The 144,179-nt window shown below is 35.6% G+C and overlaps 5 protein-coding genes, 2 long non-coding RNA genes and 1 other non-coding gene across 14 annotated transcripts; 4 read left to right on the top strand and 4 right to left on the bottom strand.

Annotated features, from left to right (window-relative positions):
• Nucleotides 1-34,490: 34,490 nt before the first annotated feature.
• On the top strand, nucleotides 34,491-47,442 carry LOC141682972 (pentatricopeptide repeat-containing protein At1g74630-like). 3 transcript variants are annotated; one of them, XM_074487661.1, is made up of 6 exons: nucleotides 34,491-35,707; nucleotides 35,780-36,815; nucleotides 37,235-37,325; nucleotides 41,894-41,973; nucleotides 42,100-42,227; nucleotides 47,305-47,442. In XM_074487661.1, exons 1-2 carry the CDS (start codon nucleotides 34,612-34,614, stop codon nucleotides 36,580-36,582), a joined length of 1,899 nt encoding a protein of 632 aa, XP_074343762.1. In that variant the 5' UTR covers nucleotides 34,491-34,611; the 3' UTR covers nucleotides 36,583-36,815; nucleotides 37,235-37,325; nucleotides 41,894-41,973; nucleotides 42,100-42,227; nucleotides 47,305-47,442. The 3 variants fall into 3 exon arrangements, with proteins under 3 accessions (XP_074343762.1, XP_074343760.1, XP_074343761.1); XM_074487659.1 differs by having other exon boundaries at nucleotides 34,491-36,815; XM_074487660.1 differs by lacking the exon at nucleotides 41,894-41,973 and having other exon boundaries at nucleotides 34,491-36,815.
• Nucleotides 47,443-50,992: 3,550 nt separating this feature from the next.
• On the bottom strand, nucleotides 50,993-85,541 carry LOC141686597 (uncharacterized). The gene is made up of 4 exons (XR_012560740.1): nucleotides 85,101-85,541; nucleotides 58,538-58,770; nucleotides 55,635-55,669; nucleotides 50,993-51,130 (listed from the first exon to the last, which is right to left on the bottom strand). It is a non-coding gene; the product is annotated as an uncharacterized LOC141686597 (long non-coding RNA).
• On the top strand, nucleotides 58,893-64,669 carry LOC141686595 (uncharacterized). The gene is made up of 5 exons (XM_074491621.1): nucleotides 58,893-59,410; nucleotides 59,824-59,919; nucleotides 60,354-60,548; nucleotides 63,508-63,986; nucleotides 64,077-64,669. The coding sequence occupies exons 4-5, from the start codon at nucleotides 63,543-63,545 to the stop codon at nucleotides 64,227-64,229; spliced, it is 597 nt and encodes a 198-aa protein (XP_074347722.1). The 5' UTR covers nucleotides 58,893-59,410; nucleotides 59,824-59,919; nucleotides 60,354-60,548; nucleotides 63,508-63,542; the 3' UTR covers nucleotides 64,230-64,669.
• Nucleotides 85,542-85,655: 114 nt separating the features above from the next.
• On the top strand, nucleotides 85,656-88,808 carry LOC141686596 (uncharacterized). The gene is made up of 2 exons (XR_012560739.1): nucleotides 85,656-86,022; nucleotides 88,390-88,808. It is a non-coding gene; the product is annotated as an uncharacterized LOC141686596 (long non-coding RNA).
• Nucleotides 88,809-88,931: 123 nt separating this feature from the next.
• Nucleotides 88,932-92,113, bottom strand: LOC141686594 (uncharacterized). The gene has a single exon (XM_074491620.1). It carries the CDS (start codon nucleotides 91,903-91,905, stop codon nucleotides 89,719-89,721), a length of 2,187 nt encoding a protein of 728 aa, XP_074347721.1. The 5' UTR covers nucleotides 91,906-92,113; the 3' UTR covers nucleotides 88,932-89,718.
• A 1,332-nt stretch (nucleotides 92,114-93,445) lies between these two features.
• LOC141687041 (pentatricopeptide repeat-containing protein At4g16470) lies at nucleotides 93,446-100,197 on the bottom strand. Of its 5 annotated transcripts, none has more exons than XR_012560906.1 (4): nucleotides 99,870-100,197; nucleotides 97,892-99,361; nucleotides 96,846-97,230; nucleotides 93,446-94,082 (listed from the first exon to the last, which is right to left on the bottom strand). XR_012560906.1 is itself a non-coding variant. In XM_074492182.1 (2 exons), the coding sequence occupies exons 1-2, from the start codon at nucleotides 100,091-100,093 to the stop codon at nucleotides 98,053-98,055; spliced, it is 1,533 nt and encodes a 510-aa protein (XP_074348283.1). In that variant the 5' UTR covers nucleotides 100,094-100,197; the 3' UTR covers nucleotides 97,242-98,052. The 5 variants fall into 5 exon arrangements, 1 of the variants encoding a protein (XP_074348283.1); XR_012560905.1 differs by lacking the exon at nucleotides 93,446-94,082 and adding an exon at nucleotides 96,514-96,744; XR_012560904.1 differs by lacking the exon at nucleotides 93,446-94,082 and having other exon boundaries at nucleotides 96,514-97,230.
• TRNAL-CAG (transfer RNA leucine (anticodon CAG)) lies at nucleotides 100,164-100,243 on the bottom strand. Its single transcript has one exon. It is a non-coding gene; the product is annotated as a tRNA-Leu (tRNA).
• Nucleotides 100,244-107,581: 7,338 nt separating this feature from the next.
• LOC141685898 (protein FAR1-RELATED SEQUENCE 5-like) lies at nucleotides 107,582-107,989 on the top strand. The gene has a single exon (XM_074490973.1). It carries the CDS (start codon nucleotides 107,582-107,584, stop codon nucleotides 107,987-107,989), a length of 408 nt encoding a protein of 135 aa, XP_074347074.1.
• The last annotated feature ends 36,190 nt before the right edge of the window (nucleotides 107,990-144,179 follow it).

Here is a 144,179-nt window from a genome sequence, read left to right as displayed (position 1 = left end):
CATCTCGGGGGGTTGTCTGACGACAGGTGCATGCTTCTGGCAGCGGTCACACTTCTTCACATACTCTTTGGTATCAGCCATCATTTCCGGCCAATAGAAGCCTAAACGGGTTATCTTATGAGCTAGCGTTCTGCCCCCCAAGTGTTGCCCACATATACCTTCATGTACTTCTTCAAGAGCTAATAGTGCCTCATCGGGCCTGAGACACCTTAAGTAAGGAACCACATAAGATCTTTTATATAAAATCCCATCTATCAAAAAGTATCTTAGTGCTCGAACAGCCAACTTCCGTGCTTCAGTAGCATCGTTTGGCAACCAATCGGTTTGAATATGAGTCTTAATGGGATCTATCCATGACGTCCCCAGGCCTATGGGAGCCACAAGCTTAACACTAATGCTTCGTGTCTTCAAAACACGGAAGTACACACTTCCTGAACTTTCTTCAATCTCAGATGAAGCAAACTTTGACAACGCATCTGCCTTAGCATTTTCTTCCCTTGGAATGTGCTCAACATGACATTCATTAAATTGGGTCATCACAGCCCTTACTAGGCGGACATATTTAGCCATCATTTCATCCCTTGCCTCAAATTCTCCCTTTACCTGGGATATGATCAGCTTCGAGTCTCCACGGACCTTTAAGTTTTTGACTCTAAGTGTCCCAGCTAGACCAAGGCCAGCTATCAGGGCTTCATACTCTGCCTCATTGTTTGTGGTTGGGAAGTCTAGCTTCATAGCATACTCAATTAAGAACCCATCAGGACTTTGCAAAACCAACCCTGCTCCACTGGAATTTGTTTTTGATGCTCCATCAAAATAGAGAACCCAATATTCTTTCTCCTTATCATCCTTCTCTCTGTCTCCCTTATCGACTCCATTGTCTTGAGGTATGGTATCTTCCTGTCCCCCGACTTCTTGGTTGGGTATGGTACATTCCACCACGAAGTCCGCTAGTGCCTGGGCTTTTATGGCCGTACGTGGCTTATACTTGAGATCGAACTCTCCCAACTCTATTGCCCACTTAATCAATCTCCCACTTGCCTTGGGACTGTGAATGATATTTCTCAGTGGCTGATTCGTTAGCACCTCAATCTGATGAGCCTGAAAGTAAGGGCACAGTTTTCTTGAAGCCATTACCAAGGCTAGAGCAAATTTCTCAATAGTTGAATAATTCAACTTAGCACCATGCAGAATTTTGCTGACATAATACACGGGTTTCTGGACTTTTAGCTCCTCCTTAACCAACACCGCGCTCAAGGCGCTCTCTGAAACAGCCAAGTACAAGTATAAAACTTCACTCAGAACTGGCTTGGCCAACAACGGGGCCTGGGCCATATACTTCTTTAACTCTTCAAATGCCTTATGGTTTTTACTCACACCATACGAAGTCTTTGATGCTCTTTAGTGACTTGAAGAATGACAAACACTTGTCCCCCGACTTGGAGATGAATCGTCCTAGCGCAGCAACCCTTCCTGTCAGCTTCTGAACATCCTTAACAGTTTTTGGTGGTTCCATATCCAGGATCGCCTTTATTTTATCCGGGTTAGCCTCAATTCCCCTCTTTGAGACCATCAGTCCCAAGAATTTTCCAGATCCTACTCCGAAAGCACACTTCGTAGGATTCAACATCATTTTGTGGTACCTCAGTTCTCAAAAGCTTCCCTTAAATGGGCTATATGATCAGTCTTTGCTAGACTCTTGACTAACATGTCATCAACATAGACTTCCATAGTCTTACCAATAAGATCCTTAAAAATTCTATTCACCAACCTTTGATAGGTGGCTCCTGCATTCTTGAGACCAAACGCCATAACAAGATAACAATAAACACCAAAGTCAGTGATAAATGATACCTTTGGAATGTCATCCTTATGCATTTTGATCTGGTTGTATCCGCTAAATCCATCCATAAAACTCAGCATCTCATGTCCAGCAGTGGCATCAATCAAAATATCAATTCTAGGCAGCGGAAAACAGTCTTTGGGGCATGCATCATTCAGATCAGTGAAGTCTATACACATCCTCCACTTTCCATTAGCCTTTTTCACCATTACAGGGTTTGCTTACCACTCCGGAAATTGAATCTCCTCAATGAAACCAGCCTCTAAGAGCTTTTCTACTTCCTGTTTTCTAGCCTCTTGTCTTTCCGGGGCAAAAATTCTTTTCTTTTGTTTCACTATCTTCCGGCTTGGATCCACGTTCAGCTTGTGAGTAATTAACTCCGGGTCTATGCCTGGCATATCAGCTGCTGACCATGCAAACACATCACTATTTTCTTGCAAAAATTTCACTAACTTCCCTCTAAGGGGCTCCTCTAATGTGGCTCCAATGAAAGTCATCCTCTCAGGATTCTCGGGGTCTAAAGGAACCGAAACCAATTCTTCTGCTGGCCTTCCTCTATTCTCATCATTTTCTCGAACATCCATATCTTCAATAGGAAGAACCTGCCCCCCGACTCCATCTGCCCTCAAGGAGGCCACATAACAGCTTCTAGCCATTTTTTGATCTCCTTTCTCTTCTCCAATCCCGTTTCGGGTGGGAAACTTCATGACGGAATGGTAGGAAGAGGGGACTGCCTTGAAGGCATGTATCCCTGTTCTCCCCATGATAGCATTATAAGTTGAACCAGCCTTTACTACCACAAAATCCAGCATCTGCGTTGCTTGCCTTGGCTCCGTACCTATGGTGGTTGGCAATTTAATTATCCCTTCCACAGGACATTCTACTCCAGCAAATCCATATATCGGCATGTCGGTTGGTGTCAACTGGGAGTCGTTATACCCCATCCTTAGAAAGGTGTCGTGGAGCAAGATATCCACAGAAGCACCATTATCCACAAGGACCCTCTTAACCGGGCTATTTCCTATTATCGGCGTTATGACCAGCGGGTCGTCATGGGGAAACTTCACACCCTCAAGGTCGGAATCATCAAAAGCCAATGTTACTTCTGTCCTGGCCCTCTTCGGGGCTTCTCCAACAATATGCATAACCTCTCTAGTATATGCCTTTCTGGAATTTTTGGACAATCCAGCAGCAGTTGGACCTCCAAAGATCGTGTTTATCACAGGCCCTCGAGGTCTCGGCCCTCCATAAATGGTGTTTATAACTGGTCCTCTAGGTTGGGGATTCCGCCCCTGATCATCTTGGTCCCTCCTACGATCTTCAAAGTTTTTCCTTCCATTACTATTTCTGTCTCCTCCATCTCCAGTATACTTGTTCAATCTTCCTTTTCGAATCAAAAACTCAATTTCATCTTTCAACTGCCTACACTCATCGGTATCATGGCCAACATCTTTGTGAAACCTGCAATACTTGCCCTTATCTAGCTTGGCGGGATCAGCCTTCAAGGGCTTAGGCCAGCGAATATCTCTGTCTTTCTCAATCTCCATCAAAATCTGACTTCTGGGAGCATTCAGCTTAGCGTATTCAGTGAACTTTTGCCCAGGTCCTCCCTTCTTGGGGGTTGAATCAGGGTTTTGTTCAGTTCTAGGATATTTATCCTTAGCGATATACTCCAAATCAGTTTTTCGTTTCTTGCCTCCAGTGGGCTCATTACTTACTACGGTCTTCCTCATACTTTCTTCAACCTTGATATACTTCCCTGCCCTCTCTTGGAGCTGCAACATGCTCTCAGGGGGTCGTTTGGCCAAAGACATCTTGAAAAACTCATCCCTAGTTCCTTGTTGCAGTGCTATCATGGCTACCTTATCATCAAGGTCTGGGACTTTTAAAGCCTCCTTTGTAAAACGATTCAAGTAATCTCTTAAGGATTCTTTAGCTCCCTGCACAAGACTCATAAGAGATGCTGAACTTTTCTCATGGACTCTTCCACTGATGAATTGCTTAATAAAAGCCTGACTTAATTCTCTGAATGATCCAATAGAATTTGGGGGTAGGCGACTGTACCATCTTTGAGCCATACCCGACAGGGTTTGAGGAAAGGCCCGACATTTTATAGCATCGTTCACGGGTTGCAGCAGCAGTGCATTAGAGAATGTCCTAACATGATTAGCGGGGTCTCCCGTGCCATCATAGGCTTTGATAGTGGGCATCTTGAATTTCCTTGAGATATGGGCATTCATTATCTCTTCTGTGAAGGGTGGAGTTGGATCATCAGGATCTCCAAGGGGAAGGAGATTGCTTGGATCAGTTCTTGGGACAGCAGCCCTTCTTCTTACCGGACCATCCAGGTCTATGATAGGAGGAGGATTTCTCCCCCTAGGAGGTATGTGGGATCTGGTGGCTTGGTGAGCCTCCAAATCACGTCTCAGCCTTTGGATTTCAGCCTCATGAGCCCTGATCTTTTCCTGCACTTCTTGGGGATTCGCCCCTGGGGTGCTTTGGGGGCGTTGCCTTCCATCGGCCATTGGCTCTTTTCCAGGACGCCTCCTTCTCGGGGCCACTTCATCATCCGAAGATTCGGAGTCTCTCTCAGTGTATGGACCAGAAAATTCCCGATCCTCAGGGATAGGATCCAAACCTCGTATATAGGGGGGCGACCGCCCTCGTGCTTCGCTTCGCCCAGCATATCCACTTCCTCCAACCTCAGGGTAAAGGGGCATCCCATAAGGGGGGTTAGTAGTAACAATAGTTGAATATTCATACCCGACGGGTCGAGAATTCACAGGTATATGTATTTGTTGAACTTGAGGATTCGTACCTTGAACAATCGGGGGAGTTGTCCCTTGTAGCTGAGGATGAGTTGCCCCTGTCTGGGCTTCCCCCTGAGTAGATGCATAAGTTGAATGGGGAGGAACCTCCACGGTTGATGAAATCACCTGGGTTGTCCCTGATGGTGTTCCCTCCTCCAGAGTGCTGGTTGTTCTCCGTGTTCTCGCCATGGTTGTTGTTGCTTTCCCACAGACGGCGCCAAATGTTATGGATAAAAAACTAAGGTTATTATTTGCTGTATTTATTGCTAAGGTTCGGGAGCTCAAGGCCTTTAATGGCTGCTCTCGTATTTCGTAGCTTAACTCTGCCTTTACGAGATGCCTACGTATCTCTGTGAATTAGAGAATCAAGCCAAAAAACGTAGTTCTGATTGAGGGGTAGATCCCTTTATATAGATGTTAAGAGTCCTTGAATTGGACTAGGGATAGGAGACTTGTTGATCAAGTTCTCAGACTTTGGATAGACTTTGAAGTCCTAGAATAGAGGAATCAGATTCCTAGTTGGTGTAGGTGCCCTTGAGGCTATCTCTTATGGAATTACATCATCGTTAGGACTTATTTAATAAGGTGGTCATCCTCCCTATTTATTAATTACGAAATTAATAAATAATCAGGGCTTTGGGCCTCATAAAATGGGCTTCATTATTGGACCGTATATGGTCTAATTAATTCAACATTTACTATATTTCTAGGCTAACTTTAGGCCCATATCAATAATAATTAATAAATGTAATAGAATTGGTGTTTGGGAATTTGTGGATTTCGATTGTTGTTGTTGGTTTGAATTGGTGGTTGGGACTTGTAAACTGTATTGTGTTGTTGAATTTACGTCGATGATGTGTTGTCGGGTAGTCCAATAAACAAAGGGAATGCTGCCCGATTTTCGGGAAACTGAATTACGTAAATATGGATACGTATCCGATGAATATCGGGACGTCGAGAGACTATATATAGATATATATGTTTGTGTTTTACACGAACTTGGTTGTACAATGTGATGCAATATTTTACCAAATCGATAATCCTGATTTCGTAAAATAAAGAGTTTATGTATTTTCCGAAAACGAACACCGAACCGATTTTCGAGATTATGAACCCTACTTGCTGCGTGTGTTATCATAATATACATAATTATGAGTCGGGTTTGAAAATAGTTGGGTAGAATTGGTATCGAGGATATGTCAAGCATACCTAGACATCTAACGTAGGGTATTTCGACCCTGTAGGTTATAGTCGGGAACCTGAAAGTGGACGATGGACTAAAGATAATCTATTGGTCAGTCGATAAGCTCAGTAGAGTTTTAACAGAAAGACCTGAGTGTCGAAGTCGAATCCAACGAGATCTAGTGGTTGGACGTTAGAGCCTAAGCAGCAGAGTCGGCTCAGAGTTGATCAGTAATAGTTGTAAAGCCTTGTAAGGCAAGTATTTCTGAACTTTTCTCCAAAATACATCACAAATATTTTCAAACTGATTTATAACATATCGTTATTATGCAAAATAACTCTTGTTTTATATTGCAAGTGTTTTAGACTATTTACTCTTGAACCCTGATTTTTCTTGATCTTGAGCCGTAAGCCTTATTCTTTGTAAACCATCCTTTGTTGATCCTCAAGATACCAAATCACACCAATATGATTCTACTCCCCAAATGTATAGCTACCAAACACCAAACACTGGAAGAAAATTGTTTGAAAATACAGAAACTTTTATACTCCAGCCATTATTTATAACATCAAAGAACTATACCTCGAAAAATCACTATTTGTCTAATACCTGATTCTATAACAGATTAAAAGCTGTTTCTTTTACATACCCTGATATACCCTTGTGATATCCATGAGTTTCCTTACGTTTTATTCAAATGTTTAATCATCATTGATTATGATGTTGTGTTAGCAAATTATATTGTTTATCATATTGAACTGCTTTAGGATTGGATAGTTTTTATATATGTAGACCAGATTCGTGGTCAGACCATACCAATGGTCAAGTTAGGCCAATGTGTGCCTTGGATCCAGTAATTAGAGCAGTGATGTGTGCTTTGTTCGGGGTTAGTGTGTGACTGATCAGCAGCCTAACCTTGGTTTTTAAAACTTAAAATGAATATCCAATTCTAATGACTAGTTAAAAAGAAACTTGATTCCTCGGAATCATCTCATTTGATTATTGTTTAACCTCAGTTATCGTTATTGTGACTTGCTGAGCTAATTAGCTCTCCCTTGTGATTCTTTTATATATTTTTCAGTTAAAAAGAATATGGATGATAGTGAAGTTCATCAGTCTAAAGTGCGGGCTAAGGTTCCAGTTGAGTTGGATTGAGCTAGCAAAGGCTTCATGCGGTAGAGAGTTAATCAGTTTGTAAGAATGATTTTATTCCAAATGTAAGTTAAATTAGTTAGGATTTGGTACGTTGTAATAAAAGTTAAGGTTGTGGCTTGTTTTTTATACTTTAACCTGTTGTGATCTGTGGTTATGTAAAGCAGGGTCATTGCAAATAATATTTTATATACAGGTTTATATATTGAGTATGTGTTGTGGACCCCAAACTTCTGACCCGGGTTTGGAGGGCGCCACATCTACCATCAAACTCTGACTAGTTTGATAGCCCTTCTCCCAAGCATTTGTTCCTTTTTAATATATAACCTTTCCCGGTTTCTCCATATAGGTTACGTCTGGTTGCATGTCTATGCGCTCATATGCCCTTATTTGTCTGGCATCCGAATTATACTTCCTTAACATTGATACGTGGAACACGTTATGAATTTGCTACAGGTTCGGGGGTAGATCTAGCTCATATGCTAATTTCCCAATATGTCTTAATACCTCAAAGGGTCCAACAATTCGTGGGCTTAGCTTTCCTTTCTTTCCGAACCTCATCCATCATTTCCAAGGGATACCTTTAACATTACTAAGTCCCCTATTTCCTATTCCTTGTCCTTTCGTGTCAAATCAACATACTTTTTATGTCCACCTTGGGCTACTACCAGCCGTCCTCTGATTAGATCTATTATATCCTTGGTCCTTTGAACTACTGCGGGTCCGAGCATCTTGTGCTTTACAACTTCATCCTATCATAAGGGAGATCGACATTGTCTTCCCTCAAGGATCTCACAAGGCAATACCTCGATACTGACATATGATCGATTATCGTGAGATAACTTAATCCGCGTTAAGTGGTCATTCCAAATTCTTTCAAGTCTATTGCACCGGCTCTCATCATAGCTTCTAGCATTATAGCTTTTGCTTCTCACTACCCATTCTTTTCCAGTTCGTAGTCCTTACTATCTTCCGTACATAATACTATACTGGTTACAATTTTGCTCATTAGCATTCTATAACTTTTTAATAATTGCGTCAACCTTAGTATCACGAACGCGTTAGATTCGGAATACCACCGCACTGATACTACTCCTTCCTAGCTGCTTCTATCTTTGAAAGCTTGATCCATCGTATAGAAGTAAAAGAATTTATTGAGAGATCACTATGATCATGAACTCTTGTTATATCGCATAGTTAGTACAGAAGGTGGCCAGCCTTTAGTACTTCACAAGCAATTAAACAACATGCGGTATCCTACTAGGCTCCTATCACACAGATAGATAGTCATTCGGCAATACCTCCCCTTCTGGAAGGGTTGTTCTTCTCAGCTTACATGAAATGAAAAGAAGAAAAAAGAACGAACAAAAGAGAATTGTATATACGTAAAAATATTGCTACAAAATATCTAGCTTGGAATCTACCCCTGAACTATAGAGGTTTATCATAGGAGAACAAAACATATACGTATATATATCAACATCAAGTATTATAGCATCGTATATCACAAGCCTAAATATTTTTTTCTATTCCGTCCATCATTCTATGGACCCATGCTCTTCCTCGAGCTTATACACAATCACCTTTGAAACTCCCTCGACATCGAAAATTGAATCTGGGATCTCATTCTAGACATCATTGTTATTAGAATTCTATGCTTGCACCGCAACCTTCCTCGTATAATAATACGACTCTCTATTGATAAGAAAGAATAAATATTCAATAGGTAAATAATCGACCTAGTTTTTCTATCAAAGATAACTTATACATCCACACGACCCGATTAGTGGTACTCAATCTCAACATCCATTTCAATACAACTCTCATGCTTGTAATCAGCTCATTACTCGCCGAATCATTGCTGCATTACTATGGTCCACCACTGACCTACTGTCGTATTTCACTTTCCATGAAATCTTAATATCTAACCATACAGAGTCCATACATGTCATATAGAATTCTTCTAAGGAGTTAACATAATCCCCATTCATAATTCATGAAGAACACTCCAGATCCTGACGTACTTTCATGATATCAAGCAGATAAAATTGCAGAATAGTTTCAATCAAAGCAACGATAGCAGGTTAATACCATTCTTAATCATATGCCTTCGATAGAAGACTTAACTCAAAGGTTCGTTTAGTCCTTTTTGAAACATGGTCCTGGATTATTCTCAAGATAGGACCTTCTAAGATAGATAGCCCGCTCATGGCGATTACACGAATTAAACCTTTACCAACTATTATTACGGTTGGGTATTGCACAGTCATCAGAAGGAATGTCAATCTTCCAAACCATAATACAACCTTTACGGCTTCAACCATCATCACTGTATTCTTCTGGCACGAGCGCCTATAATTGCTCTCTTACAGTTAAAGTGTCGGCCACCTCTTTGGCCTTTCCTGATAGTAAAATTTCCTTACAATCAATGTCGTTTGAACGATCTTCAACTAAATTTTCTACCTCATTTCCAATCACTGCTTGTGTGAAGATGCTTTCCTTAAAATCTGATGAGTAAAAAAAAATACCACCATTTTCCATAAGTTATTGCCTCAGTCTTTAGAGGTTAACATTGCCACGACTGACTCTCGATCATACTTAGGACGTCTTTTATCTTGGGTCCTTCTTACTTTGACAGTTCTGACCTCCGTTGGTTCAATCTATACTTTCTCATGGTTTAACATGTGCCCCACTTGGCATTATTATAATTACGTCACAATTCCTTTATCAAAATTTCTATTCTTGAGAACTTTGAATATTACCATTCTCCTTGTAAAACTTCTAAGGTTATCCTTGAATCATTCCTCCTATATTCCCTAGATACTGGGCATATCAAAATACCATTTACTAATACTAGAACCATTGCCTATGTACTTCAGAAAAATTTCTCTACTGATCTTTAAAGGTTGTTGTTACCCTAATCCTTCGTTCCATACTACCCAACTCATAATGTCCCTATTAAGGGTGAAATGCCAACCTTTATGCATTCCCCTAGGATTCATTTTAAGATACCGATGTTATATCCTTAATTCCACCTTTAAAAAGGTACATGCATCCTTCCATAGATAAATCAAGTCATATATCCCTGATACGGGTGTCTTATTCAATCATTCCCACCTCGATAATATATGCCTAATTTGGTAACGATAACAACGATGTTCTGGAAGATATTGGTCGTGTTCAACGTGAACTTCTTCTTAATAATTCCTTAGTTACTCTTGTTGTTTATCTCAACAGTCATCTCAATATTGGGATATCTCTCATACCTGGCATCTCCCTTTCTGGGTATCATGCCACCGGTCTTACACTTCACATTCTTGAAGGTCACTTCCTTCATCCAATTTTCCTAATTTCTTACTTTCTTGTCTCCTCAGTCTATCCGCATCTCATTATTTATCCTTCGAACTATCTCAAGGTTTCCCCGAATCCTTCCAACTTGAAGGGGGTACAACATATATATCTCTTATGCCTTCAACCATCAACTTTAACTCATGGTGAATCATCCTCATCCTGACGATCATATACTTTTCTATTTCTATTACTACGAGTCTTTAGGTATTCCTCATACCCGACTCCCTTATCATTCCTCAAACTCTATTGCCTTTATGCTCCTTTCCACTTCAGTTTCTTTTTATTTTCCTTTCTCTTACAATCATTTCACGTACCCACTACTCATTGACTTCAAACATCACGTCGTTCTGGGATTCTTGTCCTTCAGACGAATCTTGACAACTTTTACAATCTTAGATTCATAATTCATCATATTCGTCCGCCTTTGTTCTGGCTCTTAAAGCTTTTACACTATCTCCATAACCTTGGAATTTACTTTCTTGAAAAAATTTTGACTGAACTTTAATCAGTTTATCATAACCTCTTGCTCCATGCCTTTCTTGGTCTTTCACCAGTGGGTGGTCTCTCTCTTAGGAGGGTAAGTGATAAAAACAGTCTTTTGTGATTCGTCAATCATTTAGAATCTCAAATGATTCCTATATTTCCTTTAGCCAGGCTCTTGCCTCGGCTGGGTCAGCTATTCCCTTGGAACTCTGAGAGCTTAGCGACTTAAAGGTCCTGAAAGAATTTCACACCACATTGTTTCCTCAAGGTGGTGGTTAGGGGTAAAAGTATAAGTTTTGTTTTAGGCAGGTCCATGGATTGCCCAATAGGAGTACCATCCTGGTTCTTCCTATCTTGCTCGACTTCTATTTTCTCAGTCTAAATATTTCTTCCTACTCCCCATAATTGGGGTCATCTTTTAATTTAAAATCCTCATTTTCCACTTCATTATATTCTGGGTTCCTTATATCTTAATTACGACCTCCCTGATTATCACATTCAAGGTTTGCCCCTAATCTTATTCCTCGTGGGGGCATGATGCTTGGAAAAATTTTGAGAATCTCTGGATATTTGTCTTACTTACTTTGCTTAAATCTTTCCCTCGTTCAGTCCTTGCATGATTGCAAATTATGAATTCTCAAGTTCTATAAACTTCATGACACTCTCTTGAGTGTTAACAGCGCAATTAACAATATGAACTTATCACAAACAAACTGATCTGAACTGAAATTAATGAATATATACTTAACCATTTGTTCGAGGGTACAACAACTAAACACATTAAAGAGAATTACATCATCTGATCTGATCGCTTCTATCCCAAAAGTACTACCATAGATAATCATCTAGTCATTAAAAACTAATCATTCATAACTTAGGCTAATCCTCCAAAAGCGGTATTGCATGAAATTCTTGTCAGATTGCTCAGACTCTGCACACTATTATGGATCAAGAAATGCGGGCACACACGACATCCCTAACCTGCCCCATTAAAGCGGTGATGAGGTCTAAGATAGTTGCAAGTAGAGCTGGATCAATCTGACCCTCAAGATGGCCTCTAGCTGTAACACGGGTGGTAGCCTCAATCATTTCCATACTATAAGCTAATCCTGCCGGAAGTACCCCGTCCTCAATCCTCGGTGCACTAAGTCGATCCAACAGATCACTCCTAACATTACGGGCCTTAGACATGCCACCCAAAGTCATATAATAATCGGCGATAAGAGAAGCCTGAGTGGCAGCATCTAGCAGTCTATGGGGTGCAGGTGGTGCAGGCCCAGGGGATCCAAATGGATAATCAAGCACGGTATCAGGTGACAATGGTGCAGGAGATAAAGGTGGCATTTCCTCAGTAGGTGTTGGGCTATGTACAGGGGAGGGAACAGGAATTGGTGGAACCTCATGGGTGTCTACAGGAACCTCTGGAAGAGGGTCTGATACTGGTGTAATTGGTGTCATGGAAGGCCCCACTCCTCCTACCCTCATTAACCTTTGTGCCCTTGGTAACTCTTCATCCTCTAGTGCCACCCTCGCGGCCATTCTTGCTCTGGTAGTCGCCCTGACTATGGTCATTAATTCCTCGGCGGTCCTCTCTTCATTCTCGTCAGGATCATCCACGAGATCCTCCTCAGCAACAATCCCATCTGGGATAACATCCTCAACCGCAACATTCTCAATATGAATCTCATCCTGTCCCTCGTTAGGATACTATATTGGATTCACAATTTGATCTTCAATATGTAATAAAACATCCTCATGTTGATGCTCATGAACCTCAGGGTTCGGTGCCCCGCTGCCCTATACGAGAACGAACTATGTTACTATCATAATATTTATAAGGGTTCCCGTAAGGGTTTTAACTTTCAGTACTACGTTAGGTAGCCCGACTATGAACTTGGCAAGAGTTCTTATTATCTTTGTGAACTTATTATCTTAACGTCACATCATCTCTGAGGTTTATAACGCTTGGCTCTGATACCATTTCTGTAACACCCCCAAATCCGGGGTCGGGGATTCGAGTTGTCACGAGTTCCATTTCCATTATCAATACTTAATCTTAACAGTCAACCAACTACTGAGTACTGTGACCCCACAATATACACACACACACCAAAAGTTATAGTCTCAGAGATGAATACCAAAAATAACACAAGTCATTTTATTCCACAATTATAAACCGTTACACCTTAAAAGGGTTTCTGAATAATTTACATATTCCTTGCCATTATTACAATTTATATTATACATAAGTCTGGTTCATCAATAGTTGAAAATCTAGCCTATTGGTAGCTCCTACCTCAGCTACGGCTCCAGAAAACTGCGGAACGTTTTCTAACCGCTTGCGAATTGGAAGCTTGGTCTTGTTCATCTTTTCTATCTGTTGTTGTGTGATGAAAGAAGAAAGCAAGGGTGAGCAACAAGCCCACCAAAATAATATATATAATGATTAACAATATATGAGCATTCTCATAGTACTCATGAAAGTCTTGGTCAAAAGAAATAAACAAAGCTGATATCTTAACGCGACCAAGTCGCAAAATATTCAGTATATATATACATATAAATATATATACTTTTCACAATATTTGAAATCCTCTGACATGTATAACATCCACAGAGTTCCAGTTTATAACTGTATAAAAATATCGTTGCAAGGTCATCTCATATATCTAACCTTGTCTCAACGTTTTTCTGAAAATCTTTGACATGCACAAGGTAATCATTTACTAGATATAAGTTTAAAAGAAGAAGTTACAAGATACTCCAATATAATTATATCTTTTCCGAATACTACTTGAACTACCACCGTTCAAGTTATAATTAGTTTCAAAAGTTCATCACATAGATGAGACTACAAGGCATAACTTGTATAGAATCAATCTTTGAAATATCATTCAAAAGAAACGAAGTTACGAGATACTTCATTTGATGGAAACATCATTTTGAAAACTCGACCCTGCCAACACTCAACAATCGCCCAGCCGTAGCCTTTCTATCGAAGTGCTCTGGGTAGTGTTGCAGAAATATCCAACTGGATAATGAACTCATTACGGGAGTTTGCCACGCCAGGAAGACCACTCACGATGATCAGTCGCAATAGTGCAACCCCACCATTTTCTACATGTAGAGGAGAACCTGTCGGATTTACTTGTCAACCGAACACTGGACTCCTAAGGAATGGACCGTCTTAGCGGAACTTCCAGGCCAATTGGGCCAATATAATAAGGCTGGGCCGGCGCCACTCGACCACTTACGCCACTCCTAGTTCAGATGAAATCCATGACTCTGAAACGTAAAGCTCGTCCCCACTTTCCCCAAGTAGAAACTTGTTAATACGGCTCCACCAAGAAGTGGTATCTAGTTGGAAAGGAAAACTCACCGATATTTCCCAGGCGATGCCTGTTAATGGATTAACTTGTTCCAAGAATTTTACTTCCCGAGTGTTGGGTAAGTAATCAAAAACTCTTTTATCAAAATAGCAACCTTGTTGCGAATATAAAACACACCACAGAGTCGAATCCCTCAGGTTTTGAGCAAGTATTTAAATCCCCTTCGAAAGGAGGATCTTAAATATAAATGAGTTTTTGGATTCGCCCTAACCTTTAAAATCATTTTGAAGACTCGAAAACATTTTTAAGAATGTTTGGAGTGATGCTGATTTAATAAAATAAATCAGTCCCAATATATTAGAAAATATCTGAATATTATTATTTAAATAATATTCCCATAAAGAATAATCTTTATAAAAATAATTGAAGTAGAAGTTTTAAAACGTATACTTGAAATGAATATTAAATAACCAAAGATATACTTATACGAAAGTACTATCTTTATTTGAATAATCAAAAGTGAGTTTGATTATCGACACATTATTCTTTAATAAAATAAAGAATAATAATTAGTAAATAATCGGAGTCATAAGTCCTCGAATGAATATTCAAATAATAATATTCATTAAATAAAATAAACAGAGTCATATGTCCTTGAATGAATATTCAAAATAATATTCATTAATAAAATAAACGGAGTCATATATCCTCAAATGAATATTCAAAATAATATTCATTAATAAAATAAACGGAGTCGTAAGCCCTCGAATGAATATTCAAAATAATATTCATTAATAAAATAAAGTTATCGAATAAACCTTATTCGATTCATAGTTTTGAAAACTATATCTATATATAAATATAAATATATAAAATATACTCGGGAACATCGACTCCCGGTTTTAGAAAATGTTCACCTTTGGGTCCCCTATACTAAGGGTATGCGCAACTACTGCTTATCTCTAGCATAGGTATTATGCAACTTATAAGCAATTGAATCAACAATATATATCAAGATTACGAAACAGACATGCATATATACCATATCACATGCTCCAATATATCGCAAGATTTGCTAATTAACCACCATGCATCTATCACAAGATAATACATATACATATGTATACATCACAACAACAGTATAACGGGTAGAAAACTTACCTGAGCGATAGGGGGTGGTAAAAGTCCTGGGATGAGTCTGGTAACCTATAAACCACATATAAGTTGGAATTAAACCAAAGTCGCTTATGAATCTATACTTTAACCAATTAGACTCTAATGCTCGCTTTGCGCTCAACAATTCTCTTAAGTCGCTCGAGTACCCTCGGCTCCACCATTTTTAATAAATTAACCATTAAGAGTTTTAAGGCGATTCTTTCGCGAGTGCCTTACCAACTGCCTAATACACTTTACATAAATGTTTCATACTCCAATTAGTCATTTAAGGTCTTTAACCAATGTTTCAAAGTAAGGCGAGGGGTAATGGTTCGTTTGCGAAACGCCTTTACTTAAAACAGTCGTTTCTCCTAAACCGTACATCGGATTCAAACGAACCACATATCAAAACGAAGCTCGTAACATGAACTATCTAATAATGGCAGTGGTCAAAACCTAACAGTGAGTTCTCGGGTCCTGATGTTAAGAACAAAAACAGTCTAAAGTAAATCGGACATTACGACGGCTATGTTTACGCGATTACCAATTTTTATTCTACTCCAAACCAACCACAATTCAACCATACAACCAAACTCCATCCATACATCACTAAAACAGCCCCAACACCTCAAGTTTTCCAATTTATATTAATCTCAAACATGAACTAAAACTATTCTTAAGTTCATTAACTAATAACCAAGATTTACAACTCCAAAAACATCACAAAACCAACTAATCTCTACATATTCAATCACCATGCTTCTCATGAACTATCCTACTCATAATAAGCTCTTAATATTCAATAACAATGCTAGGTTAAGAGATTATACCTTCCTTGGTGAGTGAGAGTAACTAAGGAGCTTGGAATCACCCTTGAAAGTCCTTACCAAAGCTTAATCTAACCAAAAACACAAGATCAAACAATTTAAATTTCTTGAAAACACTATTCACTCTCTTCTTAAATGATTTATTGAAAGAGATTGTGAAGGAATTTGGAGCTTAAACTCCTAGGATAGCCATAACTAATCATAAGGAACCTTGGATAGTTACCTTGTAATTTAACAATGGTTGGATCTTGGATTTTGAAATTTTCCTCTTTAAAAAAGAAGAAAAGCCGAGAGCTTTGTTGCTTGAAATGAAGTCAAGATGTGTTTTTGTGTTTGTGATTTGTTTTGCTTGGTTGCTAGGTTTTTGTTTTGTTTAATTACCCTTTTAACCATGTAAAATTGTGTGGTTAATAATCAACCACACTTCCTTCCTTTTTCGTCATGCTTAAGTCATCAATCTTATGTCATCTTCCCATGCTTGTCCTCATCTTATTGGTTTGATGACATCATCCTCACTAACCTCTTTGATTAGCTTCTAATTACTTGGCTAATGACCGCTGATCTGTTATACGGTTCGCTTAACTTTCGTTCTCGTTTATCGTTTGAGGGATCATACCCGGGATCTCATTACTTGGGTTCTCTTAACCTTTCTCAATACATTATATTCCTTTTATGATCCTCTCTTATAATCCTTGAATTTAAATCCTTTTTATCCTGTTCCCTTATACCCAATTCTTTCGGTATCTGGTGGATTTTCGGGAAAAATCAAAGTGTTCGAATTTGGATTCTGACGATCTTTACATACACTTATATCCCATATAAAGTACTAATAAGATCTCAGAATAACAATAGAAGAACCCCTACATAGTGTGGCATGGAAAGTTTTCTTATTCAGCAAAACACTATTCATAAGGGTTATTAAAAGTTCAAAAATTTTGGGGTTATTACAAATTGGTAGGGAGTCATGTATTTTGCTTGATTAACCAGAGAAATATTCCGAGCGTAGCATGCAGTATTTACAGCTTCAGCCCAGAAGTATGTTGGTAACTTTTATTCTTCAAGCATTGTCCTTGCAGCTTTAATAAGTGATTTGTTCTTTCTTTCTACTACTCCATTTTTTGTGGAGTTCTTGCTGCTGAAAACTCATGCATAATCCCATTCTCTTAACGAAATACTCTCATAACAGAATTCTTGAACTCAGTTCCATTGTCACTCCTGATTCTTCTAACTTTGAAATCAGGATGATTGTTGACTTGCCTTATGTGATTGATGATGATTTCACTAGCCTCATCTTTAGACTTAAGGAAATATGTCCAAGAGAACTTTGAGAAATCATCTACAATTACTAGGCAAAATCTTTTCCTTGAGATGGACAACACATTGACTGGTCCAAACAAATCCATATGTAGCAGTTACAAAGGTTCTTCAATTGTTGAATAAAGCTTCTTTCTGAATGATGCTTTGATCTGCTTTCCCTTTTGGAAAGCATCACACAGTCCATCCTTGAAAAACTCCACTTGAGGAATACCTCTAACCAGTTCTTTCTTTACAAGTTCATTCATGGTCTTGAAGTTTAGATGGGATAGCTTCTTGTGCCATAGCCAACTTTCATCTTGACTTGCTTTACTGAGAAGACAAGTAACAGATTCTGTATTTGATGAGTTGAAGTCAGCTAGGTACACATTTCCTTTTCTCACTCCAGTGAGAACCACTTTATTTATCCTCTTGTTAGTCATAACACAGGCTTCTGTAATGAAGGTTACTGAATTGCCTTTATCACAAAGCTGGTTGATACTCAACAAATTGTGCTTGAGACCATCCACTAAGGCAACCTCCTCAACGATGACATTGTCTTTTGAAATCAAGTCATATCCCACAGTATAACCCTTGTTGTCATCTCCAAAAGTAATACTTGGGCCAGCTCTCTCTTTGAACTCTGTGAGCAGGGTAGAATCTCCAGTCATGTGTCTTGAACAACCACTACCCAAGTACCATAGATTCTTTCTGTTTCCCTGCACACATCAAAACCAAATCAAGTTGATTTTGGTACCCAAGTTTCCTTAGGTCCTGCCTTGTTAGCTTTATTCTTCTGTTTCTTAGGTTTGATCTCATTTGATTTGGGGATATTAGATTCATCCTTAGTCATCTGAATTGGACATTTGAAACCATTCATTAAAACAGAATTATCATGAACATTTTGATTAACAGGAAATGACATTCTATTAGCAAACATGTTATTCCAGTAGGGAATGCTAAATGACATTTGAGGCATACTAAATGCAGCATAATAAGGATTAGGTGCAAATGGCATATTAGCAAATTATGCATTCATATTCTGTGCAGTCATAGCATTCATAGGCACAGAAGGCATGGCATTCATGTTGGTAAAAGGAGAGGGTACAGACATAGGAGTAGGCATGGCAAGTTTGTAATTAACAGACAAATGATTAGCACTGCCACACTTAACACAAATTTTCTAGGAGCATATTTATCAGGTGTGTAGTTGCTATGTTTGTTAATCCCTACTTTCCCAATTCTATTATTTTTCTTTTTAACCTTTGTTTTAACCTCAATCTTTTCTAGTCTGTCATTATATTGCTTGATGGACAGATGACCAACATTCACTTTCTTCTCCTTCTTCACTTGACTAGATTCTCTTGAAATAAAGTTTTTAGAAACTGATCCATATTTTTCATTTAACTTGGCAAGTTTGGCTTTACTCACAAGTTTGCTCACAGCCAACGGATGAGGATTTATGTCACTCGACGGATAGCCTTTTTGATTATCCGACGGATGACCCTCATCATCTGTCGAGTCTACATCTGTTAGCAATCCTTCAACCAAATTGGATTCTAGCTTCTCTTTACTCTTTTTCCAGGCTGCATCACAGAAGGACTCAATACCTTGAACTTTGGTGATTTGAGCATGGACATCTCTAGATGATTTCCATGCCTTAATCACCTCATGTTCACGATCAAGCTGCTTCTTCAAAATTTCTTCTTTCTTCAAGGACTCAGTTAATTCCTTCTTAGCAATCTTACATTCTATTCTCAATTTTTCAAATACAATAAACTGAGACTCTAGCACATTATTTCTCTCACTTAAAAACAAATTGTTTTCTTTGATTTTAGCATTTTCCTTAGTGAGGGACTTAAGTGTAACACGCAAATGATATAATTATGTAGACATATCATTGATTGCATCATTACACTCAGCTTTAGATAAATGTGCAAGGTTAGTGGTGATTGCCTGATTACTTGAAGAACTTGTCTCTGTTTCATCAGACTTGGCCATTAGGGCTAGATTGACATAGCCGACATCCTCTTCCTCATCCAGACCATCTGCTGCCCAGTCATTTTCTTGTGTAATAAAATCCATTTTCCTTTTGTTTGAGCAACTCAAAATACTTCTATTTATAATCCACAGGCTCAAACTTCTTTTTACTGGAATCTGACTTTCTACACTCACTGGCAAAGTGCCCGCCAAGCCAAATTTGAAACACTTAAATTTTGATTTATCCACCATATTTCTATTTGGCTTAGCTGCTCCAAAGTTCTTCTTGAACTTGAGCTTGGCAAATCTTCTGGAAAGAAATGCAAGATGTTTATCAATATCATCCATATCATATTGGCTCAAAGGATCTTCATTTTCTACTACCATCCCCTTGCCCTTGTTTTTATAGACCCTTGAAGTAGACTCAACAGCTTCTATCTTCATCTCCTTCTCTTTCTCTAACTCAACAACCAGTGCAATGGACCCTCCTTTCTTTCTCCCTTCTCCATTCTTTCATCTTGCTCTATTTCAAGCTCATAAGTCTTTAGAATGCCATACAGTCTCTCTAGTGTAAACTCCTTGTATTCTTGTGAATTTCTCAAGGAGACTGTTATTGGTTTCCATTCTTTTGGAAGAGATCTCAGGAATTTGAGGTTAGAGTCTTTGGTTTGCTAGACTCTTTCATGCGGCTTCAGAGCATTTAGTAGCTTTTGAAATCTACCAAAGATATCAGTGAGAGTTTCACCTTCTTCACAGTGGAAATGCTCATATTGCTGAATTATTAACTGCATCTTGTTTTCTCTAACTTGTTCAGTGCCATCACAGATTATTTGAATGGTGTCCCAAACCTCCTTGGTTGTCTTTCAATTGATGATGTTGTCAAACATGTCACCATCAACTCCATTGAATAAGATATTCATGGCCTTCTTGTCTTTCCTGACTTGTTCAATATCAGGATCTGACCATTCATGCCTTGACTTGGGAACATATGGCTCATTTCCAGTTGCAGCTCTCATTGGTACATGAGGACCTCTTTCTATGCAATCCACATAGGCCTCATCTTGAGAAATTAAGTGAAGATGCATCTTTACCTTCCAGTTATGGTAATTATCTTTGTCCATAAATGGAATCTTGACTCCAACATCCTTCTTGTTCATCTTGTTGTTTGTTGTGATCTTTAAACTCTTTGTGCTTCAAGAGCTTGCTCTGATATCAATTGTTAGTCCCTAACAATGCAACAAGAATTACAGAAGGGGGGGTTGAATGTAATTCTAAAAACTTTTTCTGAATTATAAAATATTCTAACTCAAAATATATATGTAAGCGTTTTGATTTGCAAAGTGCGGAATGACAAGTTAAAATGAATCAAAACACAAAGTAATAAAAACACAAGTCTTTAAAACTTTTTGGTGGATTTGAATGTATCCACCAGATATATATATATATATATATATATATATATATATATATATCAAGAGAACCCTGTGAAGCTTGAATAACTCACAGCTGCTTACAAATATGAACAACTAAACTTACAGAGAAATGCTATAGGATACAGCTTACAATTGTTTCTCTGAGAATATATTTGCTTAGTCTTGTTGTTGTTCTACTTGCTACTCTTGGTTTATATATCACCAAGATTACACAGTAATAAGACAAGATAATAAAACAAAATCTATCAAGTCTAATACTATGCTGCTTCACTACTCTATTCCAGCATCTTTGAATATCTTCATATTAACATGGAAATGGTAATGCTTCTTTGTTCTCAAAAACCCAGTTGAATAGGCTGCCACATTCCTTTTGCAAACACTCGACGCATGTGACTGTGTTGTCACTGTCAACAGATGTTTGAATTGATCATCAGTTGGGTACATGATTATCATTCGTCGGGTTGCCTTGTTGATCATCTGTCGGGTAGCTTTGTTGATCATCCGTCAGGTAGCTATTTGGCACTTGACTTCATTTCATTTATGCAGAATTACAAGATATCTTATATTTACAATTAATCAACCTATTCTGCATATCTAATTAAAGTCAACATGAGTTTTATGCTACTACAGAATCTATACAAAGGTGTTTGCAGAAATATGCTTCATAACTTGTTGTTAAATAAGCTACCCACTCGATGGATGTCAAATCATCATCCGTCGGGACTATATTGAGTCATCCGTCGGGACTATATTTGATCATCCGTCGAGTGCTATATTTTTTACTAAGTTGAATCTACTAAGGTGTTTTGTTAATGAAATCATCAAGTTCGTAACATATTCCCAACAATTTATGATGAAGATATTAATGATTAAATTTTTTATATATGAGTAGTAAGTTAGATATCAATATAAGTATTAAATATGTAATAATTAATGACTATTAATGGTTGAAATTAATATGATATAAATATTAATTAGATTATTTGTGATTAAATTTGCTTATTAAACCTCTATGTTGTCATATTATATAGATAATAGATATATAATAGATAATAATAGATTTTATTGTTGATTAATTGGGTTGTTGGGTCACAATCTGTTTGAGAAGATCATTCTAAAAGGTCAACTATTTTTGGGACGTTTGGGGCAACAATAGTATGCCTGTAAAATAGTAATATAATATTTTTATTATTATTAATAAATTATTACTTATTTATTAATTTAACATTAATCAAAATAGCATGATTTTCATAAAGTTTATAATTTACCTACTAGGGTAATATGAGTTTTAATTAGAGATTGTCCATATTCTTATTGAGAAAATGTTCAATTGGAGATTAATTTCGACGTAATTAAGATTAAAATCTGTTGTGAGAGAAATTTGATACAACACTTATGGAGGTTGTTGTTGGCTTAAAAATAGGCGTACGAGCATCATCTACTAGGCGTTCAATTGTTAGAACCGAGTGGTGTGTATGATAGTATCTGGATTGAGTATGTATGGTTTCCAAGAAGTAAGGGTAGAGTAATTCCTACTCAGCCGTTCCCAGGAGGAAGTGTGGATTGCTTAAGTGTTTCCAAAAATCATTGTTATAATGAAGTGAAATCTAACATTTTCAATGTGCATACATATCCTGAAATGAAGTCTCACGCAGTTCTAATTTTGGACTTCTTTTCTTGATAAATCATTCTATTTTTTTATAGCTATTAATGTGTTTTATCCTTACTACAATGTTGGTCTTGATGTATTTTAGTTGGTATGAAGAGTCGTACTTTAAGTGTCCCACCAGAGGTCTTGTTAATTCTTGTATTATATACATATTCCCTGTATATGTATAACATATATTGATATATCAATCGTTTCTATCCTTATTCATGTGAAAGAAACCAATTAGAACTCAACTTTCTTCTCTTTGTCAATTGTTGTTTCCCTAGTAAATACTGCTTATTTCGGGTTTTCACTAACGTACTCTGATAATAATATCTCACAGTCGTACCACCGTGAGACCTGCTTCCTTGTATAAAAGGTCAAGATAATTTTCCTCCTGGAGCCATATGCTTGTACCCTGGTCTAGAAGCGAATCTACTCGGGATTCAACTGCTTGAACCCTCGCTTTCAGCATGTGTTAGGTCCCAATGTGTTTGTAGAAGGGGGGGTTGAATACAAACAGTACCGAATAATCGAATTAAATGCGGAATAAAAATGTGAAACAAAATTCAAGTTAAATAAAAATATTATTAAACTTGAAAGGTGTTACAACAACTGTATCGATTACAAGGAATTAATCTCAAATTAATTATCACAAATTTAGAATAAATTCGACATGAACTTTTTCTATTTTTGTAATAATTAGAATCAAATGCTAAACGCGATTTGAGATTAAGTTCTAGGGATTTTGATCCGCTAGATTGTTACACAAGAACAAGAGAATAATTTCTAGTTGATTGGATTTAACTTTACAAACTAGAAATTATGATCTTGAAGTATGCAGATGAAGGATGAAATATTGTCTTCTTTTTCTTTTCTGCTGTGTTCTTGTTTTTGACTTGTGTTCTGTGTGTTGATTTTTTTTACTTCTGTTCTGCTGCTTTCCTTTTTAACAAATCAACAGACTTGAATAGAGCTGGCATGACAATCCTTTTAGCTGGTAGGACATTCGGTGAGACTATCCTTTTGAACTAGCAAGACAATCCCAATAGCTAGCAAGACTATCCTTTGAACTGGAGAGACTTTCGGCAAGACAATTGTTTGTACTAGCATGACTTTCGGTATGACTATTAGTTGTCATACCGATTGTCATATTAGTACAATCAGATTGTCTTGTTGAATTTAAATAGATTTTAATCCAATTTAAATTCTGAAAATCCTTAATATTAATTCTGAATTAATTAATCAATTAATTCAATTAATCAATAAATTAATCTTTGCAGATATAATTTATTTTCTTAATTAAATTATATGACTTAATTAATTAATAGAGAATTAATACTAACCTTGAGCAGCAACCATTCTTCTGAAAATCTTCTGAAAATCACTGAGAATTATGAATCAATTCCACCACTTCAATGTTGACACTCGATGTACTGTCTGGTTCATGAGTGACTAACTTCCGTGACGTTTCTTCATATCTTGACTTTGACAACTTGATTTTCTTCAGAATAAATCCATGTAATTAATGATACCCTGACGAGATCTCTGTCACTTGATTAAATCCACAACCTTGATTTATATCAATGAGGCTTGATCAATTTCTTGAACTTCTTCCAGTGAATTAACTCCTCAAGTCTGTAGATGAACCTTGTTTCTGAATCCTTTGACAGATGTTACTTTGCGAGATCCCTTTGACGGTAGATCCATTATTTACTTATTACATTCTTATTTGAGTTGAGTTAAATCCTCGAATATACAAATAGGCTATGACATATGCCTTACTATCTCCCCCTATTTGTTTGTTAGACAATAACACACAAATACCTAGAGGATAACTCAACTAACAAATAAGAAAAAGATATAAACATAAATGCAAAGTAAATAGCAGAAAAGTTATGGATTACATTTAACATTTTCCAGATTCCAAATAAATGTTCCTCTAGACTGAACATATCTTCAAGTAGTTTCATCTTCTTTTGTACAACCACATTTCCTGTTGAGAAGCACATATCTCTCTTGCTTCTCCCCCTATAAGAATCAACTGATTAAAGAAGATCACCTTCGTTTACCACCTCTCCCGTACAATAGGATCCGTAGATAAAAACCAATGGCACTCTCCTTTTGAAAACAGCTTCTTCCCTTACTAGAAAATCACCTTGTGTTTACCACCTCTCCCGTACAATAGGATCCATAGTTACAAACAACAATGGTGTAGTGTAGTGTACATATATGGGATCTTTTTCTTCCTCCCTGCTATTTTGGTGGTTTGGATTTAACTTTACAAGCTAGAAATGTGATCTTGAAATGCAGCAGAGAAAATATAATATTTCAGAGGCGGCTGCTTTTGTTCTTGAATTGGTTTCTGTTGGATTAAGTTCTGAATGTATTGCTGCTTGTCTTTAAGTAATCAACTAACAAATAAGAAAAAGATATAAACAGAAATGCAAAGTAAATAGCAGAAAAGTTCTGGATTACATTTAACATTTTCCAGATTCCAAATAAATGTTCCTCTAGACTGAACATATCTTCAAGTAGTTTCATCTTCTTTTTGTACAACCACATTTCCTGTTGAGAAGCACATATCTCTCTTGTTTCTCCCCCTATGAGAATCGACTGATTAAAGAAGATCACCTTCGTTTACCACCTCTCCCGTACAATAGGATCCGCAGATAAAAATCAATGGTACTCTCCTTTTGAAAACAGCTTCTTCCCTTACTAGAAAATTACCTTGTGTTTACCACCTCTCCCGTACAATAGGATCTCTAGTTACAAACAACAATGGTGTAGTGTAGTGTACATATGTGGGATCTTTTTCTTCCTCCCTGCTATTTCTCCCCCTTAGTTGAGGAATCCTCCAAACTATCACTTAAGCTTTTATCTCCCCCTTAGAAAAGGAATGTATGCCGTTGTCTGAAGGAATTCTCATATTTCACTTGGTTAGAAAAGAAATAACAAGTAGTTTCTCTTTCTTCCTCACTGTGAGTGTGTGATTCTATTTTAGTGTACATCACATGTGTTTCACTCTTCTCTCCACTCGTGTTTACACTTATTCTCACAAGTGTATCACTTCTCTCATAGCTCCAACATTCTGCTGTACCTGCAAGGAAAATCACCTTAGCCATCCTTAAGGAGGTCACAGGTGGTGCAATGGGAGTTCACAAATCCCCATCCTTGTTAAACTCGTCAGATAAATCTGAGTCATAATATACAAGTTGCTAGTTTCCCTTTTAGGGTTCCAGATTTGAATTCTGGGAAGGTAAGCAATGATCCAACGAATTTAGCATAAAGATCAAAGTTCCCTTCTAATGTCGGTGAAGACATTTCCTTGTGACTCATCAGGTAATATCTGAATTATTGTCAACAAGTTGCCGATCTGCGCCTATGTCAGATCCACTATCCGCAGATGCATCCAGGGAATTTAAGCCTGGGGAGGTAGACACTGACCACTGACATATGGCTTTTGGATCAGTATCCTCTCCTAACACCTGTAAAGGCAATTGGTCCATTAACTAACCTTGAACAATCGAATCTGACCTTAAAATGGTCGAAACTCTTATTTTTGTCAACTCATCCTTTGTGTGTGTAACATTTCCTTGTGCATCAAGAATTGTTTATATTTGAAGTGGTGACACTACATCGGATGCCTTGGCCAACAGGCAAAATTTCAATAGACGCACCCTGTTGAGAGAATGAATCTAGTAACTGTTTATGTGCCTTTTCAGCAATTACAACTTTTGAGAAGATGTATGGGGGCTAGCAGTTGTCTCAGTTTAAATACTACTCATCTATGTAGGAGACAGAGCTACTGGGTTGACTACAGAACCTTCCTTATGTGGTGCACTAAGGCACTATCTCCCTCACGCTCATTCATACTTCATTTTAGTGGTAAGAGAGTGTTGGTTGGTTCTGTTTAGTGTTTGTCTTTACAGTCTGGGATAGATGTTGTGGGTTTTCAACCTCATGACTGTCAATGAAAGAAAGTCATTGGAGACTAAACCTGTATCACAGAACATAGGGAAATATAGAGAGATAAAATGTACTTAAGATCTATAATGAATGAAAATTATACATTTAATCTTTTGAGAGTAATGATGTACAATAGTGATTTCAAAAGATTTTACATGAAATAATAAATCACTAATGTAGAAAGAAGTTTGATTTACTCCTAAAACTCACTGCACATATAAAACACTATGATTGTGCCTAGTGATTAGAGAGTTATAAATATGACGATTGCTTGAGCAGTACACTAGTTCATACCAACCTGAAGTGAGATTGTGAAGAAGAGATTGCATAGTCCAATAGATCTGCAGCTGCAAAGTCCATGAACTGTGGTGCACTGACTTCCTCTTTTGACTCACCAACCAGGAGTACACTTGTACACATCTTACTAGAGTCCAGTTTCAAGTGTAATGTGCAGCAGGTGCCTGATATATCGTAATATTCTCAAGTCTCGTCACTGGTGCTATATGTTAGATACTGCTTCCTGATAATAACCTAGCACAATATACAAATTTACAATGATAACATTTCCATCTTGCAAACAGCCATATCCCTCAGACAAACTTTTGTTGTTATCTCCAAAGGTAACCATGGGGCCAGCTTTCTCAACCACATTTGATAGCAGGGCTCTATCTCCGGTCATATGTCTTGATTATCCACTGTCAAGAATCCACACTACCGGTTACACCTGTTTAATGCCCTATACTACAAATGGATTAGACCTTCTTCGGAACCCAAACTTGGTTGGGCCCGGCATACTTGTAGAATTGTCCTTTGTCAGGCAAAACAACATTTTTAATTTTCATGGTCTCAACTTTCTCAATGACTGAACATTTGACCTTATAAACAGCCTTAACAAATTTCTATTTAGGCTTAGGCACAAATGTCTCCTTTCTAGCCTTAGAAGGACTAGCAGTCTTAGACATATCATTCTTCTTATTATTCATATGCTGACGAGCAGTAGTCTTATCATTAGAAACATGCTTACCATTAAAATAAGCATACATCAAATTGAAAGCACAAGACATACAATTAGCAACTCCATATGCTTTATGAGTGTGATTAATAGCAGGCAATTTATGCATGGTAGACATGGCATTTTTGTTATCCAACTCATGTGTGTCTGAGTTAGTCTCAGTTGCTTTCACAACTTTGACTGGAACTTTCGACACACTTGACTCGGAAACAACCTTCTCATTAGCATGATCTTCAGCACGTATTTCTTCTTGAATAACAGAAGAGGTCGCATCAAATGGTTCAGCAATTGATGCTTTATAGAGGGGTTCATCAACACCCTTAAGCACATGTGGTACTTCCCTCCCTTTAGCACAGACATGAGGAGGGGAGTTTATGCCTAATTCTCCAATAGCAACATTGTAATCATAACCTATTCCAGATGTTTGATTAACAGCTTGCTTACTGTAGAACTCTTTAGCCTTCGAACAAGAATTGAAGTAGGCTCTAACCTTAGTCTCAAGACCGGTGATCTTGTCTTTGAGAATAGTTTCGAGTTTTCTATAACAGTCAACTCTATTCTCTAGAAAAGATACTTGTTCTTTTAACTTGTATTGATTAATGTGCACAAGTCTTAATTCATTGACCTCTTTCTCAAGGTCTTTGATCTGCTGACTTAACAGTTCATTATCACGACGAGCACAATCTAAGGAACCTCCTAGATGATAAACTAATTCAGCATCAGTAAATTTTACCTCTTTTCTTGACGATGAAGCTTTTCCATCAATAGCCATAAGAGCAAGATTCTCATCTTCTTCATCTTCACTATCAGTATCATCCCAGCTTCTTCCCTTTGCCAGGTAAGCCCTTTCAGAGTTACTCTTCTGATTTGAATCATAAGAGTTCTTCCTTACTTGCTTTGGCTTCATGCATTATGTAGCAAAGTGTCCCAACTCATTGCAGTTATAGCATCTAATGGTGCTCCGATCAACCATCCCTGTTTTGTATCCACCACTACTGGTGTTAGAGGATGAAGATCCACCTATCTGGAATCTATTGTAGTTGGACTTGTACTTGAACTTGGGATTTCTCTTGAATCTGACATTGGAGAATCTCTTGACAATTTGGGCCATTGACTCATATTCCAATTGCTCTAGCTCTTCCAAGGAATAAAAATCATCACTTGATTGATTTGTAGTAGGAGGATCATATTCTGCTACTAACACATTTTCCTCAGCCTTGGAAAACTGTACCATTCTCTCCAACTGTTGAGATTGTTGTTGTTGTTGACCTTCAGCTACAAGAGCAGTAGATGTACTAACCATTCTATCTTTCCCGTAGACTTCCTTTTGCTGAATCTGCTCCAACTCATAGGTTTTTAACAGACCATAGAGTCTATCCAAAGAAATCTCACTCAGATCTCTAGCTTCTCTAATGGCAGTGATTCTATGTTCAAGATGAGTTGGCAGTGTTAAAATGAACTTTTTGTTGACCTCCCTGATTGAATAAAATTTTCCATTTATGTTCAGGTTGTTGATCAACGCATTGTACCTCTCAAACACTTCAGTAATTCCTTCTCCTGGATTTGATTTAAAATGTTCATACTCAGAGGTTAGGATCTCCAACTTATTTTCCCTAACTTCCTCTGTGCCTTCATTAATCACCTCAATAGTTTCCCACATGTGTTTGGAATTTTTACAGTTCATCACATGTCTGTTCATCAATGGATCAAGGGAATCAATTAATATTAATTGAAGGCTGGCATCCAAGGAGGCTTCTTCCTTCTCAGCAGGAGTAAAATCTTCAGGCTCTTTTGGATAGGTTCTAGCTTTGGTAATCACAACATCATCTACTATCACCTCTGGTTCAATAACCATCGGAGTTTTTAGACCCTTCTTCATCAAGTTCAGATATTTGGGATTTGCAACTTGTAAAAATAATAGCATCTTCTTCTTCCACATGATATAATTTTCTTTATCAAATAGTGGAATTTTAACGGTTCCAACTTTTTATGAAGTCATTATGAATTTTTAAATAAATAAAAATTCAAGGAGTTGAAAAATCACAAAAGTCTAGGATCTTGATTTGTTCGTTAATCAGAAGGCTCTGATACCAATTGTTAGGTCTCAATGTGTTTGTAGAAGGGGGGTTGAATACAAACAGTACCGAATAATCGAATTAAATATGGAATAAAAATATGAAACAAAATTCAAGTTAAATAAAAATATTATTAAACTTGAAAGGTGTTACAACAACTGTATCGATTACAAGGAATTAATCTCAAATTAATTATCACAAATTTAGAATAAATTCGACATGAACTTTTTCTATTTTTGCAATAATTAGAATCAAATGCTAAACGCGATTTGAGATTAAGTTCTAGGGATTTTGATCCGCTAGATTGTTACACAAGAACAAGAGAATGATTTCTAGTTGATTGGATTTAACTTTACAAACTAGAAATTATGATCTTGAAGTATGCAGATGAAGGATGAAATATTGTCTTCTTTTTCTTTTCTGCTGTGTTCTTGTTTTTGACTTGTGTTCTGTGTGTTGATTTTTTTTACTTCTGTTCTGCTGCTTTCCTTTTTAACAAATCAACAGACTTGAATAGAGCTGGCATGACAATCCTTTTAGCTGGTAGGACATTCGGTGAGACTATCCTTTTGAACTAGCAAGACAAACCCAATAGCTAGCAAGACTATCCTTTGAACTGGAGAGACTTTCGGCAAGACAATTGTTTGTACTAGCATGACTTTCGGTATGACTATTAGTTGTCATACCGATTGTCATATTAGTACAATCAGATTGTCTTGTTGAATTTAAATAGATTTTAATCCAATTTAAATTCTGAAAATCCTTAATATTAATTCTGAATTAATTAATTAATTAATCAATTAATTCAATTAATCAATAAATTAATCTTTGCAGATATAATTTATTTTCTTAATTAAATTATATGACTTAATTAATTAATAGAGAATTAATACTAACCTTGAGCAGCAACCATTCTTCTGAAAATCTTCTGAAAATCACTGAGAATTATGAATCAATTCCACCACTTCAATGTTGACACTCGATGTACTGTCTTGTTCATGAGTGACTAACTTCCGTGACGTTTCTTCATATCTTGACTTTGACAACTTGATTTTCTTCAGAATAAATCCATGTAATTAATGATACCCTGACGAGATCTCTGTCACTTGATTAAATCCACAACCTTGATTTAAATCACTGAGGCTTGATCAATTTCTTGAACTTCTTCCCGTGAATTAACTCCTCAAGTCTGTAGATGAACCTTGTTTCTGAATCCTTTGACAGATGTTACTTTGCGAGATCTCTTTGACGGTAGATCCACTATTTACTTATTACATTCTTATTTGAGTTGAGTTAAATCCTCGAATATACAAATAGGCTATGACATATGCCTTACAACATGGATTTATAATTTTTGTAGATTGTAGATATGTGGGCGCTAAACTTATGGCATATGAAATTAGGTGGAGGAAGAGCGCACAGGATAAAGGGGAGGGAGCTGAATGAAAAAATGGGAACAATTCAGGAACAGACTAGAGAAGAAGTTTGAGAGCAAGAGAGGTTTATGGGTTTGTTGTGAGACAACTATCATTTTCTTGATTGGGTTTAATGTAAAAAAATTATCAATTTTTAAATTTGTTTAGGTGGCACAAATATAGAGAATGACTCTTTGAAGTTGGAGATAAAATATTCCCAGAGTATCTTTCACCATAACAAATTCTTAGTTAAAAGTGTATGCGGCATATCAAATATAAAATATATAGAGCATATGTTAAAAAATAATCACTCCAACAAAACTCTTGTCTATAATTTTAGTTAATACCTTGATGTTGGCTATATTTGTCGAACCTCTACAAACTTGTAGTGAAATTTCACATCATTTATAACCATATGAAAATAGTATATTGTATTTATGACAATTTAAAATAGTAATAACATGCTATTTTTAAAATGTAGCCAATCATTACAGTAAACTTCACCAGAGTATATTTTTTTACAGGTTCAATAAATTTTATATACCTATTATTTAATACAATTTTATCCAACTATTTTAACTAACGCCATTGAAGATACTTTTAACACTTGTGATTTGTAAATGATGAATTAGATACATAGATACTATTATCGGCACTAAATCTTTGAACTCATTGATTTGGAAGAAAGTTAAGACAAAAATTAAAATAACACTGATAATTAATTAATAAGAAGAAGAATTCTAAAGTGAAGAAAGTTAAGATAAAAATTAAACTAATATTGATAATTAATTGATAGGAATAAGAATCGATCTTATGAAACTTTTTGTGTATACACTTTCCTAATTTAAAAATTGTTAGGTAATTAATACAACACAGAGGGGGATGAATGTGTTTTGGATATTTTTAAGGCTTTTTGAATGTTTGTTGCTTGGTTAACAAAACAGATTAGAAATGCAGTAATATTATGTTTACTAAAATAAAACAGTGAACACAATATATTAAAACTCACTTAATTTTGTATTAAAATCAAGCTAGTGTTTTGCTACAAATCCTGGGTTCTTTGAAAGTAAAGAACTCAGCTTCTTCCTTAAGAGAGTTACAAGAAAAACTAGATCTTTTTGATACTTCTAAAATAAAGGACCAATATTTACTTTATAGATTAGTAAACATGGATTTACACAGCATGCAATAAGATGTACTAAACCCTACTTTAAGTTATCTCTAAAGTTTTCCATTTCTGGCTTAATGTATCTTTGCAAATCGTGTAGGTCTGTGACTTTCCTTTGTCAGTTAATCTCGGCCTTTGATCTTGCACTCTTCAAACTGCTTTTGTAGACTTTTCAATCTAAGTGATTAGATCGTTTATTGATTAAAAATATTGAATATTTAACTTGTCTGCATTCTCTACTTGAAAAGCATGTCGAGATCTCCAGTTTGATCTATTGAGTTGTGACATCTCGATAAGTATAATGGCTTATCGAGATCTTTTAGTTCTCTATAAGTGTCTTTGACTTGTCGAGGTCTCTGAGTTGTCTATAAGTGAATTTGGCTTGTCGAGGTCTCCAAAACTCTGCATGTAGAAATGACTTGTTGATATCTTTGAGATCTCTATAAGAATTTTAACTTATCGATATCTCTGAGATCTCTAGTGAGAAAATTGACTTGTCAATATCTCCAATCTTCATCTCTTCATTTTGACTTGTCAATATCTCTGAGTTCTCTATATGCAAAATGACTTGTCGATATCTTCAATCTTCATATCTTCATTTGACTTGTCGATATCTCTGGGACTTCTCTATAAGCCAATTTGGACTTCTCGATAAGTCATTCTGGAGTTCTCGAATGACTTCTCTATATGACTTGATCTGTGACTTGTCGATATCTTGACTTAGAATATTTTCCATAAAATAGATTTATTCAACTCCAAGTTTCTGTATCATTTCTCTGAGGCATGATCTGTCTTGATCTTCTTTCAGAGTTTATTCCTTAGGCTTGAACTGTTTACAAGAAAATACTCCAGTCTGATCTTTTAACCATTTTACAGACTCAAATAATACAATACAAAATACAAATTTAATTATCAATACAACTGAATCTTAAGACTATCAATTTGACTTAGTCTTATTATAGTACAGGCATGTTTTGCACAACAAAAATAAAACCATCATAGTACGTTATTATTTGATAATAATTTTTTAGATTTTTTATTTACATGTTTTTTTATATAATCTCATGAAATATATCGTCAGTTCTATCTCCGTATCCTTATTCTCTTCAGGATCCTTATTCTCTTGGATCATGTTTGTTTAATATTATTAAGTAGGAGATGTGATTGTAATCCTTTAAAATTTTCAATTTCATATTTGTTTTATAAAAAATTAGTGAAGGGTTATTCAAGAATTATAATCTTTCAAATTATTATATCTCATGTTTATTTTGTTGGAATAGAGTATAAGATTATAATCTCCTCTAATACTTGGTGAGAAGAGGTGTTATTTTTTCGCATCTTAGAAGTCATTTTTTAAAGAATTATAATCTTTACACTGTAATCTCATGCGAAAGAAACATAGTTTTGGAAAATTTGAAGAACTATAAATTCCAAGTACTATCACTCAAAACAAACATCAGATAAAATTTTAAAGGATTATAGTCAAATCGTATAGTTAATCCACATAAAATTTTAAAGAATTATAGTCAAATCCTACCCTTAATTCTTCTAGACAAACATATTATATAATTATTTAATCTATAGGAGTAATCTTGATGGGATAAGTTATCCCTATATTATTATTCCGAGATTATATTCTCATCAAACAAACATGGCCTCAATTATTTGACTCTAGTTCATTCTCTTCATCAACATTATACTAAAACAAAGTACAACTGACGTCATCATAACCTATGTGGCAAACTCACCTTTAATCGCTTACATCATCAAATCGTATGTGTCAAATTCTCATTAATTTGATGATGTCATCATCCACTAACAATCCTCTTCTCCTCTAATTTATTTTCATTCAAATCTCTCTCTCTCTCTTTATTTATTATTTCATCTAATTCTCTCTCTTACTCATTTATCATTCCCTTTCTTCCTCATTTTTATAATCTTCAAAAATAATTTTCAATAATTCACTTTACTCCACTAATTTTATCTTATTCAAAATTAATTTTATTTACACAAATATTCATTATTATATTTTCATATTTAATAAAAAGTTGTTAATCAAGTTTTGTAATTTGAGTAATATTATTTTTTTAATTTCTATATTTATAATATTATTTTATTCTCATTATTATGTTTTAAAAATATTATATTAATATATATTCAAATTAAGCTATTTTGAAATAAATTTTAAAAAATAATTAAAATATAACCGGACATCTCTCTTGGGAACTAATCTAGTTTTATTAAGAAAAAGGAAATCAGTAGTTTAGCTCTTACAAAAACGAGATGTTTATCAAATCATGTGAGCTAATTAAATTATTGAGAACACATGATGGACAAGTATTTTAACTATTGAGATGGAATTTGGCAGTTATGCCTAAAATTAATTACACTATACTAAAATTAAATTTAATTACCAGCAAGTAAAGCTTCCATTTCACCTACCTAAAGGAGGCGCGAAAAGGTGTTAACAAAGTTCCATTTAAACATGCGGCTCTTGTCTAGTATTGTCACCCAACTTAACTATAAAACCATCAAACAAAATGTAATGTCCCTTATACAACAATCAACTGACCATATTCATCTTCTCCAAATCCACGTATTAATCCTCAAAACCTCTTTAGATATCGACATTGTTGTCATAACCAAGCTATTAGCCAAGATTTTTTCTCAGCCGATGCTGACCGCTAATGATTTGTCGTATGCCCGCAGCCTGTTTGACACTATTCCCCAACCAGATACTTTCATGTTCAATACTATGATTAGAGGTTACTTAAAATCGAACAAGCCTGAAGATTGTTTGTCAATATTTACGAGAATGTGTCATCAGGATGGAGTTTGTATTGATAGTTTTAGCTTATCGGTTGTTCTTCAGTCGTGTGGGAGATTGGTTGATTGTAGAAATGGGAAATCTTTACATGCGCATTCTTTGAAATTTGGGTTTGAGTCTGATATATTTGTTCAGACGGCGTTAATTGAAATGTATGGGAGATTTGGTTTGGTGGATGTTTCGAGGAAAGTGTTTGATGAAATTAAGGATCCTGATTGCATTTCATGTAATGTTTTGTTGGCGGAATATGTTAGAGTCAGAGAGATGGGCTTGGCTAGAGAGTTTTTTGATAAAATGTCTAATAGAGACTTAGTTTCGTGGAATACTTTGATTCATGGATATGCTTCAACCGGTGATGTAGAATCTGCCCAAGATTTGTTCGATACAAGTACTGGAAAGGATGTTGTTTCCTGGACTTCCATGATTGCAGCTTGTGCAAAATCAAGGTGCTCTAGTAATGCTTTGAAACTCTTTCGTGAAATGCAGTTATCAAATGTAGTGCCTGATCAGGTCACCATGGTTAGTGTGTTGTGTGCCTGTGGAGATATAGGTGCTTTAGGTATGGGAAAGATGATCCATGAGTACATTAAACGAAGTGGTATTGAGATAGATATAAGGCTCGGTACGTCTATTGTTGACATGTATGCAAAGTGTGGGGATATAGACAATGCAATGTGTTGTTTTAAGCAGATGAGTAAGAAGGACGTGTTTGCATGGAGTGCAATGATAATGGGGCTTGCTAACCATGGATCTGGTGAGGCTGCACTTGATCTTTTCTTCAAAATGATATCTGAAGGAACTAAACCTAATGATATTACCTTCATAGGTGTGCTGACAGCTTGCAGTCACATTGGTTTAGTTGACAAGGGGTGGACATATTTCAATTCTATGAGTGACGTCTATGGTATCGTTCCGAAAATTGAACACTACGGAAACATGATTGACATTCTGGGAAGAGCAGGGAGACTTCAGGAGGCTAGAGAATTTATTAGAAGCATGCCTTTCGAACCAGATGCAGTAATTTGGAGAGCCCTTCTTGGAGCTTGTAAAATTTATAGGAACGTAGAACTAGCAGAAGAAGCTATGATGAAACTTGTGGCAATAGAACCCAATGTCGACGGGAATTTTGTTTTGTTATCAAATGTATATTCCCAAGCCAAACAGTGGGACAAGGTTGTCAATGTGAGAAGGATTATTAAAAATAACAAAGTCCATCGGATCCCAGGGAGCAGTTCAATTGAAGTGGGCAACGTAATAGTTGAATTTGTTGCTGGTGATAAATCACACGTGCAGTCCGATCAAATATACAAAATGTTATCTGAGATTATGCATAGATTAAAAGTAGCAGGCTATGAACCTTTAACAGCCTCTGTTTTGCAAGACATTGATGAGAAAGAGAAAGAGACTCTGCTAGCTCATCATAGCGAAAAGATTGCGATAGCTTTTGGTATTCTCAATACCGCTCCAGGAGTCCCTATCCGAATTGTTAAGAATCTCCGTGTTTGTGATGACTGTCATTCAGCCATTAAAATTATCTCTATAGTTTATAATAGAAAGATCATCATTAGAGACCGGAATCGGTTTCATCATTTTGTTTCAGGGACATGCTCATGTAACGATTACTGGTGATACTAGAAGAAGGGGCAAATTGTTAGCAAAAGCAGTTATAGGTCTTCTTGTATATATAATGGTTGATATTGGTAGAGAAGAAATTATCGCCAATTCCCTTTTGCACGCAATACAATCCAGCCCAATTGTTATCTCGTTGAGAATTGAACAACTTTTAGCACTCTTGATTGAAAACCCTAGATGTTTAAGTTTACTGTGAAAGGGCAAAGCATTTGACAAATTCAATCAAGCAGGTACCAAATGTGGAAAAATTACATATTCACTTTGTATTAATTATAATGTGAACAGAATTTTAAGCTTCTATTAAAAAGTGAATTCTCTGTTATCATTGTCCGGTATTCTTTATGTGGATTCAAAACATGTTTGTTTCTTCAGTGGGATTATTCAAGGTCTCCGTGTGAAATAGTGCAGAATCTAGTTTGCATATGAAGTTAAACTCAGATACCAGCATCTTGTGTCCTACATCCTTATGATGGAGTTATATTATTATTATTTTTTTAATTATTAACCACGTACATTAAGTCCATATATTGTAAAGTGTCATTTATTTATGTGCTACCATTTTGCAACCTTTGTTTCATGTGCTTAATAAATTGGATTTTTTTTACAAATTTTCACAGAAAACCATTTGAAACATTTTTTGCTGGTGCAGTACTGCAGTAGAAAATTATGGACAACTTGGAGCTGCTCAAGGAAACTTGGCAGGACTGCAGGACAAATTCGATTCGTTCTGTTTCTATCAGGTACAAAGTTGGTCATCTGTAGTATTTACTGATACTTTTTCTGTTTTTGGTTTAAAATTTTATTAAGATCAGAAGTGCCTATTTTATACTATTTCATTACCAAAATATTTTTATCCATGAAGCTGTCTATAACTGATCTTCCCAGCCAAGACCTGCGAAACTAAATTTTTAATACTATATCATTAGTTTGTGTAAAACTGTAAATACTTGAAAAGTGCAATGGGTAGTATATTAAATGGTTGGAAAAACAAAGATAGAGAAGATTAGTCTTAGAGGAAAGAGGAAAACATGAGGAAATAAAGAATGACCAAATTGATTAAATATTGAAAGAATATATAATGAAGTTCCAATGATGTTGATTCAGAATTTATATGTAATGTCTGATATAATTTTCAAATTAATTTTGATAGTTGACCTTCCTGATATAGCTGCTCTATGAAATCTGTAATTTTTTAGCACCTGTTATTGCTTATAAAAGCATCTGATGCATGCTGATATTTATCGGATGCTCTAAAATTTTGGTTTCTGCAATAACTAACATTGTGTCTGTTTAGAAGAACCACATTTGCAGATATTTTATAGTAAATAGTGTATGGGGTCGTGCATGGAATGAGCTTCTATATATTGAGACACGTACATATATCATATGTTTATTTTGGCCTCAATGTAAACTCTATATACGTATATCATATGTTTATTGATGTTGAAGTAAACTTCCACTGCAGACTAAAATATATTTTAATTTGAATTTGGGAACATAATTGTTTTCGGAAGTAACTTATAACTCCACCATCATAGACATACCAAGTCTACTTGGTTTTTTCAAAAAGCTAATAATCTTAACAGTAGATATAATATTTTTAGCTAGTGTTAGGCAGGTATTTAAAGTTCTGTTTTATAATAAGTTGGTTTGCGTCCTTTTACAAACTGGAATAATTAAACGGAAATAAGTCGAAAAGCTAGGTCCTAGTATAAAATTCCGTGATAGTTATTCATCTTACATAATGAATTTGCAAAGCATATTTTCAGAAAATTATTATCATAAATTTTCTGAATTGAGCTTATGCTGGTAGTCTGACCCCTTAAAGTTTCCGTCATTACCTGTATAGTGTATCAAGAAAACTGATGTCGGATACAGCTACAAACCTGAATCAAAGAACTGTTGAGAATATTTTTTAAAACTTCTAGTGAACTTTTAAATTCCAGATCTGATTAGCTGAACTTCAGGTTGCGGTTGTGTTTTCAATTTAAATATCAAAGGTATATGGTTAACATCGGTATCACTATTAGGTGACAAATATGTAAGTTTGTTCATACGGTAGTCCCAGATCACATATTTGAACAAGCTAGAAAGACATGTATGGGCTAATTATTTTGTCACCTAGGATGCCTAGGAGCATGGGGTAATAGGATGATCAACCTATTTGCTTGACTCAATTGGATTACTAAGAGCATGTGGGTTGATTTGTTGGCGGGCTTATATTATCGATACCGCTATTCCAAAACAAGTGTACCCAAAAATATTAATTATTACAAGGCCAAATCAGAATGTTATGCTCACGTGTTAGGGGTTGGTTTAGAAATTTACTCGACATAAATAGTAATTATACCCTTTTAATCATTTTGGTTTAATAGTCACACCTGGATACGTAATGGGTCGGTGATTCTTTAGGCAACATCTGTCTGTGGTTGCTTAGAATCATCTCCAACCCATTACACTATCTGCACTATGATTATTACACGAAAATGGTGTAACATTTGCACAATATATAAAATCAAGATGTCCAACAACTCAATAAATACCGATCCAAATGGGTACACATTAGTTGTAACCTTGTGCTTATAAAGGCATCCAAACTTAGTGAAGATGGGAGATGTGAAATTTTTCAGACACCCGCATTATTGCTTTGACGTCCTCGTTGAGCTAACAAACTAAACAAATGATTTTTACTATAATACTTAAACTTTAAGAAAAAATATTTGATTCTACTGTAAAATCATTTTGGACTGTTTCTTCACTATGATGAGTGATTTTTCAATGATGGTACTTAGTCACTGGTTTCTAATTTGTATTTTAATATTGGTTTATATTTGATCACTAGCTTGTATATATAAAGTGCTATTTCACTAGAAATATTCGTATAATGAAAAGTAGAAATTAAAAAAAAAAAATTAAATCACGTCGAAATATAGCACATATGGGATGCAAATTGATCATTGGGAGATGGAGAAAAATACAGTGAAGTCGGATTTTAAAAAATACTTACCATTTGACGGGAAAAATCAAATTAAAACGGAGGGGAAAAACTGAGATTCCGTGTTGGAGGGTGTAGATTCGTTTTGTGTGGTGCCCATGGGGGCCATTGGATTAAATTGATATTGTGGTTTATATTAGTTTCTAGTTTTCATTTAAAGGTTTATTTATATTTGAACAAATGCCTATATATATAGGCTAGTGATCAAATATAAACCAATCTTAGAATACAAACTACAAACAGTGAACAATTAGAAACTGATATAGGTATAATTAGTGATTATGAAATAATTCACTTATATATTTATGATGGTGGCACCCCTCATTTACTGATCAGTATTATGCAATGTAGTGATTCTCAGTAATTTAGTGATTATTTATGTGTTATTTAGTGATCGACACTAAATTGTTAATATAGAATTTGTTTTTATATTTAGTGATTTTCAGAATGTAAATTAGTGATTTGCAGAGGTTTGTAGTTTGTATTTTAATTTAGTTCGTATTTGAGTAAGAGTCTCTATATATTTAGACTATTGATCAAATACAAACTAAATTTAAAATACAAACTACAAACCAATAACAACTACATATTTAACTCCTTTCTCTCTCCTCCATGTGCACTATGTATTCATGTATGTATTTTCTCCTTCATTTTTATTTTGATTTTTCCCGTTAATCGGTTAATTTTGATTAAAATATAACCTCGCCGTATTTTTCACCGTCTCCCAATAATCAATTTGCATATCATATTTGCTATATTTTGGCGATAAATCAGTATTTAAGCTTACCCGAATCACTAAACCGAAATCAGTACTATTTCAGAATTTAGTAGACTTTAGTGATCCTCGTAGGCATAAATAGTGATTTATCGCCAAGAATATATCAAGTATGGTATTTATTTTTGACTATTAAAGTATGGTATTTATATTAATTGTTGAAGGATGTAGAAAAATAAAGTGACGTTCGATTTTTAAAAAAGTTCGCCAATTGACGGGAAAAATTCAATAAAAATGGAAGGAATTAGGTGGAGTTGTGTGTGGGAGGGTGTATTTAAATTGGTTATGGTGCAGTTTTTAGTTTCCATTTTAATTTTGTTTGTATTATAGTAATACTCTCTCTTTATAGATATATATATATATATAAAGTTTTACTTTAATACAAATTAAATTAAAATACAAACTATAAACCTTTGAAATCACTAATTTATATACTGAAAATCACCAAATATAAAAATAAATTATATATTAACAATTTTGTGGCAATCACTATATTACACAAAAATAATCACTAAATTATTGAGAATTACTAAATTTGATATTACTGATCAGTAAATGAGTGGTGCCACTGTCATAAATATATAAGTGAATTATTTTATAATCGCTAATTATACTTATATCTATTAGTAATTGGTCACTGGTTTGTAGTTTGTATTCTAATATTGGTTTGTATTTGATCACTAACCTATATGTATAGGATCCTGATCAAATATAAACAATATTAGAATAGAAATAAAGAAACAGCCCAGCCCAACAAGAACTTTAAATACACAACCCCGCACACAACTTAAATACACCCCCACCTAATCCCCTCCCATTTTAAATGGATTATTCTTGTCATCCAACGAGTTTTTTTTCAAATTTGACTACATTGTAGTTTTGTACATCTTCCAATAATTAGTATGCATAACAAATATGCTATATTCTGACGATAAATTATTATTTATTCTTACGAGAATCACTAAAATTTACGGAATTCTGAAATAATAATGATTTCGGTTTAGTAATCCCGGTAAGTGTAAATAGTGATTTATCGCCAGAATATAGCAAATATGGTATGAAAAATGATTATCGGGAGATGGAGAAAAATATAGTGAAGTCAGATTTCAAAAAAAGTTAATCAATTAACGGGGAAAATCAAATTAAAAACGGATAAAAAAAATAGATACATGTAGATGTACGAGAGGGAGTGACATGTGGTGAAGATTCAATTAAAGTTAAAATAATTAATGATTGCCATTAGTTTCTAGTTTTTAGAATAAGTTTGGTTTCTATTTGATCATCTCCCTATATATAATTAAACAAAATTTAATGTCTTAGTTTAACATTACGTAAGGAGTTCATATTTTGATTAAAAGCAAATTTAAGCCCATTTACAATTTTTTTTCAGTTTATAAGAACTTAAGATTGCACAAAATAAAAAAAAAAATATTTACTTTGTTTCTTTCCAGTAAAATTTAAACTTAATAAAAGTGCTCCAAATTTTTACTTACGTATCTTTAGTGCTCGAACCACTTTTTTACTTAATTTAAGTACAGGTCTTCGAGAACTTTGCATGCTTCACATACACAAACCAAACAAACCCAGAGACCACTTGGAAGCCACAGTTCACCTCTCTGTATGTATCTATACATTTCTTTTAATATGCATCTTTCATATATGTATGTTTTTCTTTTATAGTTAATTGTATCAATAAATCTATCAATGTTCTTTTAGATTTTGACTTAAAAACATTCAATTGTAGATTTACTTTAATGGCTCCACTAAAAGGAAAGAAGAGACCGAAGATGGAAAGAAATGATGATGGTCGTGTGCCTTTGATTTACTTATCTTTTGTTGGATGGTGGACTAATTTCTCACAAAGGATCGATGGTACCGTTTAATTCTTATGCATAAGTTGTTTTCAATTTTCGGTTTTGAATGATAATTAATTTTGTTTGTTGATTACTTTATGGTTTGATTTGTTCGTGTTGATAACTTTCTGATTTAATTTGTTCTTTTTTTGATAAGTACTTTGATTTTTGCTTGTTCATCCATATTTGATTATATGTTGATTTGGGACTAGTTGATTTATCTTTTGAGTTAGTGACAATGCAATTAGATAGAGAATGAATAAATCCCCAATTTGTTGTTTCGGAGCCTTGTTTGAACTAAAATTTCTATTTGTCACTTTATACATAAAGGAAAATATACACTTACACTTATTTTTTTAAGTTGTATATTGTAGTATTCGAACGAGTAATATATTTTGAGGTCATGAGATTTCGCAAAGAATTAAGAAAAATTAATGTGATTGCTATGTAGCTTGTTCAAGATACTTCAATTTCTTTGTTTGCACTCCGTATTTTGGAAACAAAAAATTTCATATATTTTCGTAGGGGCATACATAGAACAAACTATGTGAAAAATAATCATCGTTTAATCATATAATTTTCTAAACTTAATTTTTCACATGTAAAATTAAATTCATTAAAATGAAATGTGCATGAAAATGTCATGGGTCTGTTAAATATTATAATTAGATTTTAAGTAACTAGTCCGTCTAAAACCTTAATGTTTTAAGGTGTCAGAGGAAGGCCCCAACATGATCTTATGCTACAAAAAAAATTATTATTCAACACTCCCCCTCAATTATACGATATGTTTCGCTACTATTGAGAACAACAAATATAACTAATATCAATACCCCCAACGAATATTTATATTAAATAACTGGGGTTGGGAAGACTCGAACCTGAGACCTCATTAAACCGAGCTCTGATATCATGTTAAGCAACTAGTTCGTCTAAAATCTTAAGGTGTCAGAGGAAGGCCCCAACATGATATTATTCTAAAATATTATTCACGCTAGATAACATTGTTGGTTATATTTGCTTTTCCGCATTTATGTGCAAAAAATACATTTAAATGGTAAGGGCTTGATTTTAGGTCAGCCAATATTTAAAATATTTCTATTTCCATAAGGTCATATTAGTAACTAAATTTGTGTCTTCAATTTGCTTCGTGTCGTCTAAGGATTTGGGACAATATATCATTTGTTATTTTTTTTAAAAATGTTTTTATTTGCTTAGATCGGGTTTGTTTCTCTTAACACTTAGATTAGGGTAAATAGAGTTAATTGCATTTTACACATGTTTCTATTATTTGCACGTCGTATCCCATATGTTTCAGAAAAAATGACAAATTAACCATATTTTTAATAAAATTAACAAATACAACTATTCTGAAAAATGTGGCCAATTTTAGTTATTTTGATACTCCACTAGTAGTTGAGTATCTCATTTTATATAAGATACTCTTCCATATACGGAAGACTCTGTTGACAGTTGGATATCTTATTTATATCAGATACTCCATTGACAATTGGATATCCAAAAGGCTAAAGTTGGCCAAATTTCAGAAATTGGTTATTATTTTTTATTTTATATAAAAAATAGGTTAAAGTTGTACTTCACCCAATGTTTCAAGCTCGATACCCCTACATGTTTTTCATCCTGAACCTGACCGTTAACATTAGCCAGCAAAATAGTCATTTTACCCATGTAATAAAGATACAAAGTAGAGTAAATTGCACATACATCCTTCGACTTTCACTTTAATTTCCTTTAATTTCCTTTTTATCATATATGTTTTGAACCTTAAATTACTTACATTGTTTTGACAAATTTTCCATTTGTTTCCACAATTGATGTCAACTATTAAAAGAATAATTTGCGGATATTTTGTTCTTATATGATGCTTTTTTATTCGAGATGGATTACAAAGTCTTTGAAAATTTTGATCCAGTAAAAACTTGATATGTTTGTGTATAATTTTGCACAAATGAAATTCTATATATTTTCAATAATAAACAATTTAAACAAATACATTCAATATTATATAACCAAAAATTCAACAATTATCAATATAAATCCAATCACATATATTTGTTTTTTTATTGTGGAGTTATTGTAACCCCAGTACCGCATCGACGCATATGATACATTATGTTCAGTTTATAAGCATGTGTACTACTATTAAGTGCACCAACAAATAATGATTTTATGGGTGTCTGTAGTGGGCTTGTGTATTACCCAGTTTGTTGTTTTGGGCCAGTATACTTCGGCTTAGTTTTTGATTCGGAATCAGGTTGTGACCCGATTTTGAAAAAGACTTGGGTTTTGAATGGGTTGTCCTATGAAATTGGGATCCAATTGGATCACTTTCGAATTTTTGGTTATATTAACTGAATGCATTGTTGAAATTATTCGTAAATGAAAATATATAGACTTACCTATATACATAATTATATATAAGCTAGATTTTTAATGAATCAGATTTATCCTTGAAGGCTCAAAGACTTTACAATCCATCTCAAATCTAACAAACATAATTTTACAGCATGATATACTCAAAAGTCAAAATGCCCTTCCAATAATTGAATTCAATTATGAAAAGGGATAAACTAAAACATTTTCCAAAAGGATGCAAAAACTGGTTTGAACCTCATGGAAGATGTAATGTTTTCCTGGGAGCCTCTGACTTGCAATGGATACTAAAAAATTTCCATCTATCTATAACCAGTTCATATATTGATCCAGATTTTAATATGAAAGTTGTAGGATTCTTTGCAAATTGAAACTTATTGAATGGGATATATGCTATCAGTTGATCGAAAGAAGGTTACTAATTTCTATGACATTCTCGTAAAGAATTTCTTTATTCATTTTTACTGGTTTAGATATGTATGTATATCGAAATATGCACGGGTTCATCCTTGCGTGGGTCAAACATTTTGTAAATCATAAGTAATGCTTATAGCATTGGGGTTCTCCATGAGCCATGTAACTTCATTGAAATTTCTTTATGATCTCGTTAATGACAATGTAATACGGAAGTGTTATAACTTCATTGGAACGGTTTGGTAACGGTTACGGTTTAATCCCTATAACCGAACTGAAAAACCAAGCCGTTTATATAATATTATATATGCAATTACAATAATTTAATATAATTATATATATATATATATTTACAATACAGAATCTATTCGGTATAGTTGAGCTTTAATTATATCTTATATATAATTAGAATAAGGGAGATAAAATGGTTGGGTCGTCAGGGCTAATATCGTAAATTAATTTAGAAAATTAAAAATACAGTAGAGTCATACATCGAGCCTATCTCTGAGTCTTTATCCATCGAAATCAATGGTTAAAACTTGCCTGCAACAAGACTAATAGATATGATTTCATTACAAATATACATGTAATACATATTATTGGAATCTTAAAATATTGAAAAAAAATAAAAAAAAAAAGAAGAAGATAAATATGCATAATTGTAAATATAAATTGGTAACAATTTAACGGCCTGATATTTCGTAAAAATAATTGTATGTTATACAAATGTTGTTATGATCAAATATAAAAATATAAAATATAGGTGAAAAATACATTATTTAAAAAACATAAAATTATTTCAGGAATAAAATTGTTATATTAAAATTTAGTAAAACGAAGAACAAAAATTCTAATAATAATTCTTATTAAATATTTATAATCATCGTGTGCGTTGCACAGGTATAAAACTAGTAAATATAATGAACAGAAGCTGTGTACATAAACTTGTTACTCCTTTTAAGTCTAGTCTGTGACATCATTCCTAATTTGTGCACTGTCCAATCCTATACAATAATTACTTATTTTTTAATTCAAAATTTAGATACAAACTTCGTAATTTTATGATAATAAAAATTATGCTATTGTAAATTTTAAATATTTCTATGCTATAAGATTTCCAATCTACAAATTTGTCCAGTTGTATATTACCGGCACAATTATTTTTAAAAATTTGTACAATTGAATATTATTGGAAAAATAGAAAGAAGAAAAACTTGGCTGGTGTATGGGTCATCTAGTGGCTTAGGAAACTTATTGCATATTATGTGTAAGTCTTCTATCTTCTTTCTGGAGGTTGCTTGCTAGTTTGTTACTTATTTTGTTTCCATTTTACATTCCAGTAATGCTTTTATATTTTTATACATTCCTGCAATGATTTAGAGAAGGTTAGTTGAAAACTGTCTTCGTTCTATATATTATTTGAGAACATGCAACATCTAGACGTACTATCAACAAGGTTTTATTAGGGTTTCTGTCTTGGCCTGTTATTGCAATTATTATTAATAATAATGATAATAATGATAATAGTAATAATAGAAAGAAACAGTATCAATGTCTAGGAAACAGATGTAATGTACCTCGAAGTTGGAAATTGTGACATGGCACAACCGTCAAGTAAACAGATTTCGTAAATGTATGGTTTCCTTGATTCTGTTCTAGGTACGAAATCTAAAGACAGGGATAGATGAAAGATGGTTTTGAAATTCCATGTTTCACTATCAACTTGATTAGAGTAGTAGAAAGCTAGATGAAGTATAAATGTTGATACCAACATAGAATTGTAGTACGAGTCAATGTTGTTGAACAAGTTCGCAAATTTCTTGTTCACTTACATTATCGTTGTAATATGACATATACTTTAGATATGCTCTATTTTATGTCATCTGTAGAATGAATGGCCGAGTGTTATTTATTCAATGTAATCATACAGTTTCCTAGTCTCATCCAGTGGGAGCCTACCCTGTGGCAGAAGGTATGTCTTGGTCCTCCCTGGATGATGCAAACGAGCTGTTATATCATTTTTAGACTTGTACATGATCATCTTGCTTGCTTTATGTGTTTAATTTTGTCTACGTTTCAATATCCCATATGATATTCATGTTATTTCAGTTTTTAAGGTCATTTTTCTTACGAGTTTATTGTATTCATATATGAATGATCAAAACAAACTGAAATAAAATATTCGCAAATAATCAAATAAATCATTAAGAATTATGCTTGGTTAGTTAGCTATTTATTTATCATTGGCATTCCCTGGGCTAAATTTCTTGGTCTTCTCTTCTCTGCAGGACTTTTTCCTCCAAAAAAGGACTTGGATAGATTTGAACTATTTTTCAAGATGTCCAGAAATACTTTTAATTACATATGCTCTCTTGTGAGGGAGCCTATGTCCAAGTCAGGAAACCAAATATTCGATGATGGAGTTGAAATGTCCATATATGACAAAGTAGCTATCGGTATAAATAGGCTAAAATCTGGTGATCCGCTAGCATTAACTGCTAAACAGATTGGGGCTCATACACTTACCATCACTAAGGTTACATGGTCCTTTGTCAAGGCTTTGGGAGAAAATGGCCTTAACCACCTCCAGTGGCCGGCCGCTGAAGAAGAAATGGCACGCATAAAGGCAGAGTTTGAAAGTATACAAGGGCTCCCTAATTGTTGTGGTGCTATTGACATCACCCACATCCAATTAAAGGCATGCTCGTTTTCTCTGAAAAATGCCGCGCTGCGTGACAAAATGAACAATCAAAGCATGATGTTCCAGGCAATTGTTGACCCGCACATGAGGTTCCGAGATGTATCCTGTATATATCCGGGAAGTATGACAGGGTCCTCTGTGCTCGGCAGCTCATCATTCTTCCAGCTCTGTGACAAGGGAGAAAGATTAAATGGGAAAAAGATAAAGCTCTCAGATGGTACAGAAGTAAGAGAGTATATAATTGGGGGTTCAGGCTTCCCCTCTATTGAATGGCTTGTCACGCCTTCTCAAGGAGATAAATTCTCTGAAGGTGAATTTGACTTCAATAAACAACATTTCGAAACTTGGAAGGTTGGACCTAGGGCATTGGCTAGGCTAAAAGAAGAATGGAAGTATCTTCAAAAGTTAATCTGGAAATCTGAGTTACATAAGTTGCCAAGAACGATTTTGGCCTGCTGCATCTTACATAATATTGTCATAGACATGAATGATAAGATGCATCACGAGCTATCTTCGTGGCTCGAACATGATCCAGGGTACCTGCCAGAGATTGATGAATCTGGCAACAATTACACAGAGCTGAGAGAAAAGCTGTTGCTCTACTTGTCCGGTAAGCTGGAACCGCAAGTTTAACGTGCTTCTGAATATCAAACTGAGATTTTACATTGAGCTAGGGTCTTGATGACTAGCAAATTTCAATGATTGGAATTATGACTTTTAGAAAGCTTTGTATCATGCTTGCTAGATTATTATTTTTTTCATGCATTTATGGGTATGCTGTCTAAACAATTATGTTTTGAGTCGGTTTGTCTATTTGAAAATTGGTGACTTTGAGTTGAGAAGTTTTTAGAAATTTAAATTTGCATGTATCGTTTCCCAGCGGATGGTTACGAAGAGCATGCAGATTGTTGCATGTCTTAGATATCCCTGTCCATTCTCTAAAATGAAAAGATCCAAGTGAAAGTAGCACGACCTTCCTAATTACTCTAACACTCACTAATTTTGTTGAGAAAATTTTGTTCATAACACAAGTTGATACATGAGTTATTATTTATTTAAAATCATAACCCTGGTACAAAAATATTAGAGGATCCTATAGTCTTTCTCCACCAATTGACCAATAGTTGTAAGATTTTTATCAATTTATGGAACATCTGAAGTAAGTTTCGAACCAGAATAACCTTGAGTTGTCACTGTGCCGCTGTGTTTTGTATGCTCACTTATCCTATTTTAACTCTGGAAATTGCAGTACTATCAAATTCTCAAAATAGCTCGTACGTCATAAGTCATGACTAATCATTTACTATTATAACTTATCATTTGTTACCAAGTTGTTTTATTGAATCTGCTTTGCCTAATCCCCAGATGCTGCGTAAGATCTACTACGATGTTAACAATATAGTAAAAGGATTAAATTTCGGGTACAGAACGACTGCGTGTTGTTTGGATGGCAAGCCGCCTTCTCGGACAAAATGCAATTGGTATAGACGTATAGTTTGTACAGAACACATACGACATTGGCTGTAAAACAGGGCATGAAGGCCTTGCTGGTGGCGAACAACTGGCTGTAAAACAGCAACATGGAATTCAAGTTGTGGTGCAGTGAATGGTGAATGCTAAATGCTGAGAGAATACTAAATGACAATAATAACTTAGATCTACATCTTATATATTGGTAGGAAATCGAGTGTAAATTCAATTGCAAATTATCCGGCCGATTGTGTCATTTTGGCATCCAAACAGGGCAATAAGTAAATCTGTCTGCAATCTAAATTACAATGAATTAAATTTATCAATCAGCCATCAGAAGATTGAGATTACTTTGGAGGTTGATGGTTTAGTACCAATCAATATCTCAGTAACTTTCTGTTTAATAGTTACTGTCTTAAAACCAATGCACACTACAAGATGGAATGGTGAATGTGCCCATGCCCACAATGTCCTACACCATCACTGGAGCTGTCAAGGGCTCTGCTAGCACAACGAATTGCCTCGAGGAATCATGCTGTTCTGATATAAAAAATCAGCAACTTTACTGAGAAATATCCAAATGACATTAAAATCAGATGTATGTTAATTAGCCAAAAAGAAAATGTTCATGGATGTATCATCTTTTCACCCAAAGTTTGGACTAAACAAATTTTCAGAATCAAATTCTACAAAATGAGGCATGATAATTCATCTAAAAATTTAATTTTTCCTCTTGAGCACTAAGTTCAATCTAAGCCAGACTCCCAGACAGACGACATGGCTTCACTAGTAGGTAAACTAGCCTCTGAAATTAAAAAAAAAAAAAAATCCATATCTCTAGCCAAGACCAACTAATCTGTTCCCCCCCCCTGCTCTGCACTCCAAGTCTCTTACACTCTTTTTGATACCTCTTCTTCAGTCCTTCACAACTATCTCCAATATTATTATCAATTTTACATAGACTGAAATGTGTCTTTACATTCGTTCTTGTGTGCGGACGGGAATGTAAAATATTCATGCTCAGCAATGGTTTTATCGATCATAAGAAAAATCTAACATTGTGAAAATCTGAAAATAACAATAACAAGATAAAAAGATGAAGAACCAATACATGAGTCGTGTTATGTTCATTTGTGCCCTTGCATATGAATTTAAGAATGTTAAGATGATATGCAGAGAAGCCACTGCATCAAACTGACTCCAACATTGTAAAACTTTATCCTTGTTACAGCCTCAAGTACGACGTAACTATTTTATGTCGAACTTAAAATAATATATGAGGGAATTTTAAAGTTAAATGTATGTAAATGGGCAAGGTAATATAATATGAGAAGGAACAGTCAAGTATAATGTAGGAACCTTATAATCTAGTTATAACAAAAAGAGATATATCTCTAGAAGTTTAAATATTTTTAACATATTCATGTTTACAAAAAAGGTTTAATAAAAGCAACAATATCTGGTGAATTTCCTGGTCACTGATCAATGTCACTAGGGTTATATACCCTTCAGTAGGTGTGCCAATCTTATGAGCCAATGGCTTCAGCACATTTTCTTGCAGCAACCATATTTGGAAAGTTGGCATTTCAAAATGTATGTTTGCTCACATACTGGATGCTGGCTGATTAAGGGTGCAATTGCCTTGGTACACATCAATTACAGATGTAGGCTTATGAAGGGATATCATATTGATATCACTATGATTGTGGGACGTCACAAAATGCAATAGACAATGTGGTTACAAAAATAAGACATAAGATATATATCGAGAAGTTGATAATCTTTTTCATTACCTGAGGGTAATTAGCGACTATGGTGGCTTTGGAAGAGTCGCCAAGCAGGTAGTGTTTGAGGTTGGGAGATATACTTGATTCTTCGTATCCTTGTGGTACCTTCAGACACTCTAAGTCATGGAATGCCGGACAAGACACAGCAGAAAGTGCCTAATGAAAAAAAATGATTAAATATGGAATTGAACTGCAAAATTAGATATATGTTTCAATATGCACTACAAATAGATAGTTAGTCAGTCAGCGATGATAATCATTTCTGCAGTATTTGATTTGGCATAAATAAGTATCAAATGAGAAGCTTAACAAAAGTGCATTATCCTGTTCTGGTTAGGAGTTTCATAAACCGGAAACACTGTCCGCCAAATCAATTTAGTGCTAAAAGAAGCACTTGTTACTTTAATTAGTCTGTCTGACATTTACTTGGAAGATACAAAATACTTGGAGGGAATGGGACCTTCCTGCTGGTACATGAGAAAGGTTTTGTAGCGCTCTAGGACAATTTGGATCAAAGTGTATATGATGATCAGAACCATGAATGACCAACAACTGACAAGAGTTGTAAGAGTAGAATAAATTCCATGCCAGAAGTGAGGCACAAAGGTTTTTCTGTAGCCTAGGCGTGAGGAGAAAGCATGACATGCTATTGTTATACATTAATTTCTCTACACTAATTAATCTATGTAAACCATGTTACAGTCAACATAAAAATTCCCTTGTATTTCCATCCTCCCTTAATTAACTTAATCTAAACTCTAAAGTGTGAATGTCTTCGATCACCTTTGAGTTGAACCTGAACAGGTCGGGGGAGTTGAAACCGCGCCACATTTTCTATCCTTAAACCAGTACCCCCAACTAGAGATGAAATTCAGAAACCTAAACAACTCAGTCTAATTAAGAACACCAAGGCAGGCTACTTTTACCATTGTCAGTTGGTACAATTAATAAAAATATATGTGAATATTTTCAATACTTTAAAATTGTTACTGCAATGGTCTCTGAGTCAATAGCAAGAATCCTGGCTGGCACTCCCCAATTCCGGAAACATATCAGTAACCCACCGATAATATATTTTCATCTTCTTCCAAGGTGCAGCAATCTTGTACCTAGTGCTATCCCATAATTTCACATTCACGTTCTCCAACTGAGAAACATTGAATATGATTGAAAAAACACCAACACAAATGAAATTGCATAGTAGGACGACTCATGCAGGCATGGATTTCCAGGTTCACCAAATGGGGACAATTTATATACCAATGCATTGTTATTATTTTACTGAAAGACAATGTTGGATTCCGTAGATTGACAAGCACGAGGAAGAACTGCGTCGTGTCATCGGTAAGTACTGTTACATTGTCCAATGTGAGAGATAATAAAGCCGGACAATCCCAAAATTTGGCAGATGTAGTGTTTTTAAACAAGACAAAGTAAGAGATTCTGGTAATGTGAAAACAATCAAGGGACGAGAATTGTAAAGAAGGCAAGCAGGTCAAATATGATTGAGGTAACTTGTCCGTGTTTTTACAACATTGTTTCAAGTGGAGTGTTGTTAAATCAGGTAAATGCCAACAGGGTTTTATATCAAGTCGGCCACTCTATTCGTCAAAATATCTCACTTAGACCACCATTTCTCACGGCGACTCATTTAAACCATTAAAAAACTAATATATATCACGCTGTTATCCTTTTCTAAAAAAATTTAACATAAAATGTTAAATTATTTAAAATTTCCGTTAGTTAAAGCAGAAACAGTCAGAAGTGGTGAGCTGATAGTCCACGTAATAACTATCAAGTGACACAACACAAGTGAAAGAAACCCTAATAAATTAAACAAATAACCCGAATAAACAAATAAAATGACATATTGACGGGTTAATTTAGGGCTAAACAAAAACCCTAAACAACGGGTTCATTCAATAGTCACTATCAACCATCATTCAATCGTTAGTCGTATCTATCTTCAACAAAATCTGGACACCAATTATCATTCTTTAACATCATTCGACAAGGTAATCATTTACCTTGCTTTTACCACAACTCCGGTCTTCCTAGATTTTTGGAAGTCCATGACGTAAGTACTCGAGCATTCATACCACAAAAACAAAAAATCAAGTTATTATCAGACTTAACAACTGACGAGTTTGACAAAGCAGACTTGGGGGTTTACGATTATGAGTGAAGATGATGATAATGTGAGAAGTAATTATAAAGTTATGCACAAATTTAAATTTAAGAGAAAATTAATTTTTTTATCAAGAACCCCATACACACACTGCGTTTGTATGGGGTCAAAGTGAAGTCAGTCAAGCTAACCGTTGCTTATTCAACGCCATATCAGCTGACACATCAACATCATCGTTAACTTTTTTTATTAATATAACGGCATGATATATATTAGTTTTTTAATAATTTAAATGAGTCGCCGTGAGATATTTTGACGAATCGGTGGTCGACTTGATATAAAACCCAATGCCAACAATATGATTCCGAGAATTCAAACGTTGCCGAGTTTTTCCAAAGAAGTAGATTATCCGCTGATTCTAAACAAATTGTGATGAATGCTGTTTCACATCTAGTATACCTTATAATTATGCTAACACTTAAAAGTATTAATAAGACTTAATACTGATTACTGGGCAAAGCACACAAGTTAAATACAACATCCCAGACCAGAGCATTCGAGAGGCACACTTTTCACTTCTTAAATCTTAAATTTTACCCTCTTTCCCTCTCCCTGACTCCATAGTTTAACTTTTCCCCTTTACTCTTTTCTACTTGAAAATCCTATCACCCTTGCAGAGTATTCTCTTCCTTCTCATATTGTCATATATTTTTAATTTTTTTTTTTTTTTTGACATTACGTTATCCAGCTGTAACCTTGAATAAAATCATAAACAATTTATTTATTTTGCGATTAATTTAAAAATATTACATATGATATGCTGTTTTTAGTTATAAATTGTATATTCTGTGAATTTTTTTATAAGATATTAAAATTGTAAAAATAGTTTAAAATTTTCATAATATAGTAAAATTGTAAAAAAAAACCTTAAATAAAAGTAATATTTTTGCTTATTTGTTTATTTAATATACAAATAAAATATATTACCATTTTGTCTCATACGCTACATAAAAAAAAACCGCGAAAGGTTGTTAAATATAGTTTCATATTAAGAATGTGAGCTTGCCTAATGTTGTAATCACACTTCCCTATTCAAACACAATGCACTATTGTGATAACCAGGGTATATTACATATGAATGAAGGTTCTGTATGCAGTGGCGGACTCAGAAGTCACAGCCCAGAGGCCCCAGCTGACAGCCCAAACCAATTGCTTTGAGTGTACTACTACCGTACTACGTTCTAATTAAGTAATAAAACATGATTACATATATACTCTACTGTCTTAGAAACAAATTAAATACGCATAGCTGAGAAACAAAAACAGAGTCTCTGCCTTATGTTGTATGCTAAAAAAATGAAATTCAATGAAGTTAATAGCAATTACAGTAGCAAGTCTCGGGGAAAAAAAAAAAATTCTTAATACTTTTTGGCCCTCCCTGCGTAAATTCTCTGGCCCTGCCACCGTTAGTATGGCCTTGTATAACCAAATTTAACAAATATAATAATTTTAACCAGTTATTTAAAGTCCATGTGTTACAAACCGGAATAACTAAAGAATGGAAACTAAGTCAAAAAGTTAAGAGCTGATAAAAAAATACCTAAGATTATAATTTCATCATACATAATGAACTTGAAATCGTACAACTCATCAAATCATTGTCATCAATTTTCTGGATTGAGCTTCTGAAAGTCTGATTGCTTCGAGTTTTTTCCATTGCCTGTACTAATGCTCGATTCAACTACAACCCTAAATCAATGAAACTGTTGTTTTGAAACTTCAGGTGAACTCTTAGAATCACTTGATCTGATTTCCTCAGTGACTCAATCTATATGTCCGTAAACTCTTATTTGGTGTTAGTTTAAGGCAGAAGATCAAAGCTGGTCTCTCCTTATGCATTGGGTAAAACAGCAGACCCAAATATATATATTAATGTTGCTTAGGATTTTCTAATAACTTGCAGTTGGATTTTCAAAATTGGTCTCATGATTTTCTATGCTTGCACTTGAAATTTTTTAGCTAGATAACAGTTACAACGTTGTTGACCTCTATAAATATGTCAGATTCATGATACCGCATTAATTATTTTGTATATATCCATAAAATCCATTCATCGCTAATTTTCGTTTCACAATGCTAGGCTTCTTTTCTTTTGAATTATATAGCAAAATTCTTTGTTCTTTCTCCTATCTACTCATTTAGTTCAACATTTAGCATCTTTTTTCTTTTACTAAATAATATTAAGCATCCTTTATGTGTACTATATTATATTATTCATTTATTTATCCTCCATTCTTTTCTGACCAACTCACACTTCTCGTCATTTATCTACCTCTCTTAATTTCTAACACTTAAACACGATTAAAGTAGGTAGCTATGTTGGACAGAATATCAATACGTACCCTGTCTCAAGTCTGAAACCTGAATCCCAAGTTCTGATTAGTTTTAGACTTGTAGTTGATAGTGTCATAGTGGTAGTGGGATAGGGATACATGAACAGATTAACAATATCTTAAATGAACCATTACTTACTTTCGGCAATGCCCCTCTGAAATGTGATCTGAACCCTGCAAAAATATACATATATTATGAAATAATGTAATATGAATATATGATCCAATTAAGGTCTCCAACTAATACCTCAAGGTTTTACTAGAGTTAGTAAATTAACATTGTTTCTGTGAGAATCTTGGCTTCGAACCCCCCACCCCCGTTCGTAGGGTTGTCTATGTTGGCCCTTTTGAGCACATTATGGAGCAAAAATGCTCAAAATAGCGCTTCACTATGTGGCATTCAAAAACGTAACAAAACCTTTATTTTGCTAAAACGCAAACAGATATTGTTTTGCTTTTTCTAAATATAAGGTTTTAAAAGCAGAAGCGCAAGTTAATATTGTGTTTGTGTCAAATCGCATAGTAACTTTTGCATTTTTCTTTCAAACACTTGAAAAACTTGCATTTTCTCTTTTTTGCTCTAGAGGTTTTTTGACAAATTTCCCTTTCAGTTTCTTGCTTCACGGTTCTCCCATATAAAATCAAAAATTCAAGCCAACTACAAATTCACTTCTATATTTGTAATTCATTCGGTGTGTCCACATGATACGCACATTTTTTACTTTTCTTTTTTATGAGATATACATTTAACAATATATAAACATATGTAGGACATTGTTCTATAAAGAACATTGTTACACTCTTATGTAGAGAGCTCAAGTGAAAAAGCATAGAATCTGGCATGAAATCACATTGAGATTCTAAAACTAACAACTAGGCATGTTTCTTCTAACAATAATGTACAAAGACCGAATCTATCATAATGTTAACAAAAACCAGGCTTGAACATAACATGATTACTTGGTAACAAAAGTAGAATGACATTCTTATCATGACAAAAGTTATAACATTTAATTTCTACAATTAATATGATATTTTACATTAGATTTAATATGCTAAGTCTAATTGTTGTTAAATTTTGTCATTCTAATAATAACTAGCCAGTTCTTTTATATAAAATGAAGGTTGATGATGGGTGTTCTTTCTAGTTTTTTATATAATATGTTCTTACAATGCAACTTTAGATAGGTATATTTATATATATGTCTATTATCACGAATGCGACAATGCATATACATCATACATGTTTGCGAGGTGATAGGTAGATTTGTATGCAGACGAATTAAAGGACAAACCTTTAAATTGAAAATGCATATTTTATTGGCGTTAAGAGTGCTATAATGGGTTAAAATTTTGATCGATGCTTTTTTTGGGCTGTATTTGTGCTCTTCTAGGCTTTTTCTCTTATTAGGTATTGTTTGCTTGTTTGTATGGATTCCAATATGTTCTGAGTAATTATTGTATTTAAAATCTGTTTTTAACATGAATAAGAGGTGAAAATAGTTTTTTAATAATTAAATTAAAATATAATATGAAATATTTGTGTGAATAAAATAAAGTGGAAATGTAAGAAATTTACCTAGACATATAATGTATTTAATTCTATAAAGTTTATTAATAATTATTATGATACATTTTCGAATTAATTGACTTCATAACTAAAATCGACAATTTTAATCAATTTTGGAAATTGGAAGCAAGCCATTGGTTTGGTTGCAGTTGTGTTATCAATTTAAATATCAAAGTTATATGGTTATGATAGATATCAATATTAGGTGACAAATATGTAAAGTAGTCAGTGTGGTAGGTAGTGGTCTGGTAATCTCGTATCACATATTCGAACATGCTAGGAAGACATGTATCTGCTAATTAGTTTCTCTTAGATAATGTCCGAGCACGGCCGGCGTAGTAGCATGCTCTCTGGTCGACCTGTTTGGTTAGGCTCTTTTGAATGACTAAAGAGGTGCAGTTTGGGTCTTTCATGGACCTATATTATGAATAGTCCTTTTTCAAGAAAAGAACACTTAAGTATTTAGCTTTACATGGCTAAGATAGAATTTAACGATTATGTCTTGAGATTTAGTCTAGAAGTTTACTTGATATAAATGGAAATCATATTTGACCATTTTTTTAATTACTACAACCATCCATGGTTAATACCCCCGGACTCTGGAGCATCTCCAGTGCAGTCTATTATATTCGTGTGAAAAACTGGAGCATCTCCAGTGCAGTCTATTATATTCGTGTGAAAATTACACTATATTTTACTCAGCTACAACTCATTTACACTAAATTTTAAACCAAAAGGAATCACAATTTTACTACAAAAGTTATTTGTACAGTACTTAAATAGCAAAAGTAATAAAATTGTAGGGATACAAAAGAAATGAAAGTTCTAGTTAAGGAGTATAAATGCAGTTTTTGGATAAATAAAAACTCTGAAAGTCACCCCCAATTTAGTGTAAATTCTAGTGTCATACCAAAAGGTGTTTATTTCACCAACATGGTATAAAAGAACATTTATAAAGTTGGGTCGAAGATCGTCTTAGAACATCTTCCATAAATCTCATCTCCCATATCTATTTTCATCAACCATTCAATCGCTTCTCAAAATACCCGAAGACTTGTTAAATTAAACAAAACATTTATAATTTTGGCTTAATGACCTTTTCGGCCTCAAAATTTGCACCAGTGTACTCATAAAACCCTGAAGTTTAAAAACGTACCTTTTCAGCCCCAGGTATCCAAAATATGCCTTTTTACCCTTGGACCGGGTGAAAACCGGCCGGTCTAAGGGTAAAAAATTACGTTTTCAGTACCTGAGGGGCAAAAAGGTACGGTAATGAACTACATGGGCTGATGGGTATATTGATGCAAACTTTAAGGTTTAAAAGGTTATTAAGCCTATAATTTTTCAAGAAAAGCTAAAACTCCTCCCAAGATTTTATGATATTTAATTCATACGTGGTGCTCAACTTTTTAAGTAAAAGTAGTCATACGCCTCCATTCACTATATTTTTGAGTAAAGTACATAGTGTGTACCTGAACTATCCCATTTCTGCAGATTGTGTGGCTCAACTCCTGAAAATGCAGATTGTGTGGCCAGCCTAGCAGAAGCTGTGCCGAATGGGGGCTGCTGTTAGTTTGTAGCTAACGTCCGTTGGCAGAAATGTGAAAGTGCAGAATTGACCCCCATACATCAGCATATACTCCCCTGATTCCCTCTCTTTTTTCCCTCCTTTTCTTTCTTCTCTTTCCCTCCCTTTGTCTCTTCCCTTTTTATTAAGGCAAAAGCTCTAATCAGCCTACAGTATTATACAATATCGAATGGGACTGCGTAGAGGTACGGTTAGCTCGCTAAACAAGGGAAACAAAATGATAGTTTCATAAAAATAACAAGAAAAAAAATATTGGGATATTACAGTGAGGGCCCATTGATTTGTTGACCATTTTTTGCTGCACAACAGACCAACTGCAAGTATAATTGCGTGGATTGAGAAATTGGAATGGAGATCGATAATAATGTCAATGAGAAGCTTTATAAACTAAAAAAAAACAAGTTTATTTTTTCTCAGATAACTGTCTCTTATGCCTTGCTGTCATTGTCATTAATACTTATCTATTTTCAGTAACAGACTATTAGTATTACTATTTACATTACGGTCAGGTCCTGATGTTAGGGCATCAGTATTTGATCTATCAGTATTTCCAATAGTCAAGCGAGATGAAATAGAAGAGTTGGTAAGAGAGCTGATGGATGTTATTTTGGGGTGGCCTCTTGTGAAAACACTACCATTTCACGCTCTTCAATCTCTCCCTCTCTCCCTCTCTCACTCTCTCCAAAAGAAGAAACAATGAATGTGCTTTCAAATTCTCTGGTTTTGCCTAATCTCTCTTCGACCTACTTATCCTCATGTACCTTCTTCATCTATCACTTTATTATTACTCATTTATCTTATTTCTATTGTTTCTATTCATTTTTATTATTATGTAAATCTTTGTTGTTTATTTCTTAATTCAACTTTTATACTTTCTAATTGATTAGCTGATTGGCTTGTTTGCAATAGCCTATGAGTTACATGGAGTTTATGTATTCTGATCTTAGATATGTAGTTTATTAAGTTGTTTTGCTTTTGATTTTTGCCTAATACATTGCGATATAATCATGTTCCTTTGGTTTTATTAATGTTTAGATGTAAATGCTAGTAATTAAAGTTCTGGTTAAGGAATTATGATGGAGGATAATACGGATGTCAATATTATTAGTCATCTGAGTAGCTTTTACTGTTATACCCCTGTCCAAAACTAACAGTGTTAAGTTTTAACAGCTGAGCCCCCATTCTGCACAACTTCTGCTATTCTGGCCACCCAATCTGCATTTTCAGGAGCTGAGCCACACAATCTGCAGAAATGGGATAGTTCAGGTACACACTATGTACTAACTCCTATATTTTTCTTTTTATCAGAACTTAAAAAAGCATACAGTAATAAGAAAATTTACTTATTAATTTAAATTTAAACTCAAATAATAGAACATTGTGGTAGGATAACTTGAACCAACAATTGTTGCTTAAGAATCTCTTGTGCCCGGGCGATTTTTTTTCTCTATTAAAGTACAGGGTCTTTCAGAACTTTGCATGCTTCAAATACCCAACACAAGCAAACCCTTAGACCACTGGCAAGCTACAACCGACCTCTCTGTATGTATGTTTGTATTCATACATTTATACGAAATTACATCTTCCATCTCTGCATATCTTTCATTTTTGTTAATTCTATCTATAAATCTAACAAAGTTTTTATTTAGATTCTTACTAATAAAGCTTTCTAACTTTTTCTTGGTTTTTGATATAATTAGATTGTGATGGCTTCAAAAAGAGGAAATGATAACTCCGGTGAGCGGGCGGCTCCGTCCGACGGCGTTCCTGGACCTTCTGTGCGGGGGTGAGGTGTAGCTGCTGGTTGGGCGCCTGCAAAACAACATCGGAAGGGGGGTTTGGCTCCCACGGCGCCTCCGGTGTAAGAATAAGAACAGGCTTTGGAGAAGATGAAGGTATGTATATATGTAATATCGAGGCTGATGTGTGTGTGTTTATGGATGTGTATATGTGATGGCTGCTGTGTGTTTTTGAATGTATGAGAGTGTGTGAGTGTAAATGAGTGAATATTTTCCAACCCCTAAACCCTTCAGTCTTGGGGGTATATATAGCCCCAAGGTAGGGTTTAGGGGTAGTTACCTCTAAATCTGGGCCGTTGGATCTTGGGAGCAGAAAAAACTTTCTGCTCCTGGTTGCCCCCCAATTCGGATCTGGTGTAATGTATAACAATCCGGATTAAAGTAGAATAGTTGCTTCAGAAAAATTTCTGCTCCCGGTTGCCCCCCAATCCGGATCTGGTGTAATGTATACAAATCCGGATTAAGGTAGAGTAGTTGCTTCAGAAAAATTTCTGCTCTTGATTGCCCCCCAATCCGGATCTGGTGTAGTAGATGCCAATCCGAATTAAGGTAAAGTAGACGCTTTAGAGAAATTTCTGCTCTTGGTTGCCCCCCAATCCGGATCTGGTGTAGTGAATACCAATCCGGATTGATGTGTTCCCGTGTAGGCTTATATGATCCGGGTAGGAAGCTTTAGGTCCTGTGAATTTTTTGGAATTTTTAACGTTTCTGCTCAATTCCCCCCAATAATTTGAAAATTTGGCAGTTACGTTCCTTGAAAATAGGCCCCTAATGATGATGGGGTTTAATGCGGTTTAATGTGTATATATTTTTTTGAAACTGTTGGGTGAACCAGTGTTTGGACGCCACGTGGCAGGGGAGTTACTCTTTCCTGGGCCTATAAAAGGCTACCTCCCCTCTTCCATTTCATTTTTTATTTTCACAAAAGAAACTCAGCAGTCCTTTGTTTTTCTCTTCTCTCTCTCGCTTTTCTGCAAATCACCGTGTTTGTGGTTGATTCTTCCGCCGTGTCTCGCCGGTCTTGCCATTAATCCTCCATTAACTTGTAAGATCTTCACTTGTTTTTTTGCTTTATTCCTCTGTTTTTCTTTTCGATTTTGTTTTTATTTCCTCCGAGTTTTTGTATGCCTTGATTTTGCTTTTTCATCCGCGCATAAGTAGTAGAAATCATGATTTTTGGCTTCATTTTTGTTGATCGTTGGTGCTTGTTTCGTGTGTTTATGCTTAGATCTGTAGTTTTCCTTGTATTTTGGTTTGATTTTGAGTTTTTGGGCTCGATTTTTCTGGGTTTTCTCTGTTTGTTCTTCGTGTACTTGGCTAAAATATATGTGTGTATAGGTAAAAAGGGTAGATTTTGCTGTTTGATTCTTGGGTTGACTGTTTGGGGGTAAGGGTTTTGATTTTGATCTGGGTCGAGGGTATAGGATCCGGATTTGGGGGAGGTTTATGGGTAGAATTGTATGACTTAAGTTTTTTAAGCTATTTTTTGTGGCTTTGGATCCGGGTCGGGGTGCTTGCCACCGGGATCCGGGTTTACAAGTTGATATTTTTTTTTGGCTTATAGTTAGCATGATCCGGATCGTTGATGTTTTTCCGGGTTGGACTTGCATTGGTGGTCCAGATCATTAGGTTATGCTAAAACTAACATAACGCACCTGATCTGGACCGCCTAGTAAGACAAATAAAATCTGTAGGGTCCAGGCTAACTGACCTTCATTTTAATAGGTATATGGTCCGGATCAAGGAGCGAGCTAGGAAAGTATACAACTGCTATCCAAACTTTTCTGACGAGGAGAGTGATCCGGATTCGTCTGGTAGAGAACAGACCCGGGGCGAGATGGTTAGAAAGGGGTCCGGGTCCGTGGGAACAATTATGAGCTTCCGGTTCAAGAGGCTTCCAGAGAACTCTGTTATTTTCACCCCGGATGGCCGCTGGTCCGATATTAAATATCACTTTGTTAGAAAGCCACCCGGGTTTGAAGATAGCATATACTATACCCGAGTCAGATATGAGAGGCACGAGGATGGCCACCCGGGCGTTTATGATCAGGGCGCCCTGGAGGCAGCTTTTGGTTCATTTGGGATCAGCCGGGATCATTACCAGCTGAAGGATTTTTATGCTGAAGCTGACCCGGGTGATATGGACATGGCAATTCGGGCTGCTTTTCAATTGACTCCTGATATCGCTTGGAGGTGGCCCGAGCCGTATGAGAGGATCTTCCATCATCCTGCGGATGGTTTTGTTCCGGTCTGGCTGGAGCATTTAAGGTCCGGGTGGAGCCCACGCTGCCATATTTTTCTCAAGCACCTGTGCAAGTATGTCTATAGGATATCCCCCATGCAGATAACCCTAAATGGAATAAAGTCTATGACTTGGTTCATAGCTTGCTGCAACAAGGCCGGGCTCATGCCTACCTTCAAGTTGTTCCACCAGATATTTTATCTTTCTAGGTCAAGCCAGAAACCTTTTTACGAGCTGAGATTTCGGGCAGCAGAGTGCGGATTTGGCCCGGGTAGGTCCAAACCGATTATGCACCAGACTTCTTTGAAACATTGGGATGGGGAGATATTGATGTTGAAGGGATACGATTTGGAGTATCTTCCATATTTCACAGCTGGGGAGGTTAAGACGAAGTTCAACCCGGAGGTCTTAGAGGGGGAGGCTGTAGATCAAACTAGAAAATTTTGTGGTAGTCTCGGGTTCCAGCCAACCCGGGATACGTTTATGAACCATAAACTCCTGTTCCAACTTGGCTGTAAGTTTTTCTTTAATCTGTTCTGTTAGTGATCCGGGTTCCCATCCATACTCGGAAATCCGGATTACGTTCCTCTTTCTTTTAGCTTATTTTAGGAAACTCTGTTTGGTATTTGATCCGGGTCTCTCTACTTTGTCTGATGATCCGGATCAACGTATATTTTGCTTTTTTACTTGTTACTAATTTAAATAAGTCGTCTTCCCATGATCCGGGCGTGCTGCAGTATTTTACTCCCGGATTTGGTAGTATTTGCATTTTTATCAATCATGTGCTGATAGTTTTCATTTTCCATTTTTCAGGTTTGCCGCATTACAACCCTGCATCCCGGACCATAATGTCCTCTTCAGCTTATGCAGCAGCTTTTAACTCGTTGGGGTTGGCATACAAGACAACCAAGGGGGCCCCTGGTACCGGATCCGGATCTGCGGATATAGAAGGCGGTGCCGAATCTTCTGCTCCCCGTAATGTTGCTGATCCGGGTAATGCTCCCTTGGCTAAGGACCCTGACATCCAGGAAATCTCTGATGAGGAACCTCCTTCGAAGAAGAGGAAATCCGCCCCGGGAAAGCCTCCTCACGGAAAAACTGTTGTTGCTGACCGGGTCATATGCGACTCGGAGGGGAAGGGACCGGATGGAGCTCCTATCCGGATAGGGACAAAGAGCCTTATTGATCTGGCCGGGTTCATGTCCAGTATCCCCTCCGAAGAAGATTGGGAGGAGGTTGAGGGCTACAATATGGCTGCTGCCTTGAAGAGGGTCACAGGTCAATGGGGGCAGGTAATTTCTGATTTTTTATGCTCTTAGTTCCGGATTATGCCCCCTTAATCTACCTTGTGCTTTGCTCATAGATTTGTGTTTTTTTTTCAGCTTGGGAGTGCAATGTCCATTTGCTCCGACGTTGCTTTCACTGAGCTCAAGGAGGCTAACAACCGGACTAAGGCTGAGAAGATACTATCTGATTACCTGAGGGGTGAGCTGGAGGAGGCCCGGGAGGGGTTCCGGGTGGTGGAGCCGGGTTGAATGAGAAGTTGAAGGACTCCGAAACCTGGGCTAAGGGGCTGGCGCAGGAAGTTGAGAAGCTCAAGGCCGAGCTTGCTGCTAAAGAGAATCTGAACAAGGAGGCCATCATTGCTGAGTTTAAGGCTAGTGATGTTTATGACTTCGAGGTCGCTCAGGCCGGGGTTCCCGAGGTGCGCAGGTCCTGGGTCGTTGCCGAGCGCCATATCAAGACTGACCCCTTGGCTTCCTGGGAGAGCTTTATTCAGGAGTTCCTTGCTGCAAAGGCTGCAGTTGAGCAGGGTCAAGGGGAACCGGAACCCTATGATGGTCCGAGCCCCGGCTTCCTCTAGATCCGGACCAGCTTTGCTAAGCTTCTCGGGCCCAGCCCATGTAATTTCATTTTCTAGGATTTCCCATTTGTCGTACTTTGATTTGGACCTTGTGTAATATTTGGATTTGTTCCGGGTTGATGGCAATCCAGATTGTTTTTAAAACTCTTATTTCATTGTAGAAAATATTTTCTTCGATCTGTGTTTTTTTTGAGCAATCCGGATCCTGGTTATGGCCCTTAATCCGGATTGGGTTCATATCAGGGATGGTCCGGGTATGGGACCGTGTCCGGGTTGATGTTTAATTTTTTGCTTTATGTATTTGATAATTTAAGTGCATAATGGTTGTTTGCAACCAGGATTTGAATGCTAATCCGGGTTGTTTTTTGCTTTTAAATTTGCTTTCAATCCGGGTATGTCTAACCCGGATTGATGTTTGCTTTTTTGCTTATGTACTTGGAAAATTTAAGTACATAATGGTTTTTTGTAACCTGGATTTGAATGCTAATCCGGGTTGTTTTTTGCTTTTAAATTTGCTTTCAATCCGGTTATGTCTAACCCGGATTGATGTTTGCTTTTTTGCTTTATGTACTTGGAAAATTTAAGTACATAATGGTTTTTTGTAACCTGGATATGAATGCTAATCCGGGTTGTTTTTTGCTTTTAAATTTGCTTTCAATCCGGGTATATTACCCACCCGGGTAGATGTTTGTTTTTTTGCTTTATGTACTTGGAAAGTTTAAGTACATAATGGTTTTTTGCAACCTGGATTTGAATGTTAATCCGGGTTGTTTTTTGCTTTTAATTTTGCTTTCAATCCGGGTATGTCTAACCCGGATTGGTGATTGCTCCATTTACTTAGAATTTTTCTAAGCAAATAGTGGTTGCTTTCATTTTTTGCTTCTAACCCGGGTATGAGAAGGTACCCGGGTTGTTTTTTGCTTCCATAACTGGTAATTTAGAAGTAATAACTTTCTAAGAAAGGAAAATTCTTTTCATTGATTTGCAAATTTTTTCATACAAAATATAGGATCATAGATTGGTTGCTTGCCATGGGCTACAAGTTCTGGTTGCTTTTGGTTGCTTTTTCTACTGGTAAAACTTTCTGAGCCTGAGTCCATGCCATGTATTCGGTACTTCAGACTCATCCATGTTCATGAGCTTGTATGTTCCTGGCCTTAGAACTTCCTTGACTTTGTATGGGCCTTCCCACTTTGGCATTAGCTTTCCAGTGTTGGTGGGGTCTGAAGCTTCCGTGTCTCGAAGTACCAGGTCTCCAACCTGAAAGTTTTTGACCCGGGACTTCTTGCTGAAGTGCTCTCTTGTTTTCTGCTTATATTTTTCCATTCTTGCCACTGCCTGGTCTCGGACTTCATCAATTAGCTCAATATTCGTTCTGAGCCCCTCCTCATTTGCTATCTCATCAAAGTTGATTGCTCGATGGGAGGGGGATCCTACTTCAATTGGTAGCATGGCTTCAGTTCCATAAGCCAGCTTGAATGGGGTTTCTCCTGTGCTTGTTCTGGGGCTTGTTCTGTATGCCCAAAGTACATTAGGCAATTCTTCTGGCCATTTGGTTTTGCTTTCCATGAGTCTCTTCTCTATCCCCCTGAGAAGTATTCGATTAGTTACCTCAACTTGGCCATTTCCTTGAGGGTAGGCTACAGATGACTTCTTGTGTCGGATGCCCCTTTCTTGAAGGTAGGATTCAAATTCTGAACCGACGAACTGTGGACCATTATCTGAGACAAGTACTCTCGGGATCCCAAACCTCATCAATATGTTGTCCATGAACTTGATGCAGTCTTGTTGGTTTATTGTTCTCCTTGCCTTTGCATCTACCCATTTTGTCATATAGTCAATTGAGACTAGTAAGTATCTGAGGTCTCCTCTGGCTCTGGGAAAGGTACCCATGATATCAATTCCCCATACAGCAAATGGGATTGGTGACAAGACTGAGGAGGGTAGGACTGGGCTCATCCGTGTCACATTGCTGAAGAGTTGGCATTCCTTGCATTTTTTCACAAAGTCTATTGAATCCTGGTGGATAGTAGGCCAGTAGTACCCCTGCCTTATGATTTTGTGAGCTAGTGCTTTTGCGGACATGTGGTCCCCGCAGATTCCTTCGTGAACTTCTATGAGGCAGTATTGTGCCTCTCCTGGGTCTATGCACTTGAGGGTTGGGGAGGAGAAGGTTCGGCGATAGAGTATTCCCTCTTCCATGAAGAATTTCGAAGCTTTTCCTTTTAACCTTTGAGCCTTCCCTTTATCCTCCGGGAGCTCTCCCTTTTCCAAGTAGTTAATGAATGGAGTCATCCAATTCGGACTGTTTTCTATCTCCATGACTTCCTCAAATTCTGTGCTTGGTTTCTGCAATTCTTCGAAGTAGACGGAGCAATCCAGGTCTGACGAATTTTGAACAAGTTTAGACAATGCATCAGCTTCTGAATTCTCCTCTCTGCTGATTTGGATGACTTGGATTTTTGGTATGGAGGTTAGGTAGCTTTGGACCAGAGCCTGGTACTTGGCTAGAACTGGATCCTTGGCTATGTACTCGCCATTTATTTGCTTTACGACGATCTGGGAGTCGTTGTAGATTTTGAGATTCTGAATCCTGAGTGTTCTTGCTAGCTTCAATCCTGCAATCAAGGCCTCGTACTCTGCCTGGTTGTTTGTTGCTGAGAATGCAAATGAGATTGCTATTTGGATTGTGAACCCTTGTGGGCTCTTTAGGATGAGCCCGGATCCCGATCTTTCATTTGTTGAAGAACCATCAACTTTGAGAGCCCAGGCTTCTGTTTCTTGATCTGTGTTTCTCTCAGGGTCGATGCTCATGGGCACGGGCTCTTCTTCTGGGAAATTGCATTCTATGATGAAATCAGCTAGAGCCTGGGCTTTGATTGCTGTTCTAGGAATGAAACTTAGATTGAACTGACTTAGCTCAACTGACCAATTTACCAACCTCCCTGAGACATCTGGCTTGTGTATTATCTTCCTTAATGGTTGATTTGTTACAACTCGTATCTCCCTTCCCTGGAAGTAGTGTCTGAGTTTCCTGGATGCTGTGACCAAGGCATAAGCAAACTTTTCTAGCCTCGGGTACCGGGTCTCTGCATCTTTTAGCACTTGGCTCACATAATAAACTGGTTGCTGTTTGCCATTCTCTTCCCTGATCAAGGCTGCTCCAACTGCCAGGGCCCCTGCTGACAGGTAAAGGGATAGGGGTTCCCCGAGTTGAGCTTTTGTTAACACAGGGGGTTGAGAAAGGTACCTTTTGATTTCTTCAAATGCGCTTTAGCATTCCGGGCTCCAATTAACTTCTCTCTTGTTGGTTGCTCCTTTTAATAGGTCAAAGAAGGGTAGGCATCTCTCAGCTAGCTTGGAGATGAATCTTCTGAGTGCTGCTAGTGATCCTGCTAGCTTCTGCACATCTTTTTGTGTTCTGGGAGCCTTCATCTCTTGAATTGCCTTTATCTTTTCTGGGTTGGCTTCAATTCCTCGGTTGCTTATCATGAATCCAAGGAATTTTCCTGCCCTACTCCAAATGTGCATTTTTCTGAATTGAGCCTGAGTGAGTATTTTCTCAAGTTGTCGAAGCATTCTCTCAGGTCTCCTATGTGCCCGGGGACGCTTGTGGATTTTGCAATCATATTGTCCACATAGGATTCCAGGTTCCTTCCAATCTGGTCCTTGAAGATTTTATTCATTGCCCTTTGATATGTTGTTCCCGCATTAGTCAATCCGAACGACAGCATTACATAGGCATAGACCGCCCTGTGGGTGATGAAGGCTGTCTTTAGAATGTCTCTGGGATTCATCTTGATCTGGTTGTACCCCGAGTAGGCGTCCATGAAACTTAGCATCACATGCCCAGAGGTTGCATCGATCAATTGATCAATATTTGGCTAGGGGTAGGGGTCTTTGGGGCATGCACTGTTCAAGTCTGTGTAATCGATACACATTCTCCACTTTCCGTTTGGTTTTTTTACCATCACTATATTTGCCAACCATTCTGGGTATTTGTCTTCGCATATTATTCCAGCTTTCAGTAGTTTCTCAATTTCTTCATCGATTGCTTTCTGCCTTTCCGGGGCAAAATTTCTTCTCTTTTGCTTGACTGGCTTCCTCTCTGGGTTGACGTCCAAGCTATGCATCGCTATGGATTCATCCAACCCGGGCATTTCTTTCGGGGTCCAAGCGAATATATCAGAGTACCCTTGGAGTAGTGACACCAAGTCTTTTCTGAAATTAGCCTCGAGCCCGGATCCTATCTTTATCTTTTTTGAAGGATCGCTTGTACTGATCAGAATTGTTTCTGTTTCAACAGCGGCCTCTATCTTGGATTGGTCCGTATCTGATACCATCTTCTGGATCCGAGCCTCTGTGTTTTTTTTCATATAAATCTGAGCCTGGGCTGTCATCTCTTTATTGTTTCTTTCTTCAGTCATTTCTGGGTTGGTTGCTTGCACAGTAGGGTTGGTTTGGTCAATGCCTAGGCCCAATTCAATCCCTTCTGTGACTTGGTTGCTTTTTTGCTCTTTTGAGCCTTGTTTGGTTGCTTTTGGATCTGAGAGGGTCTCTATGACCTGAACTTCTTTTCTCCCATCATCCCTTGATTGTTGGTGATGTTTCTTAATACTTTGCTGTTTCCGGAGCACGACTGCCTTTCTCTTGTTGTCTTGATGGGTCTCAGCCATTACCAGAGCCTGGCTATAACATCTTTCAGCTACCTCATAGTCTCCCTTGATTTGTCCTACCCCGGTTGGGGTTGGGAACTTGATTTTCAAATGTGATATGGAGGTGATTGCTTGGATCCTGGTCAAGGCTGAGCGCCCGATTATGCCGTTGTAAGATGAGGGAGTATTGATCACGTAGAACTTAATCACATGGGTAACTTGGTTTGGGGCCGATCCAAACATCACTGGCAAGTACAAAGTTCCTTGGATCGGGACCAAGTTGTTCCCTTGAAAGGCATATGTCATAGCCTACTCGTTTATTCGAGTATTTAACTCAACTCAAATAAGAATGTAATAAGTAAATAGTGGATCAAGCATCAGAGAGATCTCACAAAGTAACATCTGTCAAAGAATAAAGAAACATTGTTCATCTGCAGACTTGAAGATTCACTGGAAGAAGTTCAAGAATTTGATCATGCCTCAGTGATATAAATCAAGATCGTGGATTTAATCAAGTGACAGAGATCTCGTCAAGGTATCATTTATTACAAGGATTCAATCAGAACAACAAAGTCAAGACATGAAGAAACGTCACAAAAGTTAGTCACTCATGAACCAGACAGTACATCGAGTGTCAGCATTGAAGTGACGGAATTAATTCATAAGTCTCAGTGACTTTCAGAAGATTGTCAGAAGAATGGATGCTGCTCAAGGTTAGTATTAATTCTCTATTAATTAATTAAGTCATATAATTTAATTAAGAAAATAAATTATATCTGCAAGGAATAATTTATTGATTAATTGAATTAAATTGATTAATTAATTTAGAATTAATATTAAGGATTTTCAGAATGTTAATTGATTAAAATCTGTGATAATTCTAAATAAGACAACTGATTGTACTAGTATGACAATCGGTATGACAATTGATAGTCATACCGAATGTCATGCTAATTCAGTTGATTGTATTGATAGAATTATTATTTAGATTAAAATCAATTATTAATTCAGTAAAACAATTTCATTTGAACTAATATGACAAACGGTATGACAATCAATAGTCATACCGAAAGTCTTGCTAGTTCATTTTAATTGTCTTGCTAGCTCTAATAGATTGTCTCACCGAAAGTCTTTCAAGCTAAAAAGGATTGTCATTCCAGTTCTTTTTCTCTCGGTTGGATTGTTAAATAGAAGCAGAAGCAGCAATTCAAAACATCAATCAATCATACAGAACAAGAGAACACAGCAGAGAACAAAAGAAAAATATTTCATCATCCATCTGCTTATTCAAGATCAAATATTCTAGTTTGTTAATGTTAAATCCAAACCACTAGAATTACTTATCTTGTTCTTGTATATCTATCTAGCGGATTAAAATCCCTAGAACTTAATCTCAAATCGCTTTTAGCATTTGATCTTTTAATTACAAAAATAGAAAAAGTTCATGTCGAATTTATTCTAAATTTGTAATAATTAATTTGAGATTAATCCCTTGTAACCGATACCGTAGTTGTAACACCTTTCAAGTTTAATAAAAGTTTTATTTAACTTGAATTTTGTTTCACAATTTTATTCCGCATTTTATTCGACGAAACGGTATTGTTTGCATTCAACCCCCCCTTCTACAAACAAATTGGGACCTAACAATTGGTATCAGAGCCTTCTGATTAACGTACAAATCAAGATCCTAGACTTTTGTGTTTCTTTCACTTCTTGAATTTTTATTCACTCAAAAATTCATAATGACTACACAAAAAGTTGGAACCGTTAAAATTCCACTTTTCGATAAAGAAAATTATGTGATGTGGAAGAAGAAGATGCTACTGTTTTTACAGGTTGCTAATCCCAAATATTTGCAAGTGTTGAAGAAGGGTCCAAAAATTCCTATGGTTATTGAACCAGAGGTAATAGAGAACGATGTGGTGATCACCAAAGCGAGAACTTATGTGAAGGATCCTGAGGACTTCTCTCCTGCTGAAATAGAAGAAGCTTCCCTGGATGCTAGCCTTCAATTAATCTTAGTAGATTCCCTTAATCCCCTAATGAACAGACATGTGATGAATTGTAAAGATTCTAAACATATCTGGAAAACTATTGAGATTATTAATGAAGGCACAGAGGAAGTTAGGGAGAACAAACTAGAAATCCTAACCTCTGAGTATGAATACTTTAAATCCAATCCAGGAGAAGGAATCACTGAAGTGTTTGAGAGGTACAATGCATTGATCAACAACCTGAACATTAATGGTAAATACTATTCCATCAGGGAGGTCAATAAAAAGTTCCTTTTAACACTGCCAACTCATCTCGAACATGGAATCACTGCCATAAGAGAAGCAAGAGATCTGAGTGAGATTTCTTTGGAAAGGCTCTATGGTGTGTTAAAGACTTATGAGTTGGAGCAGATTCAGCAGAAGGAAGTTTACGGGAAAGGAAGAGTGGTCAGCACGTCTACTGCTCTGGTAGCTGATGAACAACAACAACAACCACTATATCAACAACAATCTCAACAGTCAGATAGAATGGTACAGTCTTCCAAGGCTGAAGATAATGTGATAGTAGCAGAATTTGATTCACCTACTACAAATCAATCAGGAGATGATTATTATTCCTTGGAAGAACTGGAGCAATTGGAGGATGAGTCAATGGCCCTGATTGTCAAGAGATTCTCAAATGTCAGATTCAAAAGGAATCCCAAGTTCAAGTACAAGTCCAACTACAACAGATTCCAGAAAGGTGGATCTTCATCCTCTAACACCAGCAGTGGTGGGTATAAAACAGGGATGGTTGATCGGAGCACCATTCGATGCTTCAACTGTAATGAGTTGGGACACTTTGCCACAGAATGCAGGAAGCCAAAACAAGCAAGGAAGAACTCTTATGATTCTAATCAGAAGAGTAAATCTGAAAGGGCGTACCTGGCAAAGGGAAGAAGTTGGGATGATACTGACAGTGAAGACGAAGAAGTTGGGAATCTTGCTCTCATGGCTAGTGATGCAAGCACCTCATCGTCAAGAAAAGAGGTAAAACTTTCTGATGCTGAAATGGTTTATCATCTAAGAGGTAACTTAGATTGTGCTCGTCGTGATAATGAATTGTTAAATCAACAAATCAAAGACCTTGAGAAAGAGGTCAATGAATTAAGACTTGTGCACATTAATCAAGATAAACTTAAAGACCAAGTATCTTTTCTAGAGAATAGAGTTGACTGTTATAGACAACTCGAAACTATTCTCAAAGACAAGATCACCGGTCTTGAGGCTAAGGTTAAAGCTTACTTTAATTCTTGTTCGAAGTCCAAAGAGTTTTACAATAAGCAAGCTGTTAATCAAACACATGGAATAGGTTATGATTACAATGCTGCTATTGGAAAATTAGGCATAAACTCCCCTCCTCATGTATGTGCTAAAGGCAGGGAAGTACCACATGTGCTTAAGGGTGTTGATGAACCCCTCTATAAGGAATCAATTGCTGAACCATTTGATGAGACCTCTTTTATTATTCAAGAAGAAATCCGTGCTGAAGATAATGCTAATGGGAAAACTGTCTCCAAGTCAAGTGTGTCAAAAGTTCCAGTCAAGGTTGTGAAAGCAACTGAGACTAACTCAGACACACATGAGTTGGATAGCACAAATGCCATGTCTACCATGCATAAGTTGCCTATTGTTAATCCTTCTCATAAAGCATGTGGTGTTCCTGATTGTATGTCTTGTGCTTTTAATCTGTTGTTTGCTTATTTTAATGGTAAGCATGCTTCTAATGATAAGACTACTCCTCGTCAGCATGTGAATAATAGAAAGCATGATAGGTCTAAGACTGCTAGTCCTCCTAAAGCTAGAAAGGAGACATTTGTGCCTAAGCCTAAACATAAATCTGATAAGGCTGTTTTAAAGGTCAAATGTTCAGTCATTGAGAATGTTGAGAATAGTGAAATTAAGAATGTTGTTTTGCCTGATAAAGGCCAATTTTACAAGTATGCCGGACCCAGCCAAGCTTGGGTTCCGAAGAAGTTCTAATCCATTTGTATTGCAGGGCATTAAACAGGTACAACCGGTAGTGTGGATTCTTGACAGTGGATCGTCAAGACATATGACCGGAGATAGAGCCCTGCTATCAAATGTGGTTGAGAAAGCTGGCCCAGTGGTTACCTTTGGAGATAACAGCAAAGGTTTAACGGAGGGATATGGCTGTTTGCAAGCTGGAAATGTTATCATTGAAAATGTATATCTTGTGCAAGGACTTGAACACAATCTGCTTAGCATTAGTCAGTTCTGTGACAACGGCTACAATGTTTTATTCGACAAGCTGAAGTGTCAGATTCTGCACAAGAAAAGTGAAAAACCCTCCTTAATGGGAATACGGAAAGGAAATCTGTTCGTAGCTGACATGAACTCTGGAAGCAATCTTGAAGTCAATTGTTTCTATGCAAAAGCATCGTCAAATGAGAGTTGGCTATGGCACAAGAGACTTTCCCATCTCAATTTCAAGACAATGAATTCTCTTGTCAAAAGAGAATTGGTAAGAGGTCTGCCTCAGCTGGAATTCTCTCCAGAAGGACTATGTGAGGCTTGCCAGAAAGGAAAGTCAAAGAAAGCAAGTCACAAAGGCACTGACACATCTTCCATAACTGGTGTTCTGCAATTATTGCACATGGATTTATTTGGTCCAGTTAATATCCTTTCTATGTCAAAGAAGTGTTACTGTCTTGTGATAGTTGATGACTATTCCAAGTATACGTGGGTTTTATTTCTTCACTCTAAGGATGAAACACCACAAGTTGTGATTGATCATATCAAGATGATTGAGTTAGATTCTAACGTCCCTGTTAGAGCAATAAGGTCAGATAATGGAACAGAATTCAAGAATGCACTTCTAAATGGATTCTGTACAGACAAAGGGATCACCAGACAATTTTCAGCTCCTAGAACCCCTCAGCAAAATGGAGTGGTAGAAAGGAAGAATCGTACATTGATTGAAGCTGCAAGAACGATGTTAAATGAATCAGGTCTTCCAATGTACTTTTGGGCTGAAGCTGTCAATACTGCATGTTATACTCAGAATCGAACTCTAATCAACAAAGACTTCATGAAAACTCCTTATGAGATTTTGAATGAACAGAAACCTTCTATCAAATACTTTCATGTATTTGGTGCCAGATGCTTCGTGCTCAAGGATGGAGATGATCGTCGTGGTAAGTTCGAGGCAAAGGCATATGAGGGTATTTTTGTTGGATATGGAAGAAGATCATATAGAGTGTATATCATTGATCAACACAAAGTAACTGAAAGTGTCAATGTTACATTTGATGACACTAAACTCTCTAGTATCCAAACTGAAGATCCTTCTGAGAAACTGAAGTTTGATGATACGTCAGATTCAGAGTCAGAACATGGTCAAGAACCTGAGGTTGTTGCTGTTGAAGAACCTGTTAATCCTGATAATACTCAAGGTAATAGTGATGGAAACTCTGGAAACAATGGAGATACCACTGCTACTGACGGAGAATCTTCAAGTCAACATGGCAACAATCAGGGGGAGATGCTGAAGGATCATCTAGTAGGACACAACATCACAATGAATTTCAAGGCGAATCATCAAGATCAAATCTTCCAAGACAGACAGTCTGGAATAAAGCTCACCCTTTTGAGTTGATTATTGGTGATCCAGATGTTGGAGTCAGAACTAGACGTGCTACTCAAAATGAGTGTCTGTTCTCAGGATTTCTTTCTGAGATGGAACCTAAGAAAATTGAAGAAGCACTAACTGATCCAGATTGGGTGATTGCTATGCAAGATGAACTCAATCAGTTTGAAAGTCAACAAGTCTGGAAACTGGTACCTAGGCCTGTACACAAGAAAGCTGTTGGTACAAGGTGGGTATTCAGGAATAAACTAGATGAAGATGGTGTGGTTACAAGAAACAAGGCAAGACTGGTAGCTAAAGGGTATTCTCAAGCTGAAGGTATTGATTATGATGAAACCTATGCTCCAGTGGCTAGACTTGAGGCCATCAGGATATTTCTGGCATTCGCAGCATTTTCAAACTTTAAAGTTTATCAAATGGATGTCAAGAGCGCCTTTCTGAATGGAAAGATGGACGAAGAGGTATATGTAGAGCAACCTCCTGGTTTTGAAGATCCAGATCATATGGATTTTGTCTTCTTTCTTTTCAAGGCTATCTATGGGCTAAAACAGTCACCAAGAAAATGGTATGACACTCTCTCTGAATTTCTTATTGAAAATAGCTTTATTAGAGGTGTCATAGACAAAACTCTCTTTTCTAAAAAACATAAGAATGATACTATATTAGTCCAAGTCTATGTGGATGATATAATATTTGGGTCTACTAATGATAATCTCTGTAAGAGATTTGCTAAGTTAATGCACAGCAAGTTTGAAATGAGCATGATGGGAGAGCTGAAGTTCTTTCTTGGATTACAAGTAAATCAAAGGTTAGATGGAACATTTATTTGTCAATCCAAGTATCTCAAGGAACTCCTCAAAAATACAATCTAGAGGATTCTGCATCAGCAAGGACTCCATCAACTACAGCTGTCAAGCTTGGACCATGTGAAAACTCCATTAAGGTAGATGTCACAAGCTACAGAGGTATGATTGGCTCGTTACTCTATCTTACTGCAAGTAGACCAGATATTATGTATGCTACATGCCTATGTGCAAGGTTCCAAGCGGATCCTAGAGATATTCATCTCGTTGCTGTTAAACGAATCTTAAGATATCTTAAGGGAACACCAAATCTAGGTATTTGGTACCCTAAAGAATCTGGTTTTAACCTTGTCGGATATACAGATTCAGATTATGCAGGAAGTGTTGTTGATAGGAAAAGCACCTCAGGATGTTGTCAATTCTTAGGAAGCAGGCTAGTCTCATGGTACAGCAAGAAACAGCAAACAGTTTCCAACTCAACGGCCGAGGCTGAATATATTGCTGCTGGAAGCTGCTGTGCTCAGATCTTGTGGATTAGGAACCAACTACGAGACTATGGCTCTGTATTGAACAAGATTCCTATTTTATGTGACAACACAAGTGCAATAGCCATCACCAACAACCCTGTGCAGCACTCGAGGACAAAGCACATTGACATCAGGTATCATTTTATTAGAGAGCACGTCATGAATGGTACTGTTGAACTATTTTTTGTTCCAACAGAAGAACAAATAGCAGATATTTTCACTAAACCACTTGACGAATCCACATTTTCCAGATTAGTTGGTAAATTGGGCATGTTAAATAGTTTTTGTGATTAATTTAATTAATATCTGGAATCTGTTCTTGAATGAATTTACAAATGAATTTTTCATAAATGAAAAATTCATTTGCAAATTTATTTTATCATTTTATCATATTTCTTGCTTATTTCTATGTAATATATATTATCTTATCTATGTTATTTACTCTACTTGTTAATTTAAAATATCTCAGAATATTTTATTTCCTCTAAAAATATTTTTCTATGAATTTTATTTGCTAAAATTCAACAGAAATCTATTTTTGGAATAAAAATAATTAATTCTGATATATTATCTTTGTTTCTGTAAAAATTATAAGTTTTTATTTCAGTTTTACTATTTTGAAATGTGGTTTCAGTACTTAATTAGAAGTCTGTACATATTCATTTTGTTTTTCTACTGCAAAGACAATCGGCAAGACAATTAAAATTGTCTTGCTGAAAATCATTTCAGTAAACATGAAAATATAAATCTGTTATGCTTATTTTATCTTATTCTAGAATGACAATCGGCAAGACAATTGAAATTGTCTTGCTGAAAGTCATTTTAGTAAATAATGACTGCTTATTTTAAAATCAGATTAATTTTATAACTGGCAAGACAATCGGTATGACTATCAGATTGTCATACCAGTTATATTTTTAATACTTAGTTTATTTGTTTCATTTCCTTCTTTTTGCCTGGTATGACAATCGGTATGACAATCCCGGATTGTCATACCAGCTGTCATATATAAGCGTGTGTTGTGTATTGTTTTAAACCATCACAGCAGTTTCATTTCTCAAAAATTTGAACAGTTTTTTTTACTCTCTTTTACTCTCTTCTCTCTCCTCGAACAAGAACAAAACCATCAATCCAATTATTTCTTGCTCGAGTTTTTACTCAGCACACTAAATCATCACTTTGTGATATATACATACAAGTATATACATAAAGAGGTGCTGTTGAAATTTTCTTAAAAATAAAAGTTATTATAAAAAACGCCAAAATCAAATTAAAATCAGTTTGCCCCTTCAAATTCAATTTTAATTTTAATTTCTTATTTGTGTCTTTTGGTGTGTCAAAACTGTGTGAGTGATTTAAGAATTTTAACGAGATACATTTCTGTCTAAATTTTTCGATTATAATTAATTTAATTCAAATTATTAAATTAATTTAATTAATTCGAATTTTCTTAATATTATTCTTAAAATTCTGAAAAGCTTGTGTCTTATTATTATTTTATAAAAAATGGCTCTCAATTTCCAAATTATCGCGCATAATCAAGTTGGTTATTTCAATCCGGAAAAATGTGATGTTGAAAAATTTAAGCCTTGGATTAGATTTTTAAATGATCATTCGATTGTTAGCTCTGCTATTAAATCAAATGTGATTTTAAACGTCGATCTACTTAGACTGATTTGCACAACTTCTACTGTGGCCGATGATTCAAAATCTTTTTCATTCACCATCGCAAACACACAGTATGTAGTTGATGAAACAGTCGTCAATCGTGCTTTAAATTTTCCACTAGACAATTTCTGTAATTTACCCTCTGAAAATGATATCACAAATTTTTTCAATGCCATTCACTATCAGGGGGTGATCAATTTAACCAAACTTTCTAAATCAAATTTGGTGTCTGAATGGGATATATTCTTCGATACACTTTCCAAAGTGTTTGCCAACTGCACAAAATCTAATTTTCATAACATTACTTCCACCCTGCAGTATATTGGTCTTGCGGTTGTTTTCAATCAAAGGATCAATTTTGGCAAACTACTTTTTCCCATTCTCTTGAGACGTCTAACTTCTGCTTTACGTGATCATTCTACAAATCGTAGGGTATCATGTTACTATGCTCGTTTTCTTATGCTTATAGCAGATCATCTACTCACCCCTGAACACAAAGCACTTTTTGCTAACTCTGCTGTAACCGAACCCCCACCAGTTAGCAAAAAGATTTACACTCGCCAAGACACAACCTTCAAATTTATGCAAGTATCAGTACTTGTATCTGCTTTCATGGCCAATTATATTCCCTTGCCTATTTTTAATCTTCCCGGCCATGAACAGCAATCTCAACCTCCAGTGGTTCAAGCCACCCAGGCTCTTCCATTACAGGTAGTAACTCCTCACTCTCACTCTCACTCTCTTCCTACTTCTGTTAACAGACCCTCAGCGGTTGATAGGGCTGACCATGAAGTTGTAGAACCACAGCTTCAATCCCAGGTCATAGAGCCAAACACAGAGTCTCATTCTATCTCACCCTCTCCCCCACTGTCTAAAATGTTACCCAGAAGATTACTAGGAAGTAGTACAATGTCAAATATGAGTGAACCCTCAGCTCTGCCTCCTCCTAAGAAAAGAAAAACCTATTCTGAGGCATCTGAAAGCCCATCCTTGTCCTCCCAACAGGACATGGACTTTGAAATGGCCAATGAACAGTTTCTAGAGGCATTCTCTCAACAGGATGCATCTATTGAAATTCGCCATCGGGCCATGACATCCTGTACTGAGTCAAGCACAATTCCATTACTCACAATGGAACCATACACTTCCCCAGATAATACTCAGGACACCCAGCGAGGAGTGCACGTCGAGTCGGTTACAGTGCCTGCCATAGTTACGGCAGAAGAGCAGTCACATGCTTCAGAGGGAAAATCTGACTCTCCGCCATCTTTAATAGAGTCATTTTCTCCCCTCCCAGATCCAACAACTCTGGCTCCCTTATGGGATTCTCCACTCGCAGATTTATCTGGAGAAAGTGGAGGGCAACTCGGTCAATCTATCCCTGAAGCAATTCAGACATCTATTCCAAAAGATTTGATAGCATTGACTGAGGATCGGGACTCGCGAATTCCCATTGCACCACCACTGACCTCTCTTGAAGAGGCTAGGGTGATTTTTAATGCAGGTACACAAGAACAGCAATTGGAAGACTCCTCACGAGCAATCATATTGAGAGAAACACATGCACGTGAGATGAGTGAACCAAATACGAGTGAACTTCAGGTGAGAGCACACACAGACACTGATACTGTCAACCTGTTAGCTCAGATTGCTGCACTGAAAGAAGAACTTGCTAAAAGTCAAGCTGAAGCTCAAGCATTTAAAGCACAAGTGGTTGAACGGTCTTCTTCTTCCACCTCTGTCGACAATCAGCTTGCAATCATAAGGAATGACATCTCAGATTTAAAGACTACTGTAATACCAAAGCTCAATTCTATTCAGGACACTCCAAATTTATCAGCTGATGACATATCCAACTTCTGCTCCCTACATACAAGAATGACTTCTCTTGAAGACCTCGTTGAGATGAATCATTCACTGGACAACTCAAGATTTGTAAAGATAGAGACGGGCATGGAACATCTAAATGTAGGCATGAAGCACTTATATTACATGATCAAGAATTCTCATTGCCCTAATGAAGATCAAAGAGCTTATTTTGAAGGACCGTCTGGTGGAGGATCAGGCTCTGGAAGTGGTGGAGGTTTCAAAGGAAAGTCTGTAGAGGATCCCTCAACTAAGGGGGAGAAGAAAGGAAGTAGTTCCAAAGGGAAAGAAAAAGATACTTCTGCTGGAAATAAAGGAAAGGCTGATGATGCCTACTACAGTGGAGAACAGGATGACTTCGATATTTTTGACATTCCCACTGAACCAGTTCAGGAAGATAAAGATGGGTTATTTGAAGCTGAAGAAGAAAGTGATTTTGAAGATTGGGAAGAAGAAGATACAGTGGATCCTAGGTTTGAGAAAGAATTTCAGAAATAGCAGTCAGAGATGCAAAGAAAGGAAGCTGAACTCAAGAAGGTCTCACAGATCATTGACAGGAGAAAAGACATTCAAAGAACAGAAACTCTTCAAAAGCAACGTCTTCATGACATTAAAGCTCAAGAAAGGAGAAGAGATGTCAGACTGAAGATTGGTGGAAAGTGGGATGAAGCTAGGAGAGTACTCGATATGCCTCAGCTATGCACTAACAATGATAGGCAGTTCTTACATCTTCTTGACAAGCTGGAAATCTCAAATCCTAACAATGACATGTACATGAATGCTATCAAGACTGAAGTCTCAAGGATCACAGCTGCTTTTGATAGATCCCTAAATGAGATGAGCATTTTTGTATATTATCAGAGTGAAGGATCATTCAAAGTGTCACTTCATCTATTTGAGAATCGTTCGTTGTCAGAGATATGGGTTCTTTTAAACAAAGTGAAAAGAAGCTCAGAGTTGAATGAAGTTCTTCGGGAAAGGCTTAAAGAGTTTGCCAGCAGAGCTAGTCCTCAAGTGGTCAACAATCCTCATCAAGTGAGATTCTTTAAGTCTGATTGTCTTCAAATCTGTCAGCTAGATGTACAATCTCTTAAAGACTACTCAGCTAAGCATCTGGTCTGGATGGAACATCATTTGAGAACTGCTGGATATTCATCCATGTTGAAGACTCAAGCTGCTGACTTGATTCAAGCTTATTGTGAGAAGAATGTTAAAAGGTACAATCAACTCAAGAATAAGTTGAAGACAGTTGGAATTCAACCAGTCAGACCTGCAAGCTTCACTTCAGAAAAAGATCGTATCTTTGACAAGAAATTGCTTCAAGATTTAGAAGAAGGTGAAGTCAGAAGAGAAGACAGTTAAAGTCAATTAGCTCAAAACTCAATGTAATATGATTAGAGCGTTATGAATCAAGATAGTCTAATGTAGTTATATGTTCAGGCTAGAGGAACATCTATCTTGTATTCACTTGTAAATTTCATTTGGAATCTGGAAAATGTTAAATATAATCCAGAACTTTTCTGCTATTTACTTTACATTACTGTTTATATCTTTTTCTTATTTGTTAGTTGAGTTATCCTCTAGGTATTTGTTGTTATTGTCTAACAAGCAAATAGGGGGAGATTGAAAGGCATATGTCATAGCCTACTCGTTTATTCGAGTATTTAACTCAACTCAAATAAGAATGTAATAAGTAAATAGTGGATCAAGCATCAGAGAGATCTCACAAAGTAACATCTGTCAAAGAATAAAGAAACATTGTTCATCTGCAGACTTGAAGATTCACTGGAAGAAGTTCAAGAATTTGATCATGCCTCAGTGATATAAATCAAGATCGTGGATTTAATCAAGTGACAGAGATCTCGTCAAGGTATCATTTATTACAAGGATTCAATCAGAACAACAAAGTCAAGACATGAAGAAATGTCACAAAAGTTAGTCACTCATGAACCAGACAGTACATCGAGTGTCAGCATTGAAGTGACGGAATTAATTCATAAGTCTCAGTGACTTTCAGAAGATTGTCAGAAGAATGGATGCTGCTCAGGGTTAGTATTAATTCTCTATTAATTAATTAAGTCATATAATTTAATTAAGAAAATAAATTATATCTGCAAGGAATAATTTATTGATTAATTGAATTAAATTGATTAATTAATTTAGAATTAATATTAAGGATTTTCAGAATGTTAATTGATTAAAATCTGTGATAATTCTAAATAAGACAACTGATTGTACTAGTATGACAATCGTTATGACAATTGATAGTCATACCGAATGTCATGCTAATTCAGTTGATTGTATTGATAGAATTATTATTTAGATTAAAATCAATTATTAATTCAGTAAAACAATTTCATTTGAACTAATATGACAATCGGTATGACAATCAATAGTCATACCGAAAGTCTTGCTAGTTCATTTTAATTGTCTTGCTAGCTCTAATAGATTGTCTCACCGAAAGTCTTTCAAGCTAAAAAGGATTGTCATTCCAGTTCTTTTTCTCTCGGTTGGATTGTTAAATAGAAGCAGAAGCAGCAATTCAAAACATCAATCAATCATACAGAACAAGAGAACACAGCAGAGAACAAAAGAAAAATATTTCATCATCCATCTGCTTATTCAAGATCAAATATTCTAGTTTGTTAATGTTAAATCCAAACCACTAGAATTACTTATCTTGTTCTTGTATATCTATCTAGCGGATTAAAATCCCTAGAACTTAATCTCAAATCGCTTTTAGCATTTGATCTTTTAATTACAAAAATAGAAAAAGTTCATGTCGAATTTATTCTAAATTTGTAATAATTAATTTGAGATTAATCCCTTGTAACCGATACCGTAGTTGTAACACCTTTCAAGTTTAATAAAAGTTTTATTTAACTTGAATTTTGTTTCACAATTTTATTCCGCATTTTATTCGACGAAACGGTATTGTTTGCATTCAACCCCCCCTTCTACAAACAAATTGGGACCTAACACGAACCCATACAGAGGGGTCCTCTCGGCATTCATTTGAGCGCACGCTCCCTAGCTTCATCCGGTCCACAGTATGCTTGAAGAGTATGTTTACTGAAGATCCATTATCAATCAGCATCCTTCTCACTTCGTTGTCAAAGATATCAAGTGTTACCACCAAGGCTTCGTTGTGATTTGGGTTGACCCCTTCATAATCCTTGCTGCTGAATGAGATCATCATCTCCGGGTAGGATTGAATTGAGAATACCTCATCTCCTGAGCCCGGGCTCCTAGGGGGAGAGTGTGAGCCTCCCAGGACCACATTTACCACATTCTTACCTTTTCTTTGCCTTTCCTCTCTCTGATTTTTCTCCCTTGAGATGTATTGATTCAGGTTGCCTTTCTTAACTTGATCTTCAATGAAGTATTTTAAAGAGAGATAATTCTCAGTCTTGTGCCCATGGGTTTCATGATAGTCGCACTGTCTGTTGTAAGGCCTGCTCTCTGGGGGAGTCTGCATTGGCTTTGGAGGATAGTAGAATGGCTTTCCCTTGATCTCCTTCAATATCTCTTCCCGGGTCCTGTTTAGTTGTGTCCACTCTGGCTCTTGCCTAGGCTCCCTTTGCTGCCTAGGGGGACCGGGATCACTTTTGGACTCTGTTTTAGGGCCCGATCTTTGGAATATTGGGGTATTTTGTACAACATTTGTTTGCTGGGTTTGGTTGCTTTGTTTGAACTTTTTCTCCTGATGGTAACCCCCTTTCGGTCGGTCATCAGAAGATTTGTTCCTGTTTCCTCCATTCCGAGTCATTCTCATTGCCTGAAGAACATCCGTTTCTTTTATGAACCGGGTTGCCATAGAATAAGCAGCGGTCAGGCTTTGGGGTTCCTTGTTTATCAATTCCACAATATATCTCTCGTTGTGTTCTGGATCCAGGTTTCTTCGAAATATGCTTAAAGCCTCCCTTTCATCGAGATTCGAAACTTTGTTGATGGCTTCCTGGAACCTCCGCATGTAGGCTGAGAGTGCTTCGTTATCGTACTGGCGGATTGTCTCCAGGTGGCACATATGCATTTCATGTGTTTTATTGGCTCTGAATCTTCTAAGGAAGGCTTCTCTGAATTCTTTCCAGGAGTGGATGCTTCTGTATGGGATTCTGCTAAACCATCTTTGAGCCCCCCCTTTGAGGGTCGAGGCGAAGAATCTGGATTTCGTCAAGTCATTGTAATAGTATATCTGAGCTATCTGTTCGAAGTAGTTGAGGTGCTCTTCCGGATCCCCCAGCCCATCGAAAGAATCGAAGTTGTAGTGTTTGAGATTTTTCCAATCGGGGGATGGCTTCTAGGGAGTGGCTGAAGGGCGTGAGGGTCCCCCCCAACTTCCACCCCATATTCTTTTTCCATTTTTCTCTGGAGCTCGTAGATCATTTCCTTGAGGTCTTTCTGACCCTCCTCTTCGTCATCGGAAATGAGTTCGGGGGTAGGGTCCCTCCGAGTTCTTTTTCCTTTTGTTTTAGCTAGGAGCCTCTCCTCCTCTATCTGCATTCTTTTCTGAATTTTTTGCTCCAGCTTTTCCTCCTCTTCTTTTCTTATCTTTTCTCTGATTTCTTCTAACTTTTTCTTTCTGGTTGCTTCTGTCTCCTTCTTACTAGGCTCTTTTTGATTCTTTTTTGCCTTAGCCCCAATTCGGTCGAAGACAGATCTCCTGGATTGCTGAGAGTCCCCGGACTCTTCTTGCTTATCATCTTGTTCAAATTCCATCTGAGCCCGGGCTTGTTCATCTCTGTAGAGCCTGATTGCTTCAGCAAGTTCATGGCTTGTTAAGTTAGCCATATGCTCCTCTGCAACTGGAACATTGGTGTACTTGTACTGATTTAGCTCTATGACATTTCTAGCATCCCTGATTGGGGTATGCTGTGTCAGTGGTTGCTCGTGGAAGGTCTCCCTGTCTCCCCCAGGTTCTTGAACTTGAGAGGGGTCTTGATCCTGAATATGGGTACTGGCGGAGGGCCTACCAGCTGTACTTTTTCCTGCTCTTGCCATCACCACAAATGTACAAACAACTGACCAAGATTTGAGGCTACAAATGTGGATCTGGGGTTGCTTTTTTGAATATTACAAAATTTTTCCAGAATAACAGCAAGCAAACTTTCTGGGTTTTGCTAACAATAATACCAAACAAGAACAGGAGGCTCTTGAACACAAAAGAAAATACGCAAGCTAAAACAGTTCTGGGTTTTAAATCACCAAGACTATTAAACCCCAGGCTTCGAGATTACCAAGATTATCAAACCCTAAACAACTAAAACTTAACAAACAAGAGCGGGCTCACACAAACACGGCCTAAAGCAAGAAGCTCATACAAACGTGGCTAAAATGAAAACTCATATTCAAGAAAGGGTTTGGTTGTTTATGTTCTTACAGGTTTGAAAGTGGACTCTCTCAAGAGTTTGCTGATGAAGATGAATCCAGGGGCACCGAGACCCAAGGATGGAGCTCCCTCCTTCTAGCGCCAAATGATAACTCCGGTGAGCGGGCGGCTTCGTCCGACGGCGTTCCTGGACCTTTTGTGCGGGGGTGAGGTGTAGCTGCTGGTTGGGCGCCTGCAAAACAACACCGGAAGGGGGGTTTGGCTCCCACGGCGCCTCCGGTGTAAGAATAAGAACAGGCTTTGGAGAAGATGAAGGTATGTATATATGTAATATCGAGGCTGATGTGTGTGTGTTTATAGATGTGTATATGTGATGGCTGCTGTGTATTTTTGAATGTATGAGAGTGTGTGAGTATAAATGAGTGAATATTTTCCAACCCCTAAACCCTTCAGTCTTGGGGGTATATATAGCCCCAAGGTAGGGTTTAGGGGTAGTTACCTCTAAATCTGGGCCGTTGGATCTTAGGAGCGGAGGACGCCTGGCTTGGGCAGATTGCTTACACGTGTCCAGGGGAGGACCACCTCCAGAGTGTCCTAACGGCCTCTGACACGCGCCGTGCTTGTCTGGGGTGTTGGTTGTTGATAGTTGGCATAGTCACGTGCCCACGTACCTCTCCTTGGCAGGTTGTGGGATATGATGTGTCTGCTGAGACCCCCTTATGGTTGCTGAGATCCGGATCCGGGTATGCAGGTGGACCCGGATCCGGGTACGCAGGTGGATCCGGATCTGGGCAACAGGATAGACCCGGGCCTGGGAGAGGGGGGTCTTGGTAGATCAGTGTCCTTACCGGGTCTCTTATACCCTATCATAGAAACAAGAAAATGAAGATGGAAAGAATTAATGTTGATCTCGAGGCTTCGATTTACTTGTCTTTGGTCGATTGGTGGGCTATATTCATAAAGAGGATCACTGGTATAAAAATCGTCAAATTCTTATGTATATGTCTTCTATTACTGGTTTTGAACAATAACAATTTGTTGTTGATTACTTTATGGTTTGATTTTTGTTTACTGCTCTTTGTTGACAAGTACTAAGTAGTTTGGTTTTGCTTGTTCGTCTCTAGTTGATTATATTTTAATTTGGGAATAGTTGGTATCTTCTGATTTACTGAAAGTGCATTTAGATAGAGGATGAATGAATCCCCAATCTGTTGTATCGGAGCCTTATTTGACCTAGAATTTTAATTTGTCACTTAGTACAAATAAAAATATAGACACTTCAATTTAATGTTTGAAGTGGTGTTTCATGTTCGACTAGTAGTATATGGAATTAGAGTCATGATATTTTCAAAGAATAAAGAAAAGTTGCTGCTGATTGCGATGTGGCTCTTTCAGATACTTCACTTTCTTTGTTTTAACTTCGTAATTAGGGAAAGAAAGTAGTTCAGATATTGATACCTGCATTGGGGCATACATATAGGGATTTATGAGATCAATCCAAAGCATACCAAGTATAATCATCTTTTCATTATATGATTTTCAACCCTCATTTTTCCGCATGTAAAATAAAATTTATTAAGTGAATATGTGCAGGAAATGTCATGTGTTCTATAAAAACCATTAGCACTGGATTACATTGTTTTCATATTCTCTGATCCCATTTTATGTGCACAAGATGCATACATCACTAGTGAAAAATAGGACTAGCTTTCCTTTCTATGTACAAGGACTTGATTTTTGGTTAAGTCAACATTTAAAAAACTTCTATTTCCAGTCTCCACAAGGTCAAACTAGTAATCTATGTTGTGTCTTCAATCTGATTCATGTTGTCTAAGGATTTGAAACTGTCTCAGTTGATGTCTTTGATTATGTTGTTATTTACTTGGGTCTTTTTGGGGTTTGGTTAACATATATACTATGGTATATATAATGTTTTCCTGGGAGCCTATACTTGCTATGAATACTGAAAATATCTATTTATAATCAGTTCGTATTGATCCAGGTTTAATATGAAAACTGTAGATTTCTTTGCAAATTAAAAGTTACTGAATGTGATATATGCCTGCCAGTTGATTACATCTTTGACATTCTATTAAAGAACTTTTTCATTTGGTTTATACATTTTTACTGGTTAACATGTGTATGCATCCTTGCTGTAGGTCGGGCATTGTGTAAATCACAAGTAATGCTTAAAGCATAAGTGTTCTCCATGAGCCATGTAACTTTACTGAAGTATCATTATGAACTCGCGAATTAAAATTTGATACAGAAGTATTATATCTACTAATGCTCAGAAGCTAATAATGTGATATGGAAGTCATTGGTGTGTTATCCTTGTTCAAGTGCAGCTAATCTTAAAAACAGTTTTTTACAAGATATTTTTTATTGTCAATAAAAATTTTTGTAGATTGTACAAAGCTTCATAATTCTACAAGCAGCCACCAATATAGATCATTTAGCTGACCTTATAAAATTTGAACAATTGAATATTTTTTAACAAAATTTATTTGGATTTCTACAATTGGATATTACTGGCAAAAAAGAAAGAAGAAAAACTTGGCTGGTGTATAGGTCATCTAGTGTCTTGGAAAAATTGTTGCCTGTTCTATCCAAAAGTCTTATATCTTCTTTCTTGATGTTACTTTCCAGTTTGTTACTTATTTGGATTCCATTTAACCATTACAGTAATGCTTTTTATATTTAAGCATTCCAGTGATGCTTAAGAGAATATTAGATTAGTCTTCATTCTATATCTTCATTCTATATATTATTTAAGCAGATGCAGTGTTTAGTTGTATCGACGAGCCCTTTTTAGAGTCTCTGCTTGCCTGTTCTTGCAATAAATAATAATGGAGAAAAAATTAGTATGAATGTCAAGGAAACAGATGGGATGTACCTTGAAGTTGGGAATTCTGACATTGCACAACCATCAAGTATACAGATTTTTGTAAATGTATAGTTTCCTTCTGTTCTAGGAAAGAAATATATAGACATGGTTAAATTCCATGTAATATGTATCACTATCAACTTGGTAAAAGTAGTAAAAACTCAGATGGAAGTATAATTGTTACATATCAACATGTAATTGTTGTAAAAGTCAATTTTTTTTACCCAAGTTCACAAATTTCATCTTTACTTGGTCGTTGTAATATGACCACACTTCAGGTATGCTCTATGTTGTCACCTGTGATTTTAATGACCGGGACTGCTATGCATAGAATCTAATTGTTCTAAATCTCAAGATTGATAAACGTAATCTTGCAGTTTCATAGTCATATATACTTGCTGCAAAATTACACCTTTTATGGTTATGAATTACCTTCTCCTCTCTGCTCTGCAGGACTTTTCTCTTCACCGAAAGACTCAGATATATTTGAATTAATATTTCAAGATGTCTGGAAAAACTTTTGACCACATTTGCTCTCTTGTGATGGAGCCTGTCCAAATCACGAGATCATAGATTTAAGGATGGAAATGTAATGTCCTTGCAAAATAAAGTAGCCATGGCTATATGGAGGCTGAAATCTGGTGAAACACTGGCATCAATTGGTGAAGAGATCAGGGCACAGCAAAGTACCGCCTCTCAAGTTACATGGTCCTGTGTGGAGGCTTTGGAAGTAAATGGCTTTCGTCACCTCATGTGGCCTTCATTTTATGCGTGTGTCTTGAGTTGTTACCCTTCTTCATTTTGGAATGAAAATCTATATTTTTATGCCTGATAATCTGCAAACACTTCTTTCAAAGGAAAAATTAAGCAAATCTCTTTTCATGTGTGTGTCTTGAGTTGTTAGTAACAACAAAGAGCTTTCACCTTCCACTTCTTACACCTTTTGTTTAACTAAAATGGATGTGCATTACAGAAATCTTTTTTGTCAAATATATGCCAACCCTGTCACTAAAGAAATCTTGACAGCTTACTGATGAAGTTATCTAGCACATAAAAAATAAGAAAATGGACAGAGTGAGTGTTTCATTTAATTTGTCTGATGTTTCTCTACAAGTCATGCTCCTCGTATCTTTCTTTCAATACTTACAGGTGTAAACAAAGGAAGATGAATATACTGATCACCTTTTTTGCCTTGTTTCACAAAAATGACGGGTAATACAATATACTGATCGAAACTGCTTTCTACGCTCAGTTGGTTACAGCACTGTAAAGGGAGGTATCGAGTTTAACTCTCAATGAAAGCATTCAAGCACCTCTGTTTCAATTTTCTGTTTGCTTGCTAAAATTTGCCCTATATGTGGACTAAAGAAAAGAATAATATAGTATGGCAATTGGCAAGTGTCAACACCTAATTATAATCAATTTTCTAAATTTTATTGCCTTTAAATAGCCTGAGAATATAGGGCCGAAATTATGCCAGAATTTTACATGCCAAGATACAACGCAATCCTAATCTCACAAACCCTACAAAATTTGATGACCAGAGGCCATAAAACTGCAAAAGGTTAACTTACCTCAACAATGCATGACAAAAAGTTGGCCACTGAGATGGTGCTTCACCTTTTATAGAGCAAGTAAGATGCAGATCTATCTTGCTTGAGAACTAGCTGCTCAGACAAGGTGGTATTTCCATATTCTTGTACAATTTTTACAGAACAGCTGTACACTTGAGTACAATTTCGGGACAGCTTTGTAGCTACTCCGCATCATAGATATGTCATTTCAGATACCCAATCTTCTCCAAGTGATTTCCAAATGATGGAATATCGAGATCTCCTCATACTTTTTGATGACAGAATATCTGATCAAAAAATACCATGTGACGTCATTAGGTACAAATCCGTTGCTCACGCCTCTGCATAACAGTGCATATGCATCATCAAGCATGTCTGCTTTACAAAATGAACAGATCAAAGTGCTGTAAGTGATAGTATCTGGACAAATTCCTTCAAGCAGTATCTTCTCAAAGAGGCCCAGAGCTTCTTGCACATGCCCCATCTTGCACAAACCATTTATGAGACTGTTGTAAGTGACTACATCAGGTCTCAGTCCTCGTTGTATAATATCTTTCAAAAACTCAAATGCATTTTCAATTTTTCCAATTCTGCACAAGCCATTGATCAAAATGTTGCATGATATGATTTTGGGAGTTAATCCCTTCCTGATCATTTCCTCAAATAGTCCCAATGCTTTCTCAACAGACCCCTCCATGCAAAGTGCCTTTATCATGGAGTTGTATGTAATTTCATCAAGGGCACAGCCTCTGAATAACATATCATTTATAAGCTTAAGCGCTTCCTGCAATTCACCTCTCCTCAAAAAAGAATTAATTAAGGTATTGTAAGTTATAGTGTTGGCAATTACACCTTCCAATAACATATCTCGGACTAATGCCAATGCATCTTCTATCTGATCAACCTTGCAGAGCCCATATATCAGAGAATTGAAAGTGAATGCATCAGGTTTACATCCTCTGTTCATCATGTCAGAGTATAGTTCCACAGCCTCCTTGGCCTTCTCATCCTTAGCTAAAGCATGTATCAGGCAGTTGTATCCGACAGTGTTTAAGCTGATCCCCAGTGCTGACATTTCATGGATAACGTCTTCTGCTTCCTTTAATCTGCCAGCCTTGCAGAACCCATCAATTAAACTCGTGTATGTTATAACATTGGGCTTGCAACCCAAAATTTCCATCTCTTTCATCAAATTGCGAGCTAATGAAAAACATTTCTTCAAACACAGACCACGAATCATTATGTTATATGTATAGATGTCTGGACGGCAACCAACAGCCGTCATCCTCTGCCTTAAAACAGCATTGGCATCATCAAACCGTCCACTGGACACATAACCATTAATCAAAGTATTGAACAAAACAACATTAGGTTCAGGCACTCTTTCTAGCAAAGCTCCGGCTTTATCAACTTGACCAGTTCGGCATAATCCATCTATCAGAATTCCATAAGTAAACTTGCTAGGATTGAAGCCTCGGAGAAGCATTCTATCGACCAATTTAGCACCTTCATGAATCCTCTTAGCACGGCAAAGACCATGAATAACATCATTAAAAGTATCAACATCAGGTGTGCAACCCATCAGAAACATTTCCTCCAAATATTTTAGTACATCATTTATTCTATTCACCTTACAAAGCGCATGTATTAGTGTCTGGTAAATAACTGAATTCGGTACACACCCATGTTTTGTCATATCTCTTAAAAGCGAACACGCAGAATCCACCTCATTAACCATACAAAGCGCTTTCATCACCACACCAAAAGTGAAAACAGTTGGAGAAACACCCTTGCGCAACATCTCATAAAAAACATTCGGTGCAACAGCCGGACAATCCCCAGCCACCAATATATCCAAAACAACATTATACGACCTAAAACTAGGTTCACAACTAAACACATTCCTCATATCAAAAAGTAACCGTGTCGATTGACCAGGTAAACCAGCCCTAGCATAACACCTCATTACAGAAATAAAAAGCGACTCCCTAAACACAACCCCTTCCTCTTTCATCCGCAACAACAATCCATCAATCAACTTAAACTCCCCGACCGCCCCAAGTTTAGTAATCAAAGTACAATACACATCAAACGTATGAGTATACCCCATTTGAGTCCCTGCCTTATGGAACAAATCCATACAAGTAGGGACATCGAGAGGGAGTTGAAGCAACTTATTAAGCTGAAACGGGGTAATTCGATTAAGCGACTTTCGAAGCTGTTCGATATCAAATGGTTCAAGTAAACTCTCCCAATCTGTTTCAATTTTTTCATCACAAGTACCAACAACATTCTCATCATCCCCAGTTAAGCTACAATATGTAAAGATTGGATTTTTACACAAAGATTGTAGCTTTTTGACATAATGAGAACCAAGATTCAATCTTTTTAGCATAATTTTTACTGGGTAATCAGAAAAATGCAAAAGCTAAGCGAACAATAGATTTCCATTGCAAATACATTAAATTTCCAGGGTTATAAGCAACTGAGTTATTGTGTGTGTGTATGCATAAACAGTCAAAATGAAGAAGAAAGGGAGCAAAATGAAGAGCTCTAACCTGGGAACAAGTGTTTGTATTTGCTGCAAAAATATTCTACAGGATTTCTATGTTTGGGAAAAAATTACAAAACAAAAATACAACTTCTTTATATTCAAGTGACTAAGAATAATTTTTTGATAATTTTTACCGAGCATTTCTAAAAAGTATATTTTATTTAGTTTTGTTTTAATTTTTGACCTTGCAAAAAAAAGGTAATTTTCAACTTTCATGAAAAAATTAAATATTTTTCAAAAAATATTAAAAAAAATTGAGAATGCCTATAATCCCTATCACACATTACACATATTAGGTGCGAAACGTATTTTGATCTTAATTATTTATTTTAACTGTCTATATTTTTATACTTTTAATGTGATATTCATTTGCCAAATACATAACATGAAAAAATATATAATTAATTGATACTTCTAACAGAAAGAATAAAAAAATTGGTATTTTTTTAATGGAAACAAGTTATTATTAGTTGAAAATTGTCCACTTCTCTAACATATTGGATATTTTTTGTCTTCATGCCCGCATCATTACAGGAAACTTAGTCAGGATATTTTAAAAATTATAACTTATAACTTAAAATTAAAAAGTGTCATATAAAATAAAATAAACATCGTAATTTATAAATTATTTAGGTGTTAGAAATTATTTATGTATATATTATTTATAAGTTGATAATGTATTTGATAAATTATAACTTATAAATTATAATTTATAAATTATAATTTTTTGAAACAATATTGAAACGTAAATTACAAAATTTTACAATTTTAACAAAAAATTTAATCCAAAAGAAACTATGAAATGACAAAATTTTAAAACATAAATATTTAAATTTTTTTATGATGCTTTGTATTTTTGCACCTATTTAAATTCACTGGTCATGTGTTTAAATTTTTTACAAATAAGAATATTGTTTATCAAATAACTATTTTATATATTAATTTTAGTTACACATTCAAAGGAATTTAAAATATGTGTAAAAATATAAAAAATATGGATGAAGCACTCTTTAACAATATTAGTCGTTGTAAGATTGAAGCATACAAAACCCATATTTAAGAATATTTTTCTTTTCGAAAAGAGAATATTTTTTGTTTCTAACATAAAAAGGTTAAAAGATTTAAAACAAAATAAAATTTAAGATGTCACAAGAATGAGAAAGTTAAAACTAGAATTTAGCTTCAAAAAGAGAATACTTTTTGTTTCTAGCAAAAAAGGTTAAAAGATTTAAAATAAAATAAAATTTAAGATGCTGCAAGAATGAGAAAGGTAAAACTAGAATTTAGCACACAACCAACTTTCACATTCTAATCATATTGGATGTTAATAACACATTTAGCCAAACAGTCTCATAAAAACCTAAATGGTCATTAGGAAGCCCATTTCCCTGGCAGCCAAACATACACTCCATTTCTTATATCTGGTTTAGTTTCCCGGTTTCATAGTCAAACTTGAACTTGCACCCCGGTTCCAAATAGATAAATAAGTATATAAATAATAAATTGTGCAGAATAAAATAAAGATAAATAAATGAAAACTATAAAAAAATTAAAAATTGTTAAAAAGTTGTAAATCAATAAAACAAAAACAAAGTGCCTTAATCTTGAAGCATTTAAAACCAAATTGCAAAAATTAGTGAAATGATAATCCTGACAAGGTAAGAAAGTGATTATTTGATCAACAACCAACAAGAAGCAAGATATGCAAGGTATGCACATATGTAGATCAAAACTCTCCTGGTCCATCTTTTACTCCTGCCTCAATGATTTCGTTACCTCTTCTTTAATGTTTACGTTTCTCTTTTAGGACGCGCCTCATCTTTAAAATTCTCTTTTGGTTGTTCAAATTGTTGTTGGGGACTATTTTTTGTCATCATTAGTAATCTCTTACACTGCATCAGCTGGGCTTTCAACACCTTCCCCACTAGCTCTATCTTTTACCAAATACTTGAGATAGATCATCTTCAAATAGAATGGATTTATTCTTTAGTCCCTTGTCCCTTGGCATTTGGATGACACTGTAAAAAAATAAACAAATTGTGTTGGAATAATAACCAGTAAGGTGTCTAATGATTTCATCTTGTACAGTATTCTTCAACAAATCTAACAATCAACAACGTAGCCCTGTAATTAGCTAAAATTAATAATGTAGCCCTCTAGTGCAGGAAAAAAACATAATGTATGCGGAAAACAATGCAGTGCAGAAAATAGTGCAGCACAGAAAGTGCAGAAACAAAGCACGGCAAGAATTAGTGTAGCTCACAAAATTCATAATCTGATCCAGAACTGTATGCAGAAATTAGTACAGAGCAGAAATTTATTGATCTGATGCAAAACAGTTTGCAGAAAACAGTGCAGTGCAGAAAATTAATTATCTGATGCAGAAAATCGATAATCTGATGCAGAAAAACAAATAAAAGGTGATCAATATAGTCATGAAGAGGTATGTAAACAATAACGTCATGCTAATCACAGTACTGCTAAAGACAAGTAGCATATCGAAATAAATAAAATCTGCAGGCGTTGAACTTACAGAGGGAGTCGCTGATATTGAGCTCAGTTTTACAGAGGGAGTCGCTAATATCGAGCTCAATTTTAAATAATGGACTTAACCGCCTGATATATAACAAGCCAAATGCAGAGACCTTTACCACTGATTTTGTTCAAATGAAAAGTAGGAAGCAAAATAATAACATACTATTTCATGCCTCTTTACCGACCCACTCATATCATATTTCACATGCCAGATGCAATACTACTCATCTAACCCGTTACGAACTTTTTCGTCACGATGCTCCTCTGTTTTTACTAGTACCCAATTAAAACTGTCATCGTCATTTTAGCAAAAAAACTGTCGTCATGATATTCACATAATTTCCGCTTCCTCCTTCTCCACACCTCGTACACAAGCTAGATTAAAAAAATTCACTACTTAAGACAAGTTTTATATCTCTCATCCACCTACTTGTGCTTTAGGTGTTCTATAACAATAATAGCATGTTTATTTATGAGCTAGAGTGCCATAGTCATTATGGATAATGAAACCATCAACAGACATATAAGAAAGTTTAATGTACTTTAGTATATGTCCAAAAGGAAATTAAGATAATTTAAAGAAAATAAATCTGTATATTCGGCTCCTTGGTCATTTCAGTTCTAATATGAAGGCAAATTATAGCTTAAAATAATTACTGAGCACCGGCACTATCATGAGTTAGCCCTATGTTACTCGGACTCTTCATTTTAATTTCGAGTACTTGTGTCGGACACTTGACGCTTGGACTCGGACACTTATTTTAAGCAAAAAATATGCATATTTTTCAAAATATTATCGAGTCTGATACTTGGACACGTGTCCATGTCGGACACTTCTAGCCGAGCCAGCAACTCTAGTTTACAATAAGCAAAAGGAAGCTTACTTGACAATTGCATAAATTGCAGTGGAAATCAACTTGCAGATGACTAGACATGGTTTACTTGATTGTTAATAATTGTATAAATTTGATCTGTATTGATCAGGCAATTAACAGTATAGTAAATTGGATTATATTTATGTCAAAAAATAAAATATTCATCAATTTCATGCATGATTATAGGTTACAGACACTCCCAGCTCATTAGCAGCTTAATGCATTTACGTCTTCTGATTTACACACAAACAAATGAACTAAATTATACCAGGATTTATGAATTAATAATAAAATTTATACTGCAGTTATCACTAGATCTCAGCCTGTTTTTGGTGTCCGTTATTGTCTTTTAACTTTTAAGAGCATCTCCAACGTTGATCATCTGTTAGGTATAATGTCTATGTGACAGTCTAATATACCTAATATGTAAAAATGTCAATATACCTAATATGTAAAAATTTCATCATTCTAACGGGAGCTCCTGGTAGGTATATTTTTAGATGACGAGAAAAGGGCACGCTACATTTATTGAATGTACTCCCATCATCGAAATCAATACACGTCACCGCTTACCTAGTTCATGCTTAAATATGGTCTAAAACTTAACCTAATCTTACCCTATATTCTCTTTTATAAATATTTTTTATAACAAATAACATACTACCTTACGTAATTTTTAAATATTATTTAATTATTAACCAAAAATAAAAATTCTAATATTATATTATAATAAACTATGCTTCAGTTAAAAATTATATTTATATGTAGGTAATGTTTGTTAATTTTATTTTTTCCATTTTTAAATATGTTATTATATTTATAAATGCAATAATTTTTTATTTTATAATATTTACTTTAAAATATTTTCATAAATATAAAAATATAAAAATATTGTCATTAAATATTTTTGATTTAAATACATGTTTTATTTTCAATTGTATTGAATATAAATAGCTTAAATTAATTTTAATTTTATATTGAAAATTTAAAATAAAATAATATTTTGGATATAACTAAATGAATATAGCTAATACCACTGGAGTATAAATTCTTAAAGGTACAACAAAATTTTAGCTAATGGTGTTTTAGCTAAAAAGTTTACATAATGCCCTTGGAGATGCTCTAAGAAACATTAAATTCAGGACTATTTTCTGATTTTCTGAGCAGCTTTCATCGACAAGCAAGGCAGGTAAACTCTCTTATACACAGCTGTGCAGAATATCACAGATACATCACGGGTCCTCCAAAGTCCAAACAATATCATATTCATCTAGATATATCAAGCGCAATATAGAAGAACAATAAAAATTAGACCAGTACAGTTCAACTAGAAAACATTCAAAATTAATTACAGGAGATTTCCAGATTTACCTTGGGCCAATCTTAAAAAATAATCTTATCAAATGAGATAGAATTTTTCCTGTTCATTTCCAGCCAAATCAGCTGCTATTTGGACCACGCATATCTTCAAATTGCAAAATATTGCTTTCTTAGCACTCTAACCCAAGACTCGGTATATGGTCGAGCTTTCATGCCACATCCAGGTTGTATTTCCTCCAAAAGCTTTTCAAGCTTTCCATGAAGACCATATTTTGACTGACAATTTTCAGCTTTCCAACCACCATCTTCTATAAGTTTCAACGATGACTTAACAAGAGTAGGATCCTCAACATTTCCCCATCTAACATTGAAAATAGTTTTATTGCGTTTACTAGCTATCTGTTATGCTTTAGGATTTGACGCCATGATGTTTCTCCTGCAATCTCAGTTACAAGTCGAAGATAAAGGAAAATACCAATACTAACGATATCCAGTAAAAAATAAAGGCAACTAAATTGATGTATTAATCTAACAAGTAGATCAATTTCAGGCATACATATCCAATAAGCAAAATACATTCCATAGGAAAACAAATACAAAATTCTAAAACATTAGTAATCAAAGATGTCTTGAGTTTTTCCAATCATAAAACATTTCGTTGGCCAATTGGTCAATCTTAATATATTTTAACATTAAGATACTTCAAATTTATCAATTGACTTTGATGATGTTTACTCACTTTAAAACTGTTTAATTTTGACTATATGTAAGAACCTCATAGATATAAAGTGAAAAGTGAATGAAATCAAGTGTTTAAAGATGACTCAAGTACTAAAAATAGTGAAGATAGAAAAACTTATAAAAAAAATCCAGTTGTCTGGAAATAATCTCACGTGCGTAAGAGATCCTACATATAATGTCATACTGTCTTTTCTCCAAGAACCACTCATATGAAAGAATCATTTTACTAGGGGGATCATTGTGCCGCATACTAATAATATTTACTTTGCAGATAATTTTTAACTTTAAACTTTTGAGATTCATATCTCAAATACTGCCTACTCGGAAACCTATATAATCCAGCCCTTTTTTCTAACCTTAGTTAGTCCCTGCTGATTTTGCCGATCTTCTTGCCAGGCTGTACCTATATCAGAGTCCACATGGGTCCCTGATCTCTCTAGTAAATCTGCCTCTTCAGAAGAAACTTATAAGGTGCTGTCCTTGTCTCCGACTTTAGTTAGTCAATGCTGACTGCAGATTAATCTTCTTGCCAGACTCTGCTTATATCAGGAACAAAGTCATCGTCCTTGAGAGTGCGAGTCAATGCTTTTATAACCTCGTATAGTCGTTCTATATATTTGTGAGCATTATGACCCATATAAAAGTAGTGTGCCTCCTTTTGGTCCTCAATCATGCTATAACTTGGCTCCTTCTTTAATCCCATTTCCTTCATTCCACTCCTTATTTCAGAGACATTGTCCCATAAACCAACAGCTGCATAAGCATTAGACAAGACAACATACTTCCCTGCATTATCAAATTCCAACTCAAAATATTTCCTCGCAGCAAACTTCATCATGTCCATGTTACCTTGCACCTTACAGGCCTCCAGAAGAGAACCCCATATCACCGAGCGTTCTTTACAAGGTGAGTCCCAAACAAACTCGTAGGCTTCTTCTATTCTGCCAGCTCTTGCTAAGATATCAACAACTGCAGCATAATGTTTCCCTTTTGGTTGAATACCAAAATCTCTAGTCATTGACAAGAAATATTCCCAACCTTCGTTAACCAAACCTCCATGGCTACAAGCACAAAGAACTGCAAGAAAAGTCACATAGTTTGGCTTAAATTTTTCGGAGATCATCTTATTAAAGGATGCCAAAACCTCTACTACTCTTCCCTGCTGACCATATCCATTTATCAAAGAAGTCCATGTAATAACATTCCTCACAGGAGATGTGTCAAATACCAACTGGCCATCGTAGGGGCAGCTGCACTTGAAATACATATCAATAAGGGCACTATTAACTACGACATTCCCAGTATTCTGACTCTTTATCAAGATACAATGAGCTCGCTTCCCTTGTTCGAGAAGTGCCAAAGTGGCACAGGCTCTTAAGACTGATGAGAATGTGAACTGATCAGGTCGAAAACCACACTGTCTCATACTATGATAAAGATTCAGTCCCACTACTTCAAGACTGTTCTGAACATAACCCCCTATCATTGCGTTCCATGAAATCACAGTTTTCTCCAGTAATTGATCAAAAAATATATGAGCAGTATCAAGATTACCAGATTTTGCATACAGTATAAGTAACTTGACCTTAAGATATTCATCAGGAACAAATCCAACAACAACCATTTGCGCATGAATTCTATTTCCTTTTTTATAGTCTTCCTTAAATATGCATTCTTGCAAAAGAAGACGATATGTTTGAGATTCCACTGCCACCTTAGAGCGACACAACAATTCAATTGCTGGTACCAGCCTTCCCGAGTAGATCAGATCTCTCAATGTCTCATCCAAATACAAGAAATCTTTAATGGCCTCATCCTGGGAGCATCTTAACATTGATAATTACAATCAAGAATTGGAAAACAAAATCCGGTAATCTAGTCATCACACTCATTCCCCATTACAATAAAACACTTCAAAAGTCACACAAATCATATACAGACTTAAAATTTCTCAAACAGTTGGTAAGAACTTATAAAATAGCTGAAAAAGTTACATACCGGCATAGTGGCATAGGCTTACAATATCATCAGTTACCTATTTGAACTAAAAAACTACACATTCCAACTCGAACCTAACTCAATACTACGGAGACAAAACCTGAAAACAGCATATCGCAACTCATTTATCTGAAAATGTTACTTCTTCCAGCCTACACATTCATTTATATTAATCAAATTTCAGCAAGTTCTAAAATTGCACAATCACCATCAATTACACAAATGACCTTATAATCTACACATTCTATAAAAAATAAGTTTAAAAAATAACACAAGTAACACAAACATACACAGATACATACATTTATATAGTTAAAGTAAGAAACTTTATGATACCTAGTATGTGGGCGGAGTCTTCGGTTAACAGTGGTGGAGATTTTTCCGGCAAACATGGGGCCCACAATCTCTTTTGAACAAGAAGAAGAGTGAGTGTGATACTGAAAAGCCCTTTTGAAAAGGGTTGATTTTGCATATAGATACAAAGGATTTGTGGGATGTTTCATGGTGAAAAAATACATACATGATTTGGGTTTTGGGAAGTTCATGATTCTTGATTTCATTGCTAAAAACCAAGATTTTAGCAATATGTTGAAAACCCAAATGAAATTATGAAAAATGAGGAAAAATAATTGTCAGCTGTGGGATTCGAACCCACGCCCTTTCGGACCAGAACCTGGATCTGGCGCCTTAAACCACTCGGCCAAACTGACTTTTTAAAATGTGTTGAAAATCTTTCTATTAGATCGTTAGGTTATTTTAGAATATATATTTACTTTCCACTTTTACTGACCACAAAATATATTTACGGTTTTGTATGGGTCTTTTGTTTGCCGGTTTTCGATATCACTGGCATATAACCCGTGCAATACACAGACTAATTATACATTTATAATTTTATTATTTTATAAAAATAATTTATAAAAGACAGTAATTATATATTATTGAGATTAATACAATTAAAATATTTATATATTATTTTGTATGTATTATATTATTAAATGATTCAAAATTTAATTAGTTAAAATCTTAAAATGTCTTCTTACTATAACTTATAGGTCATTTCGCTACACGAGTGCAGAAAATGTGAGAGTTTTGAATAACAATGGTGTATGTGTATGGTTTGGTAAAAAAAAATTGTAATTTTTTTTTAATTTTTTTATGATTTATTAATTATTTTTATTTTATTATAGTTTGAATTACTAAAATTAATTTTGGAAGGATTTTGTTTCCCTACAAAAGAGATAATAAAGAAGTTGAGTGCGATTATAAATTAAGTTGGATAATAATTCATAGAGTTTGTAGTTATGTTAGATACATGATTTAATTTTTTAATAATTTATAAAAGACAATAATTATATATTTTTGATATTAATGAAGTTAAAATATTTATGTATTATTTTGTATGTATTATATTATTGAATGATTCAAAATTAGATAGCTAAAATCTTAAAATGTCCTCCTACTCCAACTTAGCTAATGTCGTTTCGCTGCGCAGGAGATTATAAAAAAGTGGGAGTTTTAAATAGTAATGATGTATATGGATGATTTGGTATTGTTATTTGTAACATTGTTTTTATATTTATTTATGTATTAATTATTTTGTTACGTTATAATTTGAATTATAAAAAAAATTGGAAGTTTTGGTTTCCCTACAAAAGGGATAAGGAAGAAGTTGAATGCGATTAAAAATCAAGTTAGATAATAATTCATAGAGTTTCTAGTTATATCAGATACATGATTTAATTTTATTTAATTTAATTATACTTATTCAAACTTTATTTGTTTATTTTTTAAGGTATTAATATACTTTTTAGGAAGGTGTTAACCGGCCGGCTTGTTATTTGTAATATTGTTTTTATATTTTTTTCTTGATGTATTAATTATTTTGTGACGTTATAATTTGAATTATAAAAAAAATTGGAAGTTTTGGTTTCCTTACAAAAGAGATAAGGAAGAAGTTGACTGCGATTAAAAATTAAGTTAGATAATAATTTATAGAGTTTGTAGTTATATCAGATACATGATTTAATTTTTTTAGTTAAATTATATTTATTTAAACTTTATTTCGGAATGTGTTAATATTTTTTTTAGGAAGATGTTAACCCACAGACCAAACGAAACCATATTTCGCTTATAATAATATAGTATAGAAGTATTAACCATTTTAAACTTGTAGTGGGCGTTTGTTTCATCGAAGTTTAATTTTCAAATTCATAAGATATGAGAATTTGATATAGATGAATGAAGTGGATTTTAAATAGATCGGACAATTTTTCAAAAACAATACATAAAAATTTAGTATTTATATCTATATTTCAAGAATACGGCCAAGAAAAGTATATGAAAATGTGAATATATATATATATGGGTGTCTATCCAGAACCACATGTGATTCTAATAACCACCTACCACATTGTTATATTGCGGGAGTATAGCACTTTGCTTCAACGCGGGCAACGCAATGTTACATTGCGGGAATACATCAGTTTTGACTCAATGCGGCTTAAGCAATGTTTAATTGCTGCAAATAATTTAGTTTTATTTTTAAATAATTATAAAATAATAGATAATAAATATATAAATAATTTTAATTGATGTTTAAATTCCTAATTTATTTATTGTTTGGTTGTTATATTTTTATTTTGTATTTATATATTTCTATTAATAAATTCTTTATTTTAACAAACTATTACTTAAAATTCGCGAAATTACAGAACAGCCCCCGATGCCGCAATGAGCCATTGCGGCATACGAGACCCGGGTTTAACCCGTTTCTTCCTGAAATCCCTAATTTCATAATAACAAAAACCTAATTCTCCCACTCTAGGCGATTTCAGGCGATTTCAAAGGATTTTAACCCATTTCTCAGGTGATTCAGCTACTCAGGTATGATACACGCATATGCACACACATATACACACACAGTTACATACTACCGCAATGGGTCATTGCTGCTTCCGCAATGAGCAGCAACTGATTATTTCTCAGGCGATTCATCAACTGATTATTGGGCGTGTGTTAGATTTTTTGTATCTATTTCAGAGATTTTGTTCTTGATTTGTGTATCTATTTTAATGATCGGTTATTTAGTTCAAGAATCAAAAGTGGTGATTTGTTGTTTCTAAGTTTTTGTGATTGTAAGTGTTGGCTTTTGTTGACTTTGATCATTTGTGCTATATTAGGTATTTTTTTATGGTTTATAAGGATCATTTGTGCTATATTGATTGACTGGTTGTGGCTAGCTTATAAACGAATGAGTCATGCCGAATTTTCGGTAGGACTTAAAATAGAAAATAACGGTTATATAAATGTTTCGTGTTTAAGTTGGGTATAAGTAACTTCCCGATTATATAGTATTTTTTATTGTGCACTTTGCAGTTACTATGGAGAATGAGTGCGGGCCTATTGTTAGATCACTCTTGATGATGCAGGATGATCATATTAGTACTGTTATATGGGCGGGAGGTCTGCGAGATAAGCTTGTATATATACTGATATATACATCATTTATGTTTGTTCTAATTATGAGAATCATATTATATACGGATTCTGAATTGGCTGCTGCAGATTTGCTGAAATCTTGGTCTGGTGTCCGATTTAGGCAAACGAATACCCTATTCCATAGGTAAACGAGCGTTTGAACAAAACTGATAGCTAAAGCTATCAACGACTCGTCTGTAAGGCGTTTGACGTCATTTACTGCCCGTAAACAGTGATTCTTATTTTTCTGATTTGATTCTGATTTTTCTGATTTTTGACATATTTTCTTTTTATGATACATCTCTAAAACTAAAGAGTTAGACTACTCGAATAACATACTCGAATATGTATAAGACACACAATAGTAAAAAAAAAGTAAAGTTCTAAAACTAAAGAGTAGTACTCAGACTGAATAACATCAGACTGAATAACAGGGGGAGCGGATAGGGGGGTCGACTGTGAAGTAGGGGGAGCAGTAGCAGCAACCTACAAATGCATTGAGTATCAAACATTATATACATCTCTAAAACTAAAGAGTTAGACTACTCGAATATGTATAAGACACGCAATAGTAAAAAAAAAGTAAAGTTTTAAAACTAAAGAGTAGTACCTCAGACTGAACAACATCAGATTGAACAACATGGGGAGCGGATAGGGGGGTCGACTGTGGAGCAGGGGGAGCACTAGAAGCAACCTACAAATACATTGAGTATCAAACATTATATACATCTCTAAAACTAAAGAGTTAGACTACTCGAATAATATACTCGAATATGTATAAGACACACAATAGTAAAAAAAAAAGTAAAGTTCTAAAACTAAAGAGTAGTACCTCAGACTGAACAACATCAGACTGAACAACATGGGGAGCGGATAGGGGGGTCGACTGTGAAGCAGGAGGAGCAGTAACAGCAACCTACAAATGCATTGAGTATCAAACATTATATACATCTCTAAAATTAAAGAGTTAGACTACGCGAATAACATGCTCGAATATGAATAAGATTCATCCTCTCAACAGGGTGCGCCTATTGAAATTCGCTTATCGGCCAGGGTATCCGATGTAGTGTCACCACCTCAAACATAAACAATTCTTGATGCACAAGGAAAGGTTACACACACAAATTATGAGTTGATGGAAACAAGAGTTTCGACCATTTTACGGTCAAATTCGATTGTTCAAGGTTCTTTAATGGACCAATTGCCTTTACAGGTGTTAGGAGAGGATACTGATCCAATAGCCATATGTCAGTGGTCAGTGTCTACCTCCCCAGGACTAATAAACCTGGATGTATCTGCGGATAGTGGATCTAACATAGGTGTAGATCGGCAACTTGTTGACAATGATTTAGATATTACCTGATGAGTCACAAGGAAATGTCTTCACAGACATTAGAAGGAAACTTTGATCTTTATGCTAAATTCTTTGGATCATTGTTTACCTTCCCAGAGTTCAAATCTGGAACCCTAAAAGGGAAACTAGCAACTTGTAGATTATGACTCAGATTCATCTAACGAGTCTAACAAGGATGGGGATTTGCGAACTCCCATTGCACCACCTGTGACCTCCTTAAGGATGGCTAAGGTGATTTTCCTTGCAGGTACAGCTGGATTTTGGAGCTATGAGAGGAGTGATACACTTGTGAGAATGAGTGTAAACACGAGTGGAGAGAAGAGTGAAACACATGTGAGGTACACGAAACAGAATCACACACTCACAGTGAGGAAGAAAGACAGAAATACCATATCCCATTCCCTATCCCTAATCATGGTTCTTGATACTTTGGGTCTCGAATCTGTTTATGATTGGAACCTAACTCTTAGGGACCTAACATTTACAGATTAGATTAGAATACTTCGGGACCTTTGGGAGCTCACAATTGGTAACACTTGGTGATCTCACATTTGGGAGGTATAAGGAGTTGGGAAGATTGGTGAACATGATGATCAACAGTGAAGTCATTCTTGCAGCATTTAAAGGGACATGGTTGATCAGACTATGACTTGTTATTTCTTTTCCAACCGAGTAACATATGAGAACTCCTTCAGATAACAACATACATTCCTTCTCTAAGGGGGTGATAAAAGCTTCTATAATAGTTTAGAGGATTCCTCAACTAAGGGGAGAAATAGCAGGGAGGAGGAAAAAGCTAAAGCATATGTACACTACACCATACCATTGCTGTTTGTAACTATGGATCCTATTGTAGGGAGAGGTGGTAAAACACAAGGTGATTTCCTAGTAATCAGAAGAAGTGGTTTGGTTCATCACTATTCTTCATAAGGGGAGAAGCTGTTTTCCAAAAGTTGAGTACCATAAGTTTTTATCTGCGGATCCTATTGTACGGGAGAGGTGGTAAACGAAGGTGATCTCCTTTAAGCAGTTGATTCTCATAAGGGGAGACACAAGAGAGATATGCGCTTCTCAACAGGAAATGTGGTTGTACAAAAGAAGCTGCAGATGATTACTTCAAGACTGAGAAGTATTATCTAGCAGAGATTTAAAGAACCAAGGAAATGAAGATGAAACTACATGAAGATCAGTTCAGTGCTAGAGGAACAAGCATCTTCCATTTCAGTTACTCAAGAAATCTGGAAATGCAGTATTTGATCCCAGAAACCAGTAGCATTATTTACAAGTCCTGGTACATTAATTTTTCTAGTTGTTAGTTGAGTTATCCTCTCTATTTAATTTGTTTATTAAGTTTAACAATCAAATAGGGGGAGATTGTTGGTGAGACTGCGTAGCTGTATGAACAGTTACGTGATAACTCAATACGATAGCAACATTAGAACAGGACAGGTTAATAATACTACGTCTACACAAGAAATCAGGAAGAATGAAGACAAAGCAAATACAAAGAATCAGAAGATTATAAGAAAGCCTGAAGTCTGTCTACAGGTCACTGAAAGAAGTTCATTAATATGATTATGCCTCAGTGAAGAACAAATGTTAAAGACTTTCAGGGTTTTCAGAAATGTTGAAGATTCAGTATACAAGTGCTACCGGAAGATTTCAGTAATGACATTGATTGAAGATAGACAGTGTTTGAAGCATTGGAATCTGAAGAATTGAAGACAGGGTATAGACAGAGGTTAATGAAGACGTTGTCTAGAGTACCAGAAAGGATTCCAGTGAAAGTATAATTGTTTATTAACAGTTAGTGTTCGAAGCAATAAAGTTGAGGTAAGCTTAACAATTTAATCAAGGCCATAATACGTGGACCTGAATCGGGGTTAGTCGTCTATGAACCAGACCAGTTGCACTAGGCGTCAACAACTCATGAAAGGAATCTGAGCATTATTTATAGAAGGATTGTTAAGTTGAGGAACGTACTTGGATTGAACGTTTATCTGTTAAAGTAAGAGAAGAGGTTCGCAGGGTATACAGCTAAACAGCTCAGGGGACTGGCGAAGCTCAAAGTTTAATTGTTAAATTAAATAAATTATTTAATGGACTTTAATATAATTTATTTAACAAACTTAAAATGATTTATCTTATAAACTTTAAATAAGTTTATTTTATAAATCTAAATTAGTTTATTTATGTAAGTTATATTTAAGTTTATTTTATAAATTAATTTAATTACAATTTAAACTTAAAAAGAAAAGAAAAAAGAAAAGAAATAAAAGAAAAAGAAAATACAAAAAAGGAAAAACAAAAAAAAGAAAAAGAAAACAAAAGAAAACAAAAAAAAAGGGAAAAAGAAAGAAAAAGAAAAAAGCAAAAGGGATGTAATAACAAACGTACTAGTTTGTTTGTTTTGGTATATACTGGTCGCCCCACAGGTTTCTTCCCCCTGTCGCCACAGAGAAATGCTGAATAATAAACAAAGGCAAATGATTGCCCCCGGGTCGCCATAAAACCTCCTGTACTCCTATCGCCACAGAGGTTTTAATAAAGTTGTCACCACAGAGCTCCTCTCTCCTCAGCCACACATTATTGGATAAAAGACTACACAATTGCAGCAGAAAGTGAGCCATTCATTTTTTCTCTTCATCTTCTCTCCCAAAAAGAGAAGTGAAAATGGCAGCGAAGATTTACAGAGAAGCTCAAGCTTTTTGTTTATCCGTTTAACTTCTCACCGGAGTAACGTTATAATGCTCGATTTAATTCTTGTATATTCTTAGGGGCATTATAATTGTTACCCGGTAATTAAATCCTAGTACAAACAAAAGCTAGATTATTGTATATGATTTGATTTGTAAATCTTTGTAGTAACTAGGAACTTTGTTGTTCTTAGATTGTAGCCGATTAATTTATTTACCGGAGTGTAGCAACACACTCGAGGATTTATATACGAATATATATTTTCCCGAATATCTTTTATTCCTCGCTTTATTGTTCCAAACACTATTCCTCTCAAGAACACGAAACCACTAACCGAGCACTAAATATTTTATCCACTAACCGAGCACTAAATATTTTATCCACTAAAGATTCGAAAGAATTTTTAATTTAGTGATTTATCGTATTCAACCCCCCCCCTTCTACGATAATTCGGGACCTAACAACGCGATCATTGATTGAGTTGTTTAATAAATCAAGAATTGAGACGAGCAAAGTAATGAAGTTTCTTAGCGAGACAAAGGGGGGTGTTGAAAATCTTGGTTTTTCTAATCAAGACGTGCGTAATGTCATACGTGATATTCGGCGCCGAGTGTTTGATTCGGGTGATGCGGAGTGCGGATTACTTTTGCTACAAGAACTACAAGAAAATAGTTTTGGTAATTTCTTTTATCGGGTGGATGTAGATGATGATAATCGTGTACGGGGTTTGGTGTGGGTTGATCCTCGATCCATGAACGTGTACAAGAATTTTGGTGATGTGGTTATGTTCGATTCAACTTACCGGACGAATAGGTATTGTATGCCTTTCATACCTATTACGGGCATAAACCACCATTATCAAAATATACTATTTGGATTTGCACTTGTAAGGGATGAGACTGAGGCATCGTATAAGTGGGTTTGAGGACATGGTTGGAAGCCGTCGATAATAAACCGCCTCGAACAATTATTATTGATCAAGATATTGCATTGGGAAATGCCATTGCCGAGGTCATGCCTATGCCACAAACAAAGCATACATATTGTACATGACATATAAGTAGTAAGTTTCCCGAGAAGTTGTCTTATTTATACACAAATTATCTGGAGTTCAAGACAGAGTTTAATGCATGTGTGTACAAGTCGTTGACACCTACAGAATTTAAAGGTAGATGGGAGCAATTAGTCGAGAAGTACGATCTTGAGGATCATGCTTGGTTAAATGACATGTATGTTATTAGAACTCAATGGATTGGTGCTTACACAAAGCAACATTTTTCCACCGGCATGACTACAACTTCAAGAAGCGAGTCTACAAATTCTTTTTTTGATGAATATGTGCAATCATCTACCGGTTTGAAGGAATTCATTGAGAACTCCTAAAAGGCATTGGAAATGAGATTAGTTTTGCACTCGTCCTTGGAAATGCATGCATCCGAAATCTACACGAAAGAAATGTTCAAACGTTTTCAAAAGGAGCTTATGAAAAGTACATATTACATCATGAACAGTGTCAAAAATAATGGAACTTATATGTCGAAACTGTATTTGGTTGAGAAGGATACCCTGCCGGTGAATTGCAGAAGAAAATATTGAGTGACGGTTTTCATGTACGAAAAAATTGAATGCTCGTGTAAGAAGTTTGAACATTCCGGGATGATTTTCAAACACATAATCCGTTATCTTGACAAAAAACAAAAAATCAAGATCCCAGAAAGTCTCATCATGGGTAGGTGGATAATGAACGACAACAAAATTGCGGGGCCTCTTCCATATGCTCCTCCCGCTATTGGTAATGATGGTGCGTCACAACCATTAAGGTATGTTGCATTGTGCAAATCTTTTCAAGATTTAGCTGCTTCCGGTAGTTGTTCCGTTTCATGGTGTTATTCCTAGTGGACTAACAATGAGATTTACAGAAGGGGGGTTGAATGTAAATCTCAAAACTTTTTCAAGTTTTGAGCAGTTTATGAAAGTTGTGTGTTCAAGAAGAACAAGTGTGTGAATTGCTTTAAGCTAATACAGACAGATATATATTCAAGCACAAATGTAAAGAACACAACAGACCTTAAAAACTTTTCTGGTGGATTTGTTGTTCCACCAGAGATGGTATTTTAGAAAATCTGTGATTAAATAATGTTGATCACAGCTGCATCCTAGTACAAACTAGATGAATTTTCTCTCAATATTTTTCTAAACAGCTCTGGAAAATCTCTCTTCTAATTACTAGCTTCTACTTGGTTTATATATTACCAAGTGTACAAGTGAAGAACAATATAAAATACAGTAATAAAATACGATCTTCACTTGCTTCTTTTCCTGTTCACTCCAGTACTTTGTTGACTATTGCATCTTTGTACTAAAGAAGAACGGCTGCTTTTTCTGTTGTTCCTGAAATTCGGCTACCACATCTCAGTTGTCTCTATCAACCCATGTGCCTCTGTTTGTAGGTACAACTACCCCTTATCAACGGCTAATCATCAGAACATCAGTTGAAGCTTTCATCCGTTGATGCACTCATCCGTTGAAGGATGTTATCCGTTGATGACTTTATCCGTTGAAGCTTTAGAGACATCCGTTGAAGCTTAGCTTCTCATCCGTTGAAGGTCTTTAAGTCATCCGTTGATACCACTTCACTTATATAAAATTACAAGGCATGAAGTATTTACAATTGGCCTTCCTATCTGCATATCATCTAGTAGTCAACATGACTCATAGTTTCTCTCAACTTCCAAGAATTACATTTTAAATACAGAGACTGAAATATGCTACAACACTAGACTTATTTCTAAGTAAAGCTACACCATCAACGGATAGCCAAAGTGGTCTTATCCGTTGAGGCTACAGACACTAAATTTCTACTTAAATATTTTGTTAAACATATCATCAAACTAATGCACATACATTCCTAACAATCTCCCCCTATTTATGTCTATAAGACTTGTAGGCATAAATTCAGGGTTGACTTGATGATAACAAAACACTTAACAGATATATGAATTGAAACTAAGTAGAAATTTAAAAATGCTGCAAAAGTGTATGTACTAGGAGATAATTGAAGATTTACAGTGTTTCCAAGGACACTCCTTTAGTCTGAGCAAATCATCTTTTTCTTCTTTGTTCCCTGGTTTTCATTCCTAGCCTTTTGTCATTTTCCTCAATTTGGAGTTGGAGTTGTCTGAAGAATTCAGCTTCATCTTCAACACTGACATCCAACTTAGATTGCATTTCTTTGAGAGTTTCATTGCTGGCAATCTTGAGTTGGTCTTCAAGTCTGAAAAATCTTCTGACTCCTTTATCATCTCTAAATTCCATCAACCAATGAGGTGATTTGTGAATTTTCATTTCCCTTTCTTGAATGAGTAAAGTCCTTGGTAAAACATTGGGCTCCCTCCAAGTTTTCCTTATATTGGCTATCTTGTTGAGAATTTCAGTCTTGGCAGTTCTGGTAAAACCAGAATCCTTTTGTATAGCTGAATAGACTCTAATCAAGGTAGAGTAGCCTTCATCCAGAATCCTGTGGAGAGGCCATGTTCTTTCCCCAGCTCCTTTATATCTGAACACTAATCTCTCTGGTAGCTGTCTATAGGCAGCTATTCCCCTTACATCCTCCAGCTCATCCAGATAGAGTTCAATGTCTGAAATTTCTTTTATGTCACAGATGTGAACATAATCATCTTTAGAAATGGGTGACTTAGGCTTAGGTTTTTGTTTTTGAGTGAATTTCTTAGAGGTTATGGGAGGTGTAGATTTTGGTTTTCTTTTCTGTTTCTTTGGTAGTGGAAGAGTGGTTAGAAAGGTAGGCAATTTGATAGTGTCCCAATCAATAGGTTCCTCTTTTGGAATGATTGGTTCACCATGGATGTTTATTGTGGGATCAGCAACAAGGGGTTCAGGTATGGAAGGTAGTGGTTTAGATATAGATTTGGTTACTTCAGTGTTATCTCCACTCCTTCTATGTGCCTTGGCCTTTCTTCTGTTTCCCTTCTGCCATTCCTCTCTTTCTTCCACACTCTCACCAAATATACTCCCTAAAACCTCATCTAGGTTTGTAGTCTTGTCTTCACCCCTGACTTCAATCCCTTTTTCTTTTTCAACTAGACTTGACTTTAGCTGTTGTTCAAGCTTTGCTTGTGCTCTTTTGTCAGCCTTTAATTGCTTGTCTTCTTCCTTCTTGGCTATTGAGAATTTGGGATGTCCTTGCATCACACATATGCTCTTTCCCTCTCTAATGATAATAGCTCTATTTCTCCTTACAGCCTCATCCATGGTCTTTTTGAGATAAGCAATACTCCTGCCTAAAATCTTGTTCTCATCAGCTTTTGGAGGAGGAAAGTCCACTTCTTTTAAAGGATTCTTTGTTGAGTCCTTATTGGATCTTTCATTGGGCTTGAGAATTATAGCTTGTAGTTCTTTGGAAGAAGCTTCTCCATCCTTATGACTCCCTACTGGCATGAGCTCCATGTTGATTGGTTCAATTTTTGTGCTGTATTTCACAGATGTTGATTTGTCTTGTGTAGAACCAAACAACAGTTGCAACCTTTCATCAATTCTCCTCCTTTGTTCTTTCACTTGAATTTCAGCTGCTGCTAGCTGAATCAAATCAATTCCATCAGGCTTGCCCTTGATTTGAATGATTGGAGAAGTAGTGATGGCAGGAACTAGCACTTTAGATATGTTAACTTTTGTAGATGGCTCTCCTTCCCCTTCCCTTTTACTCTCCCCCTTTTTGTTATCATCAAGGAGAGGGGTCAAGCCTTGTGCTTTTGCCAGCTGCATCAGGAGACTGGTTTGAGATTGTTGATTGTGAAGAATGGTGGCCACAGAATCTTCAATAACTTGAACTCTGTCTTCTAACTTGGCCAACCATTTTTCAGTAACAGATTCTTTCTTCAATCTCAAAACCAAGTCCTGCAATGTACCATAAGGCATGACTGAATCCAATTTTTCTGAAGTATAGGTTTTCAAGTCAGCAATATCCTTCCTGAGATCATCCATACTCAGATTCTGCTTCACTTGCTGCAGCTTCAGGAGATGCAGTGAGTCCAGGTGAGCTTGAAAGATAGCCTTGATACTTGCATGTGAAGTATTCTGAATGGCCTGTTGAATAGTGTTGATTTGTTTGACTAAAGAGACATTGAATTCCCCTGATCTATACTCCTTAGTCAAGGCCCATTCAGGTAGATTTGGAATTGAACTAGGGCCTTCATCTCCCCCTAAGTTCATGCTTCCATCAAAAGAAATAGAGTCATCATCATCAGAATTTGCTCCAAATTCCTCAGATGGCTCACCAGCTGTAGAAGGCATTTTGGTAATGGCAGCTTTATCCCTTTGAAGAGATTCTGTTGTGTGCACTAGATGTAGTGACCTTTCTGCCTCCTCATTGCCCTGAGCAGCCACCATTTGATAGGCTGGCACAGGATGAGTAAAAGTGTCAGCATCCAAGGAAATGTTATCAATTACAGCTTTGTAATGTTGCTGAAATTGTCTTTCCTTTTCAGCATCATCCACAATCATTGACTCATTAGCAATGGCTGGTTCCACCCTTGTATCTACTGTACCTGCTTTTCTCTCTTTTTCTCTATGTTCTTGCATCAGGGGCTCCCCCTGGCTCACACAACTCACTCCCTCACCTTCACCTACTAAGGTGGTACTCCACTCACTTACTTTTGCCATGCTGGAAGAAATAGCATGCATTTTTGAGCTCTCAATCTCTCCTTTTGCCTGGGAGCAACCCAGCCTCTCACTCAAATTGTCACTCCCTTCCCTCAATCCTAAAAGTGATTGCACAGTATTCATGTCTTCTACACTTGGAATTAATTCAGTTATTTGTGTAGAGACTGTCAACGGATGTGGAATATCCGTTGAAGGTGAAACTGATGCTATCAACGGATAACTGCTGTTAAGCTTATCCGTTGAAGAACAACCACTTGTCAACGGATGAGTGATATCCGTTAAGAAGGAAAAGAAGTTGAAATTGAAAGTGATATAACTGTTGAATCTGTGTAGATTGATTTGAGATGTGGTGACACAGATCCTTCAATTATATCTGAAAGAATTTGCGGGTGATCCAACAAATCATCTAAGAGATGATGATCACCTGTATTTGAGTGGGGCTTCTCCCTGAGTTGTAAAGAGGGAGAATCAGGAATTGATGGGAATAACATATCCACATCCAGAGATGGTGATGAAGTGTTTGGTGATTGATGTGTGATTATTGTGAGAGAATGGGGCTGTGACTCCACATTTATTGGAGTCACATCAAACTGAGTTTGAGAAGGCATAGATACAGATGGATGTATCTGTGCAGTGTGTGCACCCTGTGTAGAAGATTGGGTTCTAGGCCTTCTTTCTTCTAATAAAGGCTTTTGTTGGTGAGTGTTTGGCTTTAGTGTCCCTCCCTCTTTTGTTCTGTGTTCCTGGTTTGGAACTATTTTCAACAGTAACATCCTTTTGGGAGGATGCTACTAGGGATGTGCTAGATACCTTTTCAACCACCACAGCTTTTTGAGAAACTGTGGCTTGGCTAGCTTGGGAAGCACTCAACTTTCCTTCCTTATCCTGGGGGTTTCTTTGATGTTCACCCCTCCCCTCACCACTTACACCCTGTTCACTCACCTCAGGATTAATAGTTGGTGTTACAACTGTTGTCTTTTGAGAAACAACAGAGGTGGATTTCTTTGTCTTGGATTTTGAAAGTTTAGTTTTGGTGACCTTGGTAGAAATCTGTTGGGGTATCACAGATTTCATGGCCACACTAGAAGATAAAGAAATAGAGGGGTTGGAAGAAGTAGGAGTTGTATAAGCAATTACCTCACCTACCTTAGGTGCATTCATGATTGGTAAATACACCAATGGCACACTGCTGTTAAGATCCATTCTCTTCAAGTCTGCAAGAACTCTTTTCTCTTGTGCCCAGCACTTGAGTTTATTATTCTCATTGATTATGACTAAACCTTCAGCAACATGGTTAGCCAATAACATAAAGAATCTAGCATAATAGATGTTATTAGGTCTATTAGCTTTGTTACCTAATCTAGTACCTAATTCTAGCATCACATAGTTGCTAAAGTTAAAATACCTATCAGAAACAAGCATATAGAGCATATTAACCAGAGATGAAGTTATGGCATCAAAATTACTAATTTTCCCAGAGAAAACCTTTATAAAGGCATCCCCAAGGAAACTCCATTCTTTCCTAAGGCCTTTTCTTCTAATACTCCCTAAATTAGCAGAGTTAAGAGAATAACCTATGGAATCTAACATGCTGGATACATCACTATCAGTGTGTGGTGTCATGGCATTGTTCTCAGGCAATTTAAAACATGCTTGTAAATCATCACAGTTAATACAGTGAGTTTTACCTTTGAGAGTGAAGGAGATAGTCATATCCATGGAGTTGAACTCAGCAGTTGTCCAAATCTCCTCAACTACTTCACAGAAAATTGTTGGGGCTTCCAGCATTGCATAGCTAAGTTTACAGTTTTTGATGAAGTCCATCATTTTGTGATAGTCTGAGTGGGCTTCATTCTTTTCTACCAAAGCTATGAAATTGTTCTTTTCATAGATGAACCCAGATTGAGACATAATCTTCACGACTGGTGCCATTGTTGTGAGTAGAAATTGCAGAGAATAACTTGAAGTTTTTGCAGAGAGAAAATGGTAAATGCTTGAAATTTCAAGAAAGCGTAAAGTAAAAATGAACAATCAGAAGGACTTATATGCTTTCTCAAATTAATAAACAAAAATATAAAATAAAGATTTATCAATAAATATGCGTTAGTGAATTTCAGCCGTTTAAGAATAAACTGTAAGTATTCTAAAAACTACCTTTAAAACCAATACATACAGATGTATGTATGAGTATCAACGGTTAAGAGAATAGAATCAACGGCTGTTAAACACCTGAATCGATTGATGTGACATTTCAACTGGATAAGGCAAATTGTCATCCGTTGAAAGGTACTTCAGTTTTATCCGTTGACGGATAAAAATTCCAGAAATGTATTTGTCTTTCAACGGATAATGACTATCCGTTGATAGAGCAATTTTGACTTTCAACGGATAGGGAACATCCGTTGATGGAATAAACTATGTTAAAAGTCAAATTTGTTCTTAGCAACTAATATATTTCAGGCTTCAAATCAGATTGCAATAAAGACATGAATTTTAAGAGTAATTAAGCATACCTAGCTCACTTACCAATCTTGTGAATGTTGATTCATCAAGTGGCTTGGTAAATATGTCAGCAATTTGTTGTTCACTTGGAACAAAATGTAGTTCCTACTGTACCATTCATGACATGCTCCCTAATGAAGTGGTACTTGATATCAATGTGCTTGGTCCTTGAGTGCTGTACAGGATTCTCTGTTATGGCTATGGCACTTGTGTTGTCACAAAAGATAGGAATTCTATCAACATGAAGTCCATAGTCAAGGAGTTGGTTCCTCATCCATAACACTTGAGAACAGCAACTTCCAGCAGCAATGTATTCAGCCTCAGCTGTAGAAGTAGAGACTGAATTTTGCTTTTTGCTAAACCATGATACAAGCTTGTTTCCCAGGAATTGGCAGGAGCCTGTTGTACTTTTCCTATCTATTTTGCAACCTGCATAGTCTGCATCTGAATAACCAATTAGATCAAAGCAAGATTCTCTAGGATACCAAATACCTAAATTTGGTGTACCCTTGAGATATCTGAAAATCCTTTTGATAGCAATTATGTGAGACTCCCTAGGATCAGCTTGGAATCTAGCACATAGACATGTAGCAAACATTATATCTGGTCTACTAGCAGTTAAATATAAAAGTGAACCAACCATGCCTCTATAACTTGTAATATCCACAGACCTTTCAGTCTTATTTAATTCAAGTTTGGTGGCAGTGGCCATGGGAGTTTTTGCAGATGAACATTCCATTAAGTCAAACTTCTTTAAAAGATCATAAATATATTTAGTTTGACTAATGAAAATTCCATCACTAACTTGTTTAACTTGTAAACCAAGAAAATAGGTTAGTTCTCCCATTAGGCTCATTTCATAATTACTTTGCATTAGCTTAGCAAACTTTTTGCAAAGTTTATCATCTATAGAGCCAAATATTATGTCATCTACATAAATTTGAACAAGTATACTAGAGCCATTAACATCCCTAAAGAAGAGAGTTTTATCAACAGTACCTCTAGTGAAGTGATTCTCAAAAGAAATTTTGATAATGTTTCATACCAGGCTCTAGGTGCTTGCTTCAGTCCATAGAGTGCTTTCAACAGATAATACACATAGTCTGGAAAATTTGGATCTTCAAATCCTGGAGGTTGACTTACATAGACTTCTTCCTCTAATTTCCCATTTAGAAATGCACTCTTGACATCCATTTGATAGACTTTGAAATTGGCATGGGCTGCATGGGCTAGAAATATTCTGATGGCTTCAAGTCTTGCAACAGGAGCATATGTTTCATCAAAATCTATTCCCTCTTGCTGAGAATAGCCTTTAGCAACCAGTCTGGCTTTATTCCTTATGATAATGCCATTTTCATCCATCTTGTTTCTGAATACCCACTTTGTGTCAATAGGACTCTTGTTCTTTGGTTTGGGTACCAGCTTCCATACTTGGTTTCTCTCAAATTGGTTCAGCTCTTCCTGCATAGCTAATATCCAATCTGGATCCAATAGAGCTTCTTCCACTTTCTTAGGTTCCTCCTGAGACAGAAAACTACTATACAGACATTCATCTTGAGTGGCTTTTCTTGTTTGCACTTTAGATGATGCATCACCAATGATCAGTTCAAAGGGATGATTCTTGGTCCATTTCCTTTGTGGTGGAAGATGTGCTCTAGATGAGGTGGCCTCAGTATTGTCATGATGTGAGACAGAGTGTTGACTAGTTGAAACTCCCCCTGAGTTGTTAGGTCCTTTGCAGGGAACTTGGAGTTCTATCAACTGATGATGTAAATCGATTATCCGTTGATGAACTATGATCAACGGATGCTTCATTTTGTACTTCAACGGATGATGCACTATGTCTTTCAACGGATACTGCATTGCCTCTATCAACGGATGCAGTATTTTGTGCATTATCCAGGGGCATGTTTTGAATCCCTTTTGAAGTGTCATCTCCATCAGTCTCCTCTTCACTATCATCACAATATATCTCAATGTTGTCAAATTTGAGTCTCTCATTATGTCCCTCATCTGTTAGTCCATCAATCTTTTCATCATCAAACACAACATGCACAGATTCCATAACAATGTTGGTTCTTAGATTGTAGACCCTATAAGATTTTCCAGCTGAGTAACCAACAAATATCCCTTCATCAGCCTTTGCATCAAACTTCCCTTTATGGTCAGATTGATTCCTCAGTATAAAGCATTTACATCCAAAGACATGAAGAAAGTTTAGAGTTGGTTTTCTTCTCTTGAACAACTGATAAGGAGTCATGCCTTTAGCTTGATTGATCAAAGAAATATTCTGAGTGAAGCAGGCACAATTAACAGCTTCAGCCCAGAAATATGTTGGTAACTTTGATTCTTCAAGCATTGTTCTGGCAGCTTCAATTAAAGATCTGTTCTTTCTTTCAACTAACCCCATTTTGCTGAGGTGTTCTTGGAGCTGAGAACTCATGCATGATTCCATTTTCTTCACAGAACAGCCTTAATGTCGAATTCTTGAACTCAGTTCCATTGTCACTCCTGATATTTCTAACCTTCAAGTCAGGATGATTGTTGACTTGCCTGATGTGATTGATAATGATTTCACTTGCTTCATCCTTTGATCCAAGAAAATAGACCCATGAGAACTTTGAGAAATCATCTACAATCACTAAGCAATAATTTTTTCTTGCAATAGACTAATACATTGACTGGTCCAAATAAATCCATATGTAGCAGCTGTAATGGTTCATCAATTGTTGTTTCAAGCTTCTTTTTGAATGATGCTTTCCTTTGTTTGCCTTTCTGACAAGCATCACACAAACCATCCCTTGAGAATTCAACTAGAGGGATTCCTCTAACTAAGTCCTTTTTGACTAGATCATTCATTGTCTTGAAATTCAAGTGAGATAGCTTCTTGTGCCATAGCCAACTTTCAACTGTGCTTGCTTTGCTGAAGAGACAAGTAATGGATTCTGCATCTGTAGAGTTGAAGTCAGCTATGTACACATTTCCTTTTCTAACTCCAGTTAGAACCACTTTGTTGTCTTTCTTACTAGTGACAACACAGGCTTCAGAATTGAAGGAAACTGTATTCCCTCTATCACATAGTTGACTGATGCTCAGTAAATTATGCTTGAGACCATCAACTAATGCAACTTCATTAATGATGACATTCCTTGTTGAAATCAAGCCATATCCCATAGTAAACCCTTTGCTGTCATCTCCAAAGGTTATGCTAGGGCCAGCTCTTTCCTTGAACTCTGTGAGCAGGGAGAAATCTCCTGTCATGTGTCTTGAACAACCACTGTCCAAGTACCATAGATTTCTTCCATTTCCCTGCACACCATAAAATCAATCAATTTGATTTTGGTACCCAAGTTTCCTTGGGTCCATCCTTGTTAGCCTTTCTCCTAGACTTCATTCCTCCTGCATCTTTAGACTTAGGTAAGTTTGAGTCAACCTTGGTCTTAGATGTAGTTGGTTGAGGTGTAGGGTTAGTCAAGGAATCATTTAGCACATTTGTAAAATTATTAGGCATTGATTGTGCAAACATGTTATTCCACATGGGCATATTGTATGGCATTTGAGGCATACTAAATGCAGCAAGATAAGGATTGTTAAAATATGGCATGTTTACAAAATGTGCATAAGGATTTTGTTGAGACATAACAGGCATAGCATGCAGAGGTGATGCAGACATATTAGGCATAGAAGAGGGTACAGTTATGGGAGTCTTCTTAATGGATTTACAACTAGCAGATAGATGATTAACACTACTACAATGCACACAACTTTTTCTAGGAGCATACCTATCAGGTGTGTAATTGTTGTGTTTATTAACTCCTACCTTCCCATTTCTGTTGGATTTTCTTTTAGATTCCTTTTTATCCTCAACCATCTTGAGCCTATTATTTAACTGTTCTAAGGTCATGTGCCCTACATTCACCTTACTGACATCTTTGGATGTGCTTGCTTCTTCTTTGACAAAGTTCTTTGAAGTTGAACCAAACTTTTTGTTGAGTTTCTTTAGATTCTCTCTTTTAGAAACATCTGCTTGTTTTGATTGAGGAACCTTCAACGGATGCTCCTTTTCTTCCTTCAACGGATAACTTTCATCATCCGTTGATTCCACATCCGTTGACAGCCCATCAATTAATTCCAGTTTCTTTTTATTTTTATCCCAGGCAGTTTCACAGAATGATTCAATTCCTTGGACCTTAGCAATTTGAGCACTTACATCCCTAGATGTCTTCCAGGCTTTAATCACCTCTTGCTCTTTCTCTAATTGATTGGAAAGTATTTCTACTTTCTTAACAGATTCAGCTAGTTCATTTTCAACAGATATACAATGCAACTTTGTTTTCTCTAGGTCAATCATCTTATCTTCTAACAAAGCATTTCTATTACTTAAAAACAGATTGTTCTCTCTAATCCTACTATTTTCTTTAGCAAGAGATTTAAGAGACACACGCAAATGATACAATTCAGTAGACATGTCATTAAAAGCATCATTGCACTCTTCTTTAGTAAGCTGTGTTAAGTCAGTAGTGATTACCTGATTGCTTGATGAACTAACTTCATTTTCTTCAGAATCAGCCATGAGAGCAAGGTTGACATACTCCACATCTTCATCCTCTTCATCTCCATTAGCTGCCCAGTCCCTTTCTTGAGTAATGAAAGCCCTCTCCTTTTGCTTGAGTAGATCAAAATATTTCTTTTTGTAATCTACTTGCTCAAATTTCTTCTTTTCAGAAGTTAGCTTTCTGCACTCACCTGCAAAGTGTCCACTTATACCACAATTGAAACACTTGAACTTGGATTTGTCCACAGTGTTTTTGTGAGGTTTAGTGGCTCTAGTGTTTTTCTTGAATTTCATCTTTGCAAATCTTCTGGACAGAAATGCAAGATGCTCATCAATACCATCTGAGTCATCTTGGCTGGAGTTGTCTTCATTTTCAGCAACTTGCTCTTTCCCTTGCTTGATTCCTGATTTCTTATTCCAACTTTGGAGTTTGATGTAGATCTCGCAGTTTCTTGTCTGCATTTCCTCTCATCTTCAGCTACCAATGCAACTGAACTTCCTTTCTTTCTCCCCTTCTCCAATACCTCATCATGTTCCAGCTCTAGTTCATAAGTCTTCAAGATTCCATACAATCTTTCAAGAGTGAAGTCCTTATAATCTTGAGAGTTTCTTAAGGAGACAGTCATGGGTTTCCATTCCTTTGGCAAGGATCTTAAAAATTTAAGATTTGAATCCTTTACCTGGTACACTCTTCCATACAGCTTCAGTCCATTCAACAGCTTTTGGAACCTATTGAATGTTTCATTTAAAGATTCATTTTCTTCAAAATGAAAGTATTCATACTGTTGAATGAGAAGCTGCATTTTGTTTTCTTTCACTTGTTCTGTACCTTCACACAGTAGTTGAACTGTGTCCCAAACCTCTTTGGCAGTTGTGCAATTTATCACATTATCAAACATATCCATGTTAAGACCATTAAACAAAATGTTCATAGCCTTCTTATCCTTGTGGACTTCTTCTGTGTCTTCCATTGTCCATTCTGCTCTAGGTTTTGGAATGGATTGACCAACAGCAACTGTGGCTGTAGCAACTGTTGCTACTTTGTGGGGAATGTGAGGACCATTCTCAATGCAGTTTACATAACCTTCATCTTGGGAGAGTAGATGAAGGTGCATTTTCACCTTCCAATAGTGATAACTGTCTTTGTCAAGAACTGGGATCTTTACTCCAATATCCTTCTTACTCATCTTTGTTAGATTCCAAGACCTTTAAACTCTTTGTATGTCAAGAGCCTGCTCTGATACCAATTGTTATTCCTAGTGGACTAACAATGAGATTTACAGAAGGGGGGTTGAATGTAAATCTCAAAACTTTTTCAAGTTTTGAGCAGTTTATGAAAGTTGTGTGTTCAAGAAGAACAAGTGTGTGAATTGCTTTAAGCTAATACAGACAGATATATATTCAAGCACAAATGTAAAGAACACAACAGACCTTAAAAACTTTTCTGGTGGATTTGTTGTTCCACCAGAGATGGTATTTTAGAAAATCTGTGATTAAACAATGTTGATCACAGCTGCATCCTAGTACAAACTAGATGAATTTTCTCTCAATATTTTTCTAAACAGCTCTGGAAAATCTCACATCTAATTACTAGCTTCTACTTGGTTTATATATTACCAAGTGTACAAGTGAAGAACAATATAAAATACAGTAATAAAATAAGATCTTCACTTGCTTCTTTTCCTGTTCACTCCAGTACTTTGTTGACTATTGCATCTTTGTACTAAAGAAGAACGGCTGCTTTTTCTGTTGTTCCTGAAATTCGGCTACCACATCTCAGTTGTCTCTATCAACCCATGTGCCTCTGTTTGTAGGTACAACTACCCCTTATCAACGGCTAATCATCAGAACATCCGTTGAAGCTTTCATCCGTTGATGCACTCATCCGTTGAAGGATGTTATCCGTTGAAGCTTTCATCCGTTGATGCACTCATCCGTTGAAGGATGTTATCCGTTGATGACTTTATCCGTTGAAGCTTTAGAGACATCCGTTGAAGCTTAGCTTCTCATCCGTTGAAGGTCTTTAAGTCATCCGTTGATACCACTTCACTTATACAAAATTACAAGGCATGAAGTATTTACAATTGGCCTTCCTATCTGCATATCATCTAGTAGTCAACATGACTCATAGTTTCTCTCAACTTCCAAGAATTACATTTTAAATACAGAGACTGAAATATGCTACAACACTAGACTTATTTCTAAGTAAAGCTACACCATCAACGGATAGCCAAAGTGGTCTTATCCGTTGAGGCTACAGACACTAAATTTCTACTTAAGTATTTTGTTAAACATATCATCAAACTAATGCACATACATTCCTAACACATGGTATAAATACTTAATGGGTGTGATTGATAGAGAGAAGAGATACTTGAAAGATGCTTTTGCGGATGAAGACCGTAGCGAAAGAACCCATGAGGCGAAAACTCAAGAGGACTACCAACATGATCCAATATTCGATCCTCTAATGTCGAAAACTAAAGGAAGGAAAAAAACAAAAAGATTTAAAAGTGGAATTGAGACGACAACTTCAAAGATCAAGATCAAGCCTCGCAAGTGCAATTATTGTGGGGAGATCGGAGGAGAACATGATGCAAGAAACTGTCCCCTAAGGGAGGAGCATGATCGAAGAAATTTTTAGGTTTTAACCTAAAAATTGTTGACAAGTAGTACATTAGTTCTTTTAACTTTTCTATTTAAATTACATAATATTAACGTTATTTTTAAATTTACACATAATATTGCATATTAATATTATTTTTTAACAAACCCAAGTTTAGTAATATTAATATTGTTTAAACATTTTTCAACACCAAAACTCTTAAAATAAATAAAATATGCAGTAGTAATGGGAAAATTTGAAAAAAGTGATTTAATAAATAAAGTCAACTAGACCTTAAAATAGTGAACACGAACGTGGTATTTCCCTTAACTCGGTCTGGAGTTCTTTACTTCAGGGTCGCTCTTTTCATCCAACTCGAAATATCGTAAGAGAATAGTGACAGAGCACCCAACAATGAGACATTGCTAGAGGTCACACTGCAGCAATGACTCATTGTGGGGTACTCTACTCCACCCAAAACTCACTGCCTCTTTTTGTTACAAAAGTGAGTTTAGTAATATTAATATTTTTTAAATATTTTTCAACACCGAAACTCTTAAAATAATTAAAATATGCAGTATGAATGTAAAAATTTAAAAAAAGTGATTTAGTAAACAAAGTCAACTAGACATTAAAATAGTCAATACGAACTAGTGATAAAGTACCTAGCAATGAGACATTGTTGGAGGTAGGGACTGCAGCAATGACTCATTGTTGGGCGCTCTGTTCAACCCAAAACTCACTACCTCTTTTTGTTAACAAAACTTGGTTTTTAGTAATATTAATATTTTTTAAATATTTTTCAACACCAAAACTCTTAAAATAATTAAAATATGCAGTATTAATGGGAAAATTTGAAAAAATTGATTTAATAAACAAAGTCAACTAGACCTTAAAATAGTCAACATGACCTAGTGACAGAGCCCCTAGCAATGCCTCATTGTTGGGGTTGGTCACTGCAGTAATGATTCATTGCGGGGTGACTAAACTGTAAAATATGTAATATATGATGTCTCCCGCAATGATTCAATGATGAGGTCTGTGACCAGTTCTTTGCAGAAAACTGGCAAGCAAACTAGTGCTTGCCATTTTTCTGCAGAAAACTGGTCACAGGCCATTATACTGCTAACATCAACATTGCGGGTGATTTACATAGTTTAAGAAAAAAACGGTATAGTTCCGTTTATTTTTATAACTTACCAACCTGTTTCAACTAAATCTCAATCAACCAATCAAAGCAACCACAATCATGATCTAAATTAAACTCAACCAATCAATATCAAATCTAAACGCAACATCAATCCAATAAACACAATCATAATCAATAACAAAGAAAACACCGAAGCAAATCCAAAATATAAACTATAGTCCCCTATTCCTCTGCAGGATCCCATAGTCACTTATCCGTCTAGCGAGCCCTTTTGAAATCTCCCAAGCTATGCGATACCAGAATGTCCAAATACCCAATACAAGCTCCCAAACAGCATCTCTCAACGATATGCCATTAAGTATAGCATACATGTACTTGCACACGTACACGCCACAATCATGGGTATTGGACTGCATCGGCCATTCCTGTACGAAATGAACCTTCATCTTATATCCATCAAAATCTGGAAGGATCCAAGTAATGCAACATAGCTGGCACTATGCACTCCTAGAAAGGTTTGGTTTCATATAATTAGTAACCAACAATGACAAGTGTATGTAAATTGACTAGTAAAGTAATTATGAAGAACATAGAATACCATGGCATATATATATATATCGAGAGTAAATACTCTTAAGACTATCCCCCCATTCAGCTAGAGGATCAATTAAAAGGAGCTTCTATTGTTTAATGTCCGGAGGTAGAAAGCAAAGTCACAATTCAATAATGGTGGCCCAATGCGCTGGACTGCATATGAATCATATAAACTATGCAGACCGGCCAACTGCACATCTGAGAGTTCAGCTTCGGGATGGGCCTGCAATATTGAAACAATTATAAAAGATCAAATGAACTACAAAATCAAAGAGTTATCAATTATCATCGATTATCATTTCTTACTTTTTAAACTTATGAATTATCATTAACTTACTTTATCAATAAAGAGTTAACTTACTTTTTAGTTATCAATTATCATTAACTTACTAACGCATGAACTAAAAAGTACTTTTTGTTTTACCTTCAAGTTCTTGCAATAATCTTTTAACAACAGTTGCACGAAAAAGCTGAAGTTAAAGAAGAACTTCTTAGTCGTGGGCTCCAGACCCGAGATGGACTCCCTAACCTTCAACAACTCTATCTAGGCATCCACGACATTGTTGTCTACATCACATTCCGGCTTTAAGGTCTGGACAAAATCCCAAGTAAGCTCAGCAGTGCCTCTGTGATCTCTCCAAATAAAATCATTCTTGTTACCCCACCAGTGCTTGTATAGCCAAAAAACCTTCCTGTTTTTCAATGGCCTCGTCATATCAGCACGCCGCCTAGGACCACCCCGCCTCAGTTTATCCTTCAACTTGTCTTCATCAGTATCCATCTGTAAATACATTTCAAAAGCATCAAATCAAACACATATTCATGACAAAAAAATATTAAGCATATAGAAATGCATCAAAATACGTACTGCAAGAATCAAACTTAAAAAATGGAATGATTCAACATACGTACATCAAGAATCATCCTCAAACTATCAGGAATAAAACCACTACGAATACCGAATTTTACCATGCCACCTGCAAGTGGAGTCAACTCAGTAGCAGGAGTAACAGGAGAACTCCCAAAAGTGCGCTCGGTAGTAGGAGTAACAGGGGTAGCAGTAGCAACAACCTACAAATGCATTGAGTATCAAACATTATAGTAACTGTTTCTGTGACTTTTCAGCCATTACATCTTTTTGAGAAGATGTATGGGGGCTAGCAGTTGCCTCAGTTTTAATACTACTCAACTTTGTAGGAGACAAAGCTGCTGGGTTGACTTCAGAACCTTCCTTATGTGGTGCACTAAAGCACTTTCTCCCTCACGCTCATTCATACTTCATTTTAGTGGTAAGAGAGTGTTGGTTGGTTCTGTTTTTGTGTTTGTCTTTACAGTCTGGGATAGAAGTTGTGGGTTTTCGACCTCAGGACTATCAAATGAAAGAATGTCATTGGAGGCTGAACCTGCATCACAGAACATATGGCAATGTAGAGATAAAATGCACTTAATATCTATAATGAATGAAAATTATGCATTTGATCGTTTGAGAGAAATGATGTACAATAGTGATTTCAAACGATTTTAATGAAATAAGCAATCACCAATGTAGAAAGAAGTTTAATTTTTCTCCTATAGTTGCTCGAGTGCACAAGTCTATTTTTATGCCTAAAAAGATAAATAATTTGATAAGACACAGACTAATGACCTAGCAGTAGTAAGAAGAGAAAAAAAAGATTTTGTCTTTTAATATAAATGAGTTTTTGTAAAAGTATTGATCAATTAGGGTAAAGTCTAAGCAATTCTCATTCATATCAAAAGCTCCATAATCTATCTTTATAAGATTATAATCAACAAAATTGTTTATTGATAAATATCCTTAATAAGACCGACTATGCTGCTGATTTCAAATTATAGTGAATCTTTCAGATATAGCAACTCATATAAATCCACTAGAACTTGAAATCTCACAATTATCTGCAACAAAATATTAACAATATATCATTGACCGATACTTGTCTAGTACTTTAACTTTATGTGAGAGTCGAAGCCCCAAAAGGAGAATTAGGAATTTTTCTGATAGGAGATAAGGGTGTTTTTCCTTGGAGATGGAAAATCCGACCACCGGGTTTTATCAATTTACAAATCCTTACCAATAATTATGTTGCATCCTATTTTAAATATTAAAATAAGATATCACTGAATTAAATACCAATTATCTATCAAAAAGACATAGGCATTCAGTTTCATATATCGTACAACTGTTAACTCCTAACAATTGTAGTATCTCAAATAATATAGGTTCGATAAATAAAGTAACAATAACCAACATTGACTTGTTTGCAATCTTAGAAAAATATTTTAAGTTCCATATACTTTGATCCATTGAGTATTGCATCTATTATCAAAGTGTTTAGGAATTTGCAAGTAAGTATAAAAATTATTCTAAGTGGACAACATATGGTTATTTATAATAAAGCATCAAACATTATAACCATAGTTGTACTTAGGAAAGATTTTTACACTTTTTATATTAGTATAAGTGACTGAAGATAAACATTGATTACTTAGAGGAGGTCTAAGTAATGTCACAAATACTAATACTTCACAATTAGTTCATATTTAAACTCTTAACTAAATATCATTAACTAATATAAGTCAAGAAATTACACACAACTAATCATGCTGCAATCATATTCTGTTTTCAGTGAATTCTTGAGATATAAACATTGCTAAATTCACTAAAACTAAAATCTCATAATTAACTTATAACACATAAGTTACAATCAATATACTAGATATTAATTGTTGACAGATTTAGTTATAATCAATCATGCTGCTTATTTATTTTAAGTTAGTTTGAATTATGGAGCAAATAAAATCATTGAATTGCTTCAATTTCCATAATCCAAATTACCCAAAATAAATACTAAATAAATAAATACTAAATATCTATGAGTTAGATACTAGCACTTAAATGTTTTCATAATTATCCTTGAATAATCACCAATAGGTTATATGACTTATATACATGGCAATCACTTTCTAGATGATTAGAAATTTTAGAAATACTTACTAAGCATATAAAATATTGAGAGTTTTATACACATAACTTAGAAAATACTTCAACTTTCAATATCAGTGATTTTAGAAATAAGCATTAATTATTTAGAACAAAAATTCTAAATAATATCACTAATTCTAAAAGTATCACAATTATTTGTACATGATACAGATAACTATGCTACATATTATTTTAATATAATTTAAATTCTGAGACTGATATGGAATGGAATTGTCTACAGTTATAATTTAAATTAATTAAAATAATATTTAAATTTAATGTTATAATACTTAACTGTCACAAATGTATATGACATTGTAATCATGATAATCAAGATAGTAGCACTAAGTACGAGGTACTGGATTACTGATAAATTCAAAGTTCTTTAAATATTGAAGATTTAATACTTGTGAACTTACATTAAGAATTCCTTACAGATGGAATTTCCAACTAATATGCAATGAATGATATCCCACACTTACAAACCAGTCTTGAAAGATTAATTTTAACAAGTGATTTAATAAGTGTTTCTGCAAGTCATTCTTTGACTAAAAGACATGCTCTCTAAAGTAATGATAACTGGTGTGAAGGTGCCTTATCATAGAGTGTTCCACAGAGTTGTTGGATTTGAAGTTGTTCTCATCATAACAAGAAATCAATCTTCTTCCATGAAGTTGACAGCTTCCTGAGATGCTTCTCCCGTCACTTAGGTTGACAGCTTCAGAGATGCTTCTCCTGTCTTTCTTACAACCTGCATAATCTATATCTATATATCCAAACATGTTAAGCACAATATCTTTAGGGTACTTTACTCCAAGAGTTGGTAGTCCCTTAAGATGTCTAATAATCTTGTTAATAGCTATAAGATTGGATTCTCTAGGATCCACTTGGAACCTTGCACATTGGCATGTTGAGAACATTACATGTTGTCTATTAGCAATTGAGTAAAAGAGTGAGCTCATCATACGTCTATAGCTTGTCATTATATCTGAGTTGCACTGATCAAGCTTTAGTGGTTTCCGTTGGTAAGTAGTCTTGGCATGTTCTAAATCTTCCAAATTTTGCATCTTCAAAAGATCCTTAACTTACTTGTATTGCCATCATTCTTTTGGTTTACTTGTGCTCCTAAAAGAATTGTTCTTTTGGCTTACTTGAGCTCCTAAAACTATTATTCTAATGGCCTGCTTAAAGTAATCCCAAAAAGAATTGCAACTTTCCAACATGCTCCTCCATACCTACTCTGCAATTACTTAGCAAATAATCTTGCACAAGTCTTTGTTAGTGGACCAACATATAACATTATCATTATATCATTGCACATATAAAACAATATGTTTGTGCCCAGTAATACGAGAGTTATTAATATGACGACTCTACTATTTCATATTTAACTACAACTTCAGTTAGAGTGTCATACCATGTCCTTGACGATTGCCTGAGTAGTATACTAGTTCATACCAACCTGAAGTGAGCTTGTGAAGAAGAGATATACATTGACTTCCTCTTTTGACTCACCAACCAGGAGTGCACTTGTACACATCTACTAGATTCCAATTCCAAGTGTAATGTGCATCAGGTGCCTGATATGTCGTAATATCTCAAGTCTCGTCACTGGTGCTATCTGTTAGATACTGCTTCCAGATAATAACCTAGCATTCAGTTTGGCCTTGTCCCTCGTAACAATGCCATTGTCATCCAGTTTTGACTTTTGGTTATCCTTGTACTAATTACAATATTGTCATTTGGTTTGGATACCAGTTTCCATACAATCTGCTTGCTGACTGATTGAGTTCATCTTGCTTTGCAATCACCCAATCAATCCGGATCTTATTAGAGCTTCTGTAACTTTCTTAGTTTCTTCTTCAGATAGAAAACTAGAGAAATAATCATTCACACTCAGTAGACCTGCTAATCATTACTCCACCATCTGGATCACTTAAGAACTAGACTCTGGGAATAATATTGACATCAAACCCTTTGTCTCAACAGATATGTTCTTCAGTGTCCTCTGATTTACAATGTGGTGTTGTGTCTGATTAGTTGATCCTTTTATTGCTCCCCCTAAGCTGTTGCTGGGATTTCCTGAAAATCCTTACCCTTGCTGACTGGCTTCATTGAAATAATGAGTTGTGTTATACACTGTCATTCCACTGCTTGGATATGAATTATCAATACCATTAATTTCTCCTTTAACAGCTTGGAGCATTGAGTTGTTGAACTGTGCACTTAGACTTTTAATCATCTTCTGTTGATCAACCACAAATGCCCTGTAGGTTGTACACTCCACTGAGTATCCATGGGAAATATTCTAACTGTAGAACATTATCTCCAAACACTTTGAGGTTATCCAGTGTTTGCTTCTGTTGGCCATTAACTCATTAGTGGTCTTCATGTATACATCCGGATCAAGGTTTGATCTAACTTGTTGCAAACTGTATTGACTGCTCCAGCCCTTTTGTATTTAGGAAGCCTTGATTAGCTTGATATTTCCCTTGTAGCTTTAATCAAGTTCTGGTTCTTCCTTTATATCACTCCATTCTGATACGGAGCTCTCAGTGCTGAATATGTCTCAAAATATTCTTGATGTTACAGATATTAATCAGAACTGCTTCTTGAATTCAGTCCCATTATCTGACCACAAGATCATTTCATTTACAGTTTCTTCCAGTTTGATCTCCTGATATGATCAATAACCATCTGTGATGTCTTGTCTTGAGAATGCACGAACAACAACTTTGTTTCATAAGAGTAGTCAACCATCATCACTAAGGTATATCTTTACTTTGATGTGATGTTGTCTTTGACTCCTCTTTTTGACATGCCTCACATTTATCAACTTCTGAATTCCAGATGAGGCAGTCCTCTCACTAAACCCTTTTTACAAAAGAGTTCCTTGTGTTGATGTTCAAGGGTGAGAGCTTTTAATGCCATAGCTAAACTTTTGTCAGATGAAGCTTTACAGTAGAAACCATTGACTTCACCTTTTCAGAGTTTCCAGTCTAGCCACGAGCATATCCTTTCCTTACTCTAAGAAGAGCAAGCTTCTCAATCTTCCTGCTTTAGATGAGACACTAATCCTTCATTGAATTAACATTTTTGTCCTTTGATGCAGAACTGTCTGATAAGAGGATTTGTGCCTTAATTCTCCAGCAAGGAAGTTGCTTCAATTATTATTAGTGACTCCAATGATTAGTTGTTATCAGTGATACCAATTGTTAAATTCATGATGACATCCCTTTATCTGTATAGTTTATCCCGTAATGAAAACCTTTGATGTCATCTCCAAAGATTATTGACGGAATAGCTTTTGTTAATAACATTTGATTGTGAGGCTCTTTCTTTGATCATATGCCTTGAGTATGAATTACCAAGAATACATAAGAATCAATTGACCTGTTATGTCCTGCACTCACAAATGGATTAACAGTTCTTGGTACCCAACTTATCAGTTTGGGTCCAGTTGGATTAGAGACATTATTATAATCAGAGATAACAACAGCTGCAAACTTATCATGCTAATTCTTATCTTTGACTGACCATTTTCTCCATTTTAATAACCTTGACTGATTTGTCTCTAGGCTAGGGAAAATGGTTCCAACCTTACATAAGAAGGACAAGCAGTCTTCGCCCTATTGTAATCCTAATCATGCTTTTTCTATAATTAATGCAAGTACTAAGAGATGCATTCATGGCATAAATGATAAGCGAACATTGTATTAAGGATACATGGCATTCATTCAGAAACATTACACATAAGAATTAAGAAAGACAGGCATGATATAGAACAAACAGAATTAACAAATAAATCACTAATTCTATCTAGTCCAATCCTGTTGATGTATCTCACCTAGCTATCTCAATCCAATTGTAAAGTAATACATCTTAACAAACATGAGATAAGCATAAACAAATGTCTTATATGCTGGAAAATATATATCTCACTAAAGCAATTAATTATGTTCAACAAATATTCAAATAATTATTTAAGATCACCTATGTAACATGCACAAGTTAAACATCAATCCTAGTTACTAGAAAATAATCTAGTGAACTAGTTCAGTATTATCTATGTGTGATGCTATCATGCTTGTACGAGTGTTAAACATTTAAATACTATGATCTTATCATGCATTGAATATTGAGAGCAAAATATTGCAATGGTTCAAGAATTTGAAACCTGAGATATGTGAGTTGGACCATCTTCAGAGATTGTTATGAAAGCAAGATATTCATGATTCTTGTCATCTGATCCATCCCAACTCTTTCCCGTGCATTATAAGTTTTGACTGACTGCTTCCCTAAGAAAACATTCCACATTTGTCTCAAATCTTCAACTGAATCCCTACTCATCCTTATTTGTCAAGCTTCTTGTTCTGTTGTAGCAAAACCCCTGATAGTTACTTGACACATATGTCTTGTCATAATTGTAGCTATTAAATCTTGTATATGTCCCATTCTCAGTCTTTAACCACCTCTTGAACTGAATCTGTAAGAATCTCTGCTTCAGAATAGATGGGCTTGATCCTTGGATATGGCTTTTGTACTCCTTGTGAATCTGATGTGACTAAACTTCCCTGACAAGTGAAACACTGCCCTGACGTCCAGTCCCTCAAGTAATTCTACCTGAACTTCCTTTGATTCATCTATCAGTAACTCTTACATTCTGTCCTGAGTTTCCAACTATACTGCATGTAACTGAGATGTTTGTTTGTCCCCACTATTCTCTCTGACCTCCACAACCATTATTCTCTCTGACCTCCACAATTCCTGCCTGTATGATCTCATTGATTCCCGGATAAATATAGCATTGGTACAAACCATTGTGTGACTGTATAATCTGGAATCATAGAGTTGTCTTAAAATCTCCGAGAAAAGTTGTACCCGTAGAAATTTTATTCAATTCCTGCTTCTGAAAACCCAGTGGTATCATATGGAGTAAACCTTTGAGGATGTTACACAATTTTCTTCTGTAGGTCTTGAACTCATTTCCATTGGAGTAAGAAAACCATTATCTTCAATTTCCGTATTCGGGAATTTTCCGTCTGAATAGCACATGGTTTTCGTTTTCTTCAAAAGATTAAAATCCACTTTATTAAAAGCCCGAGGAATCTTGAGTCTATCAATCCTTGAGTACCCTTAATTTAATATTTAAGAAAATTTTAAATTTCCAAATTTTTTAAATTTCTTAGAAAATAAATTAATCAAAAATAAATATTTACGTAAAATCTAATTTTCAAGAATTTCGAATTTTCTTAAAAATTAAATAAAACGTAAATTATTATCTAAGAAAAATTTAAATTAAAGAATTTTAAATTTTTAAGGAGAAATAAATAAATCAAAAATAATTAAATAGAAATGTATGGCGACTCCAGGTTCTATGGCGACTCCTGTTACTTTGTGCGGCCACTTCAGTCTATGGCGATTAGTAGATGATTGCCAAAGCGGCTATTTTTTTTGTTCTATGGCGATAAAGATGCCGGTAGTAGAGTGCAAGGAAACAGATCACTCGGCTGTGGCGACTTGTACAGCAAAAGGCGCGTGATTGTGCAGACGCGTTATTTCTGCACGTGTAGCAAGACGGCGGCACCTTCTTTGTTCGCGCGTCAACCAACTGCAAAGTCCAGATGTTCCTTTGATTCCTTGCGCGTGAACATATGTTGCGTGTGCCGGCTTCACACAGTATACAAACCAAACAACACTAAATTGCCAGAGAATTGTACGCCTTTTATTCCACAGACGAGAACATATGAATTGGCAGCTTAAAAAAAAGGTGACTAAAATTTTCAATTCATTTATCAGACAAACCATTCTGAAAGCCAATTTTAAATACATCTGAATACTGAAAAAAAAATAATTAAAAATTCTTATTTACAATAATTTAAATGATAAATTAATTTAAATCAAATTTATAAAATAAATTTATTTAAATTAAGTTTATAAAATAAACTTATTCAAATTTAAATAATGAACTCATTTAAATTAAATTTATAAAATAAATTTCCTAAATCAAATTTATAAAATAAATTATGTAAATTCAAATTAATAAAATAAATTTATTTAATGATCCTGATTTGTGTATCAATCAGTATGCTCTGATACCAATTGTTAGGTCCCGAATTATCGTAAAAGGGGGGGGGGTTGAATACGATAATCACTAAATTAAAAATTATTTCAAATCTTTAGCGGATAAAATATTTAGTGCTCGATTAGTGGTTTCGTGTTCTTGAGAGGAATAATGTTTGGAACAATAAAATGAGGAACAAAAGATATTCGGGGAAATATATATTCGTATATAAATCCTCGAGGGTGTTGTTACACTCCCGTAAATAAATTAACCGGCTACAATCTAAGAACAACAAAGTTCCTAGCTACTACAAAGATTTACAAATCAAATCATATACAATAATCTAACTTGTGTTTGTACTAGGATTTAATTACCGGGTAACGATTATAATGCCCCTAAGAATATACAAGAATTAAATCGGGTATTATAACGTTACTCCGGTGAGAAGTTAAACGGATAAACAAAAATCTTGAGCTTCTCTGTAAATCTTCGCTGCCATTTTCATTTCTCTTTTTGGGGTGAGAAGATAAACAGAAAAAGTGAATGGCTCACTTTCTGCTGCAATTGTGTAGTCTTTTATCCAATAATGTGTGACTGAGGAGAGAGGAGCTATGTGGTGATAACTTATTAAAACCTTTGTGACGACAGGAGTACAGGAGGTTCTATGGCGACCAGGGGGCAATCATTTGCCTTTGTTTATTATTCAGCATTTCTCTGTGGCGACGGGGGGAGAAACCTGTGTGGCGACCAGGATATACCAAAACAAACAAACTAGTATGTTTGTTATTACATCCCTTTTGTTTTTTTCTTTTTCTTTCTTTTTCCCTTTTTTTGTTTTCTTTTGTTTTCTTTCTTTTTTTTGTTTTTCCTTTTTTGTATTTTCTTTTTCTTTTTCTTTTATTTCTTTTCTTTTTCTCTTTTCTTTTTTCTTTTCTTTTTAAGTTTAAATTGTAATTAAATTAATTTATAAAATAAACTTAAATATAACTTACATAAATAAACTAATTTAGATTTATAAAATAAACTTATTTAAAGTTTATAAGATAAATCATTTTAAGTTTGTTAAATAAATTATATTAAAGTCCATTAAATAATTTATTTAATTTAACAATTAAACTTTGAGCTTCACCAGTCCCCTGAGCTGTTTAGCTGTATACCCTGCGAACCTCTTCTCGTACTTTAACAGATAAACGTTCAATCCAAGTACGTTCCTCAACTTAACAATCCTTCTATAAATAATACCCATATTTCTTTCACGAGTTGTTGACACCTAGTGCAACTGGTCTGGTTCACAGACGACTAACCCCGATTCAGGTCTTCGTATTATGGCCTTGATTAAATTGTTAAGCTTGCCTCAACTTTATTGCTTCGAACACTGACTGTCAATAAACAATTGTACTTTCACTGGAATCCTTTCTGGTACTCTAGACTACGTCTTCATTAACCTTTGTCTATACCCTGTCTTCAATTCTTCAGATTCCAATGCTTCAAACACTGTATATCTTCAATCAATGTCAATACACTGAAATCTTCCGATAGCACTTGTATACTGAATCTTCAACATTTCTGAAAACCCTGAAAGTCTTTAAACTTTGTTCTTCACTGAGGCATGATCATATTAATGAACTTTTTTCAGTGACCTGTAGACAGACTTCAGTCTTTATTATAATCTTCTGATTCTTTGTATTTGCCTTGTCTTCATTCTTCCTGATTTCTTGTGTAGACGTAGTATTATTAACCTGTCATGTTCTAGTGTTGTTATCGTGTTGAGCTATCATGTAACTGTTCATACAGCTACGCAGTCTCACCAACACGCGTCATAGGATCTATGTTGAGTGATCTTTGAAAAAATTGAACTTTTTCCGGCGACAACAATTTATGATTGTGTTCTAAATCCACCGAACTAATTTGCCATTTGTCCATCTTCACTTTATGAACGACACACATTCGAGCACCACAATTCGTTCGTGGAATTACCTCCCTAACTCGGTTTCCTTTACCAAAATCCAACGGCGTCGCTCCTACCCTTCCACCTTTTCGACAAATAAACAAACGGTATGATGGTTCATTTATGTTTATTCGCTTATGAGTATTCCTAATTATTATCTCGAATCCCTCTTTTCGACCATAATTCCTATAAAACGCTTTTGCATCATCCAATGTATCGAAAATCTTGCCGACATAAGGCACAACATCGTTACTATTCTTAAATCCATGATTCTTTTTCTTAACATTTTTCTCATCTTTTACGTCATCAACATTTTCACCGTCAAAATTATCACCACCAACGTTTTCATCAACATTATGACCGCCAACATTATCACCACCAACATTATCAAAATCAACATTATCACCACCAACATTATCAACATTATGACCACTAACATTATCAACACCAACATTATTCATATTATCATCACTATCAAGATTTATAATATCTTCATCAACAAATAACTTACGACGAGCTACAGGGTTTCGTCTAACGGGGGTATAATAATCGTAATTATCATTTTCACTTGAAGAACTACAAACTTTAAATAAAAAAGAAGCCATCAACAATCGAAAACTAACCTTTTGAGATCACCTTTGATGAATCGATAACCAAAAAATTTGAAATTGTTTAAAGTAAATTGTAAATTGTAAAATGAGGAAGAAGAAAGTAAATGTTGAATCAAACAAACTGTCTCCAACAACAAACTGTCTCCAGCAATGAAACATTCCAGCAATGAAACATTGCTAGAGTGACCCATTAAATATAAACACCCACCAGCTTTTGGAGCCATTAAGGCAGAGTTCCTCCCGCAATCACTCATTGCGGACTCACACTACAACAATGAGTCAATGCGGGAGGACTTTGATTAAAAATGAATTTGTAAATATTTTTTCGAAATTATATTTTGTTGTTTTTGATTTAATTTTTTAAACTAAAATATTTAAATTAAATATTAAATTTAAATTTTTTGAGTGAAAAAGTTATTTTTAATTATTTTTTCGAATAGTATTTTCAAATTTTTATTATTACGAAATTTTGTGAGTTTTATGTTTTTAAAAATTATCTTATGAGTTATTTTAGTTAAAAAATAATATTATCAATTTTAATAATAAAATTTATATTATTAATTTTATACTTTTTTGTGAATTCAAACTTAATTTTTGTGCAAATATTAAATCAATATCAATTTTTGTGCCAATATTAATAAAAATTTTCTTGTCAAACGTTGGGGGGTTTGACCGACCCACCGCATTGGCTCATTGTTGACTCACACTGCAGCAATGAGTCAATGCGGGAGGACCCTGATTAAAAATGAATTTGTAAATATTTTTTCAAAATTATATTTTTTTTATTTTTGATTTAATTTTTTAAACTAAAATATTTAAATTTTTTGAGTGAAAAAGTTATTTTTAATTATTTTTTCGAATAGTATTTTCGAATTTTTATTATTATGAAATTTTGTGAGTTTTATGTTTTTAAAAATTATCATATGAGTTATTTTAGTTAAAAAAATCATATTATCAATTTTAATAATAAAATTGATATTATTAATTTTCTACTTTTTTTGTGAATTCAAACTTAATTTTTGTGCAAATATTAAATCAATATCAATTTTTGTGCCAATATTAATAAAAATTGACTGGTCAAACGTTGGGGGGTTTGACCGACCTACCGCATCGACTCATTGCTGCAGAATGACTTGCCGTTTTGAAGCAATGTTGCAGTTGTTCCTGCCGCATTGTGTCATTGCGGCAGACTAGTCAACAGTCCTACCCCTCAACTTCTGCAACATTTTTTTTGTGCCTAAATTTAATTTTTGATTTTAAAATTCCGACTTTCAGCCTATAAATAGCGCTCTTGTAATCTCATTTCTTTTCATTCTATATTTTCTCTTCAACATTCTCTTCTCTATTTTCCTAAAAATGGTATTCTACTATGATTTTAACAATAACAAGGTAATTGTCGATGGTGTTGCTTACGACGGGCCCGAAAGAGAAGAAGACATGGAAATAGCTCTCCGCCGTATTCAAATGGCGTTTGAGCGCAAGAAAAAAAAATGAGGTGAAGGCGGAAAAATTGAAGAAAAAGAAGGACGACGATAAGGGTGATAAAGGCGGTTCTTCCAACACCATTAAAGCTTGATCATTCTCGTCGTAATAAAATATTTAAGTTATTATGTATTTTGTTTAAAAAAATATTTGAATGTACTCCATTTATATTTGAATGAAATAAATTATTTAAGGTTTTATTTTTCTTGTACTTGTCCAATTTAATTTATCAATTTTTAATTTATAGTAAACAAATATAATGCTAAAAATTGAAAAATGTGAAAAACTAAAAAAATGAAATTTTATCGAATTTTCATTATCTATAAAAAAATATAAAACAACTTAGCCCCCAAAATGTTAAACATTTCTTGGTAACAAACTATATAAAAATTACTCGGCCACCTGCCGCATTGTTTCATTGAGGCAGTTGCAATGAAACAATGCGGCAGGTGGCTCTTCAACCACCCGCCGCCGTATTTTACATATGATGTGGTTGTGATTAACACCTCCCGCATTGACACATTGCGGGAGAGATTTTTTATACCATTTTATTCTTATTTTTTTTAAATGGAAAAATTGTATAGAAAAAAATATTTAATTCAATATAACTTCATTATACAGTACAAATGTGTTATTATACATAATTTTGAAATATTTAAAATTTAAATTAAAATAGTTTGATTAGAATTCACTCAAAAAAGATTTAGACAATCATAGCAATATTCCATTCATACATTTCAGTTATCATCTGCGGTTTTTTATGTTTTTCATTAAAACTAATATTTTAATTATTTTTCAGATTATATATCTAATTTAATTTTAAATTCTTAACTCATTATACAATTGATAATATAAATGGGAAGTAGTAATAAAATTAGAAAATATAGAATAAGTGGTTCTTAAAATTAATTATATACTTTTTAACTCCGTTATTATCGGAAACAAATTAATTCATTAAAATATGATTTTTTGTTATTTAAGAAATTAAATCACTGCTTCATTGTTTCATTGCGGGAGGTGCAATGAAACAATGCGGCAGTACCTACAGCATTATTTCATTGCAGAAGGTGCAATGAAACAATGTTGTAGGTACTGCCGCAATGCCTCAATGCGGAAGGTGGTTACTACAACCACCTGGGATTGTGGACCAAAATCCTATATATATATTTATATATTTATCTATAAATAATCCTAATATTAATCTGTATTTCTATATTATATAAATGCAAACCAAGCTCCTGACAGTTTCAAGAGCTTTGTCAAGTTTATATCTGAGACATACTTTGCAGGTGCTCTAACTGCAAATCCTATTATGTACCTGGATGTTCTCCATGATTTCTGGAACTCAGTTGTGGTTAAGACAGTTGTGCATGAGAACCAAGCTGTATCCATGGTGGTTAACTGCTCAATCCAAGGCCAAAAGGTGGAATTTATTGAGAATGAAGTCAACCTGGCTTTGGGCATTCCTACTAATAACTTGGTGGAGGTGCCTACTCAACAAGAACTAACTGAATTCATGGACTTCATCAATTACAGTGAAAGGATCAACCTTGCCAGCTTGAACAAGAAGCATTTGAGTAGGGAATGGTCATTCTTGTTTGATTCCATACTGAAAGCTTTCACCTGCAGGAAGATAGGCTATGACAACATCTCAAGTGTGGTCCAGAAGCAGGTGTTCTCCATGGCTCACAACAAACACCTAAATATGGGGCTCTTGATTCTGTAGGAACTCAGCACAAGGTTTACAATGCCTTTGGCCACAAGAGGTGAGGAAATTTTCTTTCCTAGGTTTATAAAGACTACTTTAAATCATAAAGTTCAAGACATTCATTTACTTAATGGTATTGATAGAACAAAGATAGGCAATTGTAAACAGGTGTCCAAAATACTATTTGGTTCACTTATTACAAAGAATAAGGTACATGTAAGTCTTAGAATTACTCCATTTATGTTGGAGAGATTCAGGACTTACCCTTACCCTATGCCTGACATGAGGTCTACAGTCACATCTAGTATTAGGGGTGAGCAAACAAAAACCGAAAAACCGAAACCGGACCGAAAAACCGAAATCCCGCACCGAAAAAAACCGTAACCGAACCGAACCAACCGGACAGTTTGGTAACGGTTACGGTTTTATCCTTAAAACCGAACCGAAAAACCAAACCGCTAGTATTATTTTAAAATATTTAATATATATTTATTTACTTATCTATTTTATACAAATATGAGTATATGATACTTGCCAAATTTATATAAGAATTTTAAAAACCTTTTGTTATTGGGCCTGTAGATGGATTATGATAGTCATTTACTTGCACTTGGACTTGTCGATAGTCATTCATATTATAGCTCTATTAATTCATCAATACGAATCCCTCATTTAACGATGCTACTTGTTTGTTACATTATACTAAATAATTAATTTTCTTAGATTTATATTAAATAACGTTTATAAATATTCTTAGTATTATATTAAATAATTATTTTTTAAAAAAAAAATAAAAACCGAAAAAAAACGAAACCGATAAACGGTTAACCGAACCGAAAATAACCGTTTCGAACGGTTCGGTTACGGTTAATAGCTAGAAACCGAACTGAACCGACATACACGGTTCGCTAACGGTTTTCGGTAAAAACCGAACCGAATCGAACCGTGCACACCCCTATCTAGTATAGTTATGGCTCATGTACCCGTGGAAGAACAAACACAGGAACACCAACAGGGGCCTTCCCAAACTGAGACCATTTCTTCTCCACCATTAGAATCTAGGAAACCAATCACTTCATCCTCACAACAGGGTGGAGTGAGTAAGAAGAAGAGAAAGAATGCACCCTTAACAGTAATTACTGAGAGTGGTGAGGAACAAACAGAACCTGAGTCTCACCTGATCAGAAAGCCAAAGAAGACCAAGAAAACTGAGTTGACCATTCAATTGGCCACCTCTGCATCTTCCCAAAAGGATGCAGTTGTAAAAGAGGGATTAAAACAGACTCTATAGGCATTATCTCAACATGGTGTCTCTATTGAACAAAGCACTCTCCCCAGTGCATCTTGTAAAGAGTCTGCACCACAACTTGAACACACTCAAGTTTATGAAAGAAGGAATAAGGATGACACACATAATGAGAGCACATCATTTGAAGCTCCCTCATATATTCAGGGGAAGCTGCCAACAGTCAATTCTCAAATCACTAATCTTATTTCTCAAATTTCTTATACATATAATGAAACACTTGAATCTACTTTTCAAGTATTGTCAAAATTAAGTGACACAGTTCAAGAGACTGTGCTCACCACTCAGGAACCACATTCAGTTGGGGAGAGACTACACTCTGGGATAGACCTTGATGACATCAACAAAAATACAGGGTTTTATCAGTTTTTACTGGAGACCATATGGTAGTACCAAATGCACCTTCATATGTAAATCAATCTTCAGAGATTGAAAGATTTGAGGGTAGTACTCCTGAGGGGGGAGCTATCTAGATCCTCTCCAATTCAATTGGAGGTTCCTCATATAGGGATAACTCCCCTCAAAACCCCGACTGAAATTTCTTTGTCAGTTGAAGCTAGGAGTCCAATTATCAATGATCCAACTATTGGGGTGACAAGCCAAGCACATTCAAGTGCCAGTTATTTACAAAAAGAACAAGGGTTTGAGGCCATGGTACATGACAGTAACCTGGTCAAATCCCCTCCAATTCAAATGGAGGTTCCCACTTTTGGTGAATAACACACTGTCACAACCACAATTTCTACTGTGAGTTTAACTGTGATTCCAAACACAAGGTTACCTTCCACCTCTTAATCCTCCACCTCAAACCAAACTAACATCCCATCTACCTCCAATCCCACACAACCTTCATACCTCATCTCACAATGGCTCTAGGATGCTCAAACTCAGCCAATAATAATGAATGATCTCCTTGTGGACCAACTATCTAGCCTTGCAAACATCACCCAACAGCTACTCACAACTGGCATGTCCAATCAGAATTATTAGGCTATCTTGCTTTCATATAAAACAGATATTGAAGAACAACAACAAAAGATTCTCAATGATGCTGAGCAGGATATGAATGTTGATGTTTGGCTAAATAAGAATTTTAGCTTGGAAATGGATGAGGTTTTGGCTAGATTCATAGAAGAGTATGCCACTATCCTAGGAAGCAATGTCAAGACTTTCAGTCCACGGGAAGTTTATGATGCTAGTACAGAAGTCTACAAGGCACAACTCAAGACTTTTCACCTTATTGGTAAAACACTACAATAGACACTGAATAGTCATCAAGACAGAAGCATGAGATTGGTGAAAGATAAACTGGATGACCTTGTGCCAACTCAGGTAGAGATCAAGAATAAATTCAACAAATTTGATGATAAAATGGCCAGGTTTGATGTGACCAGTATGGAACAAAGCATCAAAATTTTAAAGCAGTAATTTATGGCTCTTCATGAAGTTGTACAAAATTAAATCACAAATAATAATGACACAAGGGTCAAACTGGATCAACTCCACCAAGCCAGATATGAACCCTCAGCATTATTGATGGAAGGAATCTATTCTAGCAACTTTTGGTGCTCCTCTTTCATCAAGCTCACAACAACTAATCTCCACCTCAACAAATCTCCAAACTCGGTCTCTTCAACAACAAGTCTCAAATCTTCAAGCCTCAAATGACTCACTCACAGCTCAGGCCACAGCTTTCACTACTCTAGCGCAGAGTCACAAAATGACATAAGGACCCTAGTAGAGTCCCACAGACATCTCCAAACACAGAATTCTATTTTTTTGGGAGCTATTATGGGTGCCTTGAATGTTCCACTACCTGCTCTACTTGAAGTTGTTAGACCAGAAATTCCAACTCCTATACTCCTGTCTGCTACCAAGACAAAGGGGGAGATAGAAGCTAGAATTTAACAATCCAAAGAAGCTGGTATGCAATTAAAGGAAGCTGGAAAATCTACATCCCATCTGGTCAAATCTCTACACAAGTAAAATTTTCTCAAGATGTTGGAAAAGACAGACTTTAAAAAGCTGCACAAGGACCCTGTCAAGACAAAGAGTTCAATGAGCTATTAATGGTGCTAAGAGTCTCTCTTCACAACAGGTACATCACTTAAAACATAGTTTTGACCAACAACATCAATTTTCTGAGAGTGGTGATTGTAAATGTTGACAACTTTTTGGAGAAAAGGATAGTGGCCAATGTAAATGATTTTGGTTTGGACATGTGTCCACGGGTGTCTCTCTCAAATCTTCAATCCATGAGAGCATCTGAGCTGAATTTAATAATTGATAGAGTTAATCAAGTCATTCCAGAGGACATCCAATTGCTTAATGAACTCAAAAAAGCTCAGATAGCTGCTTTTTCTAAAGCCTATCTTCATCCAAGCAAGAGAGTGGGCTACATCTGTCCATAAACCAAAAAGTGCAAGTATTTCACAATCCCCAAGAACTGTGTTAGGGGTAATCTAAGACTAGTCATGACATTGGAAACTGACCTAAAGAGAAAGAAGAACAAGACTGTTGAAGATGAGGAAGTGATCAGGATTTTGGGAAGATACTTGCAGAATGCAGAAACCATGTTGCCAATTACTCAATTCTACACGAGAGATAAAAAGGATGATGATGAGCAAAAACCTTATGGCTCAAATCCAAGTCAATCTACCAAGGCAACTAGCAACAAAGTAGAAGAGAAGAAGCAGGATGAAAAGAAGAGGGATGAAAGGAAGAGGGGCGAAGATAGCAGAAGGAGGAGAAGGGGAGAAGAAGAAGGAACTAAGAAACATGCCCAACAAATCCAAATCTCACAAACTCAAACCACCAAGCCTAGACAAACACTATCTCAATCAAACCTACCTCAAAAACCAAAATACTTATAAAAATAAACTACAAACACCCTACTCAAGCTACCAATCAGATCAAGCCATGTCACACTAAAGAAAATCACAAACCTACCTTCATTCAAGCCTCTAACCATAACTCACTTCAAGACTGTTGGAAGAAAACCAAAGAAAATGCAAGCTGGTGTTGTGGTCATCTGAAACTGTTTTAATCAAACTGACTTTCTGCCTCTAAACATGTGCATCATAGATGATGACTTTTTCCAACAACTATCTGAAGAAATTGTCAAAGTTTGTGTTGTATATTTAGCAGAAGTCTGAATCTACTACATGGATAGATCCTTCATTTTGCTTAGCAGGATAGTAATGGAAACTTTTTCAACCACAGAATTGAAGAGGATAATCAGCTTAATGAAGGATAAGGACACAAACACTAAAATATGGAAGGCTGTAATGTCTGAAAGGTTGAGGGAAAGGGATGAAAGGCATGCAAGATTGAATGCCGAAAAGAAGGAAAGGGATAGAAAATATGCTAAGGAGATAGAGATGTTTGAGCAGAGGTCAAATGAGCTCAAGGCAATGGGGTGAGTAGAATATCAAATGATGGACATTTTCTGAACATACAAGTTGGCAGATTCTCAAGATTCAGAGTTGATTACTTAAATGGTTACTCATTGGATGATTGACTTAAGCTTGTAGAAGCTCTAAGAGGGAATGAAATAATAGAAGAACTCCAGGTGCTTGTAAACCTAAAGGACCTCATTAGAAAATAGTCAGGCTATGAGAAATTCACTTGATGGTTGTAACTATTAAATTTATGTAATCATCAAATGTATAAAGTTGTATTTATTAATCTGTCAGTTTTTATGTAATTATTTTTAACTTATGGTTAGTCTTGTTATCAAATGTATTGGGCAATGACATTATATACAGAGTGGGATATTAACTATAAAAGAAAACTGTGTCCGAAAAATATATTTGGGTGATGATGTCCTCTTGAAAGCTCATAGAGATAATTATGATTTAGTCCTGCAGGCAGATTTGTTCTTGCATAATTATAAGGTTGAGTGGATGATCAA

The sequence above is a fragment of the Apium graveolens genome, chromosome 9, assembly GCF_009905375.1.
Source record: "Apium graveolens cultivar Ventura chromosome 9, ASM990537v1, whole genome shotgun sequence".
NCBI classification, from domain to species: Eukaryota; Viridiplantae; Streptophyta; class Magnoliopsida; order Apiales; family Apiaceae; genus Apium; species Apium graveolens.
Note: the sequence above shows the minus strand (reverse complement) of the source record. Positions and strands in the feature narration are given on the sequence as shown.

Excerpts from the sequence above, each read along its gene's own strand:
- LOC141682972 (XM_074487660.1), top strand. The coding sequence starts at position 34,612 with ATGCGGCTCTTGTCTAGTATTGTCACCCAACTTAACTATAAAACCATC.
- LOC141686595 (XM_074491621.1), top strand. The coding sequence starts at position 63,543 with ATGTCCTCTTCAGCTTATGCAGCAGCTTTTAACTCGTTGGGGTTGGCA. Across the intron at positions 63,987-64,076 it reads TCACAGGTCAATGGGGGCAG|CTTGGGAGTGCAATGTCCAT; the intron begins GTAATTTCTGAT and ends TTTTTTTTTCAG.
- LOC141686594 (XM_074491620.1), bottom strand. The coding sequence starts at position 91,905 with ATGCTAAAAAGATTGAATCTTGGTTCTCATTATGTCAAAAAGCTACAA.
- LOC141687041 (XM_074492182.1), bottom strand. The coding sequence starts at position 100,093 with ATGAAATCAAGAATCATGAACTTCCCAAAACCCAAATCATGTATGTAT. Across the intron at positions 99,362-99,869 it reads AGACTCCGCCCACATACTAG|ATGCTCCCAGGATGAGGCCA; the intron begins GTATCATAAAGT and ends ATCAATGTTAAG.
- LOC141685898 (XM_074490973.1), top strand. The coding sequence starts at position 107,582 with ATGAAGTTTCTTAGCGAGACAAAGGGGGGTGTTGAAAATCTTGGTTTT.